The 144,179-nt window shown below is 41.8% G+C and overlaps 1 protein-coding gene and 1 long non-coding RNA gene across 2 annotated transcripts; one reads left to right on the top strand and one right to left on the bottom strand.

The window, feature by feature from the left end:
- Positions 1-59,742: 59,742 nt before the first annotated feature.
- On the bottom strand, positions 59,743-116,334 carry LOC116986776 (protein phosphatase 1 regulatory subunit 12A-like). Its single transcript, XM_033042445.1, has 2 exons — positions 115,987-116,334; positions 59,743-59,877 (listed from the first exon to the last, which is right to left on the bottom strand). The coding sequence occupies exons 1-2, from the start codon at positions 116,236-116,238 to the stop codon at positions 59,743-59,745; spliced, it is 387 nt and encodes a 128-aa protein (XP_032898336.1). The 5' UTR covers positions 116,239-116,334.
- Positions 116,335-139,699: 23,365 nt separating this feature from the next.
- On the top strand, positions 139,700-140,192 carry LOC116986774. Its single transcript, XR_004415568.1, has 2 exons — positions 139,700-139,798; positions 139,885-140,192. It is a non-coding gene; the product is annotated as an uncharacterized LOC116986774 (long non-coding RNA).
- The last annotated feature ends 3,987 nt before the right edge of the window (positions 140,193-144,179 follow it).

The following is a 144,179-nucleotide window of genomic DNA, read 5'->3' as shown; positions in this document are numbered from 1 at the left end:
AATCCTTGTTTGCTAGCGAGAGAAGTTGGCTGAGATTTGCAACTAACAAAATATTTTGGCATTCAAGTGTCCACTCCATAGACATGCCAGGGTAATTATATCAAGTGCACATTCCTTTAGTTCTGTGTTCTTCAGTAACAGGCCGTTGCTGGTGAAAGCTTTTTCAGTTGATCAAGTCGACACTAGCCTTATCTGAATACGATTAGTGCTTCGGCATCACAAAGCCTTTTATAGCAGCGACACTAGACTTCACATTTACGTCAATAACAGAAAGGAATGACATTATGGTCTTTGCGAGTTTCCGTCTTTATACATACGTGGACATGAAAGAAAGCTTAGTATCCGATGGAAAAACTAGTTTGAGTATGAATTTTCACACCTTTATCATTGCAATCGGCAGCTCACTTTCCAAGTAACCATTTCAAAGACCAAAGAAAAAACTTGTGGGCATGTAAAACTAGCTAAAAATAATTAGCAATGAAAGCAAAAAATGTTCTTGAGATAACAAACTCCCAAAACAAAATGCACTCCTAATATACAAACAACTATACCTCCTCTCTGACAATGAAAATCTCCCACTTTTGACCCCATCATACAAATGTTCTGCCTTGCGTTATGAGGCCATCTTACCTGCAATTTTACATATTCATATGCCACAATTACATCATCGAGGAGTCCCAATATTCAACCAAAATTCTGAACATGTTAACCTCAAACATATTCATCTCACATATGCTCTGCCCAAAAGAACAGGATGAATTCAGCCTGGAAACTGTCCTTCTCACCCTACGTTCAAACATTTCAGTGACAGATGACATTGCTGATAGCGTTAACAAGACGCATTTTCTCATTCACCCTCTCCACCGATAAGGAGAGGTGTACCATTCTATCAGAATTGCTCAGTTCCTGACCCATTAAAGCTCTTCGTCTAAATGAACTGAATTCTGCAGGCGAATCAAGAAAAGTATTAAAATGGAGACAATATTCTGCAGATGCAGGAATCTTGAGGGGGAAAAGAAACCCACTGCTGGAGGAACTCAGCTGGTCAGGCAAATCTGTGGATGAAAATGGACAGACAACGTTTTGGAATGGGACCTTGTTCAGACTCTGTATTGTGTCTCGTGAGAAGGCAAGGTGTGTTTCAAATTTATGTTGATCAAAAGCTGTGGTTAGGGTGGATGTAAGAGAACTAAAATGACAGGCAACTAAAAGCTCAAGCATGTTCGTGGTCTCGACAGGCATTTAATACAAAGTGGTCACCCCTCTGTGTCCAGGCTTCGCAATGTAGGGGTTTTGCCTTTGGAACCTTGAATTTAAGTGCTGCAGTTGACTTTTTTTATGAATGTGAAATGTTAGGCAGAAGCCATAAAGTAAAAACATCTGTTAATTCTTGAAGGTACTTCTTGATGGACACATCCACTGGTAGTCGTTTGCACTCCACAATAATCTTTTCAGGTAGATATACAAATTTTACCTTGTGGTCTATGCGGAGCATGAACTGTAACCCATTTATGGATTATTAGATACGTCCTTGCCTGTGACCAAACTAAGAACCATGATTGCAATGTGAAATACTTGTAAATATACAAGGCACCAGGAGGAGGAATTTATATAGGTCATGTTGGTATCTTGATTCAATTAAGGTGGGATGAATTGTAAATGAATACAGCAAATAAAATAAGCACATTATGTGTGAAATAATGACTAATGACACACTGCACCACTCCTGTTCCTGAACTAATCTTACAACTTACAATACAATTTATTGTCATTTGAGCCCCAGTGAGACTCAAACGAAATTTTGTTTCCACAGCCATACAAACAAAGACAATGTCCTACAGACATACACACAATTAAGTTCACACAAACATCCATCACAGTGAACCCACTGTGATGGAGGCAAAGTCTTTTCTCTCCCCTGCTCTCCATGTCTCTCCCGATGTCCAAGCCCCAGGCGGGTGATGATAAGTCCCACGGCCATTTTAGGCCACGCGGGGCGATTTACGGCCCCGCTCCCGGTCTGAAAGTACAAGGTCGGAGCCCCGGCGGGCGCTGGAATGTCCCATGGCCATGAAGCCGTGCCGGGTGATGTATGACCCCGCTCCAGGTCGTTCCAACCCCGCGACACGGGCTGGAGAAGTCGCGTTGCGGGAGCTCCGGGAAGCGGTCTCTCTCTCTCCCCCCGGACCCGCGAGCTCCCGATGTCCCAGTCCACCGGACCTGCGGCTGCGTTGCTGGAGCCTCCGAGCCCCAGGAGTCGAGTCGCAGCAGCGAGTCACCACCGCTCCCCACGCACCGAGGCCGGCCAGCCGGTGGTGAGTAGTCCGCAGCTCCACAGCTCCGCAGACTCCCGAGCCCCCGGGTCGTTCAATAGTTTATGTTACTCAAATCTGGATGACGAGTATTTTTAGCTTGATTCATACTTACAAGATAATCACATAGTTCAACCAATAAGGTTAATGGAGACAGATCATGTTCCTCCTACTGAACTGAAAGTAGTTACATATCTAGATCTATAGGTAAAGCAAAATGTGCAGGCATTTGGTGAACATAACTCAAGGTTTGTGCTCAAAGAAAATGAGGGAACATTTTGTTTTCCTTATAATGATGACTGCCTCGCTCATTTTTCTTTTCTGAAGGAATGTCTGTGATAGGGCAGACCAAAGATATGAAGATAATAGCAGAAAGCCAAAAATCAAATTTCGAGAAGAAACTGCTAGATCTTTGGAGCAAGAAGGGGCTCCCTGCAACATCCTGATGAACAACTTCTGCATCCTTTCCAAAGCCTCTACATTGTCCATGTACTGTGCCCAATGGATCTGCACACAGTACTCCACATGGCCTAACCAAAGTTTTATAAAGCTGCAACATAACTTACCAACTATTATATTTAATTCCCTGATAAAGGCAAGCTTGCCTTACTCATTCTTTACTATCCTATCCCTCTTTAAGGGAATTATGAGGGTTGTACCCCAAGATTCCTATGTACATTGAGGTTCAGGGTCCTGCCATTTACTGTATATTTTCTGCTTGCTTTTGACTTCCCAAAACACATCACCTCAAACTTATCCAGTTAAACTCCATCTATCATTTCTCTGCCCAAACTTTCAACCAATACATTTCCTACTGTATACTTTGACAACACTTCTCGCTATCACCAGCGCCACTAATGTTCCTGCCAGCTCAAGCTTGCTAATCGTATCATTTTCACTTTAATCCAATTATTATCAAGAAGCCCAGCACCGATACTTGCAGAACACAATTTTTCAGATATCCATACTGAAACACTGAACGGAGCTCATTTCGCAAAATGCTCACCCACTCTACATATAATTTCCACGTGGAAAACAAAACATTTCCAACGTGAGCACTGAATGCAATACACTAATTTACCTCTGAAGCTATAAAATGCAACTCGCTGGGCTCCCAATGAAGTCTGTTTGCATATCTTGACCCAAATATCATTTAAGTACAGTGTGATAACGAGACAGTCAATTTTAATCATGGACCTCACTGACCTGTCAAAAACACATGAACACACTACACTGACAAATGGAATTAAATACCAAATGGCTAAAATTAGATTATGTTGCTTGTCGATAATGAAGTAATGGCAGTTGGAGACAAAGACATTTTCATGTCATGATAATAGTTTAAAACAACATGAAAACAAACGGAACTGGGAATTAACTCAGACAAATTAAAGAGTGAATTTTCTAAAGCAGGATTTTAACCAACCATGGTTATTTTTATACTATTTTCGACACAACACCTTTTGTGATATTCAAAACAAATTTGTGTGCCGAACAACTGAGACCCTGGCAGCAGAATTTAAATACGGTCCTTTAAACAGACCCAAATTGGTTTAAGAAATATCAGCATTTCAAGCCAATGCACGAAGAGAACTTTTCTCCGATTCAGAAATTCCAATGACATGAATATATGTAAGTGTTGGTCATTATTATAAAAATACTCATTTACTTGGAATCATATTAGAATGGAACAAACTGAGAACAGCTACTGCAGGAAAAATGTCAAAATGCGCAAGTTAATTTTAAAATGTGTTCAGGAAGACTTCTGCTGCCCTCATGCAAAGGTTAAACTAAGACCAACTGTTGAAAGTCTCAAAGGGACTCAACTAAGATTTCTAATCGTATCAATTTCCATGAGCCCCAGCTATTATATGCATGTAAAAATACAAGATTTGATGAAATTAGAGAGAGGATATAAAGAAGCCATTCCTCAAAAATACGAACTATTAAAAAGTAATAGCAGGGTGCCAGAAAACATAAGAAAGCATACCTTTCACATTAGTCTTACCTGCCCTGGTAGACGATTGCTGTGGAATCAATGTTATTTAAGATGGAAGAGGAAGAGAAAGAGGGAGAGATGATGGTATTTCGGCTGGGTTGCTGGCCAGCAGCTGAGGTAACGGTTGCTATGGTAGCAGCTGAGATGACTGAGGTGGTGATGGGAATGACAGAAATGGAGGAACTGTTCAAGTCATCTTTTCTTCTACCAAGAGAGGCACTGGTAACAATTGATATACAAAAGTTGTAATGATAGAAACTATACTACACCATTTAATTATAGACAGACTGAAAGACAGGTAAACACAGGATAAACTAGCAAATAAGCTTGACAGAATATCCCAATCATCTTACCATGAAATGACAAATTGTGAAACTTGTCCTTTGAAGATTAGTTTAAAAACTTGCATGGAACACCTGGCCTCTTGTTGTAAGTACAAGACCATACAACATTTTTAATTATGAGAGAAAATAATTAGGTCTTGAAAATATGATTTCATCGCAGAAGAAAATGCTGAACAGCTGGACTCCCTTATGAATAGGTTTCACAAAAAGGGTCACCAAATAAGAATTGTCCTTCCCAAAAATGCAATTCTTCAGAACAGTCACAGAAACGGGAATACTGCTGAGAAACACTCAAAATAGTATCCCTCAGTAACAATGTAAACGTGACACTGGATTTAGTCAAACATTATTTTTCCGCATAAAAATAAGGACTTCTTTACAGTACAAAATCAATTGCTTATATGGGAGAATTTGGGACCAGAGGCCATAGCCTCAGAATAAAAGGACATACTGTTAGAAAGGAGATGAGAAGAAATTTCTGTAGTCAGAGTGTGCTGAATCTGTGGAATACATGGCCACAGACGGCCATAGAGGCCAAGTCACTAGATATTTTTAAGGCAGAGATTGACAGATCCTTGATTAGTAAGGGTGTCATGGGTTATGGGGTGAAGGCAAGAGAATGGGGTTGAGTGGGAAAGAGAGATCAGCCAGAATTGAATAGTGGAGTAGACTTGATGAACTGAATGGCCTTAATCTGCTCCTAAAACATGAATTTATTAATATAAAACTCAAACTAGTGAAAGTTAAAAAGTGTAAGATTCAATTATTCTACAATATTTGCACATGAACCTGCTAATTAATGGTGCATCTGGTTTATAAAATAATTCTGGAGAAGGTGGGGACCAAAATGGTAAAGGAAAAAAAATAAATCAAATCAACAAATTAATCTGGGATTATTGCTGTTCCTGTGTTTAGCCAACTCAGGTGTTATAATTGCACTGACTCACTGAGATAACAGCTCGAGAATCACCAGCACAAGGAGCTAAGGAGCATAACAAAAATACTCCATTGCCTGAAACTAACTCAAGACACTACATCTTGACAGAAACTCTGCTGGTATTTAATGCAAGAATGTATACTGTTTAATGTAAAACCTAAGACTGAATCCTATTTAAATTCTTTTTTTTAAATATTAGAATATAAAAAGGCTGTCAATTTAAAGAGCACAGAAAAATAACAGGTATCCTGAATCGCAGCCACATTCACTCAATATATTTCGAATTCGAAGCATTCAATTTTAAAAATCCAAAAAATCTAAACCAATTTGATCAATTGAATTGTGGAGCCATAATTGTACAAAATAGATTCCCTAAGTTGTACATAATTTGCATATAACATGTTGTTCTTGCTTACCTTCGTTGATATAAAGATGATGTATTAGCAGTTGATACATTTACAGACAGGCCACCTTCACTTCCGACGTGATTTGCATCTTTTAACTCATCCCTCCAAGGCCGTCTTGTATATGACCCACTGCGTACCAAACTAGCGGCAGATTCCCTTTGAATGCAATAAAGTGAACTGACGTAACAATATGCACCACTCTACTACTGGGTGAACATAACCAAACCAGACAAATACTAGTAAAAATCACTTTGTACTTATCAAAAATTAAGAACAAAAGTGTTACTAAAATTCATCTCTTACTTCCCAATGAAGAAGTCATGGTTAAGAATGCTAGCTCACAGTCTAAAGCAGTCTAAAACAAATGGGCAAAGATTTGAGGCGAGAAGGGAAAGATTTAAAAGGAACCAAAGGGGAAACTTTTTACACACAAAACGTATTACAGATATATGGAAAGAGTTGCCAGGGGAAGCTGTAGAAGGGTGGTATGATGGCAACGTTTAAAAGACATATGGACAGGTACATGAATAGAAAAGGGGATATGGGTCGTAATCTGGTACTATCTCAGATGGACATGTTAATCATGGATGAGTTGGGCAGAAGGGCTTGCTCCATGCTGTATGTCTCCATAATCAATACTTTATCAATGCACTAAATTATCTATTAACTTGCACAGTAAATGTGTGTAAAAGGGAATCCAGGGGTACCAGTACATATTTTCCTGAAAAGTGTAACAAAGATAGACGGGGTGGTGAAGGTGACATTTGCACACTTATTTTCATCAGTCAGAGCCTTAGGTACAGGAATTTGGTTGTCATGTTACAACTGTGCGTCATTAGTGAGACAGAATTGGAGTATTCTGTGCAGCTTTGGAAAGGATGTCATTAAGCTGGAAAAGGGGCAAAAAATATTCACGGGGATGTTACTGACACCTAAGGACTTGAGTTCTAACGAGAGTCTGGTTGCACTAGGACTTATTCCCCCCGTAGAATAACATGTTGTGGGGTGACATTAAGAGTGTACAAAATAATGGGGCATAAAGGTAAATTATCACTATCTTTTACAATACAATACGGTTTTATTCGTCACATTGCACATAAAGTGCGAGTGAAATAAATTTGCCAGCAGCGGTACAATGATAAAGAACACACAATACACAATAAAAATTTAACACAAACATCCACCACAGCATTCATCAGTGGTGGAAGGCACAGAGTAGGACAATACTCTAGAACTAGAGTAGGACAATCTAGAACTGAGAGGAAAAGTTGGATATATGAAATGAGCTACCAGAGGAAGCTGCAGAGAAGTACAATGCTTAAAAGACATTTAAACAGGTGCATGGATAGTAAATATTTAGAAGGATACAAGTCAAGCACAGCCAAGCGGGACCAGCTCAACTAGAAATCTTAGTCACCATGGACTATTAGCCCAAAGACACTGTTTTCTTGTTTTACCACTATGACTTTATTGGTTTGGGTCAGGTCATAATATGCTGTACCAACCAAGCTCAGTACTTTATCCAGATAGACAATCTTCTTAGTACATTGCATTATTGTTAAGAGCAAAGTGTCACAGCATAGCAAGCCTTACTTTCCTAATTTTTGTAAACATTCTTAGGTCCAAATGAGAGGAATTAAAAAGCATCACAAGTAGCCAAATCTACTTCGGGTCATAGGTTATTTAATATTCTAGCAGAACTCTAGTCCAAGTAGTAAAATAAAGAGCAACGGTTGAAATGCTAAGTTCATGCATATCAGGCACGTGCCATGAGTAATTACTCAGGGTAGGCAGTCAGTCAGCTTTTAAAAAATTTAAAACCGAGCATGCGCAGATTGCTCTCCTCTCCGTAAACTGCCAGTCGACTTTTATAAAGTCTTCAAAAGCCATATCTCTTAATAAAGTACCGTATTGTCCGGCAATGAAGACGCACCTGCGTCGAAGACACCCCCCCCATTTTAGTTACTAAATTTTGAAAGAAGGCTGGCGGGACATAGAATTTCTCACACTTAAAAAATAAAAATAAAGAAAGTAACAATTCAATTTGCTCAAGGCTTCCAAATCTCCTGCATTTTGAAATACTGAATGGGTGGGGTGTGGAGGGTGCAGGTGGAGAGATGGTGGGAAAAACGGGAGCACATCGGGACAAGTTGAATCAGTTGTGATCTTATTGAATGACCATACTAGTTCAAGGGACCAATTGGGGGGGGAGTTCCATTCACGGCGTGTGGGGAGTCTGGCCAGGCGTAAAGTTGCGGGGAGAGCAGGAGCTTTGGGAATGAGGGGGTCGGGGATCATGCCAGTAACCCACTGGCTTACCGCTTGCCGCGGAGCTCCAGGGGTGGAGCCACCGTATTTTGGCCGGGGAGGGAAGTAGCTCGGGTAGCTGCGAGCAGTCGCTGGGACCTCAGCACCTTCTGCTGGCCCGCTCACCTCTGGCAGTGCTCTCCTTCTGAACACCTCACTGCTGCCGCTCGCCGGCCTCGCTCATGTCAGCCGCTTCCCTCAAATCCTTAAATTCGGACTGCCACCGGGAGCAGGACATGGCCTCACTTGCTGCGATGGGTGACACTGCATGGCATTCACTGCCCGGTCCGTGTCTTTCAATGTAGACTGGACAGTGAGGGGACCAGCTCAAGAGCAAAGATCATAGAGCGGAGCGGGTCAGCGGGCGATGGATAACAGGACAATGGGCGGTGGAGCTTACTCCTGTGTCAGCGTGAACAAGGGACTTGAGGCTACTTGAGCTGACAAAGGAGTAAGCTACACCGCCCGCTGTCCTGTTATCCATCGTCCTCTGACCTGCTCTTGAGCTGGTTGCTGGCATGATCCCCGACCCCCTCCTTCTCAATGCTCCTGCCCTCCCTGCAACTGTACCCCTGGCCAGACTCCCCACACACTGAGAAAGGAACTCCCCCCCCCCCAAACAACGCTGTTCTTTTACAGCCGCTTCCCACTTTACAGCCGCTTCCCATCAGCTGCCAGTAATGAGGGATAGACTTGGCTATCCCTCAGTACAGCAACATCGTTCTTGATGTTGCTGGACTAAACGATAGCCAAGTCTACCTTTCTTGGCTAACAACCTAACCTTCGGCCTCCAAGACGCATGTAAACTTTCGTGCCTTATTTTTGGGTAACAAATAACGTCTTCATTGCCGGGAAATACGGTATTTAAAAACATACAGCTCAAAGAAATCTACTTACCACATTATTTGTACACGAACTCCATTCTTCTCTCTATGTTTCTTAAGATACTCTTGAGATAATGACAATCCATGTTTGAAAACCCCGCCAAGAAACATGCGCTGCGCATGTGCAGTAGGCTGCTGCATATGCGCAGTACCCAGTCCACGGTGCAAAGGCAGAATTTCAGCTGCCTTCAGCTCCCCTTGTCATTTAAGCCTTGAAGCAGCGTCGACGGCACGTCAGCTGCACACACTTTGGTGTGTTACAAGTGCTGCGGATGAAAGGCATGGAGAATTATGCCTACCTAAGAGATCGATCTCTTAGGTAGGCACAATTCTCCCGTGCCTTTACCATCTATATTTAATAATTACCATTTTATAATTTTAGTCAGGGTAGGCAGTGCTACCTTGCCTACCCTGATGGCACGTGCCTGATGCATATTATGTACATTAATATTGGTATTGCTTTATCGTTGTCACATGTACAAATATGCAGTGAAAAGCTTTGTTTACATGCTATCCAGTCAAATCATATAATACATGAATAAAATCAAACCATACACAAGTAACTTGACAAAATAGAACATACCTATTTTCTTTTTCCTCAATATCTGATGTACTATGCAACCTTCTGCCAGGGATCGTTGGTGCAACATATACAAGTCTGGTTTTAGTATCTTTGTCCTGAATAATATGAACAAAAAATAAGAAGTGAGCACCCCAAAGTTGGTGCATGCCTTTATTGTATTAATTACCCCTGCTATATGACAACTCAGTTCTCATGTGCAAAGTAAAATAAAGGAACATATTATGTCAATATATTTTAAACATCTTACAATACTTCATGGGAACATGTTGGAGTACTTGGGCTCGTCTCCAACAGAGGCAGAGGCAACCATCCTAATCCACACCACTTCATGTTTCTCATCCTTATAAGAAAAATTATCTTGTGGAATCCAAAGTGAAGTTTTAACCTGTACCTAGCAGGTCTCCCATAGGAATGTTAGAGGTAGGTAGAAAGAAAGACACGAGGACCCAACATATGGGAACAGGGTTCGGTGATATTGGGATTCAGATTGATATTTTTAAAATAGCAACCATGTTTGCATTTGCAGCTCTCTTTAATGCTATAGTTTTACTGGATTTTAGCCATTTCCGAAGAAACATTAAATGTAAATTGGTTGGCTGCTGAACGTTCAATGCATATCCTCTGCTTGGTGCCATGGAAATGCTAAAGTACAGTACTAGGATATTTTGAAAATGGAAAATGAATCATTCGCAAAACATGGGAGCCTATGCCAAGTATATGAAATAGTGCTCATTTATCTCAGCATTTGCCCCATTTCAGCTTGGAAATAGTTGACCCCCATTCAAAAATCACATCAGAAATAAGTCATGTTTTGTGAGTTACTTATTGACCTAAATTACATGTCCTGAGATTACATCTGCTGAGATTGCAAACATTCACAAAAAACTGGAGTAACACAGCAGGTCAGGCAGCATCTCTGAAGAAAAGGAGTAGGTGACGTTTTGGGTCGAGACCTTTCTTCAGACTGAGAGACAAGGGTAAGGAGAAGGAGAGATCTAGATGGTACTTAGGACAAATGACTGGAAGATCAGATTCAGATTCAAACTTTATTGTCATTGTGCAGTGTACAGTACAGAGACCCTAACCCTAATGCAAGGTTAGGGTTAGTTATGCAAAAAGCATTAATAATCAAAGAAATGTGGAGCCCACAATGGGGGAGAGGGAGGGTGAGGGGGAGAGGATGTGGGGGCTACTTGAAGTTAGAGAAATCAGTATTCATACCGCTGGGTTGTAAGCTGCTCAAGTGAAATACGAGGTGTATCCCTCCAATTTATGTTTAGTCTCACTCTGACATTGGAGGCGGACCAGGACAGAACGGTCAATATGGGAATGGGAAGGAGAGTTGAAGTGTTTGGCAACGGGAAGTTCACATAGGCAGGGTCTTAAACTATATCCTCTGCTCCAGGTGTGAACTCGTATACATCGGCGAGACTCGGCAATCGTGTCAATGAACACATTTGCTTAATCTGCCTTGGCCTACGCGATCTCCCAGTTGCTAAACATTTGTCATAAGTACCATCTATATCTCTCATTCCCCTTTCCCGAGTCTCAGTCTGAAGAAGGGTCTCAACCCGAAACACCACTGATTCCTTTTCTCCAGAGATGCTGCCTGACCCGCTAAGTTACTCCAGCTTTTTGTGTCTAGCCGGTTTAAACGAGTATCTGCAATTCCTCTCTACACTACACATGCTGAGATTGCAATATGATTTTAGATCAATATTTCATATTAAAGACCCTGGCCTTCAATTGTGGTAGCTTGTTGCAGATTCCAGTAAAATTCCAAATTCTTTCAACATCCTGCAAATAATTTGAATAGATGAACAATGATGCACCTTTTCCCGGTTATCAAAAATGGTTGAAAGACGGGGACTTGAAGCTGACCGGATGATCCCAAAGGAGTCCTTCTCTTTCAATGTTTGGGAACTGCTTATATCAGTCAGTGCATCGTGGCTCCCTGTTTTCCTCAACCCCAACCTCCACGAAGCTGGAGATTCATCCTTCCCTTCTTCATCTTTGGTAGCAGGTTTAATAAAAGGAGTAATAATCTGTAATAAAACAAACAAAATAATTACTTAAGTCTTACAGATCACATGGTGGAGCTGCTGCCTCACCGAGCTAGAGACCTGGGTTCCATCCTGACCGCTGATGCTGTCTGTGTGGAGTTGCACATTCACCCTGTAACCAGGCACACAGTAGGCCAAGCTAAATTTGTGGAGGGGAAGTGAACAGACAACATTTTGGGTCGGGACCCATCTTCAGACTGTGCAGCAGAGGGATGAAAGTTGACAAATAAATGAGCTTGTGGGGCAAAAACTGGCAAGTGATGAGTGGACGTAGGTAAGGAAGGGTAATCGGCTGAAAGGTGGAGGTGGCAACACTGGAGGTGAAATGGTGGAGGTAAAGGGCTTCACATAGACAAGGAAAGTGTATGCACACCAGGATGGAAAGGGGGGGGGGGGGGGGGCGAAGGAGGAGAATACCAACAATCTCAAGTAGACTCCCTGCCCCTGCTCGTGCATCCATCTCTTCCTCTTTCACCCTTGTGCACACACCTTTCTCCCACTAACCCGGCACCTTAGTCCTTCCATTCATCTCTCACCCCTCTCTACTCAAGAGCCCTCCATTTTCCTTTTACTCTACCTCTTTCTACTCCCCCCTGCACCTTTCCACCCATATCTCTCCCACCGGCTTTACAAGTCACCCCTTCCTTATCTGGCATTCCTGGCCATCAATCTGAAGGAGGATCAAGATTTCACCTGTGCCATCTCACATGTCTCCATACTCCAGAGATTCCCACGAGGAAGGATGTGTTGGCTCTGGAGAGGGTCCAGAGGAGGGTTACAAGAATGATCCCAGGAATGAGCGTTTGTCGGCACTGGGCCGGTACTCGCTGGAGTTTAGAAGAATGAGGGGGAAACTCATTGAAACGTACAGAATAGTGAAAGGCTTGGATCGAGTGGATGTGGAGAGGATGTTTCCACTAGTGGGGAAGTCTAGGACTACAGGTCCTAGCTTCAGAATCAAAGGTTGTTCTTTTAGGAAGGAAATGTGGAGGAATTTCTTTAGTCGGAGGGTGGAGAACCGGTGGCATTCTTTGGTACAGAAGGCTGTGGAGGCAAATTCAGTGGATACATTTAAGGCAGAGATCTATCATTTCTTGATTAGTATGGGTGCCAGAGACTATGGGGAGAAGGCAGGTGAATAGGGTTAGGAGGGAGAGATAAATCAGCCATGTTTGAATGGTGGACAAGGCTTGATGGGCCGAATGGCCTAATTCTACTATTACTTAAGATCTTACGAGTTTGCTAAATAGTTATCCTTCCTTAAAGAATCCTTGAGATCATTCAAGCACCTTCACTCCTGTAATTTACTGCTCTATCGGAAATCGGAATACCTGTTTTGGACGTCTGTCACAGACATGGGAAAGATGTGACCATCCACTGGAGATGCCCAAGTGCAACTGGTGCCTCAATGCTCGGGATAGAGGAGCTGGATAGGACATTGACACTAACATTAAATATGAAGCATTCTTCTGCACCAAGCAGGAAACAAGAGCACTTTCAAAAATCGATGAATTGTGGCCAGCTTCTCACTCACTAATTATGGACCTACCCAAGAGAATCTAGACTCACTTTGATTGACTGTAACTGGACAATTGCGAATCTGCGAATATTCCCCACACCAGATAAAACTCAAATTCTAATTTGGTTAATACAGGTGCACAACCTTTTATCCGAAGATCCAAATAACGAAAACCTCCGAATAGCGGACATTTTTTCGGTCCTTGAAGAAAGGTCCTTGAAAACGTTCACCGAGGGCGGCCCGCAGAGGTGACAGTGGAACCTCTGGTCGGTCCTCGAAGAAAGGGGAACTAAATCCCCATTCATAAAAGAGAAGGTGAGGGTATATTGCGCGGGAGGGTTAATAATTGACAATATGCTGCTGCCTGCCCGCTGTTAAAAAGTTCCCACGGTAGACTCACGATACACAGTGCATCGTGAGTCTTGCGTGGGAACTTTTTAACTCAGCGGGCAGGCAGCAGCAGATTGTCGCTCCCTTCAGTTTCACCCCACCTACACCCCTCTGCTTCCCGGCCATGTGTGTGACCCCTTCCCTCCCCTCTCCAGCTCCCCGCCCATTGCACCGGCGCGGGGGCTTTGCACTGTCTTCATGTCGGCGATGCCAGCAGGTCAGTGCCAGTCACCGGAGACGTCAGGACCAACGGGACACCGACCCCCAGGCCCACTGCAAGCACGGAGATCCCAGAGACCCACAGCCAGCAGCAGCCCAGCCCCGTTCCAACTCCAGAGGAAAACTGCAAACTGGCCGGAGACGTCAGGACCACCAGAAGCTGTTCCCCGATGGGCCGCTACGACGACAAGTGGCAGTTCGCCCACAGCCCGAGCTGTGCCCCCTCATCGGGACACCGACCCCCAGGCCCACTGCAAGCACGGAGATCCCAGATCAGCAACTCCAGCCCAGCCCCGTTCCAACTCCAGAGGAACACGCTCCCCGTATGGGCAGAAGCTGATGGTGTGCAAGGGACGTCTTGTTCTTGGGGTCGCGCAGCTCGGGCTGTGGGCGAACAGCCACTTGTCGCCGTAGCGGCCCATCGGGGAGCGGATTCCTCTGGAGTTGGAGGGGGAGGGGGGTATTGTGCTGTTTGATCGCCCCCTACTATCCCAGGGACAGGGAGACAGGACGTTCACCGAGGGCGGCCCACAGAGGTGACAGCGGAACCTCCGGTCGGTCCTCGAAGAAAGGGGAACTAAATCCCCATTCATAAAAGAGAAGGTGAGGGTACATTGCGCGGGAGAGTAGGAATCCCAAGACAAAGTTGAGTGAGCGTTCACCGAGGGTGGCCCGCAGAGGTGACAGCGGAACCTCCGGTCGGTCCTGGAAGAAAGGGGAACTAAATCCCCTTCATAAAAGAGAAGTGGAGGGTATATTGCCCGGGAGGGTATATCGCCTACCTGGAAGAAACCGGACATTTTTTCCAGGATGTCGTCTGCACACCAAAGCTCACCAAAGCTCACGTTTGGCGCTAAACATGGCACGCCAAAGCTCACGTTTGGCGCCAAACGCACGTCGCCTCTGCTGCACACGGATATAAGAGTGTGAAAATGTCGCCTTAGGCCGCCTAAGAGCATGTAGCCCCGCTAGGGTGACATGAGTGCGAGAGGTGATTCAATGCTGCGGTCACATTTACAAATTCAGGAATTCATTCAACACACTGCATTTCATACAGACATTTATTCTGCAAGAAAAAACTACATTGAAGACTCAAACTCGCGACCGAGGAACTGCCGGGATCGAGGCGCAAACTCGCGACCTTGCGGATATGAGCCGAGCACTCTACCACTGAGCCAGCCATTAAAATCTACGCTAAAAAATTTCCATTCCGAAGGCCGACAAATTCCGAATTACGAAAAGTGTCTGGTCCCAAGGCTTTCGGATAAAAGGTTGTGCACCTGTAGTAGAAAAGGTTTCAAAAAATATTCCCATATGCAAGCTTGAAAAAAAAAAATATCATGGTAAGGCCTATTTTTTAAAGACAACAGGGATCATCATACAAAATGTATTTTGTTAAAAAGGAATTGCATTTAACCATTAGATAATTAGGCTAAATATTTTTTTTTTCCAAGTCTAAAAATACACGTAGATCTTTTTGACATTCTAAACTTAACTTCAAAATGTAATGTTGCACCATAATAGCTGGAGAGAATTATGACAGTGCATATAATCTATAGTAACACGAAGAAGGGTCTCGACCCGAAACGTCACCCATTCCTTCTCTCCAGAGATGCTGCCTGTCCCGCTGAGTTACTCCAGCATTTTGTGTCTATCCTGGTCGCGAACACTGTTGGGTTTTTGTTCAGTAAAATTAAACTCAAATTAATCCTTGCCATTCTGTTCTCTGCTGAATTTCATCAAATCATAGAATTTATCCAAGTGCAATGATAATCTATTGCACCTCAAACTTTTTTCAAGTCCTATCTTTAAAACAAAATTGGCTGCTTTTGACTTGCATCACTCTCCACTTTTAATCTTTCTTCAGTTCATATAATGCTCAAGTGAACACCTGTTCCATCAAGCCTAGACTATCTTTAATGTTTTCTTCCTATTTCATTCCTAAGTAAATCAGTTACTATATAATTGTTACCTTCATGAAAAAAATTATGAAATCACTCAACTATTCCATCTGTTATACAAACTACAATGTCAGAGGAATAAATGGCACGAGAACTGCATTTTACCTTTCTTGTTGTAGTGGTAGCTGTAAATCTAGTGGACTGCCCTGTTGTTGGAGATAGTTGAGAGATACTGCTATTCAATTTGCTGTTAATACTATTTTTGATAGAAGGCTTTGATTTATCTGCAGAAACAAAGTTTCAATTATTTTAAATAAAATAGTCCATCCTCTGAGAAATAATTTGTCTGCTCACTGCAAATGTGAATGGAGTTAATCTCCAGAATCCAGTACAGCTTCACAACCTCTCCAAGGGAAGATTTGAACGTTCAATGAAATTGGCTCTTGGATTAAAACAGCGAATGGTTTAAACACGAAGATGAAATAAAAATAGATCATTAACACTTACACAGCACCTATTCCCTCTTCAATGTAAAAACATTATACTTTCATTCAAAGATGGACCATTCACCTTATCAATACCCCTTATAATTTTATTACCGCTATAAAGTCACCCCTCAGCTTCCTATGGTCCAGGGAAAAAAAATGTCCCAACCTATCCAGTCTCACCTTCATAACTCAAGCCCTCCAGCCACAGTAACACGTTTTGAATCGTTTCTGCATCCTTTCCAGCTTGGTGACAACATTTCAATTGCAAGATGGCCAAACCTGAACACAATATTCCGTGTGCGGTCTCACCCACAGTTGTAACATGAAGTCCAAATTCCTGTACTCAATTCGCTGACCAACAAAAATGTCAAACATCCTTTTGATCACCGTGTCTACCTATGTTATCCATTTCAAGGAACTCTGTATTTATATCCCTCCGTCTCTGTTCTACAGTACTTTCCAGCATCTCAGCCTTAGATGAGGAGGGATTTGTCTAGTCAGAGTGGATTTAATTGCCACTGACGCTGTGGAGGCCAAGTCAATGGATATTTCTACGGCAGACATAGATTATAAAGAAGTACGGGTGCCAGGGGTTATGGGGAGAAGGCAGGACAATGGGGTTAAGAGGTAAAGATATATCAGCCATGACTGAATGGCGGAGTACACTTGATGGGCTGAATGGCCTAATTCTGCTCCTATCACATGAATTTAGCCAGATAATTGTGCCCCACTCTGGGCACTACATGTTAGGAAGGAAAGCAGGCCTTTGATGAATGCATAAAGAGTTTTCTGAATATTTACCCCTGAAAATTGAAACATTTACCAGCTTTGAAGAACAAGGGTACTAATTGGGGAGCTTTACCAAACAGCAGGCCAAGTTGCCCTTCTGTAGCAAAATAATTAATATCAGCAGATTGTTAACTTAATACTTCATAAAATGGCTATTCACACAGAGCAGGTAGCTGGAATTTCTAATTCATTATTTTCAACCATAATATGCCCCAGTAATTTATTACAATTAAATGTGCACAAACAATAGAGGTCGTCATTAAGTGACCCTTCATCTGAAATTGCTTGGACCCTGGAGAAGAGGCACCCAAATTTGGAACATCAAATGTTAGTATTTGCATCAAATTTATACCTGCATAACATGTCCCCCCAACAAGTTAACATTTCATCCTCCATTCAGCTTACCTGCATCTATCTCTGATTCAGAATCAGAAGCATCATCATCTTCCTCAGAACTGGAGCTGCTAGATTCATCTTTTTTACCCTCTTCATCAACTTTCTCTCGTTCTAGGGATTTGCACTTTGTTTCCTTTTCTTCCTCAGAAAGTAGACTGTCTTTACTGTAACAATAATGACAATTTCCTTTACTTGTTCAGATTATCGGAAATGGCTGAATTCATATCTCTACAGTGAGATTAAGAATGCTCAAGTCAATGCTGTAACTATTGCTACACAGAGTACAATTTGTTTAAAGTCTGGATACTGTGGCAAGATTGTTCTGTAAAATCTGAGCTCTGCCATGGGATGGGCAACGGTCAGCTCGCATCAATGCCCCTTCCAAGATTGCAAGTTCAATGAGCAAAACATGGATACAACTTGTCTCCACAGCTGATAATCTGATGCATATTATATCTGTTGTCTTTTAATTACTCTTATTAAGCTGTCACTTCTTATTTTGAGAGTAAACGATCCAGAATAAAAACATGGTAAGTTTGCTTTACAGATAAACAAGCAATATATTTAATACAAAATCTAGAACCCCACTAGATTCTTGATTGACCTGACTGCAAAGTAAGATATAATATAATCAATACCCATGAAAGGTCTAGCACCTACTTGCTGTTACTGCAACAAACAAATTTGCAAAGCATTTTTGGTATGGAAGCAGCTGAAAAATGTCCTCTCTGATTTGGCTGGGACAGATGGTACACTCTGCAGAAACAAGTATTTTGCACAACAGTCTTTTCTCATGGTCTCCAACAGGTACGGTCAGAAAGGTTGAAAATCACTGAATTAAATGCATCTTACATCCAAGCTACAAAAATACTCGGCAAATTTTGCAAAGCAGATAAAATATCTCCAATAGGATTCAGAAAATATATTACTTTCCAAAACGTGACCATAACGTACATAACAGGCGACTTATGTAAACAATTCACAATAGGTTGTCCCATTTCCTGAATGACCTGTGTTATTGCAACAGAAGGATGGCAAGCACTTCCCGTCCACTATGTAGATATAAAAGTTTCGCCTGGATTCACTGCTCTTCCAGTTTCGCCCACTGTCAGTGCAACACTGGAAAGGCGAGTGAGAACGATGGAGTTAGTGGAAGGCTACTCCTGGCCGAGCCGCCAACATCTTCCACAAAGTGCACCAGCGAGCGCTTCACATTCACCACCCATCACCAGAGGGGAGGAGCCCCACGGTAACCAAACGCATCTCGTCGGTGGCGGAGGCCTGAAGAAAGTTTGGTCAGCCTGGGGCTACAATGTGAATAACAACAATCACCACAATTAAATGTTGATGATTAATGTTTACTCCACTAAACTTCTTACTCTGGGGACGTAGATATAACTAAAACTACAGGAAAATGTCCACAAACTAAAGCAAAAACAGAAATTCAGTGTGGAATTGATGCACTTTCAAAATCTCAAAAGACAAAAATAACTATGTAATAGATGCTCACAGAAAATGGAGCAATTGACATTGTATGAAGTACCTCAAATGCTTGGGTTGCAGTTTGCAGTTTACTGTTGATTCAATAAGTGTTGATCTCACAGCTCGTTTCTCAGCGCGAAGCTATTAAAGGGAACAAATTACAGGCATCAGATATATTATCAATGTCAAATCAAAATCAATTACAAATTCTGAAAACATTGAAAATCAATTAAGTGAAGAAAACACCCACAATATTGTCTAGTAGACAATAGATGCAGGGGTAGGCCATTTGGCCCCTCGAGCCAGCACCGCCATTCAATGTGATCATGGCTGATCATCCACAATCAGTACCCCGTTCCCACCTTCTCCCCATATCCCTTGACTCCGCTATCTTTAAGAGCTCCATCTAACTCTCTCTTGAAAGTATCCAGAGAACCGGCCTCCACCCCCTCTGAGGCAGAGAATTCCACAGACTCACAACTCTGTGTGAAAAAGTATTTCCTCATCTCCGTTCTAAATGGCTTACCCCTTATTCTTAAACTGTGGTCCCTGGTTCTGGACTCCCCCAACATCGGGAACACGTTTCTTGCCTCTAGTGTGTCCAAACCCTTAATAATCTTGTTTCAATAAGTGTCCCTCTCATCCTTCAAAATTCCAGAGTATACTAGTCCAGCCACTCCATTCTATCAACATATGACACTCCCTTGCGAACTCCCTCAATAGCAAGAATGTCCTTCCTCAAATTTGGAGACCAAATCTGCACACAATACTCCAGGTGTGGTCTCACTAGGGCCCTGTTCAACTGCAGAAGGACCTCTTTGCTCATATACACAACTCATCTTGTTATGAAGGTTAACATGCCATTTGCTTTCTTCATTGCCTGCTGTACCTGCAGCCAATGAATAATTTTAAGCAGTTGAGTAAAACAGCTTATATTCCACCTGGGCAGTCCACAACCAAAAGGCACAAATACGAACGTATCAAATGTCAGGCCATCCTGTGTTCCTCTCTCACTTGCAATCCACCCATTTTGCTCCCTTTCCCTCCCAACCCTCCAATCGCCCTATCATCAACTTTCATCCTCCTCCCCCTCCTCATTTGATCCATCTACGACCCACACATTTCACCCAATGGATTTCCTCCCCCTTCTGGTCTCGTCTAATCATCATCTCTCCCATTGTGGCTCACTTTATAAATTTGGTTATCAGATTCTGGCACATAACCTAAACGGCATGTCCCCATTTATCACCCGCCCCCCAACAACAATACATTTCCAAGTCATAACCAAGTGTGCAATTTGGAGGGTAACTTACTGGGGAAAGAGTGCCTAATTTCCAAACCGTTATAACCCGTATCATTCCTTGTGGCCGAGGTGCAAGAGGAAACTGCAGTTGCTGGTTTATACCAGTTAGACACAAATTGCTGGACTAACTCAGCAGGTCAGGCAGCCTCCTGGAGAGAAAGAATAGGCAATCTTTCGGGTCGGTTTGAAGAAGGATTACGACCTGAAACGTCACCTATTACTTTTCTCCAGAGATGCTGCCTGACCCGCTGAGTTACTCCAGCATTTTGCATCCATCTTCTGGTAGAAGAGGTCCTGGGTTAGGAAAATGATATTAAAGTGACCTAATTGAGTAACTGTAATATATTTTGTCCATGGTACTCACTGCAACAACTGTGTGCAGATGGTGGAACAAATGAATGTTATGATGGACAGAGTACTGGTGAAGCAGGCTGTTTTGCCCTGAAGAGCGTTGAGTTTCTTGAACATTTCAGGGCTGTACTTAAGGCAAGTGGAGAGAAAATCATTGCACTCCTGCCTTGTTCAATGGAAAGGTTTGAGAGTGCCAGGGAGCGAGTCTGAGCTGGTGTTATCAGACTCGAACTCTCAGGTGCTACGGATAAATAACTAATCTTCAAATCTATCTCTAGGCAGCCTTGGACTTCATTTTATCTTCACTTTCTCTTTAACTGTAATATAATACTACACTCTGTTTATTTTCTCTGCTGCACTACCAGTTAGCCTCATGTATAGTATGACTTGCTGGATAGCAGGCAAAAATGTATTGACTGTAGCTCGGTACAAGTGACGGGGTGGCACAATGGCACAGCAGTAGAGTTGCTGTCTTAAGGTGCCAGAGACCCAGGTTTGATCCTGACTATGGGTGCAGCCTGTACAGAGTTTGTACATTCTCCCAGTGACCCTGTGGGTTTTGCCCGGGTGCTCCGGGTTCCTCCCACACTTCAAAGACATACAGGTTTGCTGTTTCATTGACTTTGGTAAAATCGTAAATTGTCCCGAGTGCATAGGATAGTACTAGTGCACCTGGTCGGTGCGGATTTGATGGGCGGAGGGCCTGTTTCCACGCTGTATCTCTAAAGTCTAAAGTAAAGTCTAATAATAAACCCAATTGGGCCAACAGAACTCTTCAGATTTCAGAATCGAAAGTACCAGTTTCTCAAATGTTCAAGATAGGTCTATTAAATAGAAAAAGAACATGAAGATTTCAAAAAGAAAATATAACATATAATTTTGACAGATTGTTGTTGAAACATACCAAGACAGAAACAACCATAGTAAAGAGTTGTCAGTGAAAGTTGCGAGGACTGAGGATCATGTGGGCGAACAGTTCAAATAATATTGCAAGTATAATTATTTTGCTTTTGGTGGTTTCAAGTCCAACTTGAAAGTTCTGCTTGTCGGACAGGTTTTAATTGTCTATATAGCATATAATTTATAGAGCAAAAAAATTGTTCTTCAACCCAAAGGTAAATAATGACAGCCATGCACATACTTTGACTTATTTGTAGTTCAAAAGAACATTTAGCTTTAATTTTTCAGTCCCTAAACTCGTATGAACTGTAAACTGTCATCCTAATAACTATGAGAACTGCACAAAGGTTTACTTGGACAAATATTTGTCTTCCCATCCACCCATGTATAAAGCACCATGCCTACAGTGGCGAAAGTTGATTTGACATTTGTTTTTTGAGCTGCTGCATGTTTTTGAAACAATACAAAGGATGGATGACTGCTCCCATTTGTCTGTAAGATGCTCGGATTAGTGGCACAACTAATTGATTTCATTAGTTGATTTCAGAATTTCCACAAGGTGCATTGCACATGACGATTGAATACTCAGCATCAACTCCTGAAGCAGTATAGGTATGCTGCCACATACTCAGTGAAATGAATGAAAGCATGAAGGAGTGGAGGACATTGATCATGCAGTAGTTAAGGCAATAGTGCAATTGTGGATGTTAAACCCAATGAATGAAACCCGTTGAGTTATTTCACAAGAAAGCCCTGCAGCGTGAATTCTGGCACACCTTTGCAGTTTAACAAATATTTGCCATGTTTCTGAAAATGATTAGTGATGTACTGCAACTGTTGCAAGACACTACTCTTGATTTCAACCCTATTTCAACTGACAGTGTATGGCTTACATTAGTTAAAGATTAGAAAACTGGGTGGAATGGTTAGCATAGAAATTATGTAAGCTTGTAATTCTCTCTCTCTCTCTCTCTCTCTCTCTCACATAAAAGTCTCCAAACATTAAAAAGTCAGGGAGTAATATGCGACTGTTTACTGATGCTGCTAGCTCCATGAAGCTAGTGCGTAATCTGAAATCTACTTACCTTCATTTGAGATACAAGTGTATAACCATCAGCATTTGTAAGATACAATGATAAAACTGCTTGCATTCTCTGCTCCTACTTTAAACACGACCATAATGTATTTTAAATAAACACATTTGTTTTAGCAAGGTACCAGAGCAAGCGCGCAAATTTAATCCACTACTATACTAAGTGGGACCCGTTGTTGGATCCCAGTCACACGGGAGGCCTGGTCCCCCAACGCAAACCGTTCCAACGCAGGGAGGGGGGGTGTGAGTGGGGATGGGGGGGTGTGGGCAGGAAGTTGTGGGGGGAGAGGGGTGTGTGGGCGGGTGGCAGTGAGCTCGGAGAAAAGACAGGGAAGAGCCATTGGGCGAGATGGGGGTATCATGGGGAAGGGGGGGGGTGCGAGGAGCCAGCGAGGGGGACCAGAGGGGTAGTGGCTGGAATTGGCGGTGCGATGGGGACTCACAGCGGGCGCTGGTCGCTGGTCGTTCTCCTCCGCCGGGATCAGAGTCTCCGCTTTCCGCTTGGTGACATCTCCGACTCCGGGCTGGGCTGGGTCTCCGACTCCGGGCTGGGCTGGGTCTCCGACACCGGGCTGCTCTGGGTCTCCGACACCGGGCTGCTCGAGGCTGGGCTGCTTCGGGTCCCTCCGAAAATTGTGCCCGGTTGGAAACCTCCGCCGGCTATCCTCAACTCCAGTAAAGACGCGATAGCGCAGGAAGGGGTGGACTGTCCCGGGGAGTGACAGGGGAAGAGACTAATCTGCACTGTGCTGAACAGCAGGAGAAGAGATCGAACCGCGCACGCGCTGTTTTTAAGATTTTTTAAACCTCGCAAACTTTTGCGACATTCAACCGATTGGAACAAAACTTGGTGAATGAACTGGCAAAAAAAATCGTAGCGCTATCGCAAACCACTTTGCGCAAATAGAAAGATGGCACAAACCGGAAGATAACAAGATCAGAGGTTTAGTTATGTATAGATATCAGCTAATATGTGCATGTGCATTTCAATATATCTGTCCTTAGTGATTAAAGTCTATTCATTTTAAAATTTAATATCCTAAATTAAGAGATTTTAACACTTACAAAAACAATGAATTAAACCAAACAAAAACTGTGAATTCCAAGCCCTATATGGATAATCAAATAACGTTATCATTACTGTTAATCAAGGAAGAAAAATACATATATCACTTACAATATTCTGTTTCTTCTGGAGCTCCTCCAAATGTTCAATTATACTCTCATCAGCCAAGTCAAAAGGAGTCTGACCCTGCAAATACAATGCAGATAACCTCATTCAAGGGACTGGAAAATTAAAGTAATAAAATCTAGCTTTATACCTGCAAGAAAAAGGTGAGAATAAAACTGCGCTGAAAAAACATTTCCTCATTGAAAACTACGTTGGACAAAGCAGCCCCTGATGTTGAAGAATGCCCTTGTGTTAGATGCAGTTTTTGCAGTTTTGTACTTGGTTATTAGCTTAGTACTTTGAATGAAAACTTTCCATTTCAATGACTAAAGGCTGCTACCAAATGAAGTTTGTACTCACCACTAATGAAAAGAAAAACAATTCATATAATTTGATGCAGACTTGTTCTTTTAACTCCTGATCCTGAATATGGAAGCTCTACAGAGCACCAAGGCCTAACGTGATGTTAAGCTGTCATATGGGTGGGCCTGAACCATCCCTGAACCATCCACACCCACAAACAAGATTTGAAAACTTTGGCAATCCTGCTGCAAGGGTTTTGTTTCTGTCAAAGCTATCAGTGACAAGCCTTTAAGTTTAAGGATACAACAACACAGCACAGGAACACAACAGTCGGCCCACCATGTCTGCGGCGACCACGATACCATCAGTCTGCTCATGGCCCCTGTATCTTTCTATTCCCTGCCTGTTCATGTGTTTGTCTAAATATATTTTAAACACTACTATTATATCTGCCTTTACTACCTGCCACCTTCTGGGTTACAAAAAAATCTTGCAAATCTCTAACATTTCCCCTCTCCCAATGACCACATTTGCACCGTGGTAAAAAGACTGCATTGTAAATTTTTCGTAAAATTCTCAGGTCACTCCTCAGCCTCCGACGTTCCAGACAAAACTCCTCAGCCTCCAACGTTCCAGACAAAACAATTCAAGTTTATCCGACCTTTCCTTCGAGCTAATGTACTCCAATCAGATGACAGCGCTGAACCTCTTCTGCTCCTTCTTCAAAGCCGTCACATCCCTGTTCTTAGTGATCAGAATTGCACACAATATTCCATGCGTGGTCTAATCAAGGTTTTATACAAGGGCAACATGACTTCCCACTGTTCATCCTCAATGTCAAAACCAATGTTATGGTTAGGATATTAATATTTCAATGCAAGTATGTTGTATTGCCTTCTTTAACATCCTATCCACTTGTGTTGCCACTTTAATGCAGCTATGGCTTTGCAGCCTTAGATCCATCTGTATATCAATGCTCCAAATGTTCCTGCTAGATCCTGCCAAAACTCATCACTTCTCACTAAACTGCATCCACCATTTCTCCACCCAGATTTCCAACTGATATACATTGCATTCAGAAAGTATTCAGACCCCTTCACCTTTTCAACATTTTGTTACGTTAACAGCTTATTCTAAAATGGATGAAATTCATTTTTGTTATCATCAATCTACACACAATACACCATAATAAAAAAGTGAAAACAGGTGTTTAGAATTTTTTGCAAAGTAATTAAAAAGAAATAACTGAAATATCATATTTACATAAGTATTCAGAACCTTTACTTGGCTACTTTGTTGAGGCAGCGATGACAGCCTCAAGTATTCTAGGTTATAACGCTACAAGCTTGGCACACCTGTATTTGGGTCATTTCTCCCATTCTTCTCTGCAGATCCTCTCAAGCTCTGCCAGGTTGGATGGGGGGGGGGGGGGTAAATGCACAGCTATTTTCAGGTCCCTCCAGAGATGTTCGATCGGGTTCAAGTCCGGGCTCTGTCTGAGTCACTCAAGGACATTCACAGACTTGTCACAAAGCTACTCCTGCGTTGTCTTGGCTGTGTGCCTAGGGTCGTTGTCCAGTTGGAAGGTGAACCTCCGCCCCAGTCTGAGGTCCAGAACGCTCTGGAGCAGGTTTTCATCAAGGATCTCACTGTACCTCCGTTCATCTTTCCCTCGATCCTGACTAGTCTCCCAGTTCCTGCCGCTGAAAAACATCCCCACAGCATGATGCTGCCACCACCATGCTTCACTGTGGGTATCGTATTGGCCAGGTGATGAGCGGTGCCTGGTTTCCTCCAGACATGACACTTGACATTCAAGCCAAAGAGTTCAATCTTGGTTTCATCAGACCAGAGAATCTTGTTTCTCATGCCTTTTGGCAAACTCCAAGCGGGCTCTCATGTGCCTTTTACTGAGGAGTGGCTTCCGTCCGGCCACTGTACCATAAAGGCCTGATTGGTGGAGGGCTGCAGATATAGTTGTCCTTCTGGAGGGTTCTCCCATCTCCACAGAGGAACTCTGGAGCTCTGTCAGAGTGACCATCGGGTTCTTGGTCGCATCCCTGACCAAGGCCATTCTCCCCCGATTGCTTAGTTTGGCCGGGCGGCCAGCTCTATGAAGAGTCCTGGTCGTTCCAAGTTCTTCCATTTAAGAATGACGGAGGCCACTGTGCTCTTCGGGACCTGCATTGCTGCAGAAATTGTTTTATACCCTTCCCCAGATCTTTGTCTCGACACAATCCTGTCTCGGAGGTCTACAGACAATTCCTTCGTCTTCATGGCTTGGTTTTTTCTGACATGCACTGTCAACTGTGGGACCTTATTATATTGACCGGTGTGTACCTTTCCAAATCATGTCCAATCAATTTATTTTACCACTGGTAAACTCCAATCAAGTATAGAAACAATCAATGGAAACAGGATGAACCTAGGTTCAATTTTGAGTGTCATAGCAAAGGGCCTGAATACTTACGTAAATGTGATATTTCAGTTATTTCTTTTTAATTACTTTGCAAAAATTTCTAAACACCTGTTTTCACTTCTTCATTCTGGGGTATTGTGTGTAGATTGATGATCAAAAATTTGAATTTAATCCATTTTAAAATAAGGCTAACATAAAATGTAGAAAAAGTGAGGGGGTCTCAATACTTTCTGAATGCACTGTATATCCTGTTTTATCCTTTGACAACCTTCCTCACTGTCCACAACTCCAATGGTTGTGTTCTCTGCAAACTTAATCGGGCCATTTGCATTATTTCCAAACACGACTGGCTACACATCTCCAGATCGAAGAAACACCCTTCCACTGCAACCCTATGATTGTAGTTGAGTAAATTTAGTATCCAACTTACCATCTCACCATGGATCTTTTGTGATCTAATTTTCGAAATCAGAGTACGTAAAGGACCTTGTCAAATGCTTTACTGAAAGCCAAGTAGACAACATCCACTGCTCAACCCTCATCAATCGCCCCTTCCTCAAAGGCTATTGGTTTGGGACTTTCCCTGCACAAAGTCAACTACCCTTGGTACATTCATGTTTTTCCTCCAAATGTAAATAGATCTGTTCCTAAGACTCTTCTCCAGTAATTTCCTGACCACCAGTGCAAGCTTACTGTCCTATAATTTCAAAAATTATCATGGTTGTCTTTCTTAACCAAAGGAACATTCGCTATGTTGCAGTCCCATGGCTAAAGAGAATGCGATGATCTGTCAATGCCACAGCAGTCTCCTCTCGTCTCGTTCTGTATCCTGGGTTAAATTCTATCAGGCTTTGGGGATTTATTCACTTTACTGTTGTTCAAAAGATCCTACATCCTTAAAACATAAAAAAATCTTGAATTAAATGTGAGTAATTAAACATTAAGTCCTTCAGAGCAATTCCTCTCCTTTCATTCAAAAATGATTGCTGTTGCCTACCACAGGTTCAGCCGGCAGATGGACCAGTTTAAATGTCAGGAAATTTGCAAAGTTTGTACTCAGTCGATGGACTCTGTACATAACCTCACGGGGGTCCACAACCAAGCAAGATCAGTGCACCTCAGGTGCACCTCATATTATCCAACAGGCTAAGTGTAATGCAGAGCGACTGCTAGCAGGTTGACATAGACTGTTGGCAATTCCCAACACATTCTGGCTTATTATTATTATAGCATTCCAATAAAATTCACGATATGTTCGTTTTTCAGTTACAATTGATGTGACCTCATTTCTTTGCATGTCCTTTCAAAGTTCCCTGAATAGCAAGGGAACTATTCAGTAACTAGACCACCCACATTCAATCTGTTGCGGCACAGGGGAAAAATAAGTCTATCTCAAAACAATCTGTTTGGACACATTGATAAATTGCTTTCCTTTGGCTTGTTTAAAAGAGTTCAGTATCTGGCTTGAAATACATTTTAACAGTATCAATCTATTTCCAAGTAAGTATTAATTCACATCCTCTGAGACACTAAAACAGTTTTATAAATGATTGCAGAGTAACAAAATAGCTTATTAGAAGCAACTGACCACTTTGTTAACAGCATCCATATCTGAAAAATTCTCAATAAGGATTCTGCAGGCATCCTCTTTGCACCAATGAGCAGCAGCGTGAAGTGGTGTCCATCCATCATTATCCTTGATATTTACATCATATCCAGCCTGAATTAGGAGCCTTGAGAAATAAATTCAAAAGTATCAATATCCATTGTAGCTTCTTATTCCCTCCTCTCCCTTTACCAATTGTGTCCCTGTTTTATCTCTTTGGCCTTCAGAAACCAATGCTCAAGGGAATGCTGGAGGCATTGACATACCTTTGTAATGGAAATGGCAAAAAGCAGTAAACACTAAATCAGATCAGGGTGCATCTGTGTAGAAAGGAGCTGCAACCATTAACCTTTGTTTTCTCTTCCTGTTCATGTTTTTCAACTTATCTACTTCATGCAGAGAAACAGATAAAGTAGCAGGATTAGGTCAGTCAATCCTGCTCCATCGCTCAATTTAATAATGTCTGATATTCTACCTTTAATACCATAATCCCACTCTCTGATATTAGCATAGCGAAATGTATCTCCTTCCGAAAGATATTTTACAACTTGGTCTCTACACTCCTCTATGGGGGGAAACTCTGAAGGTGCACCACACTATGAGTGAAGACATTTTCATCTCAGTCTGAAATTTTTTGTCCTAAAAACTGAGACCATGACCCCTTATTCCACCCACCCCAGCAAAGGGAAACACCCATTTGCATCCAGTCTGGCTATAGTGCTGCCTGAATTTTGTAGGTTTAAATTAATCACCTTCCCTTTTTGCTCCAGTTAAGGCAAATCTAATAGATTTAATTTATTTCTAGGGATGGCAGCCCTGCATTACGCTCATTGCAGAATTTGCAGGAACGAGAGCATTTTCCATTTAAAATACTTTCTAAGCCAGTCACAACAATATTCTGTGTGTACGGATACCAGAAATCAGCTTGAATTCCAAAAGATCTGCAGCAAAGTACAGTGTCATCACATCCATATTTATATAAAAACAGGATTTACAACTCACTTCCAGTGGCGCAGAAATCAATTGCAAAGGCAGCACAGCAGAAAATATATTTGCATAGCAGAAACATGCCACATTGGACTTGGTACAATAAGTAAAACACAGGAAAGTGTTCAAATCGAGAATAGGGTGACATACATTTTGCAGAAACTTTGTTTTGTAAACAGCAGATAATACATTTAGAATTTAATGCTGCAAGCATATGTGGAATTACTGAACTCAGTAAGGTCTTCACACACTTCAATGACCAGCACAATTGGGCTCCAGTCTGCCCTGTGAGAACTGGTCTAAAGTAGACACAAGGAACTGCAGACACTGGAATTGTGTGCAAAACACCAAATGCTGGAGTAACTCAGCAACTCAGGCAGCATCTCTGGAGGACATGGATATGTAACATTTCGGCCCAGGACCCTTCGTCAGACTGACCCAAAATGTCACCCATCCATGTCCTCCAGTGACTCTGCCTGACCCGCTGAGTTACTGCAGCACTTTGTTTTCTGTGCTACAAAATAAAGGAGGAAGAACTGAATTTACTGTCAGAACCTAAAACAGAATGAAAAAAGCAAAAAAAAAAACCCCAAGGAATTCTGATCATAAAGTTGGAATCATAACTATCAGATACATCGATTTGTCCTTGGGTGATACAAATCAAAGCATTACCACAGAGAAATGTGTCTGCACACTAGAAAAAGAGGCTTCAAGGGGCAACAGTGGTAGAGCTGCTGCCTCAGCACCAAAGACCTGGTTCAACCCAGACATACGGATGCCAAATTTGTACCAAATGTGTACGTTGTCCGTGTCTGTGTGGGTTTTCTCTGAGTGGTCCGGTTTCCTCCTACATTCCAAAGGCATTCAGATTTGTATCTTAAATGGCTTCTGTAAATTCTGTAAAAACCTAGCATAGAACACGTGTGCGGGTTTTCGATGGTCGGCGTGGACTCGGTGGGCCGATGAGCCTATGTGCCTGTTTCCACGATGCCTCTAAATTCAAAACCTACATAATACAAAACCAAATATTCCGAATTGTCACCTCACCGTAACACTGGCATGTAGACATTGGCAGCAAACTAACGCACGGTCAAGGTGAAAGATCACTATCAATTAAAAATGACAACACTTGTTAACATTAGTGCAAATCGTGGTTTTATTTGTCACCCACACAACTTACTTCAAAACTTCCAAATAGCCTTTAGCAGCAGCCACATGCAGAGCGGTACCACCTGACTTGGTGTTTCTTACATCCTCTATTTTGCCACTATTCAACCATTGCCTTGCGTCCTGTAGCATTCGGTGTTCTTCTTCTTTCCTTGCCGTTTCAACGTCAATTCCTAAAGGAAGAATGCCAACATTTGAGTAACAATTCTGCATCCTGCAGATATGATATGACTGCAGTTGTACATTACCAGCAGTCTGGTATAGTAAAGGTACACCCGTAAACATGTTGGAAATGGAAATAGTGAAAATTAGCAAATTAAATCCCAATGAGGATTTCTCTAAAAACATTCTCAAGGATTTTAATGTCAGTTCCCTAAAATGCTGATAGTAAATGTTATTTTAAAATCAAAACTTGGTTAGTCATCGAATTGAACAAAACTACTTCTTTTAGATTACTGAGAATGAAAAACAAAAAATAATCTGATAACTTGTAGCTGTATTAATAGGAAAGCATATGCTGTGTCCCAAAGTAAAAACAGAAAATCGTGAAATTTGAAAAAATCAGCACGTGTAGATAAAGGTAAAAAAAGAACATTAAAGCTTTCAAAGGTCTTCAAAGGTCTGGTTATTGTCACGTGCACCAATTAAGCCAGGTGCAGTGAAATTCGATTTACCATACAGCCATACTAAAAAAAGCAACAAGACACACAACTACATAAAAGTTAACATAAACATTCGCCAGAGCGGATTCCCCACATCCCTCTCTGTGATGGAAGACAATAAAGTCTAATATTCTCCCGCAGTCGGGGGAGTCGAACCATCCGCAGTCAGGGCGATCGAAGCTCCTGCGTCGGGGCAGCCGAAGCTCCTGCGGTTTGGAGCTCCCGAAGTCGGTTCCTAATCAGGGACCACGAGCTCCACAATGTTAAGTCCGCAGGCTCCCGGTTGGGGCTCCGAGGTCGATCCCCGACAGGAATCGCCAGCTCCACGATGTTAGGCCGCAGTGCGGGCGGAGATACGATACGAAAAAAAGTAGCATCTCCGTCGAGGTGAGAGATTAAAAAGAGTTTCCCCCACCCCCCCTCCCCCACGTAAAACAAGCTAAGGAACACTAAAACATACATTTAACACATATTATAAAACAACAAAGAAGGAAGGGATGAGAGACTGTTGGCGAGACAGCGCACAGTTAAACCCTCAGGAAAGATCCTTTATCAGAATCAGGAAAGAGAAAAAACTCACTTTTAATTAGTAGAGTAATGGGGGTGGGATGGATAGGACAGATTTGGCCGGACCTGCTGAATTCCGGCATTTTCTGTTTTATAGCAAATTTCCAGCTGCTGCAGCTATTCCAGTTTACATTGTGCCCAAACCAAGACTGAATAAGTGCCCAATAAAACATTGACAAATGTTACCATGTAAACTAAATATGATAAATGTTAATCATTACATTGGAAAGCTAATCACAGAAACGTGAAATCCACAGAAACACCTCAAGAGGGCAACCTTGTCCTGCTTAAATGTTGAATCAAGAGTTGACTTTTATCAGATGGTAATTTTATTCTTCGAAACGCAGTTAGAGTTTAATTTTAAGACACTGAATCATTAGTTAACTATAAAATGCTTGTCTAGGGAAATTTAGATATTAAAATAAAACCAAGTTACTCAATCGGAAATATGTTTAGTGTGACATAGTCAAAAGTTTCAAGCATTAGTATTTATGAAAAAAACCTGAAAATGTCTCTGTTGTAATCTACCATTGATTATACAAATGACAATCTATACATGTTTGACCAACTTGGATTTAAACTGAAGCATAGCACATCAGATTTTGAACATTTTCTATTCCAGACTGCAAACGTGTGAAAGGATGAAAGAATTGCCAAGTTCCTTGATATAATTTCAAGAACAAAACTCATTCTAAACCAATCTTTTTGGAAATTATGTAGTTGAGTTAAAAACGTTAAATACAATTTTCTGAGACACAATCCACTCAATTTCGATTTTTACTGCTTAAATAGTTCCTTGATAAATGATCTTTAGTTTTAAATTCAATAGATTGACAAATTATGGTTGAAATCCATTTTTAAACCTAGCATGCGTTTATAGAGAAAAATTGATCTCACTGAACATATTTTTATAGATTTACACTAATCATCTTTTTCCTAATAGAAGACAAATGATAAAGTTACCTTTATGACAGTTTTTAAACTGTTAACAAATAATTTAAAAATTGAGAGAAAGTGAACATGATTAGCTTAGCATCAATTCATATTTTTAGTTATTAAAGCTGCGTTGACCGTATTGCCAAATTGCCATGGAGAATTGTTAATATATCTAGTTATACCAATAACAAACAAGACTTGTTTGTTCATACTGCTCAATTTATTTAATGAAAGGAAAATATCTGCAGCAAGATGCACATAATGCAAGCACCACGCTTGACTGTAGCTGTTCCATAATTCAATTGTTAACACTGTTACATCTTGCAGAATGATAATGTAACACCCACCAAATGTATTAAGAATAATGTGGGCTGGTTTTAGATAACTGTACTCATATTCTGGTTTAATTTGAAGGAAATTAATAGCAAGCTGGAAACCTGGAAATCAGCACATACGAGATCATTTATCATCAATTAAATAGTTAATGTTTGATAGTGTCAGGGACTAAAATGCATGCTTTTGGTTGGCATGAGAGCAAATCACTGATCCAGATCAGAACTGTAAGAAATTGCGTCATGCAGGTGTGTTGGCAAAAGCCAAAGGCATTGCTACTCTGACTTGCAAGTGAATGATTCCATGGTATTATTTGAAGAGAAGGAAGAATACTTCTCAAATATCTTATCCAACACTTACTCCCTAGCCCTTATACTAATCAAATGATCAAACAATGACTTGATTTGTGATTTCGAGACACTGCTGCGTTCAGGTCAATTGATGCATTTTTTTGCATGAGAATTGTGTTGGGCATTTTACATTTTGAAAGGAGCTGCATACAGATTTGGTCTTTGGAGCTTTTCAATATGTTGTAATGACTCCACAGGACTTTTAGGATATTTACCATTTAACATTGATTGCAAAAAGTAATGTGACTAAGTACAATCTATTTGGAAAAATAACATTTGAATTACTTGGGATATTTCCTTCAAGTTTCTTACCTACTGATTGTGGAGATATTGCATATCAGACGAGTTCCATGTGATCACTGAATACAATATGGGGTGAACATATTGACCAATGCCTTGGAATATAAGTGATGCTGGTTAAACATCCAAACATTTAGCTTCAGCTACACAATGATGCGCCAGTCCTATTCTGTGGAACCAAGGTTTTGTATTGTGTAGAATATAGAACAGTACAACACAGGAACAGGTCCTTCAGCCCACAATGTCTGCACCAAGATAAACTAATCGTATCTGCCTGCACATGATCCATATCTCTCCACCCATCTGCGTATCTAAAATCCACTTAAATGCCACTATCGCATAGACCTCCACCACCATGCCTGGGAGTGCATTCAGGCACCTGCCACACTGTTAAATACTTGCCCCATATATCTCCTTTGAACTTTGTCCCTCTCATATTAAAGCTATGCCCTCTTGTCTTTGACATTTTCACCCTGGAGAAAAAAAGTAACTGGCTACTCTTAACCTATCTATGCCACTCATAAGTTTAAATATACTTTTATCAGGTCTCCCTCAACCTCTGATACACTAGAGAAAACAAATCAAGTTTGTCCAACCTCTTCTTGTGGCTAATATCCCCCAATCCAGGCAACATTCTGGTCAACCTCTTCTGCACCCTTTCTACAGCCTCAACATTCTCCCTGTAATGGGACAACCAGAACTACAAGCAATACGCCAAATGCAACTGAACCAGTCTTATAAAGCTGCAAATGACATCCTGAAGATAAACGCAAATGCTGGAGTAACTACGTGGGACAGGCACCATCTCTGGAGAGAAGGAATGGGTGACGTTTCAGTCTGAAGGGTCTCGACACAAAATGTCACCCATTCCTCCTCTCCAGAAATGCTGCCTGACCCACTGAGGTACTCCAGCATTTTGTGTCCATCTTCAGTCTAACGCATCTGCAGTTTCTTCCTACAAATGACACCCTGACTCTTGTACTCAATGCCCAGACCAATGAAGGCAAGCATACCATATGTTTCCGTTACCTCTCTCTCCACTTATGTTGCCATCGGGAGTCGTGGACCTGAACCCCAAGATCCCTCTGCACATCAATGTTGTTAAGAGCATTGCCATCAACCTTAGTTTCTTCTCACATTTGACATCCCATACTGTAGCACCTCACACGTGGAGATTAAACTTTGTCTGCCGTTTCTCTACCTATTTCTATAGCTGATCTACATCTGTTGTGCACTTTGACAACCTTCCTCACTGTCCGCAATTCCAACAATCTTGACGTCATCTGCAAATTACCAACTAACCCGTCTACATATATGGCCAAGTCATTGATAGAAATCAGCAGAACTTCTAACACAAATCCCTACGCAATTCCACCGGTCACAGACCTCCATCATGAATAATACCCCTCCACCACACCCTCTGCCGTCCATGAGTAAGCCAGTTCTGCACCCAGATGACCAAGACACTGTAATTCCTGTATTTCTCAAACTTCTTGATCAGCTGACCAATGAGGACTAACATCAGTGATTTTGAACTTCTTCTGGACATTAGCTCCAGTGCTTCGTCAGTATTTGCATTAAAATGACAGTTAAAATTAGTACAACCTTGCAAACGAATCCTGTCCCTGCCCAAATGCGATCCAACTTACCATAGAGAAATCCATATTGAGCTATCCTATCATCGTCTGTTACTGCATGGTTTACAGGATGCTATCATATGTGTTAGAGGTGACTGGTTATCAGGTGACTGAAAAATCAATAGCACAAGTTCCCATGAACACTTGATGACCTATGCCACCACACAACAACAAAAAAATCAAGAAACGCATTGGTCCCACTTCAGTGAACATGTGTGGCTGCAGAAGTAGACTTGTACTCCCATCTTATAATAAAGACGTTAAAAAGGAAACAAAGTTCCTATGTCACTCGACCAAAAAGATATGTGGACATTAAGAGAGAGAAATGTGACAAAATGATGCCAGAGCTATTTTCACAACACAGCTTTCAAATCTGGGTCATTTAATATAGCACATGGATCATCAATTTAAAAAAAAAACACTGAAAAGGGAAGGGTTCTCTTTTTGCATTGGTCAATCATCAATTGGAAAGTCTTCTGCACAGCAATGGAGTTTTAGGTGAAATCTAATAAACCTGGTTCAGTAAGGCTCTGCCGTAACATTCAGTTTTTAACATAGCCTGGCCAGGTTCATCGTAGGATGTTATGGGAAGCAAGGGAGCAGATTGACGGGGCCCTGCTAGAGATTTTTGTGATTTCATTAGCCACAGGTGAGACAACAGAAGACTGGCAAATAGCCAGTGTGGTACCTTTATTTAGCAGGACAGCAGGGACATACTTGGGAGCCTTACATCATCGGTGAAAAAGTAATTAGAGGGATTCTGAGAGACAATTTATTTCCATTTGGAAAGGCTAAGACTAATTGGCGACAGTGTGCTTGGCTTTGTGCTTGGGAATCATGTCCGAAATTTGATTCAAATTTCTGAAGAGGTGCTCAAAATAATTTAGGTGTACAGGGTAGTCGATGTCGTCTAAGGGAACTTTAGCAAGGTCTTTGACAAGGCCCTGCATGACAGGCTGGTACAGAAGATTAGAATATGGGATCTAAGGTGAGCTAGCCAACTGGATAAATCTGGTTTGTTGATAGGAGGTAGATGGTGGTAGTGTAGGGTTGATTTTTGGATTGAAGCTGGTGACCAGTGGTGTGCCACAAGGATCAATACTGGGTCCTATTTGCTGTACATATTATGGACTTGGAAGCAAGAGTAGGTGACATGATTAATAATTATACAGATGGCAACAAAATAGCTGGTGAGGTTAGCAAGAAAGAAAATCTACAATTCATCAGCAGGATATAGATCAGTAGGAAAGTTGGGCAGAGCATTATCAGATGGATTTTAACCTTGACGAGTGCAAGGTTATGTATTTTGGGAAATTAAACCAGGGCGGTATGTACATAGTGAACTGTAGGTTCCTGGGAAGTGTTATTGAATAGATCTAGGAGTACAAATAAATAGTTCCTGGAAAATAGGACCACAGATATACAGAATGAACCAGGCATATGGCATGTATGCCTTCATTGCATGCAAGAATTATACAATACAATAATACTTTATTGGCCAAGTATGTTTTGCAACATATGAGGAATTTCATTTGCCAAGTCAGTCATACAAATAAAAAGCAACAGAACACACAAAATACATTTGAACATAAACATCCACTACAGTGACTCCTTTGCAACGTAGCGGAAGCGCCCACGTCATGGGGTTGGAAACTGGAGGTATCCCAAGCTAATTCTGTTACCACCATCATCTATTGCAACGTGGTGGCTCCCACTGATTGATGCCAGAAGCTTGCGTCCTATTCAGGACGGACGATGACAGCAATGTCAACATTTGAAACATGGAAGATGGACATGAAAGAAGAAGCGACTCCTCCATATTCCTCACTGTGATGGAAGGCGGAAAAAAAGTTAGATCTCTTCCCTTCTTTGTCCTCCCGTGGTCAGGGGCCTTGAGCCTTCCGTTGGCTGGACGATCTTACTCCCATAGCAGGCGGTGTCCGGGCCCTCCGTGTCAGGACGATCACCCCTGCATCAGGGGGGGGGGGGGGGGGGGGGGGGGAGAATCTCAGCTCCCCGCGCCGAGCGATCGGACCACGTGTTGGGGCTTGTCGAACATTCTGCGTCGTTGGAGCTCCCGACAACCACGGTCTCTCCCAAGACTGCGAGCTCTCGATGGTAAAGTCCGCAGGCCGCGGTTGGAGCGATCCCAGGCAAAGGACCGGCTCCAATGGCAAGTCCACGCCCCGTGGTGACAAAGTCAGTCCCGAGCGAGGCCTCCAGCTCCAAGATGTTAGGCCGCAGAGCGACCGGAGATACGACCCGGAAAGTAATTGCATCTCCAGCAAGAGTAAGAGATTTAAAAAATGTTTCCCCTGACCCCCTCCCCCACATAAAACAAACCAGAGAACATTAAAACAAACTTTCAAAACACACTAAAAGTAATTAAAAAAGACGAAAAAACAGACAGACTGTTGCCGAGTCTATAGTCAAGTTATAGTCTACAAAATTATGGTTAGGCAGTACTTGCAGAATACAGCTGCTCTTCATTTTATTCACTATCCTAAAATAGTTATCGCACAGCAAAGGAGCCATTTGGTCCATCTTGCCTGAGCCCCTGATTAACCAATCCCTTCTCTTCTCCATGTTGCCCATATCCTGTGCAGTTCTTGTTGCCACACTACAACGAAGATGTGATCAAGCTTGGGAGGGCACAGAATTTTTTTTTACAAGCATGTTGCCTGGATTGAAGGGCGAGTTACATAGTGTGGGTCTCTTCTACCTGGATCAAAGAAAGGACACAGGGTAACAATATAGGGGTTGTTAAAAAAGAGGCACGCATAAAGTAGATAGTCAGAGTCCATTCCCCATGGTAGGTGTGTTTCAAACTAGAGAGCATAGGTTTAAGGTGAGTTGATGGGAGGTGGATGTAAAGGGGATCTGAGAGGCACATTTTTTCACAGCACAGTTAGTATCTGGAATGAGCTGCCTGAGGTGGGTGTGGAGAAAGGATTGGTAACAATATTTGAGGCAACTGAACTGAAGATTGCTATGCAACTCTATGGAATTGAAATGTTTTACTCTTTCCCGATATCTCCAAACTCATAACCTTATTCCCAACCTGGCTCTCTCCATTTAATCCAGTGCTACTTTATTCAGCAGTCCAACACCCATTTGTATGTCTTTCCTATTCTTTTCCTCCGAACATCAGCTCATCATCCTCAGGCTTGAGAAGGTTTCCCCGTTCTTTTACCCTCTAGGTTCAAAATTCATATTTGCCAGATTATACTTTTGTGAGACAGCTTTCCATATTAATACCATTTTCTATATACAGGTTACTGCTGTTGTTCTTATTCATATATGAAGTGCTATGCATCGGTTGTAGGTCACAATCCAATGAATTCTTACAAGGAATAGAACACAAAAATCTAATGATGTCTGGAATTTAGGTCTGACATCCACTGTAGTTGAATAATGTGCTGATATTCAAAGTGGGAAAAATAACACGTTTCTGACCTGCACCAGCATGATTCAGGGAGGTGGTGATGAGAGTGATTTGGACCACCCTAATGCAAGTATGTTATTAAAAATCAAAATACAGAAGTCTCAAAAGCGTTTCACATCTCAAAGAGATTCAAATAGGAGCAACGATCACAGCAATGACTATTGAACTGAAGTCCATTTTGGAAGTTATGGGGCAGCTTTCATTTTAATCTCATAATGATGTTCACAGCCATTCAGAGCAAATACTGGATGCTAACAGTGGAGAGAATCATTTATTAGTGCCTACATTTTTCATAATGATGAAAAATGACAAGAGGAATACTAAAGCCTCTGTCCCAATTAGGCGATTTTTTTTGTCGACTACAGGCGACTAGGCTGTTTTCACATGGTCGCGGGGTGACGCCTGTATGGCCGTGAGTAGTCTCCTCAAGTCACCTAAAGAGTCGTAACGTTTTTCTGGTCGCCGCTGGATTTTGAAATGTTCAAAACTTTTCGGCAACTGTGGGCTTGTCATCTCCTGTCGTAGGTGCTGTCATAGGTTGTCGTCAGGATGACATAGGTTGTCGCCAGGTGATGTTGGTTGTCACCAGGGTGCTGACTTCGATGAATTCCATTGGCAACTACCTACATCAACCGGCGACACGTACCGGCGACTGAATTGTTTTCAGTTGCTGCCGATAGGGTCATTGCTTGTCGTAGCTTGTCACAGGTGTACATAGGTTGACTTCAGTTGTCGTAGGTTGTCGCCTGTGTGGTCGTAGGTTGTCGTAGGTGGACGTCCTAAGTGGCGATGATTGGGTCGCCGGTTGTCGGTAGCTTGCCGTAGCTTGACGTCGACTAGGTGGTAGGTTGTTGTAGACATTGTCGTAGGGGGATCCAGTCGCTGCTTTTTCGGCGACCTGCTACGACTGTTACAGTCGTCGAAAAAAATCACCTAAGTGGGACAGGCCCTTTACTTTTCGGTTCCGATTTCAGATTAAAAGTACATCAACTGGATGAATCAGTTATCGCTGCGTAATAAGTCAACAGTTACAGGTGATTTGGTTTTGTGAAACATTCCAAAGGGGTTCATGTCTTATCAAACACAATCAAATATGAGGGGAGATGAAAAGCTTGGTTGAGTAATATCTTTACAAAGGCAATTAGAAGTGGAAAGGTTTAGTAGAGGAATTCCATTGGAGGAATTGAGCCGAGTCAGCAGAAAACACATCAGCAAATACTACAGCACTTGAAAAGTTCATTCATGAGGGACCAAGAAAGGAGGAGCAGAGAATTCAGAGGGCTGTAGGAATAGAATTTAAAGAAACAGGGACATAAAGAGATTTGAACTCAAAAGACAGTTTAAAAAAAATCAAACTGTAATCAATGGGAGAGACAAGTCAGTATAAAGAGAAGTGATGGTTAATAGAACTCAGAACAAGTTGAAAGTGTGACACAAGAAACTGCAAACGCTGTCATTTTGTATTAAAAAACAAACCGGTGGTGGAACTCAATGGGCCAGGCAGCATCTGTGGAGGGAAATGGACAAAAAGTTTTGGGTCAGAACTCCTCATTCAGTCGAATAGAGTACAAGGCAAAAATTGGCAAGCGTTTAAAAAAAAATTGAGTTAAAAGGGGTGATCCTTTATTTTATTTGAAACAGTATAGGATTGGCTGCTCATCGTAAGATCAACCAGGATGCAGGCCACAATCAATTTGATTCATTCTCAGCCCCTAGCCAGGGAAAGGGAAACATAATTTGTGACCTTGGCAGAAGAGAAAGGCTTTAGTCATTGTACTACCCAACTGAAAGACTTCACCTTATACTAGATGTTAGACCAGCAGCATCCCAAATTTAAGGAAGTGGAATAGTTGAGTGGTGATGGTTTGTGGAATACTTAAATCAAAGCAAAATGGTCAAAACTTTCCAATCGAAAAAGTAATTTGCGCTGCACACAGAAGCTCTTGCTTCGAGGTTGAGGTACTAATTTATCCAATATATGTGCACTCTCCTGATAATTACGACAAATAGATCTGAAACTGCATGCCTTGCATACCATGTGATGCCACAAAATAGCATTCCCAAAGTGCTCACTTTGAGCAGAGAAAAAAAAAAACCATGTGCTGGAGATTTAAGAGTCAAGTGTGTGTTATTGTTTTATGTACCGAGACAGAACAATGAAATTTATTACTTGCAGTTCAGCAACATAAATTAACATGAGGCACAAGAAACAGCAGATTCTGTAATCTGGGGCAAAAAAACAAACCGTGGGATCTGATGAAGGGTCTTGACCTGAAGTGTCAATAGTTCCTTTCCCTGCACAGATGCTGCTCAAACTGCCAAGTTCCACCAATAGTTTGTTTTTTTGTTTAAAATAATATACTCTTTAGCTCTTCTGCAAAAGAAAGCCTTTGGGGACAAGGATATAAATATTCTTCAGCCTGAATTTCATCTTTAAATGATGTACAAGTGAAATAGAAATGATTTACTATTTATATCATGTCAAATATGCATCAGATAATACTACATTAATGCTGATACCAGTTTTGAAAGCCATCTTAACATTATTTTAGGTAGACAAAAATGCTGGAGAAACTCAGCGGGTGAGGCAGCATCAGACTGAAGAAGGGTTTTGGCCCGAAACGTTGCCAATTTCCTTCGCTCCATAGATGCTGCCTCACCCGTTGAGTTTCTCCAGCATTTTTGTCTATCTTCGATTTTCCAGCATCTGCAGTTGCTTCTTTAACATTATTTTATACAGAATATCAAATCACTCTGAGTTTTCTACTGTCCTAGACCCTTTCCCAATCTGTTAAGGGAGGTCATGGAAAAGATATGAAATCATTACTGCACAGAGTGGCCCTAAAACAACGGAAGTAATGAAGTCTGAAGAATTGACCTGGTCAGTACCTACAACTATGTTTTCTTTTTAAAGCTTAGATTGAAATATGGGAATGATGTAAGTATTTGATTTAATCAAGCTCCACATTATGCTTTTAATCACAGAATAGCGTTGAAGTAGACTGGCAGGCAGTATCGAGGCCCCTAAGTCCTGCGCATCTGTGACGAGTAATTCTAAAATAGTCCACTGACGCCAGCGGCGATAACGTATTTGACAACAGATAAGAGAGCTGAGAATGGTCACCTAACACGGAGAAGACTTTCCGGCATTTGGTGAAGCCCTTCATACTGTCAATCAACTTCAAAGCAACAGTTCAAGCTTCTCGGATTAACATTCAAATTGAAGCTCATAGCAACTGCCTTGGCAGTCAGTTATGCTGTGTGAAAACACCAACTCCTTGTCTGAACATGCTTTCAAAGGCAGAGATCAATACTTTCTGCACTGAGAAACAGGTGCAAGCCCATCATTTAACATTGTACAGTACGATGCATGAAAGCTCAAAATTTTAGGCCTGTCACCCCAATCATTTTCTTTCTTAGAATAGCACAGAATTCTGAGTAATATAGACATTAATTTGGCTGGGGTGGGAAAGAAATGGGTAGGCAAAGGTTGGGATATGAGGTATTTAGATGGAGGTTAACCAGGGAGAACTGAAAGGAAATAACCTAAAAATTAAACCCGATACATTTTAGCATTGTATTTTCAAAACGTAATTGCAGAGCGAAACACAGTAACAACTATTTGCAGCTCGGTTTGCGTCACTTTGGAAATTAAAGCTGAGGTTTTCAGCCAGGAAGACACTCTTATGCTTGACTCATATTCTGCAACAATCATAAGCAAAACGGGTTCATTCCTCATACATCACTACCTTGTGGGCTTTGCAAGGAAATATGGACCAAGTTGCCCCTCATCAATTCCTCTTGGAGCAACTAAGAATTACCATCACAGTATTGGAATGGAATCTTGGCCAAGAGGTCAACTCCTCACTTCACTTTGCACAACAATCCCTTATCGATCACTGCACAGCCCATTTCACAAATTTGTACTATTGTCAATCTTGTTCCCTAACTTACAAATCTCCCAAGCTCTATGCCTAGTTCCCAATCCTCCCCTTATACTCAAATGCCAGCAGTCTTACACCCTTGCCCCACCCTACCCTGCACTGCACTGCAAGTCCACTCTCCAAACCGTCCGTCTCTGATCTCAGGTCCCACTCCACAATATCTAAATTACAAATCTTCGATTCCAAAGTCACGGTCACACCACCCACTGTTTCACCATTCAAATTAATGATTCAGATCCCCCACCACCACCAACCATTCAGATTTCTGGGCAGCCATTCCCCCCCCCCCCCCGAGAGCATGTTGAGGCAAGGATTGTTTTTCTCACAGCATATCTGACTCCCTGGGCAGTCACAACAAACTTCAATTTTATTAAAAATGTCCAAGGACCTTGAGGACATTCCCCTTCACAAATCTGCTGAATTTCAAAAATCCATTATTTGTGCAGTCATGTTGCTGCCTTCTGCTATTTGACACCCTCATTGCCCCCCTCCAGGCTTCTGTCAATCAAGGAACCAGAACTTCAAGCTAAAAGCAACTCTGTTAAAATAGCACAATTAACTGAAAATAACTGATGAAATTATCCTTATAATGAATAGTTCTAAAATTTAAGCATTTGATAAGGAGTCCAGTATCTGAAGCATTATAAATAGAAACAGCTACTAATGAAAAATACTTAATTAATTTTGTTTTGTCATGAGAAAAAGCAATAAACAATTCAAAAAGGGGTAATTGTTTGCAGTACAGAAATGCATTGCATTTTAAAAGCAGTCTTCAAATGTGCATGTTCTTGATTATACCATATTCAATCTAGCAAACAAAATTAATATTATCAGCCTTTTATCAGCCTGTTACAGATTTTTATTTGCATTTCCCCAATCTACTTTCAACCATTACTGTCCTATCTTTAATGCAACAAGCCACGGAGAATATTGCTGTTCTGCCATTGCCAGCTCCCCTCATAATACTAAGTTAGCTCGCCATTGGACAAAAAGAGCATCTTTCGAAGTCAAATAACTATTGTATGGAAGGTGAGTGGGGGAAAACAGGTAAGAGACTGGTAGGCAGTAGACAAAGATTTCTATTGAATAATGATAGGCAAGGATTCAAATCATTTTCTGAAAGTTAGGAACAAATAACTTTGCAGAGAGACTTATTTTCAGCACATTTATATTCAAATAGGGAGCTTGTGAACTAAAAGTGAAAATGGTGGAAAAGATTACGCAAAGCAGCAACTGTGAAATGAGAGCTAGTCAGTTTCATCAGAACTGGGAAAGAGATAGAAATTAGTTTTCAGAAGGAGAGAAAGTTGGGAAGGGATGTGAAGAAAGGGAAATGATAGGACGATATCTATGATAGGACGAGTCCAAATGGCTTGATGTGGGAGCAGTTACCTGCATATTTGGTCCATATATAACATGTTAATGGCCAGGTTGTGGGACGTGCCCAGCAAGATCATCACATATAAAATAATAAAAGCTGACCCAGTAGGATGTAAATCAGAATATAGAAAATGCTGGAAACATAGAAAATATGTAGAGTACGCCATTTGGCCCGCGCCAGCACCACCATTCAATATGATCATGGCTGATCATCTAAAATCAGTACACCGTTTCTGCTTTTCCCCCCATATCACTTAATTCCATTAGCCCTAAGAGCTGAATCTAACGCCCTTGAAAACATCCAGTGAATTGGCCTCCACTACCTTCTGTGGCAGAGAATTCCACAAAAAAAGAAATCAACTCAGACAACACCTAAGGAAAGTGAAAGTTAACTTTCAAATGGCAGACGTGAAAACAAATTTTTCTCTAAACTTAACTAATGGTGTCTGAAGAAGGGTCTCGACCCGAAACGTCACCCATTCCTTCTCTCCAGAGATGTTGTTACTCCAGCATTTTGTGTCTACCTTTAAACTAAAGTTAATCTAGCTAGCAGCAAAGGTGAGAGAGGCTGATGTGAAACCATATGACACATGGGAGCAGATTAGACTACTATGGTTGTGCAATTGGCTGCTCATGTTGTTGTGGTCTAATGGGATATGCCCATTAATAGAAAAAAGGACAGCAGACAAAAATGGTTGTATATCAACAGTTATATAAAGATAGAGAATTCGACTGCAATGTGGATGGATGAAGTTTTGTTCATTGAACATGCATTGTTCTCCATAACAGTGCAAGAGGACTCAGACAGAAATCAGAGTGCGAGTGGGATAGTGGCAGAAAATTGGAAACTCGGGCCAAGTGCAACCTGTGTTTGGTCTCCAATGCAGAGGTGACTACCTTATGAACACCAAATGCAATATACAAGATTGGATGAAGTGCAAGGGAACCATTGATTCACCTAGAAAGACTGTTTTGATGTCTGGATGATGGGAAGGGGAGAGGTAAAAGAATAATATTATATTGCCTCCAGTTGCAAGGGAAAGTGCCATATAAAGGGGGAGTCAACGAGGATGGTAGCACAATCTAGGAAGTGATAAACAGAGCAATCCTCACAATTTCTTAAAACTTTTCCAACAAATGAAAAGGTAGAGATTTGACTTTCTGCATGTATGAATTTAATAGAGGCAAGTTAAAAGCAATAGGTTTAAAATAAAGTTTACCAGAACCACTGTTTAAACCAGTTCACTGGTTAAACTGTATAAGAAGGAACTACAGATGCTGGTTTAAACCGAAGATAGACACAAAAAGCTGGAGTAACTCAGCAGGACAGGTAGCATCTCTGGAGAAAGGAACAGGTAACGTTTCGGGTCGAGTCCCTTCTTCAGACTGATTAGGGATAAGAGGAATGAGAGATATAGACAGTGATGTGGAGAAATAAAGAACAATGAATGAAAGATATGCAAAACAGTAATGATGATAAAGGAAACAGGCCATTGTAAGAAGTTTGTACGGTGAAAATGAGAAGTTAGTGCGAGAGAGGGAATGTCAGGGCTACCTGAAGTGAGAGAAATCAATATTCAAACCACTGGGCTGTAAGCTGCCCAAGCAAAATATGAGATGCTGTTCCTCCAATTTGCACTTAGCCTCACTCTGACAATGGAGGGGACAGATGACAGAAAGGTCTGTGTAGGAATGGGAAGGAGAATTAGTGTCCTGCAACCGGGAGATCAGGTTGGTTCAGCAGGCTGAGAGAAGGTGTTCCGCGAAACGATCGCCCAGCCTGCGTTTGGTCTCGCTGAGGTACAAGAGTCCACATCTTGAACAGTGGATACAGTAGATGAGGTTGGAGGAGGTGCAAGTGAACCTCTGCTTAACCTGAAAGGACTGTTGGGGTCCCTGGACAGAGTCGAGGGAGGAGGTATAGCGACAGGTGTTGCACTTTCTGCAGTTGCAGGGGAAAGTACCTGGGGTTTGGGTGGGAAGGGATGAGTTAACCAGGGTGTTGTGGAGGGAACGATCTCTGCGGAAAGGGGTGGAGATGGGAAAATGTGGCTAATGGTGGGATCCCATTGGAGGTGGCGGAAATTTCGGAGGATTATGTGTTGTATGCGACGGCTGATGGGGTGGAAGGTGTGGAGTAGGGGGACTCTGTCTCTGATGCGACTAGGGGGAGGGGGAGCAAGGGCGGAGTTGCTGGGTACAGAGGAGACACGAGTGAGCGCCTCATCTATGATGGGAGAGGGGAACCCTCGTTCCCTAAAGAATGAGGACATCTCGGATGTTCTAGTATGGAACACCTCATCTTGGGCACAGATGCAATGTAGGCAGAGGAATTGGGAGTAGGCGATAGAGTCTTTGCAGGAAGCAGAGTGGGAAGAAGTGTAGTCAAGATAGTTGTGGGAGTCAGTGGGTTTGTAATATACGTCAATCAATAGTCTATTTCTTGTAGAAACATAGAAAATAGGTGCAGGAGTAGGCCATTCGGCCCTTCGCGCCTGCACCGCCATTCAATATGATCATGGCTGATCATCCAACTCAGTATCCTGTACCTGCCTTCTCTCCATACCCCCTGATCCCTTTAGCCACAAGGGCCACATCTAACTCCCTCTTAAATATAGCCAATGAACTGGCCTCAACTACCTTCTATGGCAGAGAATTCCACAGATTCACCACTCTCTGTGTAAATGTTTTTTTCCCCATCTCGGTCCTAAAAGACTTCCCCCTTATCCTTAAACTGTGACCCCTTGTTCTGGACTTCCCCAACATCGGGAACCGATGTTGGGGAAGTCCAGAACAAGGGGTCACAGTTTAAGGAGGGAGTTTATTTAAGAGGGAGTTAGAACTGCATCTAGCCTGTCCAACCCCTTAAGAATTTTGTACGTTTCTATAAGATCCCCCCTCAATCTTCTAAATTCTAGTGAGTACAAGCCGAGTCTTTCCAGCCTTTCTTCATATGAAAGTCCTGCCATCCCAGGAATCACTGGTGAACCTTCTCTGTACTCCCTCTATGGCAAGAATGTCTTTGATCTGTTCCTGAAAACAACCTGTTCTTGAAATCTTACCAGCACAAATCGGACCTTTCTGAACACAACTTCAAACATTGGACTTTGATAAATAGAATGTCATTATGCTTTCAGGAATTACATCCAAATATCCAAGATCATATTAATATCTCCAAATGTATCCTATTCAAAGTGATTCTCATTTTCTAACAAAAATATGCTTAACAAGAGGAAGACCAAATTGGAAAATCAGTAAATAATAAGTTTTAGGAACACATGGAAGTTCAATCACTTAATGGGTAAGAGTTAGGCAGAAGTGGAATGATCGCATGGATGCCAAGTGTTCCTTTTCACCATTTATATATCTCTACTTCACAGACTCATTTCAGAGAATGGTGCAGATTGCACACATTGAAAACAAATGTAAAAACTGTGCCCATGTCTCTTTAATCCAATGCAATATTGCTGGTGTAATTTTTATCTTCATATCCATGATGGAAATGCAGCAAGTGCAACTATAGTGCAACTATAGCAGAAATGCAACTATAATCCGGCATACTCAGGATATCTAGTGTAGGACAGGCAGATTTCCCAGGCCATTCAACATCTTTTCCGTTAATATCCCCGGCATACCTTTAGTTCATCGATTTAATTTTTTTTTATCCAACTGAATTAAAAGTTTCAGTGAACTCGCCAAGAAACCAGGTCGAACTGAGCCAAACCTTCATAATTTCTGAACAGTGAATTAGATCCCCAAACTCAAGAGTCAAGTCAAGAGAGTTTATTGTCATGTGTCCCAGATAGGACAATGAAATTATTGCTTGCTGCAGCACAACAGAATATTATAGGCATAATACAGAACAGATCAGTGTGTCTATATACCATAGACCCAACTACATTACACTGTCGGCATGAAATAAGAAATATCTAGTTATTGTAAAAATCTAAATTTACAATTGGTTCATTGAAGCTGGAGACACAGCATTCATAAGAAAAACTTAACTACCACCATAGTTGATAACTGTCCCACAGTTCGAGTGTAAAACATTTGAACAAATGCACTAATGGGTAGCAGCATTAAAAGTCCAATATTCCAGAATTCCATACAGTACCTTGTCTACTTATTTCCTCTTGCAAAAGGTCTTTCATTGCTGATTCTTCTGCAATATCAGATGGGATTTCACCCTCGCTATTAACAGCAGCAACATTGGCTCCATTATTTATCAAATACCTGCAGAAAAACAAAAAGATAACTGTCGCTCAGTTACATTTTCTGAATATGTTTTTTTCAAAAGGAGGCCTGCTGCAGAGAAGGAAAAAATGTTGTCATACTATACAAAATGCAACTGAGAAAATCTTGCAATTTTAAAAACATTTGCCATTATCAAGTGCAAACAGATTTTACATACCAAATGGCTAATGTTGAAGTTTGGTTCTTAAAACAATATATATTTTTAATGAATTCAATGACCTTGGAAGGGACAGAAACAATGCTTTTACCTTGTCTGAAATTTGCCTCCAATATAAAAAATGATTGTTTGCAAAGACTGTTCAACTCTCAGATTAGAAATTCCCACAGCAAGATCTATCTTTTGCATGTTATAATATACCAAGTCCTTCTGATAATCTCGTTTAAGTGAAAAGAACACCAAACTGTGCATTTTGTTCATGTATCCCCAAACAAAATAAATTGAAGTTCTCATACCCTATTGAAGCAATTCAGCAGCAGTTTCTATCAACCAGGATTTTTAAATCACCCAAATTCATACAAATCTGTAATTAAGATGACTTGCCCCAGAGTGTCTAACATTTAGAACTATTTTGCCAACATGATATGTAGAATACAAAGAAGAAATGTCATTACATATTAAACCAGGTCACGGCATTTAAAACATTAAACGTCTGTTGGAAAGCCTGAACATGTTTCACCCAACTGTTCTCAGAGATGCATCTCAAATTAAGCCAGAAGGGCATTTCTCTTGATTGACAGTTTTGGAACTTGGGACTGAACCCACATAGATCCTGAAGAATTCTATATATTCACTGTTCTATTATAGTGTTATAACAGTGATTATGTTAAATGCTTTATCGTGAATGCCACAGCGTTTTTAAATTACTATTCGACTCAAAAATACAACAACTTAGGCACCAATTATTCTTGCAATAAATGATAAATGTTCACAAATTTGAGAGATTGTGAAGAATGATAATTTTATACGCCTCAATCAGGAAAGTAGGTTGGCTATTACGTAAAATGTATTGTTCTGTTTGTCTACTTGGGACTATGATGTCTACAAGTGCGCAGTTATAGATACAACTGAAATGTCACCCTCTGCAATCAAAAAGTACTGAAACTTTCCTCCCATCACCCCTTCCTAACTCCCCACCCCCGAAGAGAATTTTAACAAGCATTTTCAAAAGCAGAACCATATTCCATCACACCAAAATAATCAAACACCCACAAAAGATGTGACAGAATGGAGATTACTGGGACATACTGGATGCAAGTTACAATGTTTATTTCCCTTTTCTTTCAAAAGAACATTTTAAATGTTGACAACTCAATCCTGTGGTGGCAGTGAAACTTCCTCACGGAGCACAGTACAGGAATACTGTGGTTATACATTTGCTGTACATTTGATTAAAGAAAAGTGAATTAATGCACTGTTTGTGCAGTTTCTGTAAAATGGTGAATTTTGATTGGATAGGTTAAAAGAGAGCTATTACACTAACCTAATCATAAAAATGTTTTTGTAGGATGGTATGGTTCCAAGATTGTATAGCAACAAAAAGATGGGCAATGCTTTGATTTTATTATACAAAGAGTTGGAGTTACTGAAAACAGTTCAAGAATCGCCCATCCCAGTTCAACATGCCATTCATTTTAAATGATATCATTTAGTTTTCAAGTAGGACTTTGAAATTTGCTTTGGAAGATACATGTTTAAGTGCTCATCATAAGAGTTTGTTATCATTACAATGAAGTAAAAAATACATTTTATATGGTTAACCCACTTAAAAAACTGACTTGAGCAGTGGCATCCAAATTTTCTGGCTATTATCAAACTGATCTTTGTGGAATTTGCTAGATTAGCTCGCACATTATTTATAACTTGTGTAGGGAGTGTGACGGAATACTGGACCTACTCAGAATACACCTGTGTATCTCTGCGCTGGGGATATCACTCAGTTCTAAACACCAATACCCTAACCCCACAGGCAAAAACCCTAAAAGTAATACCTTTAACACCCCCAATTCCTCCCACTTGTCCCCCAAGTACATGGCTAAGCTATTTAATCAATGCCATCTCGCCCTCCCGTGATCAGGTAGTCAAATCACAATGAAGCCCTCCGGACCAAGGATTCACACTCTAATGTACCCTTGCATCCTCACTCCCAACACCCAACAAGGCCCACTCAAACCTTCATGGTCAAAGAACTTGCTGTACCAGCTACCAGCTCAAATCCAGGAATTATATGTCTAAAGTAAATCCACACAGAGTTTTATAAAATCATCATCTGTGCAAGACTTACTCCAGCCTTCCATCCAACCCTTAATCTTTAAGCAAAGACTCCTTCAACATCTACACTCCTTGTAAGAAATTTATATTTAGCCTGCACTATCCTGTTTAATCAGAGCTGGGGCGATAAACCCAAGTAGAATTGGACTAAGGGAACAATGACATTTGGCAGATCCAAGTGACAGTTATCAGTGAAGCTAATAACTTCAGGTGATGAGAACAAACACAAGGATTAATTGTCCTGTTGCTGCAAACTAGCATCTCAAACCAAATTACTGCAGATTTATTCATCTCTCTGAAATGCTACACCATGCCCACAATATGCATGGGATCTATGGACAGATTCTCCTGTACCTGTGTAGGAAGGAACTGCAGATACTGGTTAAATCGAAGACACAAAAAGCTGGAGTAACTCAGCAGGACAGGCAACATCTCTGGAGACAAGGAATGGGTGCCATTTGAGAAGGAATGGGTGCCATTTCGGGTCGAGAACCTTCTTCAGACAGAAAGTCATGGGAAAGGGAAATGAGAGATATAGACGATGTAGAGTTCAATGGCCTGTTTCTTTTATCATCGTTACTTTTTTGCATATCTTTCATTCATTGTTCTTTATCTCTCGACATTGTCTATATCTTGTTTCCCTTCCCCATGACTCTCAGTCTGAAGGGTCTCAACCTGAAACATCACCTAATCCTTCTCTCCATAGATGCAGCCTCACCCGCTGAGTTCCTCCAACATTGTCTACCCAAGACTTGGCAATATAGCTTGTAACACGTTTTTTCTCTAACATGCAACAGATTTATATTTCCAGATCAAACAACCTATTTTTGTCATGGAGCCATGATACTTTTCCAGGCATTTTGCCAATTTTAGATTTTAGCGCATTTTCAAGTGATCAAATTTGATGTTTGAAAATGGCTCATTTGCTTAAATATTGTTTTTTGTCCAGTTATCTTTTTATAAAACCATTTCCAAAAGGGATAATTAAATTGATTTCCAGCCCAATGTCTTTATGGGAGATAAAGACTTGGCACTGTACAAAGTGTACTAGATAGGAATTACTGACAAATAGTTGCTTTTGATATCTGACTTCTGAGTAATAAAAAGTAGATAATGACTAACTCAAGATTGTCACTCAAGATTTGATTTAAAAACTACAATGCTTAAAACTAACTTTGATGTGCATGAATTCCTCACAGAACCTCAACCTCCAATTAATATCAAACTGCATCCATTGAACTCATATGGTATCCAGTGATAACTAGAGAAGAATGTTTAAAAGACCTTAAAGAGCAGAAGTCAAAAAGCCATTCATATTTTTAAGCTGCAGAGTGAAATTGCATTTACAAGGTCAAAGTTAATAAACACTTCACAGTGTAATTTTTAAAATGTTATAGGTTTGAACCCATCTTCTTCTGTCATGCTTGGTATCATACCGAACATTATACTGAACGTCTAATATAAGAGCACCAGCAGCACAGGAAATCGTGGGTTCCACACTGCACATTGTTGCAATCCCAGAGCTCATTCATCACGAGTCACTAAACCAATGTCCCATCTGCACTCCAAGGTGGACATAAAAGATTAACTATCATTAAAAAAAGAAAAGATTTCCTTATATTCAGGCCAATAGGTATCTCTCGATCATTGAGATGTTGACCTCATTATTTTCATAAACCTCTTTGGGGAGTTCTTTGGGAACAGACTAGCTGCCACATCCCCTCCATTAGTTCTTATGCTTCAAGCATTTGTTTAGGAACCAGAGGATGCAGAAGATACTATAAAAATATTTCATTAAAGAAAGAGATTTTAGGATTTAGAATTACAACATGAGCAATTAGGTTGATAAGAATGTTGGAGTTGTGAATGCTGCATACACAAGAAGGAGGGCAATCGGTGACATGAACACAGCAGGTGACACACAAGTTGCAGGCTAGATCATTATGTGACAGATAAATAGAAGTTCAGGATTATGTCTACATACTGAACAGAGGTGGTTCTGTAATCTGAATCTGTGGTGAAGATCATACCATGAACAGTTCTAAACCAAAAGCACAATTAAATTGGTGCTATACATAGAAGTGTGCCTGGACTCTGAGCAGTGGGAAAAGAGTAGGTAAAAGGGCAAGATGTGAGTCTCCTTAAATTGCCAAGATAGCTCTCTGATAGGCTGAATACATTAAATGGAGAAGGCAGATTAAACCAGTCCAACTGAGAGGAACATGTCTTGAAGAATGCAGAAAGAGGAGAGAGGAGAAAGATGACGTTGGACTTTATAAAACAATAGAATTAAACGTGAAAGCAAGTGGAACTGGGTGAAAGAAGTGAAGAAAATAAAAGTTCAGGAATTAAAATTGATCCATTACATGGCCTTGCTAGCGATGGTCAAGCAGAGAATAATATCCATCCTGCTCTCCAGCCCATCACTGATCTTGCCTTTATTCCCTCCTATTCTCACCTTCTCTGCATATTAACACTTATTTAACCTCTCTGTTCTTAATTCTGATAAAAGGTTATCAACTAAAATGCCAACAAGTTCTTTGCATTTACGTGCAGCCTGATTTTGGTATTTCCACCATTTTCTGTTTTAACAATGGAATGAACAAAGCCCGCATTCCATTTTTATTTCTCTTGTCTTGCACCGTATTCTTTGCATATTATTAAATCAATTCATGTGCATTCACAGAAATGAGATCAACTGTACAGAAATATTTAGCAACTTCTATTAAAATTCATCGGATCACAGAAAACAAAGCCAAACCGTATTATTAAGCGCCAAGGAAGTAAAAGCAGAAAAATACTAATTGGAAACAACTTCAAAACAGGGGACTTAAAAGGATCTTAAAGCAAACTGCAGAAAAATGGGAAAAATTACCAATGACACTCAAGAGCAAAGACGTACTCACAAAAAGTAGGGTAAAGAAAAGGAATGAGGAACAATTAGAGCAGATCTTATCTTATGACTGAATGGAAGCCTAAGTTGTAAATTTACATAATTATATGAGTAGTCCAAAAATATCACTGCATAGATGGAGGTCATTTCACCCACAGGAAAACACAATGGTGTAGCTCGTAGAACTGCTGTCACACAGTGCCAGAGACCCAAAGTTCAATCCTGACCTCCAATACTGTCCATGTGGAGGTTCACATGTTCTCCCTATAACCATTGGATTATCTCCAAATGCTCCAGTGTCCTTCCATCTATCAGAAGCATGCAGATTAGTAGGTTAATTGCCCCTAGTTTGTAAGTCAATGGTTGAATCTGAGAGGGGCAGGGAAAACAGATGAGAATGTGGGATGAATTTTAAAAAGGAAATTACATTGGCAAAACACTGAAACGATAAAACTGTTTCCTTTTGATAGATACAACCTTCCATGATGACTATTTCCAGCATTTTGTTTTTATTTCAAATTTCCAGCATCTACAGGGGTTTATTTTGTTGACAAATTGCAATCTCCCATGTACCGTGCCCTCCATAATGTTTGGGTCAAAGACCCACCATTTATTTATTGCCTCTGTACTCCACAATTTGAGATTTGTAATAGAAAAAAAATCACATGTGGTTGAAGTGCACAATGTCAGATTTTAATAAAAGCCATTTTTATACATTTTGGTTTCACCATGTGAAATTACAGCAGTGTTTATACATAGTTCCCCCATTTCAGGGCGCCATAATGCTTGGGACACTGCAATGCCATGTAAATGAAAGTAGTCATGTTTAGTATTTTGTTGCATATCCTTTGCATGCAATCTGAAGTCTGAGATTCATGGAGATCACCAGTTGCTGGGTGATGCTATCTGTTGATACTCTGCCAGGCCTGTATATCATAATATCATAAGGAGTGGGCAAATCAGCAGTTAACTATATAATTACAGTAACGGTACCGGGTAATGTGTTTTCCCCAGCAGAATAGCTTGCAATAAAGAAGAGGGAATCTTTGTTTGTTAGTGTGCAGCTGTGCATGATGTAAAGAGAAGGCAGGTTCAGTACCACAGGGGATTTTACACTCTCTCTGGCCTTCCAACAGCCTGTTCCCAAACTAAACAAGGCTCCTGATTCAATTGGCCTTGTGCCAAATGTATTAGCCATTTGAAAATGGTTTCACAAATGTCAAAATCCTAAATCAAGTCATTTGTGAGATATATTTAGATAATGTGACAAGCACACCATCGTTCCCATGCAATCTTCTTCAGTGCCTTTTAGTTCATTTTTGATTGCTGGAGAGTGTATCAAAAGACATAACCTTAAAGCTTTAAACTGCCTATTAGTCTTTCTTGCCACTGGAAAACAGCTGCAACTTCTCCCGTCTATCCGTTACAAAGCCTTTACCTCTTTTAAGTGTATTACAATACTTCAAACTGGGGAAAACCTTGTTACATCTCACCTTAGCATAACTCCGTGCATTGTCTACACCTCAAAAGTACCTCATGATTATCTATATTCCATTGCTTTAACTCCGCTACCTTCAAAAATTCATGCAAGAGCATCCCAAGACATTATTGTTACACCTATTAAACAGTGCATAGTGTAGCAATATTCAACTCACACTCCTTATCAAATTATCACAACAAACCTTTCTCTAAAATTAAATCTGTCGGCCTTTCCACGAGCCTGTTCAATGGTTCTTTAATGGTACTTTATTGTCACATATATCAAGGTATAGTGACATTCATTTTTGCATACAGTTCAGTACAAGCATTACATTAGCACATCTTAGATACAGTTCAAGTGTATAGAAATAGAACACTGAGCCAGTCTCCAAGAGTCGTCAGATATGGCACCATTTTCAAGTTCCAGTTGTTGTAAATGCAGAATTTAGCTAGCAGGGGCCAGGCTCGGCGACTTCCCGGTTCTGCTCCAGGTGTGATAGGCCTGACGTTGAGGTATGGCTGCAGCTCGCTGGGACCCTTCTGCTGTTATTTTGCTCTATGTCTTCATGAAATGTTAATGCCTTCCTTGGTGTTTCCTGCACGTCCTTAACCTTAAAATTTTGTAATTGCCCATTTTCCGGTCAGATTTATTGATATCAAAATTATAATGCATCCAGTCCTGAGATTTGGAGACGATTTGTCTGAAAACTGGTCACTCACCACACATGCCAGGTTTTATTCAAATATTGTTACGGTTATTTTTAAGTCCTGACTCTCAATTTTGCTAAGCAGCCTGATACATGCTGTGTATCAACTACTTTTTGAAATCCACAGGATTGTCTATACTCAACTTTCTCAACAAAAGCCTAATATATCACTCTAAACTACTTAATTATCTCCCATTATATTGCCACCTTTGTCAAATGATCGGAGATGAATCCTTGCTTGAAATCTATTAATTGTACAATAACAAAATAAACTTACACAAAGGAGCAAACGTAAAACAAAAAATAATCATTGTTTGTGAAAGTGCCTCGTGCTTGCAGGTGGTTCGGATAAAAAACAGTGCTGATGAGGTGTGGGAGTGAAATCTGTAACATTGCAAGCACCTCAGAAATGATCTCCTGACATCGCAAGGTGTGCGGGTTGCTGCTACTTGGCTGTCAATCTGTTCAAACTCATTGGCTCTGACTACTATAAATGAAATGTTGTCTCGGGAGGGGGGTGGGAGAGGGGAGGTTTGAGATCAAATTAAAAACTTAAATGTAGAGCACGAATGAAAGGGAATAGCTGGGAAACCTGTGAGCACTATTTCAGTGTGATAGATAAAGTCAGTTACATTGTGCTTTTATTACCTCCAAGGAGGAAAACATTTTCCTTTGATTGATTTGTATTTCAAGTTATGCCGTTTTCCACTGGATCATTAAAAAACTCTTATTTGGTAATGTAACTACTGTAAAATAAGTTCAATGCCAGTCAGTGTCATTATTTTAATTGTGTTTTAAATTATTTCCAGATTTCCCATCATCAGAGGGATTTTGACTTGAATGTACTTGTCAAAGTTTTTATATTTGCAGAATGCAGGAATGTTTATATACCTCTATTCCATTGAAATCTCTGAAACCAGAGGTCCACAACCGAGAATGCATGTCATCTGACCACATGACTTATTTGCTTCAAATACTATCAAACTCTTCTTAGAATTTTTCGAGGATGTAACTAGTAGCGTGGGTAGGGGAGAACCAGTGGATGTGGTGTATCTGGACTTCCAGAAGGCTTTCGACAAGGTCCCACATAAGAGATTAGTATACAAACTTAAAGCACATGGCATTGGGGGTTCAGTATTGATGTGGATAGAGAACTGGCTGGCAAACAGGAAGCAAAGAGTAGGAGTAAACGTGTCCTTTTCACAATGGCAGGCAGTGACTAGTGGGGTACCGCAAGGCTCAGTGCTGGGACCCCAGCTATTTACAATATATATTAATGATCTGGATGAGGGAATTGAAGGCAATATCTCCAAGTTTGCGGATGACACTAAGCTGGGGGGCAGTGTTAGCTGTGAGGAGGATGCTAGGTGACTGCAAGGTGACTTGGATAGGCTGGGTGAGTGGGCAAATGTTTGGCAGATGCAGTATAATGTGGATAAATGTGAGGTTATCCATTTTGGTGGCAAAAACAGGAAAGCAGACTATTATCTAAATGGTGGCCGCCTAGGAAAAGGGGAGATGCAGCGAGACCTGGGTGTCATGGTACACCAGTCATTGAAAGTAGGCATGCAGGTGCAGCAGGCAGTGAAGAAAGCGAATGGTATGTTAGCTTTCATAGCAAAAGGATTTGAGTATAGGAGCAGGGAGGTTCTACTGCAGTTGTACAGGGTCTTGGTGAGACCACACCTGGAGTATTGCGTACAGTTTTGGTCTCCAAATCTGAGGAAGGACATTATTGCCCTAGAGGGAGTGCAGAGAAGGTTCACCAGACTGATTCCTGGGATGTCAGGACTGTCTTATGAAGAAAGACTGGATAGACTTGGTTTATACTCTCTAGAATTTAGGCGAATGAGAGGGGATCTTATAGAAACTTATAAAATTCTTAAGGGGTTGGACAGGCTAGATGCAGGAAGATTGCTCCCGATGTTGGGGAAGTCCAGGACAAGGGGTCACAGCTTAAGGATAAGGGGGAAATCCTTTAAAACCGAGATGAGAAGAACTTTTTTCACACAGAGAGTGGTGAATCTCTGGAACTCTCTGCCACAGAGGGTAGTCGAGGCCAGTTCATTAGCTATATTTAAGAGGGAGTTAGATGTGGCCCTTGTGGCTAAGGGGATCAGAGGGTATGGAGAGAAGGCAGGTACGGGATACTGAGTTGGATGATCAGCCATGATCATATTGAATGGCGGTGCAGGCTCGAAGGGCCGAATGGCCTACTCCTGCACCTAATTTCTATGTTTCTATGTTTCTTGCACCTCCTCTTAATCTACTCTTAATTCACTATCTCAGCAAACTCCTCATTTAGTATGGCGACGGTAAAGACTTCATTTAGAAACAATGCAAAGTAACCTTTTGTATGTCAGCCATGCTTTCTGCCTCCAGCAACAGATCTCCACTTTGGTCTCTAATCATACCAGTCATTTTTCCAGTAACTCTTTCATGATACTATTAATATACACAGAGAAGATCGTTAGGCTCCCTTTTATATATGCCGCAAGGGAAATAAGTTCATTAATAACTTGGTGACAAATGAGACTGCAGATGCTGGAATCATCAGCACATAACATCGCTGGAGGAATACAGCAGGTCAGGCAGCATCCGTGGAGGGAAATGGACTGACAATGTTTAGGGTCAGGAGCCATCTTCAGACATACATAAATAGCTTGTTTGGAAAGTCAGACTACAAACTTCTCTTCAAAATCGTATGTGAATTTTTGTCATTTCACAGATATAATACTACCCATCTTGCTGCAGATATCTGCAGATTTTTTAATCTTCCATGCCAAGTTACTATAATAAAAATGACGTGCAATGTGTGATTTGAAGACTCGTGACACTGACAAAAAAACTTCTAAGGCCAGATTGGGTAGCTTTCATTATAATATTCAGCCCTTTGAATGTTAACAGGTTAAATGTTGTTAGCAGGTTAAACAAGTTAAGTGTATCCAACTTAAAACTTCAAATGCATTTTACATCCTCGTTCATCAAAAATATGTTTATGATTTGTCCTTCAAATAAAAATTCACAGCCATGGAGATCAAGAATAAGTAAGAAAAAATATACACTTTAAAGGTCTATCAAAATCTGATGTGTTTCTGACATGCATAAAATGTAATCAACATTATTTTGTCTATTGGGGCTACAGAGGATTATACAATTAAAATTCATTATCCTTCAATAGTGCATGCTCTAGGTGGTACAAATATTGCACAATAAACATAGCTGAATAACTTTGGAAATGTATAGAGGTACATAACCATTAACAAACATACAAAAGAAATGACAATCACAGAGGAAAGATGGCTAATAAAAGTTACTTCATACCCCCTTACTGAAGTCCACAGAGGTTGGAAGTAAAAGAGGAAAGAGATTCCAAGCAAGGGTCCATTACTAGGCAAAAAAATTCTCAGACCTGCAACAATAATGTTTGGCATGCTGAAAGCATCAAAAGACCGACAAAACAACATAGCCATAAGTCAAAAATTCATTTTTATGCAAGCTTACTGATAATATCACATTCTGATATGCCAAGAAAAATGGTGATATCATGTTTCTCAGAGATTTAAGTTATGCATACTTGTATATAAATTCCTAGCACCTAGCAAAGTCATTAACAGTGAAGAAAGATTGATGCAGTCTAATCATTTTGTTTCAGGAAATGCAGCGATTAGTCTTCAGATTAGTGAGATTATGGGATAGAAAAGACCAGGTACACAGATGGGCAATTCATTGATGATTCAAACTTGTACGAACAGTACTTTGCATGTTAAACTGCTTGTTTTAAATTTTGTAATATGGATTTGGAAACAGGAAAGTTGAAGCATAATGATGTTGGTACAAATGTAGGCTGACGTGAGCAATACAAAACGTTTGTACAATATATGCAGATGATGCCATTTTAATAAATTGACAAACTGCGTGCATAAGAGATTTTAATTTGCACAGATACACAATGGCAGCTGACCACTGAATAATCTTGATACATTATTACAGGAGTGCACAAACCAGTCTCCATAAAAGCTGCTGAGCAAAATCCATCGAACGTATACTGCAGTAAACTGGAATTATTTTATTGGGCAGTTACATGGAATTAAAATAGAGATCAACCACAATTTAACCAAAAGGTTAAGTAGGCTCAGGGTCCTAAATGGACTACTCTTGTTCTCATGTCAGAAACAATGGAAAGAGACCAAAATGTCATGCATCACCTTTCACCCCCAATTCACATGCACATGGATCACAATGCTGTATTATGCAAACCTCCACTTACTCTGCTATATTTATGTATCCACAGGATGCCACAGCATGCAGCGGGGTCCAGCCCTCATTGTCTGGTTGATTAGTGTCTGCGCTGTGTTCCACCAGAAACTTTACCATTTCGAGGTTCTCATCAATACAGGCCTACAAAATAAGAAAAAAGAAATTTAGCTACACCATCAATATATTGCAAAGAAATTTGGAAGAATATTATGGCATTTAGCAATTACTTTCCGGCTCCTATTTTATTAACTGATGTCATAAGTGTCCTCTCAAAACATAGGCTCAAACAAAATTGACTTTAAAGATGACAAACAATATTGTAAGACATGTCCTTGATGAATTAATTTAAAGAATTCGAAGAACAACTACGACTATCCCAATTTGTCTAACCAGATGATAATCCAAGAGAAGCAAGCAGCATGTGAAAAGTGATTAAAACAGTCAGAATTACTAATGGCTTAAAAGAAAATCAAGAAAATCAGTGCAAACATATTATAACGTCAGTGATCTCACTTAATTGCTTGGGACCTCCCAACATATACTTAAAAATATTTGTGGATTTTAATTAAATCGACACATGTTACAAAATGATAAAGAATAAAATATATAAGTACAAGTTCAATCTCAGGTTATCCATCCATATAACCGTGCCTAGATGTTAAGTATTCAAAAGTAATCATTGTCTTCATAATTTATTAGCACAAAGACAACAAATTAATCAGAATTTTAGAGAAACATTGATAAAATATTAATCTGGTGTTCATGACTGGATTTCAGATACACGTGATCGCTATATCACAGCTGTTTGCTTAACAGACATTTTCACCACATAGTTCACAAAGCACTGCCTAAAAAATTGAGATACAGAATAAAATCAACTCAGAATTTGTGATGGATAAAGTCAATGATAATAAGAACAATTTTTTTTATCAAACCACTCGTTTATTGATGCATGCAGATGATATGGCTTTGTGTTATGTAAATCGCAATGCAGACCAATTCCTTATTGCACAACCCTCCCTTCCTGCTGATAGCATAGGGGGTGGGGAGGGAAAGAGGGGAGCCTCCTGTACTAATAAATTTGCTATTACTTTATCTAGAAACAACCTGATAAACAATAAGTTTGTGAAATGATGCAAACCTTTCATAAATAGATTGTAAAACAAAACAAAAAATTACTTTGGACACTTGCATAATACATCGGATTTATGGAGATATGGTGCTCTGAAACGTTGAGTAAAACTAGACTATCTGCAATGCAATTTGTATTCATTCCAACTGGTAAAGCGATTTCTTAAACACTGCAGATATTTCATGTATGCAGCTACAATGGAAATTGTAAAACCCTTCAGTGTATGACAAATAGTCAGTGAATAAAAATGTAATAACAATTCATCACATTTTAATTACAGACAAGCCCATTTAGTTGCAACTATTTTGGTTTATTGCAATCTTCAAGGGATTTTTTTAATAAACCAAGAGGCAACATTATTAGAGCTGCTTTGATGAACTGCAAATTTTAATTGCGTAAATTTCTTCCAACTTTGCTAGAGTAAACACTTGAGTAAATAAAACAAATGTTTCACAAATTGAAACTTTTAGCTTTAATATTTTTTAAGCTTAACTGATTTAAAACAAACATTCAGAATGCATTAAATTTCTAGGACAATCATTGCTTGGGATGAATTGTACAAATGATTAAACTAGAGAGTCCAAATGTAGAAACAGGAAACTGCAGATGCTGGTTTACAAAAAAAAGACAAAGTACTGGAGAACATTGAGAGGTGACATTTTGGGTTGGGGCTCTTCAGAATCATTTTTGTGGGCAGGAAGAGTTTTGATGAACACTCTTCACTCCAACCTCCTTCATGAGATCACAGTGACATGCATAAGGCATGATGACTTCTTCACCTAGTCAAAATAATTTAACAACAATACACAAAATTTTGACTGAGGTGAAATACAACGTTCTAAGAAAGATTGGGAGAGCCAAGGACCTCGAGGACCAGATGACATAGGTTTAAGGTGAAGGGGAAAAGATTTAATAGGAATCTAAGGGGTAACTTTTTCACAAAAAGGATGGTGGGTGTCTGGAGCAAGCTGCCAGACACGGTATTTGAGGCAGGGTCTATCCCAACATTTAAGAAGCAGTTAGACCAGTGGTTCCCAACCTTTTTTTGGCCATGCCCCACCTAATCACCTCTAAAATCCTGATGCCCCCCCCCCCCCTTTTTTTACCCCCAAAAAATGATTTACTCAAAATAACATCTGAAACATAAACTACATATGTTCACCTGATGGAAAATCCAAAAAAATAAAAATCGAAAATTTGGACCCAGACCTCCTCAATTGCCCCCCTTAAAAATCAAATTGCCCCCCTGTGGGGCGTACGCCCCACGTTGGGAACCACTGAGTTAGACGGTCCATGGATAGGGCAGGTTTGGAGGGATGTGGACTAAATGCGGGCAGGTGGGACGTGTAGCTGAGACATGTTAGTCGGCGTGTGCATGTTGGGCCGAAGGGCCTGTTTCCACACTTTATCACACTATGACTAACAACAACAAATCAGATGGATATTACACAAACGAAATAACCACGGGATGCCATCAAAAGGTTTTGAACAATTTCACATTTATCTCAAGCAGATAAAACCTTACACTTAATATTTTACATGAATGAAGAGATCATTTAGAAAAGTTGTTTATTTGATATTGCATTGTGATTTTGCACTGTTATAATAAACACCAATCCAATAGAACAAATCTGTTATAGATTATCCATAATGATTTTTAAATCCTGGTTTTATAAACATTTGAGTGATGAGGGTACATCTTCTGAACTTTAATTTTACAGCTAATACTTAAACCTGTCAGCTAATTAATGTTAAGATCCGCAACAAGAAATTAAATAAATACACGGAGAAAATTAAAATCACAGGTGAGGCCCTTAAAGAGATATTTCACATCATTACCCGAGATACAATTTTATTAAATCATTTCAAGGGAAAAAAACAATGAATATCATTACCAATTTATTACCAATTAGTCCAGCTTATCTTCACTAAAAACATCAAGATTCCCATCATCAAAAGCTTCCTTAAAACCTCTCCTTTGTACTATTTAAAGCCAACTTCTATAATGGGCCATCAGAGAAATGCCTGGATGATTTGCTACATTAAAAGGACCCCCTTAAATAGAATTTAGAAACAATGCAGGGCTCTCGCTTAACTTTTTTTCCCTGTTGCCAGCAGGGCAACCTTGACAGCTTTTTAGGTTGCCAAATGACAGTTTAGGTGGTCATTTAAGACGGTTTGCATGAAGCGTGTGATTAAACGAAGTGCGTAGTTACCAGTTGGAATTATGCTCAATGAAGCATTCACATATTATGTTTAAGAAGGAACTGCAGATGCTGGAAAATCGAAGGTAGACAAAAGTGCTAGAGAAACTCAGCAGGTGCAGCAGCATCTATGGAGCGAAGTAAATAGGCAACGTTTCAGGCCGAAACCCATCACTGAAGAACGTTGCCCATTTCCTTCGCTCCATAGATGCTGCCGCATCCGCTGAGTTTCTCCAGCACTTTTGTCTACATTCACATATTATTTCTGCTTCAAATAAAGTCACAAACTAAACATATTCACCAATCAAGACATTATATATACCGCAATGACATGCAGCAAAATTATAATACAATATCTCAACTCTTTTTACACATTGCAATTGATGCAAGCATGTTTCCTCTAGAGGACCGAAAATTACCATGACATGGCCATAGCATGGGTCGTTATTGCTATTGGCACAGAAACACTTTGGCTTCCCACATAATTTATCCATAACAAAATATACAGGTTGCAAGGAAATTTCTAAAGGCATTTTATGATAATAGCTGTTAAAACCGACTATACCCATCTCACAGGTTAAACATTACACTAACTGACAAGAGATGGCCAAAGGACAGAACTGGAGCAAATGTTCTTTTGGTAATATGTTTAAAGGTGTCAAAACAAATAATAACATTGGGAATTAAAACACATGTGATTGCATTCTGTTATCAAACATAGTCAATGTTCGCTCTGAAGACCATGAAGCACAATAGGGTCAGGGGGTGTGTGACTCAGTGCGGGGTGGATAGATGGCGATGGGGGGTTTGAGAAGGCAATCAGTGCGGAATGGATGGATTGAGGCAGGTGAATTAGTACGTGTTGGTTGGAGTATGTAAAATTGTGAGGGGAGATGTCAGTGGTGTTGAATGGGGGGGATCAGTACGGGAAGGATGGGGGGGGGGAGGGATCAGTACAGGATGAATGGGTGGATCAGTACAGGATGAATGGGGGTAGACAAAAATGCTGGAGAAATTCAGCGGGTGAGGTAGCATCTATGGAGCTAAGGAAATATGCAACGTTTCGGGTCGAGACCCTTCTTCAAACTGTACCCCCATTCTTCTTGAATGGGAGGGATCAGTACAGGATGAATTGGGGGGGGGGGTTCAGAACAGTGTGGATCGGAGGGTCTGTGCAGGATGAATGGGGGATCACTACAGGATGAATGAGGGGATCAGTATAGGATGAATGGGAGATCAGTACGGTATGAATGAGCGGATCAGTACAGGATGCATGAGGGGATCAGTACAGGATGAATGGGATATCAGTAAAAGATGAATGGGAAGATCACTACAGGATGGATGGGGGGGATTGGTGCAGGGTAAATGGAGGGTGGGTCAGTACGGGATGAATGGGACGATCAGTGCAGTATTAATGGGGGGAGAAGTGCAGGATGGATGGGAAGGGGGGTCAGTACAGGATGAATTGGATGGGGGGGGGGGGGGAGGGGGGTGGCAGGAGAATCAATGTGAGGTGGGTAGGGTGATGAATAGATTGGGGGGGGGGTAGATGGGGAGGACTGAATAGAGGAGAAGGGAATGGGGATCAGTGCGGGATGGATAGGAGGGGTCCCAGGATAAGAGGGGTGGAGGGGGGGCGTACAAGAGAGAGAGAGAGAGAGAGAGGGAGAGGGTGGGGTGGAAGGTGCAGAGGTGGGGAGGAAGGAAGGAAGGTCAGCGCTCCTCGGACAACATCGCCCCGCTGCCTTGGCCGTCCCTGTCCAACGCCAAAGTGCCGTCGCTTCCACGCCACCGCCTCCCCTCCTCCGCCAGCCGACTGGAAGGTGCGGGGCCGAGCGGTGCAGCTCAAAGATAGCTATAGGATCTATCGTGCAGCTGCTTCAGACGGCGGAAGGAGGCCTCCGCCTACCCTTCCCTCTCTCCCTCCTCCCGGCCTCGGCGTGCGGGAGGGGTTGTTTTGAAAGTGCCATTAACGGATTTGCAAGCAGTGGCCGTTATCAGGGCGATCGCGGCTGCTGCTTGCAAATCCGCCAACGGCACTTTCAAAACAACCCCTCTCGCATGCCGAGGCTGGGAGGAGGGAGAGAGGGAGGTTCCTTCCGCCGGGCGGGGTGCGGGAGGAGGAGGCGATGGAGCCGCTTTCGCTATTCGAAGCCCGTCATTCGCTCCGACCCTAGTATCTTTGCCCCACAATCAAAGATACGAGACGAATACAGCTGCCGCTGCCGCCACGAAACGTCACGTTCCTATTCTCCAGAGATGCTGCCTGATGAGCGGAGTTAGTCCAGTTTTTTGTGTCTATCGGTATAAACCAGATTGCCAAGCCGGGCAAAATGAGTCAGCATTTAGGTTGTCCGGCTGCACTTTGAGTGGTCAATGGCACCCGGGCAACCGTTAATTTCGAGCCCTGCAATGTAACACTGGCCCATCATTTCACTGTTTGCAATATATTATGGACTTTTCATCCAGGCCTTTCAGTTGTGACTTGATAAATATCTGCCCCAATGAATATACTCTTAGGCAACATGGTGCGTCTAATTTTGCTGACTAGATATCTCCTTTCATAGATCAATGATTTTATGACAAAATGCAGAGAAAATTAAAGAAGCACATTCCAATATTTTCGCATAAAAGAACAATTTAAACAAGGCAGTCTGAAGCAAGGTCCCGACTCAAGACGTCACTCATTCTTTTTCTCCACAGATGCTGCCTGACTTGCTCAGTTACTCCAGCACTTTGTCTCTAGCTTTCACGTAAGCAAGGTTCTCATTTCCAAAAACAGAATCCATTAGCATACTGTAGGGTATTTACCCCAATGGGGCATGAAGTAATTAAATACAGATCAGTTAAAAATGTTTCTTGTTCAGCTTCTATTCAAACCAAGATATAAGCGAACCAATACGATCTCAAATTTTGACCGTCCACTCTTCCAACAATTCAGACAAGTTTACCATGTTTCAAAAATATATATTTAGCAAAATACTCCAGTTTTTTCATCTAAAGTGATCCTACTTCAAAATCCATACTAAGAAACCTTTGGTTGACAAATGATTTACAAATTTTCCCAAACAAATCTTGTGAGAGATTAAAAACACTTATTCTGCTTTGAATGAACACCCCCCTTTTCTTTGAAAAAAGTAACTCTTACTCTCAAGGAAATATCCTTTCCATAAACATCAAGATACGTAAATATCCCGCATCTTTCGTTTCATGAGAGTACGTTGTTTTGTTATCTCAATCTAATATTCAGTAGAAATAAAATGTTAATTAAATATTTCAGAAAGCTGTGTTGATGTATTTTTAATTGATTACGACTTCAAACCAAATTTCCTGAACTATTTATTCCCTACTAAAGGATAAGATAGATAAATAATATTTTAACATTGGGTGTGAGCAAGATTATTACTCAATTGCAGAAGGATTTTCACCATTAACGCAATCTGCACGTTTCCAAAGATGGCCATCCATTCAATTAGCACCTACGGCCTGAAAATACTACAATTAATTTCTGACCAGCTTCCGATTCTTAAAATTCAGTATCAAATTGAGCTAAAAGTCAGTTGTGGCTTAATTGATTCAGAAGGTCTTGCCTGAACCTACTGCAAATACAGTGCTACAGTGCAGAAGGTGCTACCTTACAGATATTGAACAGAGGCCACACTGCTCCAATGGATGGGACAGGTCTAAACTGAAGATAAGCAAGACATCTCTGTTGTCTTCACTGTCTATTGATTATCGTCTGATCAATAATGCTAAACGCAGATAATGTAGTGTTTGCAAATGCAGGCTGCTTGTAAATTAGTTACCATGCTTATCATAACAGCAATTTAAAAGTGCGAAGTCTCAAGAACACAAAAGGCACCATGTAAATGAATACCATTTGAGATAAACAAAAATCAGCATGAGTTTTCTAACTAAAGCACCGATTCGGGACTTATTAAGGGCCTGTCCCACTTGGTCGTCATTTATGCCTCATTTATGCGTCATATGTAAAGTAGGTCGACGCATCGTGAGGCATGGGGTGCACGTGGGTGATGCATGCATTGCGCATGGTGAGGCGTGGAATCGCATGCAGTGGCGCGCGGTATCGCGCGGCGCTCCACGATTTCATAGTGTAACGAAAAAAACCTCACCTGCCACCTGCGTGGCGTATCGCGTACGCACGCTGACGCATTGGCTACGCACGCTGACGCATTGGCGTCATACACTATCGCGTGGTGACTCATGGTTACGTCACCGTGCGTCAACATCCGTAAACATGCGATGCCGCGCGCCGCCCATACGCAGTCAGCCCGCCTTTTACGCGTCATGTAACCTCTAACCTCGTCCACACAGACCTCTTCCTGGGTTTCTTGCTAGCTTTACTTGTTGTACTCCTGCCTGGCTGATCTGTAAGTATGAGGGCTGCTGCGAACAGACGTCTCTGTTGTTGCTGTAGCAATAAAATCTGTAGTTCTTCCATGATGGTCATGAAGCAGAATAGGGAAGCAGGGTATTCTATTGACGTCACGAGCTGACGCATGATGACGCGTGATTTGCGCGTCACGACGCGTTGACCTATTTTACATATGATGCTTAAATGAGGCGCAAATGACGGCCAAGTGGGACAGGCCCTTTACCTGCCAGACGAGAGGACCTGTACATCTGGCCCCGACCACAGAGAAACAATGGAGGACTGACTGTACTTTGTGCCTTCCACCACAGTGAAGAATGCTGTGGTGGATGTTTGTGTTAAATTTGTATTGTGTATTGTGTGGTTTTTTTTATTGTACCACTGCTGGCAAGTTCAGTTCATTGCACTTTATTGTGTATGTGATGAATAAATCTGATTGATTGATTGATTGATTGATTGATTGATTGATTGATTGATTGATAAAGTAACACTATTGGCACACACGGTTCTGTGTTTTCAAGACAGCAGCTTGAATAATATCAAATCATATTAAAATATATACTTTGACAGGAGTATTTTAAATACATAAACAGCATTCAGTTTGAGGAGGACTGGCGATTTTAATCATGTAACATACTAATTTAGTTACAGGATATTATGTAATTCATACACGAATAACCTCCTCAAGATCAAATTCATTTTAATATGGAGAAAATATCATTTGCAATCTCAGGTCGCTTTAAATTAATTTGATGACTCGAAATACTGATTCTGTCGTATATGCAACTGCATATAACAAAATCACCAAAAAAATATGAATAGTGAAGCGAATCTGCATGTGCCAGTGTATACTTTTTAATTTGAACAAGATTTGATCTTTGGTGTCTTCAGTAGCATTGGGCTAACTATGAGGTGGGGGTACTGAGTTTAAAGTAATCAGAGAACCTATGCAATTGTTATACATCAACAGCAAGCAGGCCTACAACTTCGCACAAGCAAAAACATCTCCAAATCCAAACTGTTTGACACGCATTGCTTTCTGCCAACCAAAATTAATTTTAGGTTTATAAAATTAAATTTGGAGCCAAAAAGGACAAATCCAAAATTAATCGCAGACCAAATATTTGTATAAAACAATGCTGGAGGGACTCAGGCAGGATTTGGGGAGGGAATGGACAGGTGAAATTCTGGGAATGGACCCTTCCTCAGATTTCATTTTGACTTCCGTAAATATAATCATGAAGATGCTTCCACTTTCTTTGAAAGTCAAAGAAATTTGGCATGTCACTAAGTATGCCAACAAGCCTCTAGAGATTCACATGATAAATGTATCCTGTCTGGTTACATCAATGTCTGGTACTGCAATCCCAACACTCAGAAACACAAGAGGCTGCACGATAATGGAGTTGCATCCTCAAGGGCCTGTCCCACTTGCCGACTGCCAGCGTCATTGACTGATATATCAGGGTCGCCGAAAGATTTTGAACATTTCAAAATCCAGCGGCGACAAAAAAAATGTTGCAACACTTGAGGAAACACCGTGCGTCAATACGTCATCACGCCGCGTCACGCCGAAACTTTTTCGGTGACCAGATTCGTCAGTCAATTATGTCGGTAGTCGCCAAAAAAAAATTGCCAAGTGGTACAGGCTCTTCACCCTCCCCTCCATCAAAAGTATCTACACGGTGCTGCTTCTAAGATACTGCATCTATCAAGGATCTCCACCATCCAGATAAGGCCCTCTTCTCGTTGCCACTGTCAGGCAGGAGGTACAGAAGTCCAATAAGTGAGTTCGATATTCCGCAAAACGCAAGGAATTATGGGATTTGTCAAAGATCAAATACTATCAAGAAAAATCAAACGAAGCGCTGTAGATACAGTGAGTATAGTTTGAGTCTGATTTTTTTGTCTTTTAAGCTTGTATTTGTCATGGCTGACTCAAATTCTTATATTTATTCATGAATTATGTGTAAAAATATATTTAATCTGAGGAACAGGGGTGCCAGGTAGCGGGAGAGTGGGGTGTAATAGCGAGATAGAGAGGATAGATGCGAGTGGGAGACCAGGGGGGGGGGGAAGAGAGACTGGACCTGCAGAGAGGCATTCTCGGCAGCTGCAGACCCACGTCTCATCCACAGCCAGCAGCGAACCCGGGTCCCCGGAGCCACAAGCGCTGCCGAACCACCACTGGACTGTCCACGTCTTCCTTTCCCCCCACCGTGTCCCATGCCCGCTGGACTGACGGGACACCGGCCCCCAGGCCCACAGCCAGCAAGGAGAAGAAGCAAACTCCAGCCCAACCCCGCTCCAACTCCAATGGAACCCGCTCTGAGATGGGCCACCAGGGCAACAAGTGCCAGTTCGCCCATGACCTGGACGAGCTGCGCTCCCTCAGCCGCCACCCCAAGTACAAGACAGAGCCATGCCGCCCGCACCTTCCACACCACCGGCTTCTGCCCCTATGGTACCTGCTGCCATTTCATCCACAACCCTGAGGAGGAGCGAGGGCCCTGGCCTCGCCTGCGCTAGAGCGCCAGCCCGGTGCTCGACTGGGCCGCGCTGCTGACGGCTTTCAGCCCCGACTTGGAGTTGGAGCGGTCCTGGACTCTGGGCTTGGGGCTGGGCAAGGGAGGGGGAGGGGGAGGGGGAGCGGGAGGGGGAGGGGGAGGAGGTTGCTGCTGCCGCCAGCACCACCATCACCAACAGCACAAGCGGGCGCCCGGCCTGTCCATGGCCGGCAGGAGCCCGTCCGCAGACTCTCTCTCCACCAGGACGACTCCAGCAGCAGCTGCTCTGAGTCACCCGTCTTCGTGCAGGGCCGGCCGCTGCCCATCTTCAGCAGGATCTCGGTGTTGGACTGAGGGGAGCGGGGTGGAGGTGGAGAAGAGAAGTGAATCGGGGTGTTACCTCTCCCAAGCTGTGGCTGGATGCCGTCTCCCATAGGGTGTTACCCTCCCCTCCGGGTTTGTGGGGGTAGTTGTACCATGGTGTGAAAGACTGGAATGGGCAAGGGGCGGTGGCATCTTTCCCATTGAGAGAATGTAAGTTCTCAACAGCCACTGGAAAAGGCAAGAGGTGCAGCCGACGGTCACCGGCCCACCGGGGGAACAGCCCACCCGGGAGCTGAAGCAGAGCCAGTGCCTCTCTCTGCGCCGGCTGCAAGTCCGGGACCGCCACTGGACAGGGACGGGAGGGGTCGGGATCGGTCCAGCAGCGACTCAACAGCACCTGCAGCGCCGGAGATCCAGGCCCGATCCCGACCACGGACGAAACGCAAGCCTGCACACAACACAGCACCACAGTTGCCAAGACAGTTTATAGCAAGTAATCTATGACCTGGGCATGCGCTGTCAGAATACCGAACTCGCTTATACTGCCAAGTTCAGGAACAGCCACATTTATACAACTATGAAACTCATGAACAGACCTGCACAAAACAAAACCTACGTTGGCACAGAACACTACGGACCGACCATCCCTTGCAATACCACGCAAGACTTTCATCGTATCTGTACATCACCATAGTTGTGCATATGACATTAAAGTCAACTGAATTGAAGTGCTGAGCTTCACTGGTATCGTGCTTGTTCTGACCTACCATTTTGTCATATAGTAAACAACCAGAAAACCTAAATTTCATAGTTGGGTCTCACTGGGGTCTTGTGAGGTTGCCAGGCTTTAACAATGCTTTAGAAATATCTCATCCCCAGATCTGTAATGTTACTCTCAAAAAAAACTTTTGGGGTTTCTTTGCACCTTGTCTACTGAGATGGTAACTCCTGACTTTTTGTTTTGTCAACTTTCATCTGATACACCATGCAAATATTTTTAGTTCAGAAATCATAACACGGATCACTTCTCATTAGTACTATTTGAAAGATAAACATGTTATTACTTGTGCAACTGATGTCTGGATTTGCATTCTATAAATCACCACCGTAACAGCAAAATGACACAAGAACGGTTGTGCAGCCCAACACACAGACAAACTGTAAGCAGCACTACAGTGCAATAGAGAAAGGAAGTTAGTACCACATCCAAAAAAAATCTGATATCTGCTCATTAGTTGCAACATGATGGCTAATGGTGGAGGCAAACGTTTATACAATTGAACAACAGATCTAAACTAGTAAAGCGTTACGCATTTTTATTTGCTGCAATTATGTTGTGCTTATGTTGCAAAATGGCAGTGTTAAAATGGCCTAATTTTATTTAAGAGGCAGTGAAGGGATGGCACTTACTACTGACCTTAAAGAAACTTGGTCGCTTTAACAAGTAAATCCTTGTGCAAATGAATTGAATCAAGCATATGCTCACATATAACAAGTCAATATACATGTGGCAAGGCAATCTTTTATTCATTATCATCTAACCATTATGTTCTTTAGTACATTATATATCCATCACAGTTCTCAATCAAGTCTGACACATTTCAGCACGGAACTGGCCTGATTCTGACTCTTAAAGGATTTTTAAATCTCTGTATCACAATTGAATTATGGCCTCAATGAGCTTCTGTCTGATGGTACAGTCCTTTCCTTTCAGTCTCTCCTTAACAATTGACTACAAATTCTCAATCATATTCAGGTCCGGCCAGTTACCAGGCCAAACCAAGACACTTATAGCCTACTACTGGAAAAATTGGGTTACCATTTTTGATTTGTGGCACAGTGCAAGGTCTTGCTGGAACATCACAGAACCATCTGGAAAATTCTTCACCATCTCCGGCACCAATCTTTCCTGCAACACTGTGATACATTGTGGCAATCTCATCATCCCAACAACTGGGTGCAACAAGCCAACACCATGGCAACAGAAAGGGCCCCAGATCAGCCTTTCAGGATGTTTGATGAAACTGGTCAAAGTGGCATTTTCTCACCAGCTCTGACTGATCTCTGAACATTTTGGCTACGATTGCCCGAAACCAAATAATGGCTTTCGTCACTGAATAGACATTTTTTCCAGTCCTCACACGTCCAATCTTTTTTATTTAAGGACCACTGGTACCGCTTCTTCATCGCAGTGGTTAGAAGTAGTTTTCTCAAAGATCTTCTGGCTACACGACCGACTTGAATGAGGTGTCAGCACGTAGTGCTTGAGCTTTTAGACTCCAGTCGCCTCCAAATCTTTCTTCACGGTATAACTAATCCTTCTTACCATCACAAATCAGCAAGGCCTCATTTCTTGGAGTAGTCTTCCTCTTGAAGCCACACCTGCCTGTCCTCTTGGGTGAGTGATCGATGAAGGATACTTATCCATCCTCATCTTCTTGAATTCTTATTGGACTTTTTCGTGAATTATGTGTTCCTATTTCTGTATGATTTCTCCATTCCCCGTTTTCTGATATGCTGCAGTACAACACTTTTTTTCCAATACACTGGGATGAGGCAAAATAGCATCATCCAGTCAACGGAGGCCAAATTTCACAGAAATTACTAGAGGTGAACATCTGGAAAATGAAAGATCACAAGAAGAACGTTTTCAGAGAGATTTATAGGGTTCCAGAAAAATACAAAAATAAATGGTGGACATAGAAATATCATGTTAAAAACGATAGAAAAATCAGCCTGTGATTCAATTAATTTGCACAAGGATGTAAATTCTGCGGCATGGATTCTATCTTTTGCCAATGCTAATTATTGACACGCAGTTTGTGAAGGGGTTCAGTGCCATTCGGCAGTGATGCCACAAAGTTAGCTGAAGAACCAGACTACAAACTGGGAAGTAAAAAGTTCTACTTTATAAATGAGAGGGAAAAAAAATAAAGGAATTCATTGAAATATCAAACTTAGTTATATTTAAAATCAAATAATTATTCAAGAAATGAGACACAAGTTACAGAGATTGCTCAGCAGCACAAACATTCTGCATGATGGTTAAAACTCTGCTGCATAGCATAGTGGTTCTTTTTTGGACAGAATAAAGAACCCATTTGAATGATTCGATAATTGTCAGCTAAACCCAGCTCGTGCAAGAATTTCACTGACAGCAATTTCAAATGTTCACATTTTGAATGCTTGAAGTTTCAACCAGTTCCACATGATGATGACAGCAACAACAGCTGACAGATTCAACATCACAACCACTTGAAATTCTGGACCCAACAGCATAACTAGAATTTAAATAATTAATAGAAAGACACGTAAATGAAGGCTGATTCATGCTACCAATATAGCTAGGAAAAATGTAAAGCCAGCTGACAGCATCAAGATATTTTTAAACAAAAGTCTAAGTACAACATACTATCAGCTATTAGCTCTACGTAATTATTCACCAAGCAGTTAGACTAAAAGTTCAATCTCCTGACCATGCAGAGTCTCCATTGTAGCTATGTTTTAGCCAATTTAAGAATTACAGCAAGTTCAATATACAAAAACATATCTACTGCAGCACACCCGAGAAAGCATTATCATGCACATTGGCATTATTATTGAAACAATCCTTTTTTTTTACATTTATAGATCCATTAACAATTTTATAATTTACCTGAATTTATTAAAGAGGTTTTATGACACTAATTTTGCAACTATTGAACTTTTTCAATATTTAAACTGTGGGAAAAATGTTTATAAAATTTAAGATGTATCTCATAAACCACATCATTACTAGAAATGAGACTGGAACAGAGTAAGCAGAGGTGAATTACTTGGAAGCATACATTATGATGTAAATGGAACAATAAGTGGAACAGGGGGAAAAAATGTTTGTAGTCTGCAACTCGCATTCTGAATGGCTGAACTGATCAGGGTAGAAACTATCTAAAGCCCTTAACGTGTCACTGCTAACAAAGTTAGAAATCTGAAAACTAGTATGTGGGATTAGCACAAACAGCTTTACATTCTCTACTGCCACGCGTAATGGGTAGAATAACTATCGAAATAGAGTCACTTTTCAGAATTCAAATTATATTGCCACTTTAACAACTAAACAGATTGGTTTTGGTTTTCAATTGTTCTGAACAGCAGCATAACAAAGATTACTCATCAATGATCAGGTCATTAAGTGTAATAGAGCATGCTTTTCTTAAAAAATGTACACTGTGCAGTTTGAAAAAGAGAATCTAAGTTTCAATATAGTTTCAAGCCCAGAGGGTTCTTCAGGAGCAGCACATCTTTACAACAAATCTTGAGGAAATTCAGGCAATCTGCTGGCACAGGAGATATATATAATACATCCAGATGATAATGCACAGTTTCAGACCAGAAGCACAGCATTAACTACAAATCAGAGGTCAGAGTTGCAGAAGCAACAAGGAGGGGTGTGTGTGGGGGGGGGGGGTTAGCGGCGATCATGAAGCGAGAGTGATGAGGAGTGGGGAACAGATCAGCAGCTACAACAGATTATTGTAGAGAAAATGGAAATGAAATCCCCTTTCTATGGGAGTAGTAGTGACTTTGAATAATAGTTGGAAATACCACTACAATGATCTGAGTAAAAGCATTCGCGCAGAAACTACATGACCCTCGGCCTGCAGTAGCTGAGGCAAGCGTCTAAGAGAGCAAGGAAGCAGTCAATTTGGCATTGCAGCTTTTGCAGTGCATTACATGTTCCTTAAATCAAAGTACATTTACAAGGACTAGACAAATCATTCTGCAATGCCCAACAAATAATTTGCTTTAAAATACATACATTTCTGCAATCTTCACAAAACCAAAAACGTAATTTTCCCCAAGAATGCCACAGCTATTTAAATAACCGTCAATTTCAGTACATTGTGTTAAAACTTTGTTTCATAGCTTTTAGTTTGAACTGAAGGTGACTTTTTATGATGCCTATTAGATTTAATATTGTTAATCCCCCATTACATCAATAAAAAATTCTGATGCCTTCCAGATTTACTCTGTGTATTGTCAGAGGAAGTCAGTGAGGTGCTGACAGTCTGAAGTCAATACTCGTAAAGTGAATCTTACAAATATAACCGTGACCACAAACACATGGTAATGGTGTCAGCAGAATAGATCTGACATGCCCATTGTTACAGAAAAATTCTCAAGTGTGCAAAACAAAAACAAACAGCTGGAGGAACTCTGAGACAGGCACCACCTGTGGGGGGAGAATAGACAGATGACATTTTGGGTCTGGACCCTGCAAGAAGTAGAGGGAAACCAGCTGGACAGTACTAAAGAGATGAGGTGGGCTGTGAGTGAGCTGGCAAATGACAGGGGGAATCCAGGGATGGAGTTGCTGATAAGTAGATAAGTCATGTGGAGAGAGAACTGGATGGAGATATTCCAAAGCAGTGGTGACGTGTGGAGATAGTCAAAGGTAGACAAAAGTGCTGGAGAAACTCAGCGGGTGCAGCAGCATCTATGGAGCGAAGGAAATAGGCAACGTTTCGGGCCGAAACCCTTCTTCAGAGGTAGTCAAATGTTTAGGTGATGTGGAGAAAACAAATGGCTGTGAATGGCGGAATCTGATAAGGAGGGCGAATGCGACGTAGTGCCAGTTGAAGGGATGGTGGGTGGGTAGAAACAAGGGTGGGGGAATAATACGGGGCCTGGAGAGGATGGAGGTAAGTGATCAGCAAGTTGATGGTGGAGGAGGGGGAAAAGAAACTAGGCGACAGAGGCATTACCCACTTTGCTCCTAAACAAGTTCCACCATCTGCAGCAATTTGCTTTCTCAACTTACGTGCTACTTAATATTTCAAAATTAGTCAAAAGAATTCTTAATATTCCAGAAGTATAATTATCCAAAATCTTACAATTAAAAGTTAAAATTTTCATTGTAATAGTTTAAAAACTAATTAAATGCATCATACCAGGTAATTTAAAAAGAATAATTAAAACATACAATCTTATTCAACAGTTTGAGAATTATCTCTATGTCAACCACCGCTTTTCGAATGCAGATTATTAGAATCTATGCATTCGAAAAGCGGTGGTTGACGAAGAGCAGTCCAGCAGACTGCATCAGAACAACATTGTAACATATACATTAAAAACACAGGTTTAAATACAAGTTTTCTTAAATATAAATGAAATCGTATTAAGAGAGGGGGTCAACATCCTGCTTAACATTCAGGAAAATATCTATCACTGAACTCCTGGCAACAAGTGGAAACAAACAGAGTGAAGTCATTGTACACGAGTTCCTTTGCATTCATTGTGGAGTCAGTTGCTCTTTGTGAGCTGTCACAAGAGATAATTTGTTCACTCGCTTATAATTGCAACCAAATTGTATTCACCTCTCGGGCAATGGAATGCTTGAACAGAAAACAGGGCAGGTCTCCATTAATGCATCCAAGGCAATAGAATCAACTGAACTATTTTTAAGGATGGTATTTAAGAAATACATTCCAGCAATATAACCACACATGGCTCAGAGACACGAACTTACTAAGAAAAAAGTTAACAAACTTCAAACACAATAAAGGCATCTGCAGTAACTCCAAGCTAGAACGTTATCAGTGGTGCCAGTTCTTTAAAACAAGTATGTTTGGTGCATTACACAGCTGAAGAAACTGTTATACACAATTCCTTATAAATTGGCAATATTTGTGAATTTAGCAAAATTCCCTGCTCAATATTATACTCACTGAATGTACAAATACTTTTCTGCAAAAATACATTGAAAGCATCTACACAAGGGGCTGCCTCAAGAATGTGGCATCTAATGTCATGGATCACCACACTCTTCTCACTGCTACCATGAAGCTGGAGGTATAGATGCCTGAAATCTCATACCACCAGGTTCAGCAAAGGCTACTTTCCTACAAGAAGAGTCTCGACCCAAAACGTCACCCATTCCTTTTCTCCAGAGATGCTGCCTCACCCGCTGAGTTACTCCAGCATTGTGTCCTACTTTCCTACAACAACCATGCTCTTGAACCACAGTTCAAGGTACTGGAGAAACTAAGCGGGTCAGGTAGCATCACTGGAGGACATGGATACGCAATGTCTTGGATCTGGACCCTTCTCCAAGCTGCTGTAGACACAAGGAACGGCCTCCAGAGATGCTGCCTGACCTGCTAAGTTGCTCCAGCACTTGGTGTCACATGCAAGATTCCAACATCTGTACTTCGTGTCTAAATTCTTGAATCAACCTCAAAATCTCAAACCGTAAATCAACAACGGAATTCTACAAACTACCTCTTGCACACCATGGACTTGTTTTCTAATTGTTTGTTTTTTCCCCTCAGTCTTAATTTCATTGTCTCATGGAAATTGCATAATTTATGTATAATTTATGTTTGTATGTATTGTCAAGTCTATGGGCTTTTGATACTGCAGCAAGCAAGATTCTCATTGTACATGTACCATATCACATTTGTGTTTATGACAATAAACTTGACTTGACCTATGTATCTCTCACTCTGGTCAAGTTAGCAGAACATTTAAAGGTAAACACTACTTTAACTACCTTGAAGTAATTGAGATTTAATGGCATATTCAACACCAACTCCCTTACACACTGCAAACGAGCCTAGACATGAAATCTGGAGAGGGATGCAAATGAATCTTTCAGTTTGAAACCCTGAGCACTCAAAACTTAGCTGGAACATTGAAAAGGCTGAGCAGAATGTAAAATACTTGTGTCCATTGTTCTTGTGGACAACTGCAACATTGCAATGTGAACTTGAGGATATGCAAAATATTATTTACCTAACCTAAAACAAAAAGTCAAATATAGTACACAAATTTCAATGAACTAGGTCATTACGAGTTATTTCTATAACAGAACAAACTTAAAAAACACAATTATTTTTCTAGCTTTCAGACACATCTTAAAATATAAACAAAGTGCTAAAAAACTAAACGGATCAGATATTATTTGATCAGGAAGATTTCTCCCCAAAACCACCTTATCTGCTGAGTTTTTGTTTTTGCATTTGCTCCTTTTATTTCACCCTTCTAGCATCTGCTGCTTCTTGCATATGTATTTATTTTATTTTGTCTGGCACATTAATATCAATCTTCATGCTTCTGACAGTTGAACAGCCAAAAAACAAATCTCTGAAACTCATTCAGCCAATAGTAAGTTGTTAGTTTTCAGTTTCTATATCTGTTGAAACTCAAAAAGATTTAATGGGAGTACATTTTATGGCTGCAAAATGAAATTATAGGAGCATATTGACCTCCTATGGACAAAGAGTACAGTCTACTTTACAGTTTAAACGTCATGATTTGCTTTACCATAATGACATGTTACCTGCACCCCAGCCTTCATTAATAAGCTACATCTCACACTCTAGGGCAGCACAAGCTATTGACACCCAGCAAATAGCAGTTTAATTAGATATTGCAGGTTTATGTAATGTTATTAAATTATTGTAGAAACAAGTGCTGGAGTAATTCGGAGGGTCAGGCAGAACCCATGAGTACTGATTCATGACATACACAATGTAAACAGTTTCTTTATGCAATTAAGACGAACATTACTGGCCTTCATTACAAAGAGAATGTAGCACAAAAGAAAGTCCTGCGAAGTTCTTACACAGCTATGGCAAGAGGTTTGTTTAGTTTTTCTTTTCCATTCTAAATGACTATACAATGCCATGCAATCAATGCAATGCAGATCAACTAGATTGATTCAAGTGATTAAATAATTGTCATAGAGGCTGAGCAGCCAATATCTATTAAATGTTCCATTATACTTACACTACAAGTCCATAATAATTAGTAATTTTAATATTTATGCTTCTAGGCAATACCGCAATAGTCCCATAGTTCTACATAAATACCCAAGCAATGGCTGTGATAGTTCCTCACAAATATAATTAAATTGCCAGTGTTGACCTTGTTATAATTAGCAGCTCCAATACCGTTACTAGTGTTTATGTACAATGTGGTATGCATAACACAACTGGGGGGAAAAGAAATAGGACTACCTCATTAAGTTCTGACAGCAGTTAAAAAAACATTTGATCTGCTTTCAAACATTGTCAAAACATTCAAACTACTATCAAATTTAATTGCCTTGTTTACTTATTTGCTAATTTTAAACAAAAGTCACACACACAACTCAATATATTTGTCGCACTGACAAGATATTCCAATAAATGTATTACTTTTGGTGCACTCCATATGAGTAATGCAAGCAATGACAAAGGCAACACAGTTCCAAGAAGTAACTACACCGTCTCAAAATCCATTTACATTTGACTTTTAGTTCTGATGAAAATTAATTCACTCTCCACAGTCGTTTCCTAGCTTAGTAAACATCTCCAGCAGTTTTTAGTTACAATTTACAGCATCCATGTTATTTGCCTAAGTGTGAATGAAACCTTCCATAAGATGGAACAAAACTAAATTAACATTAGGCACTTTTCCGACCTTTAGGAGGCAAGGAAGAACCATATTTTTGCAGTTAATGGATTTAAACCTACTTCAAAAATGTAACTCGTTTTCACTTTTACTTCCCTAAAAGAGGTATCACAACTAGAAATGTTCTGTAGTGTCCTCCAAGAACACCAACAAACTTAGTTCCATAAGCAAGATATGCAACATAATCTGTTTTAACAAAATTAAAAAGAAAGTGATCTGTGCGTCAAATCTCATTTGAAACTTAAGCACACAATTTTGCTCTAGAAAACTTAGCTAAGAATTGAAATAGAAACATTTCCCAAAATACTCAATTCCATCTGTTGTCCAAAACTTCCCAAAACAGACTATTACTTGGTTCATACATATTACACAAATATAAAGATAAATGGGGTTGAAATTGAACGAGTTCATGAAAATAAATTTCTTGGGGCTATAATGGATGATAGAATCAGCTGGAAATCGCACATTAAACATGTACAATCCAAACTGTCAAAAAGCATTTCTGTATTACACAAAGTTAAGCAGGTTCTGGATCACAAATCACTCCGCATTCTCTACTGTTCACTAATCTTACCCTATTTAAATTACTGTGCAGAAGTCTGGGGCAATAACTATAAGAGTTCGCTACATTCATTAACTATTCTGCAAAAAAGAGTAATACGTATTATTCACAATGTCAGGTATCTGGGTCACACTAATCCATTATTCTTACAGTCAAAATTATTAAAATTAGAAGATTTGGTTGTATTTAAAACAGCACAGATAATGTTTAGGGCCAAAAATAAAAACTTACCTGGAAATATACAAAAATTATTCAATGAGCGAGTGGGGGGGTTATAATTTAAGAAGAATATTTAATTTTAAGGTACAAAGAGTCCGCACGACCAGAAAAACTTTTTGTATTTCGGTCTGTGGAGTAGGATTGTGGAACAATTTGAATGTGGAGTTAAAGCAATGTCCAAACATGAACCAGTTCAAAATGACATACAAAAAACTTTTTTTCACAAGGTACCGGGATGAAGGGGATGATTGACAAACAGGGGTTAATGTTTATTTATTATTTTATTTATTATTTATTTATGTTATTTGGTTACTTCATACATATTACTTGTATGTGTATATCAGTTGTATGTATATATATGTCTGTATGCATCTCTAAACATTGTCTGGGGTATTATTATGATTAATTAATTAATTATTAAATATGGAAGAAGGGTTTAGGGAGAAGGGGTGAGATTAAATAAGTTATTCTTCTTCTCACTCCTTTTCGAGCTTGTAAAGAAAATGTGTTGGGCATTTAAATTTTGCTTTATGCTTTTCATTGCTTTGCAAATATTGCCTGGAATGTCCAATTGTTTGACTATTTGGATTTCTGTTGTTGTTATTTATTCCTATTTATGTCTTTACTTGTTCGGAATAAATAAACAAATCAATCAAATCATTCAGCTCATTTAGTCTGCAGCTATTTTACTCTTATTTTCCTGCAGCTTTGTAATTTATTCCAACACAGGCTCATCAAATTTCCCCATTTTGATTCCTTTGCCACCTAACCAATATGAAGGAACAATTTACATTATCAAGTTAACAGGAGCACCTTGAGAAAATCCATGCAGACAAAGGAAGAACAAGGAAACTCCACACTAAAAATACACATGTTCAGTCTCAAATCGTCCCCTGGAGGTGTCACATTCAACGGCATTTAGTAGCAAAGTGATGACCGATGTTGTCAACAGTGCCGTCAAGAGACCATTACATTCCTATAAACTGCTCAGACATCCAGTTTGACTTCTGCCATTTCTGGTTCCAAACCTTGCACCAAACATGGGCAAAATAGCCATTCCAGAGGAGATGTCAAAGCAACCAAGCATAACATTAAGATTGTATTTCATCAAATATGACACTAAGGACCTTGGTACGTCAACTGGCATTGAGGAAAAGGCACTCCAGTAGTTTCAAGAAGCTCCTCTGAACCAGCCACACAAATATGGAGTATTCAAGAGCAGGTCAAAAACTGGATAATCCTGCACAGATGCCCCTGAAACTTTCTACCAAAAGTCAAAGTTTAAAAAAAAATGTTTATTTGCCTGGGTAATGCAGACCCAAAAAAGGTCAAGAATATAAACAGTCAAAAATAGAATGGCACACTGATTGCACTGTAATCTTAAGTAATGGAAAATAAATTAAATGCAATACGGAATAACCAAAAGAGGTAGAGTTAAGTGTAAGAGTAGGTGCAGCAACTATACGAATGAGGTGTAAAAGATGATTGGTTCAGGAGTCAGATAGAAGTGGGGAAGAAGCTGTTCTTAGTGTAGACGCCTAAGCTATCAAGCTTTGGCATCTTTGCCCAGAAAACAGAAGAAAGAAGAGGGAATGTCTAAGGTATCAGAGTATCCATGACAGTACTTGCACCTTTCCTGATGCAACTCACTGTGACGATGGATTGGATGAAAGAAAGTGACTAGCCTGTGATGAGCAAGACTGTGTTCACCGCAGGTTTAGGCAGTCAAGAGTAAAAGTGTTGCCATACCAGACTGTTGCATCCGGTCAGGATACTTTCTGTGGCACATCTGTAAAAGATTGAGAAAATCTTTGTGGACGGCGAATCTTCTTAGATGCTCAAGAGGGTAAATAGGCTGATGTTCATTCTTGTTCACTACAGTGTGAAAGGACAAGGTTAGATTGCTGGTTATATGGATGCCTAGGAACTTGGAAGCTGTAACCATTGCTACAGTAGTTCCATTGACGATGACAGTGTTGTATTCACCACCCCACCGCTTCCTTCTGTGGATAATTAACTTTCATCCTGATAACATTAAGGGCTGGGTGGGTGTACTAATAATACCATGGCACAAGACTCCCGATCTCTTCCCTGTGCTCCATTTTACTGCACTTATCTGCCATGAAGTATACTGCCAAATTAATTTTAGTAATCTGCTCTCGATATACTTCTGAATTTACAACAGATTTGAAATAAGAGAGCAATATAGCAGTTTGGTTTTTTTCCACCCAAAGAACTGATTATTTTCTGGCACACAATTACAAGTGATCATTCTACTCACAACAACAATATGCTTAATCTTGTTCACCACAATTTTGATTATGACAATTTCAAAAATCTAAATACATTGACCTCCTACAGTCTTGGTTTGAAGGCTGAATTTCCATTCACGGGGTTTTAAATTTTGACCGCAAACCATTATATCAATTATTAAATGCCATAAGCCGTTAAACTTGATTATCCAGAAATTATTGCTTTACCAGCCACATAATTTTGGCACATGTTGGACTGAACTACAAAAATGTAAACATGCAATTTAGATTGAAATTTAAAAGCTTCAGCATCACAAATAAGAATCAGCTCAATACCATATTAGCCAAAATGGCAGGCAGTGTATTTATTAGGCAACAAAAGTAATGAATATCAGATGCAAACAGAAAACTGGAGAAACTCAGTAAGTTGAGCAGCATCTGTGAAGTGGGGTGGGGGGGAAACTGTCGACATTTTGGGTCGAATCACGGCATCAAGAATGGGTAGCAAGGGAAGATAAAGAGCCAGGAGATGAGAGGTGGACCAGGTAAGGGGTGCAGCATGGTTGCCAGTGGATGTAGTGTATCGAGACTTTCAGAAAGCCTTTGATAAGGTCCCGCACGGGAGACTGGTGACTAAAATTAGAGCACATGGTATTGGGGGTAGGGTGTTGACATGGATAGAAAATTGGTTGGCAGACAGGAAGCAAAGAGTAGGAGTGAATGGGTCCTTTTCAGAATGGCAGGCAGTGGCGAGTGATGTGTCGCAAGGATCGGTGTTGGGGCCGCAACTATTTACCATATATATTAATGATTTGGAAGAGGGAATTAGGAGCAACACTAGCAAGTTTGCGGATGACACAAAGCTGGGTGGCAGTGTGAACTGTGCAGAGGATGTTAGGAGGTTGCAGGGCGACCTGGACAGGTTGAGTGAGTGGGCAGATGCGCGGCAGATGCAGTATAATAGATAGATGTGAGGTTATCCACTTCGGCGGCAAAAAGAAGGGGGCAGATTATTATCTCAATGGGGTTAGGTTAGGTGAGGGGGAGGTACAGAGAGACCTGGGTGTCCTTGTACACCGGTCACTGAAAGTTGGCGTGCAGGTACAGCAGGCAGTGAAGAAAGCTAATGGAATGTTGGCCTTCATAACAAGAGGATCTCAGTATAGGAGTAAAGAGGTTCTTCTGCTGTTGTATAGGGCTCTGGTAAGACCACATCTGGAGTATTGTGTACAGTTTTGGTCTCCTAATTTGAGGAAGGACATCCTTGTGATTGAGGCAGTGCATCGTAGGTTCACGAGATTGATCCCTGGAATGTGGGACTGTCATAGGAGGACAGATTGAAAAGACTAGGCTTGTATTCACTGGAGTTTAGAAGGATGAGGAGGGATGTTATAGAAACTTATAAAATTATAAAAAGACTGGACAAGCTAGATGCAGGAAAATGTTCCCAATGGTGGGCGAGTCCAGAACCAGGGGCCACAGTCTTAGAATAAAGGGGAGGCCATTTAAGACTGAGGTGAGAAAAAACATTTTCACCCAGAGAGTTGTGAATTTGTGGAATTCCCTGCCACAGAGGGCAATGGAGGCCAAATCACTGGATGGATTTAAGAGAGAGTTAGATAGAGCTCTAGGGGCTAGTGGAATCAAGAGATATGGGGAGAAGGCAGGCACGGGTTATTGATTGGGGACGATCAGCCATGATCACAATGAATGGCGGTGCTGGCTCAAAGGGCCGAATGGCCTCCTCCTGCACATATTTTCTATGTTTCTATACTAAAAGATGTCTGGGTTTACAATTTTCTTCCCAGAAGAGTTTCCCCCACTTTTCTTCCTGTATAAATTTAGCTAGCCTATTATAATACTTTGCAAAATTCAGATTATTGTTCTGCCTATTAGGATGTGAATTGATATTGGTTAATGTCACATGTATCTAGATACAGTGAAAAGCTTTGTCTGCAGGCAATGCAGTTAAATCATACTACACACAAGTACAACAGGTAGCAAAAGAGAGATGTACCTGGGTGCAGAATATAATTCTACTACATCATGGCATTGGTTCGAGAGAAAAAAGTCCAAGATGAGTTGGCAGATTGGGGATTACATCAGATGTATTAGGAGGGGAAGAAGCTGAACCTGAATCCGATGGTATGTCCTTTCAAGCATTTATATCTTCTGCTTCGAGGAAGAGGGGAGGAGAGGGAATGACTTGTGCAATCCTTAACTATGTTGGCTGCTTTCCCAAGGCAGCATAAAGTGCTGATGGAGTCGATGGGTGGAGGCTGGTTTGTGTGATGAACTGGGCTCGATCCCTAACTCTCTACAATTTGTTCTACTCTTGGGCAGAGCAGTGGCCAAACAAAGCTGTGATGCATCACAAAAAGATGTTTTCTACAATACATCAGACGTTTGTTAGGGACATTGAAGACATGCCAAGTTTCCTTAGTCTTCTGAGGAAGTAGAGGCATTGGTGTGCTTTCTTCAACAGCATCAATGTGGTTGATCTGGATAATTCGTTGGTGATTTTTACTTTCTTACACTCAGTCTCATCATTGTGAGAGATCTGGCTAATGGTGTCATCCGTAAACTTGTAAATGGAGTTAGAGCGGAATTTGGCTCCAATGTTGAGAGTGTACTGGGACGACAGTAAGGGGCTGAGAATACATCCTTGTGGAACACCTTGTGAATTATCAGGAAGGGCGCTTTGTCACATATTTTCACTAATTGTGATCTATGGGTCAGAATGTCAAGGATCAAACGGAAGAGATGGGTGCTGACTCCTAGATCCAAGAGTTTAGAGATGAGTTTGGTTTGTTGAGGGAATACATCAGGCAGATATTGGGATATTTTATTTTTGTTTCCCTCTTATTGACAAAATTAAGGTAAAAAACATGTACTCTAATACAAAATTATTGGCAGTACTGTCTGAAGAAGGGTCCCATACCCATGTTCTCTAGAGATACTGTCTTATCCACTGAGTTACACCAGCACGGTGTCCTTTTGTATAAACTAACATCTGCAATTCCCAGTTTCTACAGGTAGTACTACATCCATAGCAAGGAATTAGAACACCAAATGGTATGTTGACCTTTCCTACAACAGAATTGGAATAGATGCACCTCGTTCCTGTTATAAACCTCTGATAGTGTGTTTGTTTGGTCTTTACTCTAAAGATCCACTTGCATTTTAGGAAGTGCACCACTAGTTCACCAGTTCGATTGGTGTGTCCAGAGCAAGAGGTTTCTATTTGAAAAAGTGGAGAGCCACTCAAAACTGAGCTGAAGAACTGCTTTCAACCAAACAGTAGTAAATCCCAAAGATTTGCCAACGCGGAAGACTGCAAAGGCTCAGTGACCGAGTACACTCAACATAGAGATCGATAGATTATGAGACCTTGACGGAATCAAGCAAAAAAGGAGTGGAGATAAGTGGAGCTGAGATAAGAGATAACCATGTTGTTACTGAATGGCACAACAGATACATTGTACAAAACAGTTTCCTCTTGCTTCTATTTTTCACTTTCTTCGTTTCACTGGAAGCAAGTAATTTGGGGAGATGGTATAAGTAACAAACAAGTTATCTGATATCAAAAGATAAAATACTTTAGCGAATCTATTATATCTATTAGTAGAATTTTCCCACTGAGAAATTAAACATTCTGGAGTCAAAATGTAATGATGGATACAAATCTAACTACACAATAGGAAGGGAACAGATGAACAATGGATAACCTAATCTTAAATAAGCTACATTCTGGCATTCTCTTAAATTTAATATGATACAAACTATTACAGGAAAAAGTATGTTTTTTAGTCCAAAAAGGTCTGACCAAGGATATTATCAATATGAAGTTTATTTTTAAAATAAATTAAACGGCAGCCTGATCCAAACTGCAAAATTAGCTTAGACTACTGGAATGTACTAAACAGACAATAGCTTCCCTGACGTAGGATATGAGCCTTTATTAGAATAGCAATGCATAAACTAAAAATAACACCACTGACAAGGTCGTTGAATCCTAGACCTCTTCATTACAGATACTATAATACTATGAATAGCATTCATATCATCATTAGGATGAGTCACTCAATACCGTGTACAAGAGCAGGTTAGAGTGAATACCACTTTCAAGACACAAATCAGTAATGTCATAGAGCTGTAGAGAATGAAAACATGCTCTTGGGCCCAACCTGTCCAACCAAAATGCTGAACAAGTTGGCATTCTGGTCCATTCCCCTTTATAAGACCATAACACTTAATTTGCCTGGATTTGTGCGGCTCCAAAAATATTCAAGCTCACCACCATCCAAGGCAAAGCAACCAAACTAGACTGATAACCTTCCCGCCACTCAATCGCTCTACCACAATGGTTGTACCTTGCGTACATCCAGAAAATGCTGTTCAGGTATTCCCAGGCTACCCTAACCTAACCCAAACCCGTTTCATCAGCTTCCCATTGAAAAAATAATTTTGATCAGCAATACTGATCAGTTGCCCTCTGACATACAACTTACAACTCTCCAAGACATCTAATTTCTGTTAGAAACATAGAAAATAGGTGCAGGAGTAGGTCATTCGGCCCTGCACCGCCATTCAATATGATCATGGCTGATCATCCAACTCAGTATCCCAAACCTGCCTTCTCTCCATACCCCGATCCCCTTAGCCACAAGGGTCACATCTAACCCTCTTAAATATAGCCAATGAACTGGCCTCAACTACCTTCTGTGGCAGAGAATTCCATCCTCATCTCGGTCCTAAAAGGCCTCCCCCTTATCCTTAAACTGTGACCCCTTGTTCTGGTCTTCCCCACCAACATCGGGAACAATCTTCCTGCATCTAGCCTGTCGAACCCCTTAAGAATTTTGTAAGTTTCTATAAGATCCCCTCTCAATCTTCTAAATTCTAGCGAGTACAAGCCGAGTCTATCCAGTCTTTCTTCATATGAAAGTCCTGATATCCCAGGAATCAGTCTGGTGAACCTTCTCTGTATTCCCTCTATGGCAGGAAGTCTTTCCTCACATTAGGAGACCAAAACTGTACGCAATACTCCAGGTGTGGTCTCACCAAGACCCTGTACAACTGCAGTAGAACCTTCCAGCTCCTATACTCAAATCCTTTTGCTATGAATGCTAACATACCATTCACTTTCTTCACTGCCTGCTGCACCTGCATGCCTACTTTCAATGACTGGTGTACCATGACACCCAGGTCTCGTTGCATCTCCCCTTTTCCTAATCGGCCACCATTCAGATAATAGCCTATTTTCCTGTTATTGCCACCAAAGTGGATAACCTCACATTTATCCACATTATACTGCATCTGCCATGCATTTGCCCACTCACCCAACCTATCCAGGTCACCTTGCAGCCTCCTTGCATCCTCCTCACAGCTAACACTGCCCCCCAGCTTCGTGTCATCCGTAAACTTGGAGATGTTGCAATCAATTCCCTCGTCCCAATCATTAATATATATTGTAAATAGCTGGGGTCCCAGCACCGAACCTTGCGGTACCCCACTAGTCACTGCCTGCCATTCTGAAAAGGACCCATTTACTCCTATTCTTTGCTTCCTGTCTGCCAGCCAGTTCTCTATCCACATCAATACTGAACCCCCAAATACAGTGTGCTTTAAATTTGCATACTAATCTCTTATGTGGGACCTTGTCGAAACAGAATATCAGGAAACAGAATATCAAATGTTATTCTGAATGTCTGAATTCTGAAGTCTGATGAAATGATGTCTGAAGAAGGGTCTCGACCCGAAACGTCACCCATTCCTTCTCTCCAGCTTTTTGTGTCTATCAAATGTTATTATTAGAGCCAGGATGTTTAGGCACTAAAAAACTGAAATAGGCAGACAAAAAGGCATAATAAAATTACAAAAAGGCATGAAAAAGGCATTATTGACAAAAATAGGCATAAAAAGGCATTTATATACACCACCAAAATATGGTTAAAAATGATAAAACACCACATTAAATGACCAAAGTTGCCTGGCTGCATACTAAAAAAAATTTCAAATTATCTGGTGTTAAACTATGCTGTCTGTCAGACAGAATACGTTTCAGTTGTGAAAAACTTCTTTCTACCTCAGCTGAGGTCACTGGTGCATACCCGAAACAAACTACAGACTCTTTATTCATGTCGATATCTTGTGCATTACAAGATCCTTTGAGAACGTTAGCTATGCTTTCTATTTCTTCAAGATCTTTGTTAGCTAAAATCACTCTCACATTTTCCTTGTATGTCTTTACCTACATCGCCAGGAACTTTACGAATATAGTCAGTTACTTTGTTGAAAACCTGCAAGTTATTTACTAATGTTTCGCCACGTTTCTCAAGGGAAGTGATAGCTTGTGGGAAGTTTGTAAAATTGGAAGCAATAAACACAAGATTGCGTTGGAGGGACTTTTTCCTGCATGATTTCACTGACGATCCTGACTGCAGCAGATTCTTCTTCTTCAAAACAGTTGACAATTTATTTTATGTTTTCAAAATTTGCAGCATAGTAGAGTACAGCAAGAGAGCGTTGTACCCCACCTAGTCAAAATGGGCAGAATCTCGGGTGCTATTTCCTTGAACAACTGCACACGTGACGGTACTTTGAGGAAGATTTTCTTGACATTGGAAACTAGGCGACCGACATTTGGAAACAAGCTACATATGTGCTTGGCAATTCTATGAAGTCCTTGAGCTAAGCATGTCAAATGCAACATTTTGGGGAATAAAACTTTAAGTCACAAACAGAAGAACATTCTCATGTTTTATACCTTCTGGCCAAAGTACAGCAAGTGAAGATGTAAACAACTGAGCAATAGTTGAACTTCCCCAATACTTCCAATGTCAACAAATACTCCTTTGACCTGCCTCCAGTGTACCGGTGACCACATTGGCAACATATCTCCCCACAGCATCGGTTGTCTCGTCTATTGAAATCCATATTTTGTTGCATGCAACTTCATCTCTAATTTTCTGCACAACATTGTTGAAGTTGCTGTCAACATAATTTTTCCGTAATAATGATTCACTTGGTCTATGTTCCTCTGTGTATTTCTCTAAAAAACCTCTGAGGTTTGTTTTCCAATTTCTAGGTATGTTGCAAAGCCTACCTGAAGCGTCGCTGAAAATCTGTCGCTGCGGGTGTGCGCGATTTTGGCGCCGTTTAGAGGGGGCGGGTTTAAAACGCGATTTTCTCTAGGCTGTTCCAATCGAAGATGTTCAGCCTTGTAAAATATTAACGAAAAATCGCTGAAAGACCCCATTGCAAAAGCTATTATTAGTTTTAAAGGCCTTGAATAATAGTTATAGTAGTTTAAAAATCAATCTCTAAACCCGTGACCGCCAGCAACCGCAGGGTCTCATAAAGCAGACAACTGAAGGTAAGCTGTATATTTTTACATTAAAAAGGGCTTCTAAAGATCCCTTTATACAAAGTTTAATATTGCGAGTAGCTCATTTTGGGCCCATTATATCCCCCAGCATTTTTCTCAGCATTTGGGGCACAAATCTACCGCAATGTGAACGTTCTAAACCAGCGCTTTCCACAGGGACCCACTGGAAAGCTGATTTAAATGGGCATTTATTTACAGCAATTGAACACTAAATTCCTTCCATTTGGTCTATAAATTAATGTAAATGAGATTTAAAAATCATGTTTTATTGTGAATTATTTGTGAATATTATTTGGACATTTAGGCTATTTAAAAATGTTAATCATTTATTAAGAAATGGATAGATGTTTAGATCTAGTAATTGAAGTCTGAAATTAGCTACAATTAGGTAACTAACTAATTATATGCTTTAATTTCAGGTCATCCAAGTAAGATTATTTTATATTTGTTTCAGAATGCTTCAATCTACGATAACTGAAAATTTCATTCAGTTCTCTTATTTTTTAAGAAAGTTATGGGCTTTTGACTGTTCACGATCACAGCTTTTTTGTTATGTCCATAGAAAATCAATAGGGAACAAGATGCTCATTTCCGAGTGTGAAAATGGCCATAACTTTTTAAATACTTGAGATATGAAAGTGAATTAGGTGTCAAATTAAACTTATTTTTATGCTTTATCTGATGGGATAAATTGCAGACTTGATTTTTAAAATCTCAAAATTTTGTAACATTGCTACAATTTCCACAGTGGAATTCCAGCATCAATTAATGCCTTGCACAGAAAACTCAGATTTGCAACTGGAGCCGGCAGTAAATATAGTGAGGAGACAAACTTGGGCATTTCGCTTGGGTAGTCTACACCCAGCGGTATCAACATTGACTTCTCTAATTTTAGATAGCCCTCGTCTTCTCCATCCTCCCCCTCCCCTTCCCCAGCCTTCCTTTTAGTCCTACTGTCTCCTCCTCTTCCTTTCTTTTTCCCGTCTCCCCCCACATCAGTCTGAAGAAGGGTCTCGACCGGAAACGTTGTCTATTCCTTCTTTCCATAGATGCTGCCTCGCCTGCTGAGTTTCTACAGCATTTTTTGTCTACCTTTGATTTTTCCAGCATCTGCAGTTCTTTCTTAAATAGATCTTGGAGAAGACTGAACCAGCGGGCAGTGGCACGAACGAATGAATGACCGACGGTGGAGCCCGTTTCGCCACAATGGTGGAAGTTTTCTTGCAAGTTATATTATGTTAACATGTTAATAATATCATTAATATTATCGTGTTAACATAGAAAACGTCATTGTAATCACAGTACAACTAGAGAAAATAGCACAACCTTTTAGCAAAATGGCAGAAAGAGGCTGATTTAGGCACTCGATCGTGAAAAAAGGCATGAAATGGCATTTATGGCACATGGCAAAATCCTGGCTCTAGTTATTATACTGCAGTAACAAGTAATATTTCCAATAACATACTGCTTATACTAGTACACCCAGTTAATTCCTCGTGGATATTTGTAACACATTCTGTGGATGCAGAACTAAATATGAGCAAAGAAAAAAAAGACAAATTAATATTTAATTTATAGAAAGGTTGCATCACCGTGCCGAACACTAAATTCAGAAATGACAATGTAACTACTGGTCTAGTCAATTTATAAATTTAGTTCATTCTTCTCATTAACACATGGGGAGGGCAATTAAATTAGCAGAACTGTCCCAAAGATTAATCGTGCAAATGCTCGAGTCAAACTCACAGAACCAAGCCATACAGGCAAGGTATCGAACCAGCTATTCTGAAGGAAACTCCCAGCTATTAACAACTCATGATTCAGTACATCCTGGACTTTTATGCAAATACTGGTATCAAATCATGCTAAAGGTCCGTTACCGACAGGTCTTACAATTGGCTTCATCTCCAAACTAGCCATCGAATAAAGTGGCAGAATGGCGATTGACAGATGCAAGGATCTAGATGCACTTTGCATGTAGCCCTCCACAACAAGCAAAGCCCGTGTGTAAACATTGACCTAGATTCGATGACAGAATCCAGATTCTATGACAAAAACTGCAGTTAAAAGCTTTATTTTACTTTATTTTGATAGTTAGTTACGATTATCATTATAAATGCAAGTTTAGACTTGGGTTTATTATTGCCACGTGTACCAAGGTATAGTGAAACAAAGTATAAGACCTGCTGAGTTACTCCATCATTTTGTGCCTACCTATAGTGAAAAGCTTTGTTCCGTACGCTATCCATACAGATCAGATAAACCATGCATAAATACAATCATGTCAAACTCAGGTACAATAGATAGAGCAAAGGGGAAGTGAGAATGTAGAATATTTTTCTCAGTCGTGCAGTGCTTCAGTACCATCGATAAGGTCCAATATTCTCAGTTGGGTAGAGATGAATCAGACAGTATGGAAGGACCGTTCAGAAGCCTGGTGGCGTGCATTTAAGGCTTTGTATCTTCTGCGGGACCACAGCGGGGAAAAGGTGGGACCTGTCTGATTATGTTGATTGTTTTTCTGAGGCAGCATGAATTGTAGATGGAGTTAATGTTGGAGAGTTATATAATGCCCATAAATGTAAAGTATTGAAAAAGCCAGCTAAACGTTTCAGCACTTGTTGATAATCAACATGACACAGGGGTGGCTAGATACTTTTTAAAAAAAATTTATTTATTTATTTATTCCGAACAAGTAAAGACATTAAAGACATTAATAGTAACAAAATCGAAATTATCAAACAATTGGACATTACAATCAATATTTACAAAGCGATGAGAAGAACAAAAGCAAAGTTCCAATGTCCAACTCTGTGTCTGTACAAGCTCGAAAAGGAGTGAGGAGAAGAAGAATAACTTATTAAATCTCACCCCTTTTCCCCAACACTTCTACCATATTTAAAAATCAATTAATTACTAATAATAATACTACCCTAGGCAATTTCCCATAATACCTACAGTCATATATATACATACAACCATTATGTACATACAAACTTCATATCTGAAGTACCCAAACATAAGTAAACAATAGTAAAGCAATAGATAAACATTAACCCCCACTTGTCAACCATCCCCTCTATCCCTGTACCCCTTGAGAATTATTTTTTTATATATCATTTTAAAATGATTCATGTTTGTGCATTGCTTTAATTCCCCGTTCAATTTATTCCACACTCCTACTCCACAAACCGAAATACAAAAGGTTTTTCTAGTCGTACGGACTTTTTGTTTCTTAAAGTTAAACATTCCTCTTAAATTGTAACCCCCCACACGTTCGTTAAATAATTTTTGAATGTTTCCAGGTAAATTTTTATTTTTGGCCCTAAACATTATCTGAGCTGTTTTGAATGTAACCAAATCTTCTAATTTTAATAATTTTGACTCTAAAAATAATGGATTCGTATGACCCAGATACTTAGCATTATGGATAATACGAATTGCTCTTTTTTGCATCATGGTTAATGAGTGTATCGAATTTTTATAGTTATTACCCCAGACTTCTGCACAATAATTTAAGTAGGGTAAAATTAATGAACAATAAAGAATACGGAGTGATTTATAATCCAGAGCTTGCTTGGCTTTGTATAATACAGAGATATTTTTTGACAATTTTAATTTTACATGTTTAATATGTGATTTCCAGCTTATTTTATCGTCAATTATAACCCCAAGAAATTTATTTTCATGCACTCTTTCAACTTCCACCCCATTTATCTTTATACTTACTAGTGTATTTATTCTACAATTACCAAATAACATTATTTTACTTGATAGAGACTATTTTGTCATTTACACTGTAGCCTTTTACCTCATGTCACTCATCATATGTACAACAGGAATACCTTATTTTTATTCAAGGGGTATAAGCTGGAACTGTATAGAAGTTGCATAGAAGTTACTATAATGAGAGTTAAAATAAATGCCAGGCAAAAGCAGAAGCGTGGCTACAAAATAATAGTACAGGTAGAGATCGAGGGGAAGATAATTTGGAGCCAACAGTGAAATGTGTATCACGTGTCTACATTGATAACGCATTGCCAAAAACCAGTTGCTTAACAAAAACATCTGGTTTAGATTTAGCAAATTCAAAACTAGTAGTAAGATTCTTGAGTATTTTGGAAGATGTTGGGTCATAATTTGCTGCAGTAGTCCATCAGTGGTCTGTCTCTGCTGTCTGTTGGGCTTGCCCTTGCACGGTCAGCTTCTAATGGGCCTGTCCCACTTTCCCGAGTTATTCACAAATTCTCCTGAGTTTTCAAACTCGCAGAATGTTCGTAACGAGTCCGTTGGAATCCGTGGATATATCGTAGCGATGAGATGTGTGTTATTTCAAAGATTAACAGTACAAAGGGATATTTATAGAATATCCAATAATCCAACAAATCTGCTTGTCCCATACCACTGACTTCCCAAGGGTGGGTATGTATTATTACAAAGGGAAAAAGGATTGAATTGAGAGAGAAAAATGGGAAAACACAAATTTTGAAGTATGCGTTTTCATTATTATTTAATCAAATAAAATTGCAAGGATGAGATTCCATCCTTGATTCTTGATCAGAGGTGCCAGATTCTGCCAGCTGACAAATTCTGTATTTAAAAAAGGTATTTTGACTGGAACTCAACTTTGTGGTCTTTGGGCCTTCCCTCAAAGTGGGAAACTTTGATTCCGCTGTGTGGGGGATGTTTATATTAAAGACTATCGTGTTCTGTTCTTCTCTTTTTATTCGTATGGCTGTATGGTGACCCCCAAATTTCACTGTACCAATTGGTGCACGTGACAATAAATGTCTCTTGAATCGCCTCTTGTCTCTTGGTGATTTATACCTTCCATGTAAATATCGTAAATTCACATCAGTCTCTCAATGGTGTGACATTGGCAAGTTACCATTTTAAAAGTGCACCTTGAACTTTCAATGGCGACATAGATATTTTAAAAAAAACTTTCATTTTCCTTGAAACCACGTAAATAAGAATCACTGTTAGAATCACTGTTAGAATCACTGTTAGAATCACCATTATAATGACAGTGAAATCTGCTCCATGGTAAATTGATGACAATTTAACCAAGTATCCAGAAAGATTTGGATTTGTGCCAGCTTGCCTGCAGGCTCACTCTGCCAGTAGTGAACTTGTCCTATTATACATGACTACATTAACCATAGGCAAACCATTTTGAGACTACATTTGAGTGTCAAAGTCTGAAATGACAGTATAATAACAATTTGGATTTTGTTCCAAATTCAAATTTTACCCATTACTAAAATATCAATGCAAAGCGATATGGCATTCTCACTGATGCAGTTAAATAAATCAATAGACAAATCTTCACAAATTATGTATACTGTTCTAATGAAACAATAATCAATTTTTTCTTCAAAATGTGTCCCAGTAGGGACATTTATCATTGTATTTCCTGTGCATTAGGAGTTGTAGGTCGGCAAAACTGACACATAGAAAATGTTCGTTAACATATTATTTTCAACGAGGGAAAATTAAAAAATGTTTCTTGCCAGAGGCAGAAACAATATAATCGACTTAATTTAGAGTAGGACAGGCTGATGATATCTTTATACTGTTACACTGTTATGCACTGCTGTGCAATTTACTGATAAAATGGAATTAGGTGGCAGATTATAGGGAGCAGAATGTGCACGTGTACCAGTATTTTTTCAATATTGACTAAACTTTAGACTGAATACAGCTTTTAAAAGTAGGCATAGAGCTTAGATTCTGACATGTATTCCCCAATCTTTCCCTGTTCTATAAGAGTGCAGCAGTAAGTTCATAACCAGCTAGCTTTGCATATAAAAATATAACTTTTAAAGCATTCGAGGTACAAATTTGGAACATGAGAAATTGTGTCCTAAACAATAATGCCCATTATGTACGCTTTTACGCTTCTGTTTTTCGTGTCTTTTATAAAATAATATTCTGTGGAGGTTTGCTGATGTAGCTCCATTAACATCTGGGTGCAGCTTAATAGTTGTTATTCTTCTTATTGGATGGTCTGATTTCCTTTATTCAGTTTTGTTTTTAAAAAGAGCTTTTACTGAAATGAATTACACTTTTGCTTTGCTGTATTGGTTCATGTTAAAGCATCCTGAAAGTTGTCATTTTCAGTGCAGAGATAATTAGGGCTTATATTTGCACATTTTTAAAACATAAATTACAAATGACTTGAAATATTACAAAGCGCTGATTTAACTCAGTGGGTCAGGCAGTATCTCTGGAAAACATGGATTGGTGATGCTTCGTGTCAGGACCTTCTTCAGTCTGAAGCATAGTCCCAACCCAAAACGTCAGCCATCCATGTTCTCCAGAGATGTTGCCTGATCCGCTGAGTTACTCCAGCACTGTCTTTTTTGTAAACTAACATCCACAGTTCCGTGCGTCTCTTCCAACTTGAAATAATGTCCATTTGTCCAACAAATTGAAAGATGTCATAACACAATGGAGCAAAGAACAAAAATTTCAACGGGAGAATTAAAACCAACTTTTGCAATATATTGAGTGTTATATTCATATGCAATTTTAGTTTACATTTGATCAATACAATTAATATTGTAAATATTGTAAACTAGGAACACTTGGTCAAAGTAAGAGGAGAATTTGGACCAGTATTAAGGATTGTGAGCTGATGCTCAGTACACAGCTAAAACAGTAAAGCGAGAGCACTACATCACAACCTACCCAACTTCAGACAGGCGAGTCTGTGGTTCTCACACTGACCTCGTCAGTCATCTCAGAATGCACACACAGTGAGAGTTGTCATTTCACCAGATCAGCATTTGATCCAAACTAAAAGCTGGTGCAGGAATGCGAGTATTCAACGAGATAGCAAATACATCAGGAAGAGATTTCAGTACTTACAAGCATTTAAGAGTGTTCATAGCCAAACTTCGGCACATGTGCACTACTTGGGTTGAGAGCATCAACAACAATATGCTATAAATGTCAGGCGTATCACATTGTTCACACAACTGGCATTAGACTTTGGAAACAAAACCCTCTCCTGAGCCGTCATGGAAAGAGATTACCAGATAGACAGTAGGAAAGATTCAAGAATGTGCTCAATATCTTGCTTAAGAAATGCAAAAATGCCACCGATACCTAGGAACACTTGGTCAAAGTAAGAGAAGGAGAATTTGGACCAGTATTAAGGATTTTGAGCTGATGCTCAGTACACAGCTAAAACAGTAAAGTGAGAGCACTACATCACAACCTACCCAACTTCTGTCTGTGGTTCTCACACTGACCTCGTCAGCCATCTCAGAATGCACACACAGTGAGAGCTGGTCATCCTCAGTGCCAAGGGACTTCGAAATAAAGCAATGACAGTCTATTGTATTAATCTATCATTTAAAAAATTCTGCTCTGAACAGATTGTTTCTTCAAGATCAAATGAGGAAGGTTTAGTGGTTGTCGGTAGTGACTGAAAATGTGGAATGGTAAAGGCAGAAGGGGGATTGCAGTCCTAAAACTAATTTAGAATGGAAAGGAATTTAAAAAAAAAATATTTGTGAAGTAGACATCAATAGCAAGACAAGGATTTATTGTTGACTTTAATTATTCTTGATAGAGTGATGAGTCACATCCTTAAACATTTTGCTGAAAATACTCCTATAAAGTCATTGGGTAGAGAGCTTGAAGTTTAAAAACCCCCAATGATAAGGAAATGCTGACAAATCTTCAAGTTGGAGTGATATATAACTTGAGAGAAAATTTGCAACAACTTGCATTTCTAAGCATTTCCTGTGTCCTCGTCTGTCTTGGCTGCAAAGACCATGGGTTTGGGAAATGCTGCCAGAGTCGCCGAAATGAACAACAGCAGTGTTGATACAAGGGCTGAGCTAAAAATTAACTCTGTTTCACCTTCCACACATGCTATGTGGCCTGCTGACAATATACAGCAATGTCTTTTTTTTAAATTTCTGATTTCCATCAACTGTGGGCTTTTGCCTATTTAATTGGCGAGTCTTTAACTAGCTAGCATCTTATGGGTGATGTTGGCCAAGTCACGTAACCAGATATCCAATTTCTGACCCATTCTTGAAGACGCAATGTTTATGAGGTTTATTCAGCTGAATTTCTTACCAATCGCAAGGCAAAGGCGATGTCAATGCCATTGAATATATAATGCAGTTGGATGAACTCATCAGAAATTAAACAATACATGCACACAGAAAAATGTAGACAATATTCATGCTAATAAGAAGCAAAGAACACCAAGCACTAAAGTGCAAAACAATAGCTATTCCCAATCTAACAGTTCTCAACAGCCTGGTGATTTCTCAATGGTTGCTTGCCTTTACACGTGACTGCCCAAACACAAGGATGGGAATGAAGAGAAACCAACCACCAGGCAATGATGAATGACACTTTAGGATTCAGGTAGTCTGTCAACACATGGATCGCCTTTGCCATTCCTATCAAAGGCTCACGCTCATGGTGATGGCAAGGATACAGCCCCGAGCCTCACACCTCCTCACAAAGCTATAGATTCTGGAGCACCAGACGGCAGGGATTCAGAGGGCAGCAATTCCCACCAGGTTCCTGGCATTGGGGAGGACAGTGGTTGCATACTGCTTTGCAACCCAAGTGAATGTGTTATATTAAAGTGCGAGACTATGTACGAGAGTTTGGACTGGAGAACCTAGAGCATTAATATTCTGAGAGCAGCACACTTGCATATCCTTAAATTGTGAGACTACTGGTATCTTGTATTCAAGGCAGTAAAAATTATCTAAGCCAACGTGACAATTGCTCAATAAGCAAACACGTCAGTCTTGAAAATAAGGTTGGCAGTCTAAATTTTATTGCTATCTTTCAGCAAGTCACTCTGGCAGGTCACTGGACTACAACAGATGCAAAATGTTTCTTGTATTGTTATTTCTCTTAGTTTGCAGCATATATGTTATGGTCTATGTATCAGTTAAGCTCCAAAGGTCTTCAGTATACATAACTGATGATCTATTCGAAGAATTAACATTAAAATACCCTAACCATTTGTAACATCAGCATCTTTCTGCTTTGCTGTATTCTGTCCAACATACACAATTATTAATTTGCAAATAGGCCAATAACGTTAGGAAAAGATACCCTGCCAAGCAATCTGGATTAGAAGTTGATGAACAATTGTTATTACTTGCAGAAAAATTGCATCTTTACACTTAAATTTTGAGTTTTTCCCATTGTTGTTGCACTTTCATATTAATCACCCATCATATTTTGTGCCACAAGTTATATCGCACAATGAAAAGCATTTACCACATTATTGAAAGGGTGGGTACCATGTAAATAATTAAAAATCACTCTCTCTAGACCGGGAAGTGAAATTGGAAATGAAAGTAAGACATCTCATTTCTTCAGGTAGTAAATTCCTATGGTGCTCTCAACTCTTAAAACTTTATTTTCTTAGGCTATGTTTTAACAACTCAAAAACATAAATTGTTTAAAACCTGCTCGAATTCATGCTGTTAATTTTGGTTATAAAGTTAATATCAAATACTAAAGATAGTCAGAATAAAATCAGAAAACATTATAAGCATCTTGTGCTTATGACTCAAGAGACAAATTGTTTTAAGTGTAACTTGAGGAATTTCTCAATGATAAATATATCCAGTAATAGCTGGTCAGTAAAAGCACAACATGATAAAGAATAGCCCGAAATTTAAAATCAAGTGCATTCTGATAAACTAGTATTTTCTTATTTTGGTTCCACTCAGGTTACAATTACACATCGATAAAAGATTATGCAGGAATAGCTACTTTGTACAGGGATAATTATCAAGCGACCAAGAATAGCCAATCTCCAGTGGACCATGACACAGATTTTGATTTAGGCTCAGAATACCACAGGTCAGTTTCAACTTTATCTGGCATGAAACAAGTATGAGGATGTACTCTTGGAATAACTTTTACCCTAAACCCATTTCCAGTAACACAGTAGGTAAATCTTGATATAATTGGCTTGTTTAGATGGGTATATTGGTAACTTTAAACAACTAAATTGTAAATTTGTGACCTAGGAAATGAAAAATTGAAATAATGAGGATGTTGAGGAAAAAAAAGAAATTGCATGGACAAGTAAAGCAAAAGGGTTTGTTCTATGCTGTACAGCACTGACTCCTAAAGAGAAGTACTCAGCAGGTCAGGCAGCATCAGTGCCAAGAGAAACAGTTGCCTCTTAAGTCGAAACACCGACTGTTTCTCCAACTGCTGATGCTGCCTAACCTGCTGAGTACTTGCAGCATTGTGGTTTTTGATTCAAATTTCCAGCATCTGCAGGTTTTTTCTTGCTCTAACCATTAGCTTCTGCATTGTGAGAAAGAATGATAACCCAGGCTGTTTGCTAGATTTAGTAAAGCTGAAGAACAAAAACATGGCGAGAGTCCGGCATGAAGAAGAAAAAAAAAGGTCCAGCTTGTAAGAAATTCTAGATCTTACTTTTGATTTTGTCATAGGACATCAGTGATGGGATATTTTAGTTTAGTTTAGCGAACAGTTTTGGCTCAAGTACGCACCAACCAACGATCACCCATACACTAGATCTATCCAACACACTAGGCACAATTTTACAGAAGCAGCCATTTAACTTACAAACCTGCATGTCTTTGGAATGTGGCAGGAAACCAGAGCACCCAAAAAAAGCACACACGGTTACAGGACAAACGTACAAATTGCATACAGACAGCTCAGGTACCCAGGATGGAACCTGGGTCTCTGGCGCAGTAAGGCAGCAACTCCATCATTGTGCCACTGTACTGACCTGAGACTTCTAAAAGCAGCCCGAGCATTTACCTTTCCAACTACAGAATAACGCAATACTCAAAGTTGTATATCACTTTGTAACCTTAACCAATTATTTTTGCATTTGCGTCTTCACCTTGAAGCTCTTCAATCTCAAATGTTGAATCTCTTCAAAAATTAATTAACTATAAATGTAAAACTATAAGCTCACTTGAGCACTGCCAACAGTACACAAGTGCGTGTTTAACTTCAACTCAAAGCCTTTTACCCATGACTGAACATTTTCTGCACAAGATGCTGGGCAATTGATGCATGATAGTTGTCTAATCATGAAGGAATGGATAGGCTGCAATAAGAAAAAATATTCTAAGTCATCTTATTGGAAAGTATGCTTTCTCGTGGGAGAACCTGAAACTAGGACTTACTATTTAAAAATATAAAGGTCACCATTTATAATAGACAAGTTGATCTGTTTTTCCTCGGATTATACTAAGTCTTTGGAATCTCTTCCTTTTGGGTCTGTGGAAGCAGCCTTTGAATATTTAAGGTCTTTTTGTCAAGAGAAGGGGAAGGTCACAGTTGGCAGTCAGAAATAGATATGAGGCTACAAACAGATCAGCAAAGGTCTAATTGAACTAGGGTGCATGCTTGAGGAGCCAAGTGGCCCTCACTGACTAATTTATTTCATCATGAGCAAAGGCCATTTAAGATTGATGTTACATAGCCCCATGGTATTATTCAAGATTAAGATGAACTATACTCAACTACCTTGATCAAAATTCTTACCTCAATGAATACCAATGATCAAAACTACTTTAAATTGTTTAGTTATCTCACTTATTTGTGGCACTTCAACCTCATCTATTGCATCCGCTGCTCTAGGTGTCAGCTGCTCTACAAGCGTAGGTTTGGCGATCGCTTTGCCCAACACCTCCGCTCGGTTCGCACTAATCAACCTGATCTCCCGGTGGCTCAGCACTTCTACTTCCCCTCCCATTCCGAATCCGACCTTGGTCCTGGGCCTCCTCCATGGCCAAAGTGAGTCCCACCGCAAATTGGAGGAGCAGCACCTCATATTTCGTTTGAGCAGTTTACACCCCAGCGGTATGACCATTGACTTCTCCAATTTCAGATAGACCATGCTTTCTCCCTCCTTCCCTCCCATTCCCAGCTCTCCCACAGCCTATTATCTACGCCTCTTCCTTTCTTCTTCCCGTCCCCGTCCCCCCCACCCCCACCTCCACATCAGTCTGAAGAAGGGCCTCGACCCGAAACGTCACCTATTCCTTCGCTCCATAGATGCTGCCTCACCAGCTGAGTTTCTCCAGCATTTTTCTCTCCCTTCGATTTTACCAGCATCTGCAGTTCGTTCTTAAACATTGATGAAACACTGTGTGGTCTTTAAAAGGAAACCAAACTGATTGAGTTCTTTGAAAAAGCCAAAAAAAGCCAATCTATATGAATATTGATTTCTCCAATTTTAGGTAGCTAACCTATAAACAACTCCACTTCTTTTTATTTATTTTTTTCTTTCCCCCACTCTGCCCCAAGCCCCACCTAGATTCCAACCCATTTATCCCCTTTGCATTCCACCTATATCCATTGCTTCCTCTGGCCGGACAATTCATACCTCTTCTATTCTTATCTCACACTTTGTCTTTTCATCTCTGGCCAACCATCTGCCTGTTAACCCCCCTTTGCTCACCTGTATCCACCTATAACTCACCAGGCTTTGTCCTGTCCCCACTTTCCTTCCGGTTTTCTACTTCCCCCTCAACCACAATCAGTATGATTTGCATGACAGACTGGGTTAGGTCCACAACTCTGCAATGTATTGTGGTCTTGAGCTGAACGAATGCTAACCCCCCAATCTGGATGGGATACGTTCTGTGATGCATCTGTATACATTAATAAGTCATTGGAGATATGCTAAATTTCCATAGCTTTCCTAAAAGCCAATATATTTAAAAATATATATTTTTTTTAAATTCATGAATGATTTACAATGCATACACATAAAACCTCAGCACAAAGAGTTAGCTAAAGAGAACTATGCTGTAATATACCATCAAAACACATCTGCTCTTCAAGTTGAGTGTGAAATTTGAGGTATTTTGTAATGGAAATAACATACATTTACCTGAAGTGTTTGTCAATTCTCTGAAGAAATTGCTGATGTCATCAAAACAACGTATTATGCCGAGTCAAAATTCACTTGCCGCAACTTCTGGATTTACTGGAATATTTACTGAACACATGCAGACTCCAGAATTTCTGGAACAGGTGCAACTCTACAACAATCACTTGATCTTTGGATGGCATAAAGACAATTTTAAAAAACTGTTTCTCTCCACAACAACGCACCTAAACATTCTTATCACCCCTTGTGGGTTAGCTCGCTATATTTCATACAATAATCGCTTACAAATGGATCCTCAAAAAATTAAACATGAAAGTTAAAGGGATTACTTACAAATAAGTAAAATCAAAATGAAAAATGCTATATAACTAATCCAAGAGTGTGCTCCCAAGCAGGAATTTAGGGTTCCCTGAACAGGTTGTAGTGCTATTCATCTCATATATCAAGCAAGGTTAAAATTGTAATCTATTTGTGCAAGTATCTATACAAAGATAAATCTACTCTAACAACTCTGCGCCCAATCTATTTATTTTCTAAATTTTAATGAATATTTTGTGTTACAATAGCTAGGCTAAAAAGCTAGGATTTTGAATGGAAGGCATCTGATATTTTGTTTTCACTTAATCTTGTTATTAGAAATTACATGTTTAGGATACACAATTGATTTTATCTAGATGTCATATAGGAGGCTGCAAAATTCAAGAACGCAGCTCGTCAGAAGTAGACAATTTAAGAGGAATATCACCAGAACCCGTCCAGGGAACTCTCGTACCTACTTTATAATGCAAACTCTTGGATCAGTTATATGGCACTTACATTGACAAATAGGTACAATGTTCTCTATCCTGGCTTACCACCCTAACAACTCAAGTAATGAGAGCAATGCGCAACTCCAATTTAGAAATTTGGCTTATGTTGAAGTTTGAATTCAAGACCAAAGAAATTGCCACATATAAAAAAAAAGATTATTATGGTGCATACAGTGAATCATTGAAGTAGTAATCCAGATGCCAGAACTAAGAATTGTGAAAAAAAATAATTAAATCCTGCTAAAGCAACTGTGAAATTTTAAATTTAATTCAATGTAGAATTAAGTTGAAAAATAAATAACAGCTAGTTTCAACAATGGTATCCCTGAAACTATTAGTTTGTTTACAACTCATTCTGTCAATGTTGTCAAAGATGAAAAATGTCCACCCATGTCTGGTTTGGCTTCCTCATGACACCAATGCACAATGATTAAAGTTGGCTTTTAAAATCTATGAAATGATCTAGAAAGCCAGATGTATCAAAACGACTATGTCAAAAAAGACGAATAAATCAGATGTATCCATTGATCAAAGTAACAAATATGGACACGATACAGCTGCTACAGCTTTGCCAACAATGTAGAATCCCCTTCACGAGTGTCTAGGGTTAATTGTCCAAATCAGAAGAGCTATACCCATAGATCAGTGAAAGAACAGCTCGTCACAGGCATACACACAAAAACATACCCTCTAGACAATATGTCAGATTCCTCTGCCACAATCTTTTTGGCACACCCAGTTCCACTGGCAGATGGTGGCACAACAGTAGGGAGGAAGTGACCCTGAGAGCCTCGAAAATTACCTCAAGATTCAGTAAAGTTTACTGGCAAATGGAACCAGGCAGGACAATGGAAACATCCAATTGATCAGTTAAGATTATGATCCAGTATATCACTACTGCAGGTGCACAACCTTTTATCCGAAAGCCTTGGGACCAGACACTTTTCGTAATCCGGAATTTTTCGGCCTTCGGAATGGAAGATTTTTAACGTAGATTTTAACGGCTGGCTCAGTGGTAGAGTGCTCGGCTCATATACGCAAGGTCGCGAGTTTGCGCCTCGATCCCGGCAGTTACTCGGTCGCGAGTTTGAGTCTTCAATGTAGTTTTTTCTTGCAGAATAAATGTTTGTATGAAATGCAGTGTGGGCAGAACTTTGGAAGTGATTGCCCACCAGTCTCAAAAGCCGCTGTGTCTCCCTGTCCCTGGGGTAGCAGGGGGCGATCAAACAGCACAATACCCCCCTCCCCCTCCAACTCCAGAGGAATCCGCTTCCCGATGGGCTGCTACGGCAACAAGTGACAGTTCGCCCACAGCCCGAGCTGCGCCCCCTCATCCGCCACCCCAAGAACAAGACGTACCTTGCACACCATCAGCTTCTGCCCCTACGGGGAGCGTGTTCCTCTGGAGTTGGAGCGGGGCTGGGCTGGAGTTGCTGATCTGGGATCTCCGTGCTTTCAGTGGGCCTGGGGGTCGGTGTCCCGATGAGGGGGCGCAGCTCGGGCTGTGGACGAACTGCCACTTGTCGCCGTAGCGGCCTATCGGGGAGCGGCTTCTGGTGGCCCTGAAGTCTCCGGCCAGTTTGCAGTTTTCCTCTGGAGTTGGAACGGGGCTGGGCTGCTGCTGGCTGTGGGTCTCTGGGATCTCCGTGCTTGCAGTGGGCCTGGGGATCGGTGTCCCGTTGGTCCTGACGTCTCCGGTGACTGGCACTAACCTGCTGGCATCGCCGACGTGAAGACAGTGCAAAGCCCCCGCGCCGGTGCAATGGGCGGGGAGCTGGAGAGGGGAGGCAAGGGGTCACACACATGACCGGGAAGCAGAGGGGTGTAGGTGGGGTGAAACTGAAGGGAGCGACAATCTGCTGCTGCCTGCCCGCTGAGTTAAAAAGTTCCCACGCAAGACTCACGATACACTGTGTATCGTGAGTCTACCGTGGGAACTTTTTAACTCAGCGGGCAGGCAGCAGCAGATTGTCAATTATTAACCCTCCCGCGCAATATACCCTCACCTTCTCTTTTATGAATGGGGATTTAGTTCTCCTTTCTTCGAGGACCGACCGGAGGTTCCGCTGTCATCTCTGCGGGCCGCCCTCGGTGAACGTCTTCAAGGACCTTTCTTCAAGGACCGAAAAAATGTCCGCTATTCGGAGCTTTTCGTTATTTGGATCTTCGGATAAAAGGTTGTGCACCTGTACATGAAAAAAATAATCAAAAACAAAGAGTACTTAATCCCACAAGCAAAATATCAGATCAGAACTCTGTAGTCCTGCGACACCAAGTCATCATGATAGTGGACAACACAACAGATAATTAGAAGAGGTTCCAAGCATATTTCATCCTCAACAATGGCAGGAACCAGTACTTAAATGGCAATGGCAGTTATAACCATCCTAAAACCCTAGGGAATAAGTCATCAGTTTCTTCTGAAACCCTCAATTATGCAAGCCTGTCGACAGCCAAATTGACTCACTTGGAGAAATCCGGACAGCATTACAGCCACACAACTCTAGATCTGCACTCCAAAGCATGCCATGCATCTAGCCAAGCTGTTGCAGTAGAGTTACAGAACTGAAATTCACTGAGCAACACATAAATCAGAACATTGACATGCAAAAATATTCAAAAATCAGAGACCTTTTAAATAAAAAGGTCGTTATTAGAAATATTTTTAGAAAGGAACAATGAATCCAAACATACTTAAAAATACATATTTGAATTATATAAAATAAAATGTTCATGTATCTTTCTCCCAACATCACTTTTCTCCAATGTATTTTGCTGGAACTATACTGTACAGGTTTGATACGCAGATTTTCTCGGCCACGAGTTGTGAAGTTTGCAGATGCCAGCACTATTAAGGGCACATCTGCTAGCAAATCCAAGCAGAATGCAGCAGAAAATCATCCTAATATGCAGTTTAGAATGTGCTCATAAAAAGCTTTTAAAAACCTAAGGACCCGTATGAATACAAAATTCAACGTAAAGCTCAAATCAGAGGTTAGCAAAGACACCATTCAGCCAAGAACCGGTGACAATATAATAAAGGAAGAATAATCTGAATCAAAAAGATGTAGGTGAAACACATAATAAATGTAAAATAGACTTTGCAAGAGAGCTGCACCATACAATTATAAATATCTAAGGAACTTGCATTATAAAATCCTAATCCCCTTCTGCCCAACTTAAAAGATAAATGGTTCACATGAGCATATGGTTTAAGGAGTTTCATGCAAAAATACAATGGAATTATTTTTTAAATATTCAGCTTCTCATGTGATTAAATAATTTATAGACCGAGAGTCAATCCTGAATCAATTAATAAGCACTACCCTATTTCTTATTGAATATGACCATGAAGGCAAAGACTGGATACATTTCTTCTCACTTTATAGAAGAGAAGCCCAAAGATTGGAAGTGACATTTGGACTTGTCACAAAACCATCAGTGTTATAGTGACATGCATATGAGAAAACTTCCCATGTTTGATTGAACTATGAAGCAGACCCTGCAGTCATATCCCCATTTTTATTAACAGATTATATATGGGGAACATTTGAAACTGAAGTGAGACATTGAGAGAGTTTTGAAGTAATGAATTAAGAACATTTGTCACAGAGTATTGTGATAAAACCAAGACCAAGTCTTAAGAGAAATTACCATCTTGCCATATTATTACCAATTAGGAAATTGCTTACTGACAGTACATTATGCAAAGTACATGGATTAATTTCAGGAAATAATCTGTCATAATAAAATATCTTTCCACAAGTTACCATTTTTGTGTTACCAAAAAGTTGCTATCCCAAACCAATTCTTGAAATGGATTGACAGACCTTTTGAGAATTGAGGTGTGGGCACTACACCACCAAATGAAGGAAACAGTATATAATGATTCAAATATGTAATAAAGCCCAAGCTTTCAAATGAAAACCCACTTTCTTCATTCGTGAAATTTTGCAGCTAATCTGTCAAAAGCAACCTAGTTTAAGTGCATACCCTGTAAAACCGGACTATAAATATAATTTGCTATAAATACAATATATTTCTACACTACAGCATGAAGCTCAAAACCAAAGGCATTATCCAATGACCTGACATACTTTTAACTGATCAAAAACACTGGATATTCTGTAAGTGGTGGCAAGAAAAAAAGAAGGTAAGCAATAGCAGTAAATGTTTATAATGTACCTGTAGTGAACAGCTTTATTTGAATAAACTACGAATTGAATATGTAGGCTTACAATTTAATTGCTTACCCAGTAAAATGAAGTTTTTCTTTAAAAAATTGCAAATCAGGAAATAATTGTTGCCATTCCAAATTCTAAATTCACTGATTTATAAAAAATATTAATGTATAATAAAAACTAGTAGCAAATATTTATCAGTGACATATTTCATTATATATTGGAGTGCAATTAATCCTATCATGCCGGAAACCACATTTGACGCACTCCAACAATATTATGTCATGAACAATTTTCATCCATCTAAGACAGCAAGATCACCTACGTAAATAGAGAGGTCAGCATTAACCAATGACCATTTATTTTAATGCAACATTGCCTAGTTTAGACACAAAGTATTGGAGTAAATTAGCGGGTCAGGCAGCAAGTCTGCAGAACATGGAGAGGTGACGTTTCTGGTCAGAACCCTCCTTAAGACAATTTGTGGTGGCGTGGGAGGGGGTGAAGTGCAAAGCCAGAAACAGAACTGGATGAGAGGTAGGGATAGCACAAAGTTTGAGTGTGCCCTCACTTGCAATGGAGGAAGCCCAGGACAAAGAGGCCAGTGTGAGAATAGCTTACAAGCCAACATTATGAACGCGGTTCTCCAATTTTAGGTAACCTACGTAACTTACGAACGTTATTATATTAATATCATTCACTAGTTAGAGTTCAAGTACAAATGAGGAAGGCATGCGAGCAAATCAAATCATTAGTAGCAGTTAGGAGTAATGTTCTCCAAGGATGCTGTACGATTCGCTGAGTTACTCCAGCATTTTGTATCCACCATTCAGAGCAAGATCTTTTTTCCAAAATGCTCACAATTCAGAAAAACTATTATTACCATCTCTCTCCACAACTTAAAACTTTGAGAAAATGAATTGCACAAAAAGCTTCAGAGGTTTGTGCACCAAGGCAGTTAAATATTTTTTTCTTTGTGTGGTACATTTATGCAGGGGCTATCAAGTCAGAAATCCATGGCAGTTTTCATTCATCAGTGTCACTGAATCATAACTTGAACATACAACATAGCTTCGTATTGATTAACAAATGAAAACAGTATAGATTGTTCCCACTGCTAAGCAAAGGAAATAATCAACTGGTTTTCCAGTTAGACATTTCATTGACACACATATATCTAAAGATTTTATTTCCCTATTTGTATTAGAATTCAATGCAGGTGATCCCCACATTGCAGACCTCCACCCTTGCAGAATTTGCAGATCACTATCAAAAAGTAGAGATATAGATTGAAACCCACTCTTGTATTTTGTTCATATACGTTTCCCCACAAAAGTTCTGGAAAAGAAACAGTTCTTGTCAATTTTTATTTTAGTCAGTCAACACGGTGGGACATCAAGATTTGGATGTGACACCACCGCGTTGATTGGGTTACTGTCACAGCCCAGTTTCTCCTTTCAGCCCAAGGACATGTGAAGCAACATCTCAGAAAGCGCCACACTTCATTTGCAAGGCATTTTCCCTGATCTACTACATTGTGGGGAGTCAACAACCATGGATAAAGTAATCCCTGCCTTCACTTCAAGAATTCACCAACTTTTAACCCATAACCACCCTTCTCACAACTTCTACACCAACGTTCTCATATCATTCTTAGATCCTCTGTCCTCCCAGATGTACTGGAGGACAGAGGATCTAAGGGGGTAGAGGAACTGAAATAAATTTTCATTAGGCGAGAAATAGTATTGGGTAGGCTAATGGGACTGAAGGATGAGAAATCCCCTGGGCCTGATGGTTTGCATCCCAGGGTCCTCAGGGAGGTGGCTCTAGAAATAGTGGACACATTGGTGATCATTTTCCAATGTTCTATAGATTCAGGATCAGTTCCTGTGGATTGGAGGATAGGTAATGTTATCCCACTTTTCAAGAAAGGAACGAGAGAGAAAACGGGGAATTACAGACCAGTTAGCCTGACTTCGGTGGTGGGAAAGATGCTGGAGTCAATTATTAAAGAGGTAATAATGGGGCATTTGGATATCAGTAAAAGCATTCGTCCAAGTCAACATGGATTTATGAAAGGGAAATCATGCTTGACTAATCTTCTGGAATTTTTTGAGGATGTGTCAAGTAAAATGGTTGAAGGGGTGCCAGTGGATGTAGTGTATCTAGACTTTCAGAAAGCCTTTGATAAGGTCCCACACGGGACATTGGAGACTAAAATTAGAGCACATGGTATTGGGGGTAGGGTGTTGACATGGATAGAAAATTGGTTGGCAGACCAGAAGTAAAGAGTAGGAGTGAACGGGTCCTTTTCAGAATGGCAGGCAGTGGCGAGTGGAGTGCCGCAAGGCTCGGTGTTGGGGCCGCAACTGCTTACCATATATATTAATGATTTGGAAGAGGGAATTAGGAGCAACACTAGCAAGTTTGCGGATGACACAAAGCTGGGTGGCAGTGTGAACTGTGAAGAGGATGTTAGGAGGTTGCAGTGTGACCTGGACAGGTTGAGTGAGTGGGCAGATGCGTGGCAGATGCAGTATAATATAGATAAATGTGAGGTTATCCACTTTGGTGGCAAAAACAAGGGGGCAGATTATTATCTCAATGGGGTTAGGTTTGGTAAGGGGGAGGTGCAGCGAGACCTGGGCGTCCTTGTACACCGGTCACTGAAAGTTGGCTTACAGGTACAGCAGGCAGTGAAGAAAGCTAATGGAATGTTGGCCTTCATAACAAGAGGATTTCAATATAGGAGTAAAGAGGTTCTTCTGCAGTTGTATCGGGGTCTGGTGAGACCACATCTGGAGTATTGGGTACAATTTTGGTTGCCTAATTTGAGGAAGGACATCCTTGTGATTGAGGCAGTGCAGCGTAGGTTCACGAGATTGATCCCTGGGATGGTGGGACTGTCATATGTGTAAAGATTGAAAAGACTAGGCTTGTATTCACTGGAGTTTAGAAGGATGAGGGGGTATCTTATAGAAACATATAAAATTATAAAAGGACTGGACAAGCTAGATGCAGGAAAGTATTTCCCAATGTTGGGCGAGTCCAGAACCAGGGGCCACAGTCTTAGAATAAAGGGGAGGTCATTTAAGACTGAGGTGAGAAAAAAAAGTTTTCTCCCAGAGAGTTGTGAATTTATGGAATTCCCTGCCACAGAGGGCAGTGGAGGCCAAATCACTGGATGGATTTAAGAGAGAGTTAGATGGAGCTCTAGGGGCTAGTGGAGTCAATGGATATGGGGAGAAGGCAGGCACAGGTTATTGATCGGGGACGATCAGCCATGATCACAATGAATGGCGGTGCTGGCTCGAAGGGCCGAATGGCCTCCTCCTGCGCCTATTTTCTGTTTCTATCAATCTTGATCCTCATAATCCCATTCCCTTCCCTAATATCCCTACTTCGTAAACCTTCTCTAAGTCCGAGCCCTCTTATGCATCACAAAAAATGCCTCACCTGATAAATATGGTAGTGGGCCACTTTGTCGTGACTGATAAAATAGCTTAATGAGAGAAAAATGTCACAGAAACACAACTCAGCCAATAACGTGGGATTCAATTATAAAGGGGGGGGGGGGGGGAGGGGGTGTGAAGAGGAGTGTCATTTGAAAAAGTGTGTTACAAACAGTTTTCTAGAAAAACAAGCCCTCTGTAAGGCAGGGGCTGCCAGTACAGATAGACTGGCTGTATTTATAATAAATGCAAAAAATATTCTTAAAGTCATAATGTATCACTGCCTAACCTAATGATTTTTTGATTAGCAGCTATTTTAAGTTCCACACAAAAGACCTGGAAAACAATCTAATCTTCTACTGTAAACTGCAACATGTTAAAGTACCAAGATAGTATACCAGTAAACAGAGTGCATTAACTGCAACAGCGACAAGTTACTGTAACCATGATAACTTCCTCCATCCTGACGCAGCCGAGGGCAAACAGAATATCTGCAACTGTTGATATGGTCCAAGATAGGTTATATGCATGTAGATCAAATTTGTAACAAGCATTGAAAGCTTGTCACATATTAAAGGGAAACAGTGGAAATGATTAACACACCCTCGATACAGTGGTACTCAGGGCACACCTCGAGCTGCACGTCACTTTTTGATACGAGGCTCGTGGTTCTTCAAAACTTTTAGTTAACCTAGAACAGGAGGTTATACAGTAAAATTGCTATGATTTAATGTGGTTCCATTATACATCACTACAGCACATCAGTTTAAAACTGATCCGAATTCTTCAGATGGATGGGTGTGGATGTTATTCCCACTTGCTGATGGCAGAGAACTAAACTGGGAAAGGCAATGAGGAAACCAAAGTATGAAGACAAAAACAAAGTATTTTAGACCAAATAGAAATTTGATTTCTTCCTTATGCCCCTTGAAGAGAGATGGATGCACCTTCCTACACCTGAAGAAGGGTCTCGCCCCGAAACATCACCCATTCCTTCTCTCCAGAGATACTGTCTGTCCCGCTGAGTTACTCCAGCATTTTGTGTCTACCTTTTTAAACCATAATTTGATTACCCCATCCAAAATAAAAACAGATTAAAGCAATATACAAAACTGACTTACTCTCCAAGCACAAAAAGAGTGCCTCTGAATTGGTGTCTGAAGCATATAAGCTAACCACAGATCTCAATGCTCAGAGGGATAGCCATACAGCAAACTGACATCCAGGGAATTAAACTTATGCGATAAATGGGTTAGCTAAATTTAGTTTTTGTTGCACTGAAAATGTGCATAATGAAAGGCATAGAGGATATGTGTAGTAATATATATTTTAAGAAACCTCTGAAGGAAATCAGCAGGTCAGGCAGCATCTGTGGGGAGAAATGGACAGTCTAAAGAAAGATCCTGCCCCAAAATATCATTTGTCCATTTCCCTCCAAAGATGCTGCCTGACCCACTGAGTTCCAAGTGCTGTTTATTTTTTACTCAAGATTTTAGTAAGTGCAGTCTCTATATATTTAACAAGATTGGTGCAGTGGTAGGCGAGGCATACAGTATTGAGTACAGAAGTTGGAAGGTCATGTTACAGTTGCATAAGACATTGGTGAGGCTACATTTATAGTATTGTGTTCAGCTCTGGGCACCATGTTATAGGAAAGAAGTGGTCAAGCTGGAAAGGGTGCAGAGAAGATTTATGAGGATGTTGCCTAGACTCGAGGGCCTGAGCTATGGGGAGAGGTTGAGCAGGCTAGGGCTTTATTCCTTGGAGCGCAGGAGGATGAGGGGTGATCTTATAAAGGTGCACAAAATCATGAGAGGAATAGATCGGGTAAACGCACATTTTTTTGCCGATTAGGAGAATCAAGAACCAAAGTTCATAGGTTGAAGGAGAGGGGGGGGGGGGGGGGGGGGTTTAATAGGAACCCAAGGAGTAACTTTTTCTGCACAAAGTGTGGGGTGTATGGAACTAACTGCTGTTGGAGGTGGTTGAGGCAGGTACTATCACAATGTTTAAGAAACATTTAGACAGGTACATGGATATAATAGGTTTAGAGGGATATGCCAAACATATGCAGGTGAGACTAATGTAGATGGGCATGTTGGTCGGTGTTCGTAAGTTGGGTCAATGATGCCCGTTTTCAAGCTGACCGACGATGAGTATTCGTGTGACTCTTTGTTTAATGGCAATTGTGAATGTGGATCCAGGGTCACATAACTAAGTATTACTGCATGAGCCACATTTTTACATTACAGAGTTTTGGCATTGGAGCTTCTATCTTCAATTAGCACATGCTATTTTCCCTTAAGGTCACATACCATATTCAGGCCAATACGTTTATCGTTTGACTTCAAGCCACATGAGAGAATTTTCCAAGAGACACTGCAGGAGGATTAGCATACCATTATCAGCATGGCCTTTTAAAAAAAAAATCATTATACAGTAGCTTATCAGTCTATAAAACTCAAACCATCAATAAAGTTCCATATGAAGGACAACATCACAGAAACCAACAGTGTAAAGGAAAGTCAGAGGTCACAATCTGCTGATGGAACTCAGTAAGTCGAGCTGCATTTTAGGGGACAGAGGAGGAAGGAATTGTCAACATTCTAGGTCAAACCCCTGCTTATACCTCCAACAAATGCTGCTCAAACCACTGTTCCTCCAGCAGATTGTTTGTTTCTCTAATTTCCAGCACCTGCAGTCTCTTGCGTCTCCGAGAAAAGTCAGAAGCGGTGATAAATCTACTACACATCATCACTAGAACAGGATATCTGCTGCCTATTTATAGTTAGACAGCCAAATCAAACATTTCATTGAACCTCAATCAATAACTATTCCAACAAGAACCAACACATTGCTGTTTCTTAACAGCTGGTCACTCACAACTTAATAAACTCGTTTTTCACTATGAAATGCAAGCTTTTCATTTAGAGATATTCAATCAAAGAAAAGGCACACCTCTTTATGACATTGCCACAATGTCAATATTAATACAGAAAAGCAAAAAATGCTTAATTTCATAGGGGTGGTAGAACAATTTAGGTTTATGTTTACTCTCAGGGTACCTCAAATTATAAGCCAAATAAAAGTAAAGTAGCAAGCTCTAAAACATGACTCTTGTTTATTGCAGTTTCAACATTCCATGCTAAAAGCACAGGCGTAGTTACTTGGTGCACCGGTTACCGCGTTATATGGGAATAACCGACAATCCATATCCTTCGTGCAACTGTGCATTTGCTGCAGGATCGGGTTTATTCCATATCGGTAGCGTTACCAGTCGGCTAGTTAGAGGGGAGGAAAGGATGGTGAGGAATTGGACGAAATGCAGCTCCTAACCCTGCACCACACTGACCATCAAATGCATTTCACAAAGTGTTGGAGGACCTTTGAGGGGACAGGCAGCATCTGTGGAGGGAATGGACAGACGAAATTTCAGGTCGGGACCTTGATTCAATCACTTATCTCCACAGATGTTACCTGACTCACCGAATTGCCCCAGAACTTTATATTTTGGTTAAGATTACAGCATCTGCAGATGGCTAGCGTCTCCATCAAAAGTATTTGCCAGCGACTCAAAAGAGACAGGACGAACACAGTAATGTATCAAGAATAGTCCAGGACACACGAGGTGCTGGAATCCTGAGTGAAACCGTGTTGGAGTAACTCAGCGGGGTCAGGTGGTATCTGTGGAGGGTATGGAGGGGCGACATTTATTGGGACCTTTCCAGTCCACCGCCTGATCTACTGACTTACTCCAACATTTAGTGTTTTGCTTAATATTGCAGTATCTGCAGTTCCTTGCACCAATTGCATTTGCCGACGACCCAGAAGGACGGACAGAGCCCTACGTTGCATGAAGGATAGCACAGGGCAGATCCGCACACTGTAGTGCGGGGAAACATGGTGCAAACACGCCTCTGATCGGGGGGGACAAGGACTGGGGAAGTGCAGGGAAACGTAGTGTAAACAAACCTCTGGTCCCTGCATTTTGGGACAAGGACTGGAGAAGTGCGGGGTAAACTGATGCAAACAAACCCCTGCTCTTTGGTCTGGGAGGCAAGGACAGGCTGATGGATCAATGGGATGTCCTGTGTGAGGAGAGGAGGGGAGCTGGTTTGCTCCCCGGGTGACAACGGGACGGGGGCCTGAGGGGGTGCAGAGCCGGAGGGTTGAGGGGATGTTGAGGGTTGAGAGGGTGCAGAAGTTGAGGGGGTGCAGAGCTTGAGGACTGAGAGGGTGCAGAGCCGGAGGGTTGAGAGGGTGCAGAGCCGGAGGGTTGAGAGGGTGCAGAGCCGGAGGGTTGAGAGGGTGCAGAAGTTGAGGGGGTGCAGAGCCGGGGACTAGGGTGCAGAGCTTGAGGACTGAGAGGGTGCAGAGCCGGAGGACTGAGAGGGTGCAGAGCCGGAGGGTTGAGAGGGTGCAGAGCCGGGGTGTGGGGGTTGTAGAGCCGGGCCTGTCCTGTCCCACCCTCACACCCTGCCCTGCCCTCCCGCAGTACCTGGTGCAGCGCCGTCAGCCCGTCCACATTGGCGTAGTTGATGTCAGCGCCGCGGTCCAGCAGCCGCTTCACCTCCTCGGTGTCGCCGCTCGAGCAGGCAGCCAGGAACACGGCGCCGTCGTCGAACTTCACCCGCGTCTTCTTCTTCTTGAAGACCGGCGGCTCCAGGTCGGTCTCGGAGCCCAGCCAGCGCTTGAGCTGCTCCCCTCGCCGGTGCTTGGCGTTGTCCGCCCGCTTCCGATCGTCCGCCATCTTCCCTTGGAGGAGCCGGAGCCGCCGCCGCCGCCGCGACCTCTCACAGTAACCTCACCCTCCGCGCCCGGGCCCCGCCCCATCTCCCGCTCATTGGACCTCACGCCTCCGCCCCTGGCCAATACCAGGGTAGGTGCCGCGCGTCCCTGTTTCCCATTGGTCTAACTGTCTGTCAATCATTGGCTTGTCCCGCCAGCAGGTTAGGTTGGATTATTGACATTGGTTAAAGCGAGCGGCAGGTTCACCGCCGTCCATGGCGCCACCTGCTGCCTGGATGAGGCAGCGACGTGCAGGTGTGCACTGAATGGTCCTGTGTGACCTGATAGCAGCCCATGTTTACACCCCAGCGGTATGAATTCTGACTTCCCTAACTTGAATTACCCCTTGCTTTCCCACTTTCTCCATCCCTCTCCCTTACTTGCAAGCAAAGAATTTCACTGTGACTTGTTACATGTGACAATAAAGTATAAAGACAATAAAGTATTCAATTCCTAGTTCTCCGACCAGTCTGATTGTCCCCCTGATTAAATTTTTATATTTTTCTTTGTTTTTATCTTTGTTACCTTCTTCTAACAATCATCTATTCTACCTTTTCCTTGATTCGCATCTCTTTTGATGTCACCTTACATTTCCATATCTCTGTCTCCCTCTCCCCTAACTCTCACTGAAGAAGGGTCTCGATTCGAAACGCCACCCATTCCTTCTATCCAGAGATGCTGCCTGCCTGCTGAGTTACTCCAGCATTTTGTGTCTATCTATGGTTTAAACCTGCATCATCCTTTGCATGCAATGACTGCTTGAAGTCTGCGATTCATGGACATCATTGGAGTGGCCAGGGTGCGATAAGGGTCCCAAACCGATCTATCCATGTTCTCCATGGATACTGCTTAACCCGCTGAGTTATTCCAGCACTGTGTCTTCAAATGAAGTTAGCAAGGCTTACCCAAGTCACCTTGTTATTTACAAATACCAAATCAGGTTAGAGTTAAAAATGAAATTTCTAACATGTAATTAATTAATTCCACAAGAAAAAGCAGGAAATTATTGCACAAATGACAGCTGGACTTTAGTTTACCTGTCTCATACTCTAATGATTAATATCTGTATTAAAAATTCTGTATAATTCCTTTGTGAGTGATGACCACAGACATCTTGCTGTGGTCAACTATTGGTTAACTAGAAACCATCTGTTTAGCGTAGGTACACAAAATTGCTGGAGAAACTCAGCGGGTGCAGCAGCATCTATGGAGCGAAGGAAATAGGCGACGTTTCGGGCCGAAACCCTTCTTCAGACTGATGGGCGGTGGGGGGGGAGAAGGAAGGAAAAAGGGGAGGAGGAGGAGCCCGAGTGCGGGCGGGTGGGAGGGTGGGAGGAGACAGCTAGAGGGTTAAGGAAGGGGAGGAGACAGCAAGGACTAGCAAAATTGGGAGAATTCAATGTTAATGCCATCCGGACGCAAGGTCCCCAGGCGGAACATGAGGTGCTGTTCCTCCAATTTCCGCTGTTGCTCACTCTGGCAATGGAGGAGACCCAGGACAGAGAGGTCGGATTGCGAATGGGACGGGGAGTTGAGGTGCTGAGCCACCGGGAGGTCAGGTTGGTTATTGCGGACTGAGCGGAGGTGTTTGGCGAAACGATCGCCCAACCTCCGCTTAGTCTCCCCGATGTAAATCAGCTGACATCTAGAGCAGCGGATGCAGTAGATGAGGTTGGAGGAGATACAGGTGAACCTTTGTCGCACCTGGAACGACTGCTTGGGTCCTTGAATGGAGTCGAGGGGGGAGGTGAAGGGACAGGTGTGGCATTCCTTGCGGTTGCAACGGAAAGTGCCCGGGGAGGGGGTGGTGCGGGAGGGAAGGGAAGAATTGACGAGGGAGTTGCGGAGGGAGCGGTCTTTGCGGAAGGCAGACATGGGGGGAGATGGGAAGATGTGGCGAGTGGTGGGGTCACGTTGGAGGTGGCGGAAATGGCGGAGGATTATGTGTTGTATTTGCCGGCTGGTGGGGTGAAAGGTGAGGACCAGAGGGACTCTGCCCTTGTTGCGAGTGCGGGGATGGGGAGAGAGAGCAGTGTTACGGGGTATGGATGAGACCCTGGTGTGAGCTTCATCTATGGTGGCGGAGGGGAATCCCTGTTCCCTGAAGAACGAGGACATTTCCGATGCCCTGGTATGGAATGTCTCATCCTGGGAACAGATGCGGCGTAGGCGGAGGAATTGGGAGTAGGGGATGGAGTTTTTACAGGGGGCAAGGTGGGAAGACGTGTAGTCCAGATAGCCATGTGAATCAGTGGGTTTGTAATGTATGTCGGTCAGGAGTCTGTTCCCTGCGATGGAGATGGTGAGGTCAAGGAATGGTAGAAGTGTCGGAAATGGTTCAGGTGTATTGGAGTGCCGGATGGAAGTTGGTGGTTAGTTGCTTTGCAAAGAGTAATTGCATCTAACTAACTTTCTGCAGGCTTATTCAAAACATTTGCTAGTTTTGGTAGTGTCCTGATTAACCAAATGGTATTTGTGAACAATCAAAGTTGCTTTTAAGTAATTTATTTTAAGATACAATAGAAGTTTAAGTGGTAGAAATTATTTCACCACGGTCTCTGAGCAAGATTCTCCTTAAGATCACTAAGAAATAATGTTGTACTGCCGTAAAGAGCAATCCAACCAAGACCTCAACGGTGGAACATGCGGAGGATGATGGCTGACTTTAGCGGAGCGTCACAACAGCTATGAAGGCTGCTGCAGAAAATGGTCTCCGGTCGTCTTGGACTCCATGCCACTGGATCCTGACCCAGATCTGTCAAGGACCGTGGGGTGGCTGTCTGTGCACCAGTCTCCCCGTGTTAATCAAAGTCACGCACAGGCGTCCTCCATGAGAGGACTGTCATACTCGTTTCGAGTGACCGCCGATGAGTATCGTACTGCACAATATATTGAGCAATGAGGCTCATTGGTTCAATGGTACTTTATTGTCATGTGTACCAAAGTACAGTGAAATTAATTTTTGCACAGTTCAATGACAATCCTACTATACATTAGGCACACTCATACTAAGTATAAGAGTGAAATATAGTAAACCACACTATATCTATACACGAGTGTCGTCACATTTTAGGCGCTATCTGCTACCAGGACGACAGATGGCACAATGGGCTAAGTGTTCGGCTGGCAACCGGAAGGTAGCCGGTTCGAATCCCGCTTGGAGTGCATACTGTCGTTGTGTCGTTGGGCAAGACACTTCACCCATCTTTGCCTGTGTGTGAATGTGTGTGAGTGATTGGTGGTGGTCGTAGGCACAGATTGGCAGCCACGCTTCCGTCAGTCTGCCCCAGGGCAGCTGTGGCTACAGAAGTAGCTTACCACCACCGAGTGTGACTGAGGAGTGAATGAATAATGCGATGTAAAGCGCCTTGAGTATTAGAAAGGCGCTATATAAATCCCATCCATTATTATTATTCATTACTCTTCAAGTTATACATTTCTAATAAATGTTACAATCGTAGCTCGGACATACTGTAAAAGCCCTTTCCCTGGAAATGGTTGGTTATTACCTTCTGGATTAATGTTTATTTATAGAAAACTACTGTATGTATTTTCACATTTTTGTTTATTCCAAACTCAGCAAGTGATTGACAAAATCTTAAGGAATTAAATCATTTCTCGCCAAAGTAATCAGCTGCTCAACAATCCATTGTGGAAGATTGAAAAAGCAAAGCAAATTGCAATGTTTCGTTTAGTTTAGCGATACAGCATGGAAACAGGACCTTCAGCCCACCACGTCCATGCCGACCAGCGATCCCCGTACGCTAACACTATGGAACACACTAGGGACAATTTACAATCTTTACCGAAGCCAATGAACCTATAAACCTGTACGTCTTTGAAGTGTGGGAGGAAACCAGAGTACACGGTGAAAACCCAAGCGGTCACGGGGAGAATGTACAAACTCCATACAGACAGCACCCGTAGTCAGGATCGAACTCGGGTCTCTGGCGCTGTGAGGCAGCAACACTACCAATGCGCCAGTGCCGCCGTGGTTCAAAGGTTCAATGGTGCTTTTTTTGTCACATGTGCGAAGTGCTAACACAGTGAAATTCTTTAACTTACAAACAGTCCAGTAGAGATTGCCATGCTCCTGATCCTGATAAGCAAGTATAGAGAAACAGTCTACAGTGCCCGAATGCAAAGGGTCCCATTTTTTGGCGCCATTTTCAAAGTCTGCACTCTAGTTCTTGTGAGTGGTGCCTGTTCCAGGCAATTCCCAGGCCGTTGTGGATGCTCACCTTCCTTGGATGCCACATCCCTCTCCTTGCCCATCCACCTTTGTTTCCCAAGGATCTCCTGCAGCTGACTATGAGGGCTTGGTAGGCCAGACTCCAGTTTCCACTCCTCTCCTACTGGCCTTGACTCGCATCCATTGTCGCTGACCTGGTATTTGGGGATGAACAGGGGCCGGCGCGTTGGCCTCCTCCATCCAGGCCGGACTGTCGGGTCCAACAAACAGGGAACTGGCTCAGCGAATTCCTCCTGCTGGCCGCAATCCACCAGGGGTGTGCATCAATTGTTCATTGAGCAGACTCTATATTCTTACGAAACACAGTTATATAAAATAATATATAATTGATTTTTAATGAAGGACGGCAGGTCGAATGATATGAACACAAAATACTGGAGTAACTCAATGGGATGGGATGGGCAGCATCTCTAGAGAGAAGGAATGGGCGACATTTCGGGTCGAGACCCTACTTCAGACCTACCTTCAGTCTGAAGAAGAGTCTCGACCTGAAACATCACCCATTCCTTCTCTCCAGAGATGCTGCCTGTCCCACTGAGCATATTGTCCCACTGAGCATCTATCTTTGATTTAAACCAACATCTGCAATTCCTTCCTACATAGAATGACATGTGTTGTTTTAGTTGATTTTAAAAAATCAAAACACTTGCATTATGGTCATTAGGGAACCAAATATTAAAAATATATGAAGTAACTGAATGGACGGTTTGTGGAATTGTTATTACTGATGTGCAGTTGGAAGACAATTTCCATCTACAATTAATAGCATTTGAGGAGCTAGAAAGTTAATTACAGAAATAAAAGTAATGACTATCACAAAAATAAAACAGTCCATAAGGGCAACAACTTTTTGTAACCTCACAAACTCTTATAGCATGGTGGTAAATTGTTTTATAGCATGGTGGTACATTGGTTTCACAAGGCTCAAGCCACTTTACAGTCACCTGGTATAGCCTTCACTCTCTCGTGATAGTTACATGCCTACAAAATGCAGTGCAAATGTCGGCATTTGTTTACTTGCAGAGGCTGATATTACACATGCACCTGAGTTCCCCTAACTGGGAGGGTCACCTCATGGGGGACAATGCTTCAGGACTTTGGACCTCATGGGAGGTGGCCTTGGAGGGGAGGATGCTCCTCAAACTGCGGAGCATCTTGGGCAATACAGCTCACCCCCTCCATTCAATTCAATTAAATTCAATTCCCATTCCATGACACACTGGCAACCTGAGGAGCACCTTCAGCAACAGACTGGTTCCATCAAGATGCAGGACAGAACGCCACTAGAGATCCTTCTTCCCTGTGGCTATCAAACTTTACAACTCCTCTCCCTTCTGTCATGGGGTAGACTGAGACTGACTCCCCCCACCTCCTCAATCTTTGCGCATCCCAGAAGCCTTTCCACTCGTCACTTTAATTTCATCGTTCATGTATTTTGTGTTTTTTATGCCTGTTGGCCAATTAATTTCCTTCCTGAGATAAATAAAGTTCTATCGTATCGTAGATTTTTGCCAATTTTTGGCTGAAGTCTGCAAGAACCCAGATCTGCCCTCTTGTGGAAATATGATGAAATGCAGCAGTGAATATTTATTTGCAACGAATGTAAGTTTTTTTAAGACTAATGTTTCTCTTGCTGTAATCAATCACAACTTCAGCAACAGATATTTAATGGTTGTTAAATGGTTAAATCACAGCTAGATAATGTAGTTAAAAAGGCTTAAGGGATACTGGACTATTAGTCCGGGACAAAAAGGACTGTAGATGCTGGAATCTGGGGCAAGAATCAAACTGCAGGCGGAACTCAGTGGGTCAAGCAGCATCTGTGGAGGAAAATGGGCAGTCAGCATTTCGGGTCAACACCCTTCCTCTGGACTGAAAGCGTGGAGGGGGAGGTGAGGTGAGGGACGAGGCAAGTTCTAGCACATAATAAATGGATCCAGGTAAGGAGAGGTGGATGTTAACCTGATGCAGGTGGTGGAGATAACAACAGAGGCTGGGATGTGATTTTGAAGGTAACCCAGGGCTGCAGCTGATAGAATCCGATGGGAATATGGGACCAAATAATGGTACAGTGGGTAAATGAGCTGATGGGAACAATGGGTAGGACCGAGAGGACTATCCTTATTTTGTCTGAGGGAGGTGGGGGTGAAAGCAGATGTGCAGGGAGTGGAGGAGATGTGGGTGAGAGCACCATCAAACACAGCAGGAGACAAGCCCTATTTACTGAAGAAGGAAGACATGTCCTGGCATGAAAGTCCTCATCTTGCTCGCCTTCACATTCCCCTCGTCTAAACTCATCTGTTGCATTAAGTGCTCCTGACTTGGCCTCCATAACATGGGAGAGTCCAAACATAGATAGGCGACTGCTTTGCTGAGCATCTGCTCTCTGTTTGCCAGAGACACTTAGGGCTTTGGGTGCAGGCCATTTCAAATGCTGACTTGAACAATCTGCCCAGCATACGTCTGAAGTCCCGCAAACATTTCTGGTCTTCCGTTAAATCCCTGGAAGACTTTGACTCCAAGACTGAGTGGCGCAGAGCCTGGAAAGATGCCAACACCAACAACGGAGAGGTCATCACAGACCCTACAGTGAAACCACCGGGTTTTGACATCCATCGTAAGCAATAGCTAACCCTGTACAGAATCCACACCCTCCCTGCAAGAACAGCCCATCACCTGTATGTGGGGGATGACAGCAGGGCCGGATTTAGATGAAAAGAGGCCCTAAGCTGTTCCACTTGTGAGGCCCCCTTCGCGTTGGTTTTCAGCGCTGGCAGCGAGGCAGCGACCAGACAGCCATGGCGGCCAAATCTCCCACAATTCAAAGCGAGGGAGAACGTGCCCAGTGCCGACCAGTTTCCGTTGCAATGCGCATGCGCAGGACGGCCGATGATGTTCTGGCCGTGTTTGTGCGCATGTGCAGGGGGGAGGATGTGCAAGCCGCAACAATGCGCATGTGCAAGACGGCCTGCCGTGCCGGCGGATGAGGAGCAAGCGGGGCCCGGCGGCCCGGATACGGATAGCGGGGGGAGATGGAGAGAGAGATAGAGAGGGGGCCCGCCCAGAGTTGAACGGTAGGTGTCCTGCCTTGGCTGGAGGCCCCCTAGATTTCGAGGCCCTAGGCTTCAGCCAATGAAGCCAAATGGTAAATCCGGCTGCGAGGCCCCCCCTAGACCTCGAGGCCCTAAACTTACGCTTGTCTAGCTTATAGATAAATCCGGCCATGAGGAGAGCATCTGTTCCTTAACAATTCTGTATTTCTATGTAATCCAGGGATTTACTGCATCGTGTCATACAGCGTGGAAACAGGCCTTTCTGCCCAACTTACCCTCGCCGACCAACATGCCTCTAAACTAGTCCCACATGCCTGCTTTTGGCCCTCTAAACCTACCTATCCATGTACCTGTCTAAATGTCTCATTGAGATAGTGCCAGCCTCAACTACCTCCTCTGGCACTTTGTTCCATACACCCACCACCCTTTGTGTAAAAAAGTTATCCCTCAGGTCCTCCTCACCTAACCCTATGTCTACTAATTCTCGATTCCCTTACACTGGGCAAAAGACTACCTTTGCCCGATCTATTCCTCTCATGATTTGGGACACCTCTGTAAGATCACTTCTCATCATCCTACTCTCCAGGGAATAAAGCCCTAGCCCTCTCAACCTCCCCCTAGAGCTCAGTCCCACGAGTCCTGTGTACTGTTGAAACTTCTGTAGATACTGTCCACAGGAAAATTAGATGAACATGCAGAAAAATGAAATAAACAACAAAACAAAATATTAACATCTCAATTCTGGGCCTCTGCTAATCATCAGACAAAAGTAGTGCAGGACATGAGACCAAAGAGTCAATGAAGAAATAAGGCAGCACAGTAGTGCAGCAGGTAGAGCTGCTGCCTCACAGAGCCAGAGATTTGGGTTCGACCCTAACGTCGGTTGCTGTCTGTGGAGTTTGCACGCTCTCCCTGTGACCACAGGGGTTTCCTCTGGTTGCTCCAGACATATCCCACATCCCAAAGAAGGTGTGGGTTTGTAGGTTAATTGGCTGAAAGAACTGCAGTGGCTGGTAAAATCGAAGCTAGACACAAAATGCAGCATCTTTGGAGAGGGGTCGAGAACCTTCTTCAGACTGATGTCAGGGGAGCGGATAGGACAAAGAAGATAGTGGAACTAGTGGCAGAACTGAGAAGGTGTGTGGGGTGAGGGGGGAAATGAAGAGAGAGCAAGGGCTATCTGAAGTTAGAGAAGTCACTGTTCATACTGCTGGGGTGTAAACTACCCAAGTGAAATACAGTGCATTCAGAAAATATTCAGACCCCTTCACTTTTTCCACATTTTGTTACGTTACAGCCCTATTCATTTTTTTAATCATCAATCTACACAGGTATTTAGAAATTTTTGCAAAGTAATTAAAAAGAAATAACTGAAATATCACATTTACATAAGTATTCAGACCTTTCAGATTGTCAGATTGAATGGGGAGTCTCAATGCACAGCTATTTTCAGGTCCCTCCAGAGATGTTCGATCGGGTTCAAGTACGGGTTCTGGCTGGGCCACTCAAGGACATTCACGGACTTGTCATGGCTCCAGTCTGAGGTCCAGAATGCTCTGGAGCAGGTTTTCATCAAGGATAGAAACAGAAACATAGAAATTAGGTGCAGGAGTAGGCCATTCGGCCCTTCGAGCCTGCACCGCCATTCAATATGATCATGGCTGATCATCCAACTCAGTATCCCGTACCTGCCTTCTCTCCATACCCTCTGATCCCCTTAGCCACAAGGGCAATGTTGTTGCTGGGGAGGTGGCCCCCTCCATGCTGTGGAACCTGGCCTTGACAATAAATGTGCGGTGAAGGGCGGCGATGGCTATATTCTGGGTCAGGTTGATATGGACTTTAGTTTAGAGATACAGCGCGGGAACAAGCATTTTGGCCCACCAGGTCCACACCGACCAGCGATCCCCGCACACCAACACCATCCCACACACCAGGGACAATTTTACATTAATACCAAGCCAATTAATCTACAAGCCAGCACATCATTGGAGTGTGGGAGGAAACCGAAGATCTCGGAGAAAACCCACGCAGGTCACGGAGAGAACGTACAAACTTCGTACAGGCAGCACCTATAGTCAGGGTCAAACTCGGGTCTCTGACGCTGTAAGGCAGCAACTCTGCCACTGTGCCTCCACACTGCCCAAGCTGACCGTCTTGCTCTGTTCTTAGGCTGGCCTGCAGGTGCGAGTGCACAGAATGGAGAAGGAGCTGGATCAGTTGACTGCTGCCTTCCAGGCTCGGCTGGACTGGGGCGGTGAGTCGTCTGAAACCCTAAGCCTCCCTCTCTCGCTGACATCAGCCCACATCATCAAGCTGCTGGGCAAGGTAACCCTTCAGAACCAGGATGAGCTTCAGAACATGCTGCCCTTCGAGTCGCTGGAAAGGGTGGAGGTGAGTGTCAAATGCTGGCAGCTTGGCCTCTTCCCCCATCCCTGTCTGGCAGTGATTCTTATTTTTATCCTTGTAATATAATTGCTGCGGTGACCCTTTGTCTTGTCTAACACATTTCATTGTACCGTTAACCCTGTGTTAACCTACATATGACAAATAAAACTGAACTGAACTGAAAAGCTTTTCACAGTACACGTGACGATAAACTAAACTTTCTTCTTTCCATATTGTCTTCAATCCCCCCTCCCCGATTCTCCACTTGCCGACATGGAAGAGGCAATTTACCGCGGCCAATTAACTTACGAATCTGCACACATTTCATAATCTCTCTCTGCAAATGCTCTCACTCTGTGTTGGACAGAGGTGGGGTGGGTGCGTGCCCCTGGTGAGACTGTAACGCTGCTTGTGTTTGCTTCCAGCCTGACATCGCCGCCATCCAGCAGATCCATGAGGAGCTGACGGAGCCGGCGCTGTCGCCAGATGATTGCAAGGTGGGTGCGGGGAGAGGGAGCTGGTGCGGGAGAAGGGGTAGAGAGGGCACAGGGCGTCGTGGTTCATAAGTGATGCGAGCTGAATTAGGCCATTCAGCCCATCAAGTCTACTCCGCCATTCAATCATGGCTGATCTACCTTACCCTCTTAACCCCATTCCCCTGCCTTCTCCCCATAACCCCTGACACCCATACCAATCAATAATATATCTATCTCTTCCTTCACAAGATCCACAGCCTACGGTGGCAATGAATTCCACAGATTCACCACCCTATGATTAAAGAAATTCCTCCTCAACTCCTTCCCAAAGGAATGTCCTTTTATTCTGAGACTAAGGCCTCTGGTCCAAGCATGGCAAGCTTTCCTTCACTTTCTGCCTGAAATGGCTGCTTTTAGTATTTTTATTGTTTTGTTTTAGAGATACAGCGTGGAAAGTCTGCGCCGACCAGCGATCCACACACACTACCACTATCCTGCCCACACTAAGGACAATTTACAATTTTACTAAGCTATTTAGCCTACAAACCTGTACGTCTGAGTGTGGGTGGTAGCCGGAACACCTGGAGAAAATCCACGCAGGTCACGGGGAGAACGTACAAACTCCGTATAGATAGCACCCGTAGTTGGGATCGAACCTGGGCCTCTGGTGCTGTGAGGCAGCAACTCTACCGCTGCACCACCATGCTGCCACGGATCTCGCTGTACTTTGCTCTGTTCCACTTTCCCTGGATCCTGATTAATAATAATAATAATAATAATAAGATTAGTCTCCTGCCGCTGAAAAACATCCCCACAGCATGATGCTGCCACCACCATGCTTCACTGTGGGTATGGTATTGGCCAGGTGATGAGCGGTGCCTGGTTTCCTCCAGACGTGATGCTTGGCATTCAGGCCAAAGAGTTCAATCTTGGTTTCATCAGACCAGAGAATCTTGTTTCTCATGTCTTTGGCAAACTCCAAGCGGGCTGTCATGTGCCTTTTACTGAGGAGTGGCTTCCGTCTGGCCACTCTACCATAAAGGCCAGATTGGTGGAGGGCTGCAGATATAGTTGTCCTTCTGGAAGGTTCTATCATCGCCACAGAGGAACTCTGGAGCTCTGTCAGAGCTCCATCAGGTTCCTGGTCACCTCCCAGACCAAGGCCCTTCTCCCCCGATTGCTCGGTTTGGCCGGGCGGCCAGATCTATGTGGAGTCCTGGTGATTCCAAAGTTCTTACATTTAAGAATGACGGAGGCCACTGTGCTCTTCAGGACCTGCAATGCTGCAGAAATTGTTTTATACCCTTCCCCAGATCTGTGTCTCGACACAATCCTGTCTCGGAGATCTACAGACAAATTCTTCGTCTTCATGGCTTGGTTTTTGCTCTGACATGCACTGTCAACTGTGGGACCTTATACAGACAGATGTGTGCCTTTCCAAACCATGTCCAATCAATTTAATTTACCACTGGTGGACTCCAATCAAGTTGTAGAAACATCTCAAGGATAATCAATAGAAAGATGAACCCAAGCAATTTTGAGTGTCATAGCAAAGGGTAAATGTAAATACATGTAAATTTGATATTTGTGATGCATATGTAAATGTGATATTTCAGTTATTTATTTTTAATTACTTTGCAAAAATTTCTAAACAGCTTTTTTCGCTTCTTCATTCTGCGGTATTGTGTGTAGATTGATGATTAAAATAATGAATCAATTTTAAAATCATGCTGTAACAAAATGGGGAAAATGTGAAGGGGTCTGAATATTTTCTGAATGCACTTTATGAGGTGCTGTTCCTCAAATTAGTGCTGGGCCTCTCTCTGACAATGGAGGAGGCCCAGGACAGAAAGGTCAGATTCGGAATGGGAGGGGGAGTTGAAGTGCTGGGCTACCGCGAGATCAGCTTGGTTGAGACGGACTGAGCCGAGATGTTCAGCAAATGATTGCCGAGTCTGTGCTTGGTCTCGCCGATGTAGAGAAGTTGACACCTAGAACAGCGGATGCAGTAGATGAGGTTGGAGGTGGTGCAAGTGAACCTTTGCCTCACCTGGAAAGACTGTTTGGGTCATTTGGATGGAGTCGAGGGGGGAAGGTAAAAGGACAGGTCTTGCATCTCCTGCAGTTGCAGAGAAGTGCCTATGCCCCTGTCCCACTTGGGAAACCTGAACGGAAACCTCTGGAGACTTTGCGCCCCACCCAAGGTTTCCGTGCGATTACCGGAGTTTCCCGGAGGTTTTTGTCAGTCTCCCTAATGGTCGAAAATGGTTTCCGCTTCTTCTATGTTCCGGCGATTATTTCAAAAAATTCAAAACCGGACGCGACTAAAAATAGGTTGCCGTTTTAAAAATCGGTAATGTTTTAGTTGATGCCGGTTGGGAAGCTAGTTGAAGGTGGTTGCAGGTAGCCTTCCACTACCTGCAACCTGTTACCGATTTTTAATACGGCAACCTATTTTTAGTTGCGGCCGGTTTTGAATTTTTTGAAATAATCGCTGGAACATAGAAGAATCGGAAACCACTTTCGACCATTAGGGAGACTGACAAAAACCTCCGGGAACCGCACGGAAACCTTGGGTGGGGCGCAAAGTCTGCAGAGATTTCCGTTCGGGTTTCCTAAGTGGAAAGCAGAAAGGGGTGGAGATGGGAAGATACGGCCAGCAGTGGGATCCCTTTGGAGGTGGCAAAAATGTTGGAAGATTGTTAGGCTGTGGGCGGAGGAGCTTTTTCGTTCAAGTTCGTGACCCAACTCATGGATCTACCTGAATTTTTCACACATTGTGTATAAATATTATATAAATCATACCTGAAACTCGTCAAGACCAAAACCTGCAGATTTTTTTAAAATATGAGAAAAACCTCAATTTTTTTCCGAGTAGTAATTATCCAATCAATGCACGTTTGACTTTGAGGTCGGACGCAAATTGACCAATCCCGCGCTTTGTTTTATGGTTGCTAGGCAGCGAGGACCCTGGGATCATGGCTGCCTCCTAATTACATCAAAACAATAACAAGGTTTCCAAGGAATATAGGTATTGCTAACCTTGCTGATAATTTTGTTTTTCAATTGATTTGTCTTTATAAAGTTACTAGACTAAATGGGACCTGTTGGGTCCCAGCTTCACACGGCAGGGCTGGTCCCCCAACACAATATTCCACCTCTCCAACAATTCCAATATTGCTGGCCAGTGGGGGGGGGGGGCTTGCTGGAGCGCTAGCATGGTGTTGCGGGCCGAAGGGACTGTTTTCCAGAGGGCTAGTAGGGACATTGTGGGCCAAATGGATTCTTGGGCTGGCAGCTGTCACTTCGACCACACACACACACACACACACACACACACACACACACACACACACACACAAACACACACACACACACATTTACATACATATAGTATAAGAATAGACGGTTTAAAGAGACTGCAGCATGGAATGAGGCTCCCCATGGTGCAATATGGGCATTGGACACTAGATGACACTTAATTTTTTGATTTCATTTTCGAATTAATTTAATTAAATAATGTGCAACTTTTGGCACTGACGAGTTATGACTTTCTTCTCAATTATATTTTATCTAAATCTGTGCAAAACCACGAGCAGCACTCCAGGGTTCACAATCAACCACACCAGCAGCACTCCAGGGTTCCAACCACATGAGCAGCACCCAGCACACCAGCACTCCAGCAGGCCAAGGAGAAACAGCAGCCTCGCCAGCAGCAGCCCACGGTGCACAATAACTAACTGCAAAGTACACCAGCAGCACCCAGCACTCCAGCAGGCCATGGAGAAACAGCAGCCTTGCCAGCAGCAGCCCACAGTGCACAATAACTGCATAATAACTAACTGCAAAGTACACCGGCAGCACTCCAGCAGGCCAAGGAGAAACAGCAGCCTCGCCAGCAACAGCCCACGGTGCACAATAACTAACTGCAAAGTACACCAGCAGCACCCAGCACTCCAGCACTGCTCCTATAGATATTTAAACTATATTCACCCATTGTTATTTCCAATTAATATATATTTACCTATTTACCTATTATTGTTCTACTAAATATATTCAATTTTACTTTGAAAAGTTTGTTTCCTTGCAATATTTCTTTAATCTATGATTATTGATTTGGTCGTTGCGAATAATGTATCTTCGACGAATCTTAAGGTTCATTATTTACTTCATGCAACTCTCCCGAATTTATATTCATGCACTGTAGAATCAGTTCATTTTTCTCGGGTTGGTAATGAGCATTGAGAGGTAGTAAATATAATTCCACCATCACCCTTATTTGTCTATATCTCTTGTTTCCTTTTCCCCTGACTAGTCTGAAGATGGGTCTCGACCCAAAACGGCACCCATTCCTTCTCTCCAGAGATGCTGGCTATCCTGCTGAGTTACTCAAGCTTTTTGTGTCTACCCTTACATCAAATGTACTCATTCTCCTTGCCTAGATGGTGACTCTTTTATTTCTGAAGCACCGAGGCTTTTAATTTGTTCGATGGATGGGGAGTGCATAATTGTGGACTGACATTTCACCCATTCCCTCTCTCCAAAGATGCTGACTGTCCCGCTGAGTTAGCCTAGCATTTTGTGACTATCTTTGGTGTAAACCACCATTTGCAATTCCTTCCTTATACATATGGAGGTTTTGGGCTGGGTTTGGCCACGTTCGAATCATTTGGTGGATTCTGGGTGCAGGAGGTTTGGAACTGTCCAGGCTGCATTCCAATGGATCCATGAGTGGACCATGATTAGGCTGAATGACACAAGAGGGCAACCAGCAAAAGCAAATGCCTAACAAATCATAGGGAGGCCAGTGGTGGCCAAACTGAACTAGGGTGTGGATTACCGAGGAGTATTATTATTTGTTTTTTCCAAGGCGGCACGGTGGTGCAGCAGTAGAGATGCTGCCTCATAGCACCAGAGACTCAGGATCAATCCTGACTACAGGTGCTGTCTGCACGGAGTTTGTGTGTTCTCCCTGTGACCACGTGGGATTTCTCCGGGCACTCCGGTTTCCTCCCACATTCCAAAGATGTACAGGTTTGTAGGGTTAATTGGCTTCTGTAAATTGCCCCTAATCTGTAAGATAGAAATAGTGTATGGGGAACGCTAGTTACTTGCTACACCTTCACAGCCCCATTCATGTAAAAGCACAAATAAATATACAATAATCCATAACGCTATCAATTAATTGTAATACATTTATAGTTGGGTGGCATGGTGGTGCAGCAGTTGTGTTGCTGCCTTATTGCGCCAGAGACCTGGGTTTGGTAAATTGTCCCCAGTGTGTAGGATAGTGCTAGTGTATGGGATCGCTGGTCGGCGAGGACTTGGTGGGCCGCAGGACCTGCGTCCGCACTGTGTCTCTAAACTAAACTAAATTAAATCCAGTCAATGCTGAATGAACTCCAGAAAAACATTGGGTTGAATGTCATACTTATTATATTTGCTTACTACACAGAAGATGGTTATTCGGTCAAATGAGTCTACACATTCAAGACACATCAATGTGCCATTCTTCCTCATTTCATGAAACCCATTCTCTCTCACATGTTCATCCATGCTACGTTGATTCTCCTGCCACCCACAAGCACCAGGGGCAATGTACAGGAAGTAGCCAATTGACTTACCAGCATATTTCCACTGTAGGTTTTCACTGTACCTGTGACAATAAACAAAACTGAACTAAACGTTGGGGATGTGGGAACAAAGTGGAGCACATGGGAAAACCAATGCGGTCATAGAATGTGCAGGAAGGAACTGCAGATGCTGGTTTATACCGAAGATAAGACACTAAATGCTAGAGTAACTCAGCGGGTCAGGCAGCATCTCTAGAGAAAAAGGAATAGGTGACCGTGCGGGTCATAACCCTTCATTGAGACTGAAACTAGAGATGGAGGGGCGGTAGGGAATAAACTAGAGGTGAGAAAAGTCCATAACAAATCAGGGCTGGAAACAAATGACCTCAAGAGCCCATAATGGTTCATTGTTGAGGGCGTTGTAACAACAAGAGGGATACAAGGATGTCAATGGCGGAACTGGTAGGATGACTAACTTGGGGAAGTGGCGAGAGAGGGGAGAGGATGGAATGCAGGAACACCTGAAGTTACAAAAATCAACATTTATACCGCTGGGTTTGTAAGCTGCCCAAGCGAAATATGAGCTGTTCCAGGAATTTGTGTATATCTTCAGCAGTCATGTGCAAACTCCACATGGACATGTCCCCAACAACCCTCACCAACTTCTACGATGCGCCGTAGAAAGCATTCAATCGGGATGCATCACAGCATGGTTATGGGAACAGCTCCATCCAAGACGGCAAGAAATTGCAAAGAGTTGTGGATGTAGCCAAGAGCATTCACAAACCTGTTCAGATCTTGTGTGAACTGAACTGGTTTAATATCAGTGCATCTAATCATTAACTCAGGGAGATTTTATAGACTACTTATTTCCTTTGCAACAGCTAATGCATCTCATACCACCTGATTCGGTAATTTATGCCAGCCAATTCCTGTAATTGATTTCACCATGAGCCTGCCATTAGAACAATTCTGCGGGTAAACAGAAGCAGAGGAAAGCATCCTGAGTAATCATAATTTGTGGAGGTGACTGAATTTTTTGGCCTTCTTAATACATGTCCACTTTAGCTTGTTAAATGCATACTAAGTACCTGGAGTCTGATGCAATGGAAAATGTCCTTGAAAGTTCCCCCCAGCTCTTGCGTATTTAAATAGAAGCAACATCAAAGTGTGATTAAAATAACTGCATCCAAAATAGGATGACATCTTCTGCCAGTAGATATTTTATTCACAATATTTTTATAAGAATAACAATTTATACTAAATTGAATCATTGCATCTGAATGAAGGTTAAAATCCAAGGTTAGGAAGTTTTTGGGATGATGGATAATCACATGAAATTAAAATGCTCAGTGTTAAGATTTGAGGTAAATATTCATCTCCGATGTTTGGTTAAATTTAGTTTGGTTTAGTTTAGTTTGGTTTGGTTATACAGCAGATACACAGACCCTTTGGTCCACCATGTTCACTCCGACCATCTTATCCCACTTTCGCGTCAACTATAGACAATAGACAATAGGTGCAGGAGTAGGCCCTTCGAGCCAGCACCTCCATTCAATGTGATCATGGTTGATCATCCCAAATCAGTACCTCGTTCCTACCTTCTCCCCATATCCCCTGACTACGCTATTTTTAAGAGCCCTATCTAGCTCTCTCTTAAAAGCATCCAGAGAACCTGCCTCCACCGCCCTCTGAGGCAGAGAATTCCACAGACTAACCACCCTCTGGGAGAAAAACTGTTTCCTCGTCTCCGTTCTAAATGGCTTACTCCTTATTCTTAAACTGTGACCCCTGGTTCTGGACTCTCCCAACATCGGGAACATGCAGGGCCGGATTTAGATGAAGAGAGGCCCTAAGCTATTTCACTTGTGAGGTCCCCCCCCCCACCATCCCAATCCCCCACCCCCACGACTAGAGGACCATGACTATCTGACAGTGACGGTGACACTTTTAGATCCTACTGTATGTTGTCATTAAACAGTTGGTTTTAAAATACATATTGGATTCACCGCGGAGCGGGCGATGCGTTACCTGGATCGCCGTTTGAAGCTCTGGGGTGTTGGGCCTGCTGCTTCAACATCATGGAGCTGTGGTTTGCAGAGCTCCCAGCCTCGGGCTACGCTGATTTAAACATCGTGGAGTCCTGGGATCCCTTTGTCGAGGGCCGCCAGCATAAATCTCCGCCCTGCTCAGCCTGTGGACTTTGGGTGGTGCGGGAGGGAAGGGAAGAATTGACCAGGGAATTGCGGAGGGAGCTGTCTTTGTGGAAAGCTGACGGGGAGGTGGGGGGGGGGGGGGGGAGATGGGAAGATGTGGCGAGTGGTGGGGTCACGTTGGAGGTGGCGAAAATGACAGAGGATTATTTGTTGTATGTGACGGCTAGTGGGGTGAAAGGTGAGGACTAGGGGGACTCTGCCCTTGTTGCGAGTGGGGGGGATGGGGAGAGAGAGCAGTGTTACGGGGTATGGAAGAGACCCTGGTGAGAGCCTCATCTATAGTAGGGGAGGGGAACCCCCGTTCCTTGAAGAAGGAGGACATTTCCGATGCCCTGGTGTGAAACACCTCATCCTGGGAGCAGATGCGGCGTAGACGGAGGAATCGGGAGTAGGGGATGGAGTCCTTACAGGAAGCAGGCTGGGAAGAAGAGTGGTCTAGATATGGGAGTCAGTGGGTTTATAGTGGATGTCGGTCAGAAGTCTATCACCTGCGATGGAGATAGTGAGGTCAAGAAATGGTAGGGAAGTGTCGGAAATGGTCCAGGTGTATTTGAGTGCCGGATGGGAGTTAGTGGTGAAGCGGATTAAGTCAGTCAGTGAGTGGGTGCAGGAGGTAGCACCAAAGCAGTCGTCGATGTAACGGAGGTAGAGGTCGGGGATGGGGCCCTGGTACGCCTCGAACAAGGATTGTTCGACGTACCCGACAAATAGGCAGGCATAGCTGGGGCCCATGCGCGTGCCCATAGCTACGCCTTGTATTTGGAGGAAATGGGAGGAGTCAAACGAGAAGTTATTGAGGGTAAGGACCAACTCCACTAGGCGGAGGAGAGTATCAGTGGACGGGGGTATAGGTTGCTTCTCTGGTCGAGGAAGAACCGGAGGGCTTTGAGACCATCCTGGTGGGGGATGGAGGTGTAGAGTGACTGGACGTTCATGGTGAAGATGAGGGGATGGGGGCCTAGAGAATGGAATGCCCGGAGATGACGGAGAGTGCCTGAGATGTCTTGAACATAGGTAGGGAGGGATTTAACCAGGAGGGGTAGGATGGAGTCAAGGTATGTGGAAATAAGTTCGGTAGGGCACAAATAGGCAGAAACAATGGGTCTACCAGGACAGTCAGGTTTGTGGATTTTGGGGAGAAGGTAAAATTGGGCCGTGCGGGGTCAATCAATGAACAGTTTGTGTGTGTGATATAGGGTTAGATTCATCATTCTGTCAGTTCATACTTCTTGTCAAGAATAAAATTTGACTCTGGTAATTGTCTTTTTTAATATATTTTAAATCATTTCTTTTTAAATGGCTCACAAGCAGTGTTTGAGTTGATTTTGTAGTAGCCGGAACCGACCCGACTCGCAGGGTAATTGACATTGCGGGGAAGTTTTTGTGTGTGATATAGGGTTAGATTCATAATTCTGTTAGTTCATATTTCTGTTAATTCTTGTTAAATAATAAAATGTTTATAAACACACATACATGAATGTGATATAAATGTATATAATCATATAACACACACAATTATATTTCTTCTGATCCAATGATGAACTTTATTTCAGACTAGACAAGGGACATTAAATAAGAAACATTGTAAACCTCCCCGCAACTTCACACACACTAGGCCTCATCCCCGGGCCCCACACTCCCTCTCCCGCTGCCCCGGGCCGCACACTCCCTCTCCCTCTCCCCGGGCCGCGCACTCCTTCTCCCCGGGCCGCACACTCCCTCTCCCCGGGCCGCGCACCCCCTCTCCCGCTGCCCCGGGCCGCAAACTCCCTCTCCCTCTCCCCGGGCCGCGCACTCCCTCTCCCCGGGCCGCGCACTCCTTCTCCCCGGGCCGTACACTACCTCTCCCCGGGCCGCGCACTCCTTCTCCCCGGGCCGTACACTTCCTCTCCCCGGGCCGCGCACTCCTTCTCCCCGGGCCGTACACTTCCTCTCCCCGGGCCGCGCACTCCCTCTCCCGCTGCCCCGGGCCACGCACTCCATCTCCCGCTGCCCCGGGCCACGCACACCCTCACCCCTGGCCCCACACTCCCTCTCCCGCTGCCCTGGGCCGCTCACTCCCTCTCCCCGGGCCGCGCACTCCCTCTCCCTCTCCCTGGGCCGCGCACTCCCTCTCCCCGCTGCGGAAACAAAGATCCGATCTTTGACCGGAAGCAAGACGGCGGAGCAAGATGGCGGAACAAGATGGCGGAACAAGATGGCGGGGGCTGGTTGCTAAAGTGGGTCATATAATCACTCATGAATCCGCCCATGAGCGTACTACACGTTTGCGTGAGAGTAACCCATCTTGCTCCGCTATAAGATCTTTGCTTCCAAGGATCTGTAGAGAAAATTCCTCTCCACAACAAATATAAACCTCGCCTGCATTTTAACCCCTCCCCCCCACACCACCAAAGCCTCCGGAATCGCAAGCACAGCGCCACCGATGGTAGGGTTTGTAACAACGCCACTATCTCAAAAGTTTAACACACCTTGGTGCAGCGAGCATAGGCCCCCCTAGATCTCGAGGCCCTAAGCTTAAGCTTGTATAGCCCCACACATCGCGAATGACTGCCCATTGAGGCCTTTCCCTGGTGGCATCAAAGCCATCCACCCAGTAACTGATGCAGTCCTGGCCTGGATGTCTACATTTGATCTACAATTTTAGGCTGTGCACGCCATACACAAGAAGAAGATTTCAATTCTGCTCCATGTTCTCACACCAACCTGACTCTTCTGGACCTCCTCCACTGTCAGAGTGAAGCTAAATGCAATCTAGAAGAATAACACTTAATAATCCACCATAGTGGCCCATGACACATCGGCATCAACACTGAATTCTTAATTTGTGATAATGTGATAGTGTTGGAGAGGGTGCAGAGGAGACTCATTAAGATCTTGCCTGGGATGAAGTACGTTAGTTATGAGGAAAGACTGGAGACACTAGATCTGCTTGGTCAGCACGGAATCGGTGGGCCGAATGACCTGGTTCCACTTTGTATCTCTAAACTAGATTAAACAAAACAAAACTGTGAAAATCTCTTCATACGTTATCGGTGTCTATTCATAGTGTCATACTCGCTATTGAATGTTTGCACCTATCTTTAAACAAAACTCTCTTTCCACTCATGTGGTCTCCTGAGGTAATATTCCTTCCCTTGTTTAAGGGATGTTCCAACTGGACTCTGCCCTGCAATGTCCAGCAGCAGAAGGAGCCTGGACTGCAGTCGTCTTCCACAGAGCCTTGGCGTTGGCTGCACCAAGCTTCAGTGCGTCCCACAGCACCTACTCCTGCAGTAGAATGGGCTAGTTGGCAACATTCCCTGACAAACTTCTCGCTGTGCCAAGAGGCCAACAAGATTTAGCAGACCACTTCTTAAGTTATAATGGAAGATAGATCGTTGATGAAGAAACTGACAATGGACAGGCAAGAAACTGCCCTGTGGAACTCCTGCAGTGATGTCCTAAAACTGGGGTGACTGATCTTAATCAAGCACAATCCTTTGCATGAAGGAATGGGTGTCATTTCGGGTCAAGACCATTCTTCATTCCTTCTCTCCAGAGATGCTGTCTGTCCCGCTGAGTTACTCCAGCATTTTGTGTCTACCGTCGATTTAAACCAGCATCCGCAGTTCTTTCCTACGCAATCCTTTGTGTGAGTTGTGTCTTCATCCACTGAGTTTTTTTTACCTCCTTCCTTGTGGCCTGTCACTAGTTTTACCAGGCTTCTCAATGTCACACTCAGTCAAATGTCATCCAAATGCCAAGTATTCTTACCTCACCTCAGGAGTTCAGCGCTTTGGATCGGTTCTGGAGCCAAGTGATCTTTCTGAAACTTAAATTGATAAGCATCATTGGTGTGCAAGACCCTTTGATAGAAAGGCCAATGGCACCTTCCATCACTTTGCTGAGAAATGAGAATAGGTAATCATGAGTTGGTTTAGTTTAGTCATGTGTACCGAGGTACAATGAAAAGCTTTTGTTGCGTGCTACCCAGTCTACAGACAGACAATACATGATTACGATCGAGCCAATTACAGTGTATAGGTACATGATAAGGGAATAAAATTTAGTGCAAGGTAAAGCCAGCAAAGTCCGATCAAGGATAGTCAGAGGGTCACCATTGAGGTACTGTAGATAGTAGTTCAGCACTGCTGTCTGGATGTGATAGGACGATTCAGTTGCCTGATAACAGCTGGGAAGAAACTGTTCCTGTTTGTGGACAGAAAGTATGTGGGCATATTTCCACATGTTTGGGTACATTATACCTGTGTCGGAACAACCTGGTTAGAAACACAACTCTCTGTGCACAACTTCAGCACACCAACCAAGATGTTGTTCAGTACCATCGTCTTTGTGTTACAAAGTCTTTATAGCCTTTCCTTGACATCACATGATAAGGGAATGTAACTTATGGATTTAAAAGTGATCTGCACCTTTCCTGTTCAGGAGCCTAAAACCTCTCCTTCTCGCTGTATCCTAAAGCTCATTCCATGCATTACCTCTTACACTAATCCTTTCTACAGTTGCAGCCTGTGCCACCCTTATATTCTGGCACCATTTATTTTCATCTATAAACATTTCTTATATACCTCAATATGTTTTTCTCTTAGTCAACTCCTAATCAATTAATTTAGGGGCAGCACATTGGCACAACTGGTATAGCCCTTGTCTCACAGTGCCAGCGACTTAAATTTGATCCTGCCTTCGGCTGCAGTTTCTTCCTGCATTTTCCTCCGACCGATCCGGTTTCCTCCCACATCCCAAAGACACGCGGGTTTGTGGATTAATTGGCCTCTGGAAATTGCCCCTATTGTGTAGAGAGAGGATGAGAAAATGGGATAATGTAGAACTAGTGTGAGCGGGTGATCGATGGTCACTGTGGATTCAGAGGGCCGAAGAGCCTGTTTTTGTGCTGTATCCAAACTAAACTCTACAGTGCCATAAAATAAATTGCCCACAATATGGGGTGGCACGGTGGCGCAGCGGTGGAGTTGCTGCCTTATAGCACAGGAGACCCGGGTTCAATCCTGACTGGGTGCTGACTGTACGGAGTTTGTACGTTCTCCCCGTGACCACGTCGGTTTTCCCCAGTTGTTCCAGTTTCCTCCAAAGATGTACATTAATTTGGCTTCGATAATTGTAAATTGTCCCTAGTCTGTAGGATAGTGTTAGTGTATGGGAATGGCTGGTAGGCACAGACTCGTTGGACCAAAGTCCCTGGTTCCACGCTGTATCTCTAAAAACGAAATATTTAAACATTGGAATCAGTCACTGTGGAGCGGGAAGTTTGCTTCATAGCATTCCCTTGCGTTTCTTTCTGTTGTTACCTCATAAGAAGCAAAATGAACAATTGCAGAGAAGCTGAAGGGAATCTCTGGTCTTTATTAATTAAGCAGCAAATTGTGGAAGCGTAATGATTTATGACAATTGATCCCACTAGGGTTTTCAGGCAGACTATGGACAACGTCAGATCACGAGAAAGGGAGGTCTGTTCTATCTCTGAGACACCCATCGCCTTTTATTTATTTTCAGGTGCACATCCTGGAAAGAGGAAAGATTTGAGGAAAATATAAAACTTCCTCGTGAGTGCAGACTGTCACATTTCATATCAAATTAACTTTGCAAATCAAATTGACTTTCAAATTAACTTCTCCCGCCTCTTTTCCAGCTTTCTCCCGGATCGAACCCGGGTCTCTGGCACTGTGAGGCAGCAGCTCTACCAGTTGTGCCACTGTGCTGCCCTTAGGACAAGCCATCAAAGGAAAAAGAGAATGATTAAAATGGAAAGCTGGACTCAGTCTTCAAAACTGTTCATATTCACAATTTTGCTAAGTTATGTCATGAGTCCAGCTTTAAAATGTTGCACCCTTGTGTCTACCTGCAGTGCTGCAATCTAGACCACAAGGTGATGCTTTAAGCAAACATTTTACTGTAACATCATTAACTTGAAATTCAATTAAGCATTATGAACAAGAACAATTTTGGTTTCTTCCTCTGCGTGACTTGCATACATTTCACATCGTAATGAGTGTCTTAAAAACAGACCCCAAAGACCCCAAATTCCATTTTCAGGTTTTGTCTTAAACTACTTTCCAGGAAACAAGGAATTGCAGTTGCTTTTTACAAGGTCCCGACACTTTTACGCAGCAAAATCATGTTGTCCCGAGATGCTGCCTGATGTGCTGAGTTACTCCAGCGTTCTGTGTCTTCTACTGGCTGGGAATGTTGTCAAGTAAAGAAAAAATATTGCAGGTTATTTTACAAACATCTACATTGACACTGAATCCTAATACGTACTGCATTTCAGCACTTTTAAAAAGGTGTTGCACTGTAAGGATTCCTGATATGTAATGTAGAAGGAACAAGCGATGCCTGGTGAAAGATCTATAGAAATACTGTCTCACCAGATACCAAACATAGCAATTATCAGCCAACATGTTGATGTTTGATGTTGAATACCAACGTGACTGCTCCTTGTTCAATTCTCCATTCCTGGTCCAATGATCAGAGGGATTTATGAACTGTTTGAGCTTATGGGAGAAACACATTGAATTTGGCGCTCCATCGAACCTTCCACACTGGCAGTGTGCAGAATCCTGGCATGCTATATGCCCAAAGTATAGGACCAAGTACCTGATCATCTGTACTTGCAGACCCCAGTATGCATCAGGCTCACAGTGGGCCAGGGAAGAAGAGAGCATGGGTGGGAGAGGGACGACGGTCCATGGACGACCAGAATGGAGGTGACGGCTGCTGCATGCCTTTATGGCCACCTGCAGCTGGGACTGTAACATGGCGCCTCTTGCATATAGACGCAGTGAGCTGTTCTGTACATTCTGTACTAACCAAAGGATGGTGCTTATGTATGGTGATAGTCTTCCTGATCTGTATGCAGAAAAACTATTTCACTCACCTTGGCACACGTGATAATAAAGAAACCAATGAAACCATTGAACCCATTGATTCTGAAGCATCATCGAAGTTTTAATTGACCTGATAGTTCACTGGAACAGTCAAATAAATGCCATGTCGGCATATTACAGGCTGGTAATTCTGTACGAATAATTCAACCTCAAGACTAAGTTTTTTCCTGCATTTGCAAGAGAAGTCATGATAATTTCTATATTCCTAATATAGGAGGCCATTTGGCCCATTGAGTCTATTCCAGCTGTTCTCACCACATTCCTATCAATTATGTCCGTGGCAAAACGCTAGTTTATCACAATGTGGCTCTAATCTAATCGGGTGTGTTCAAGAAAATTGTCTTATTGCGTAATCAGCAACAATAAAAAAACTATTCAAGTAAACACATTCACTCGTTGCATTCAGTTGTTCCTGGCCCTAGTATCTGCAAGTGTGAGAGTTTTCAATCATCCTTAACACCACTCAGCCATGACTAGTTTAAGGCAAAGTTTGTTCAATCAATTCAGGAAACAAACAGTTCCCAAGAGGAAACAACAATATATTCCCATAGCCCCAGTAACTCAAGTTTTGGTCGTCAACACTTCTAACTCATCACAGTCTAAAGAAATACTCTCTATCATTGGCAAAAATCTCCTGATTTGATGCACATGATCAAACAACTTTCTGTCATGTGACAAGGTCCCTCCTATAACATGACAAATCATCACAGCAAACAACCTTTAACTTCCCTTCCCATTCCCATTCCCACCCTTCTCTCCTGGGCCTCCTACACTTCCCTTTAGGAAAAGATTAGATGGACCTTATATTTTTGCCTGTGCTCCAACTAGACTCACACCTACTTGTCCCCTCCCCCTCCACCTACATTCCGTCCTCGGGCTTCACAATTTATCAGCATATTCTAGAAAACCAAATATAAAATAATTGATTCCTTTTCATAGCACACGTGTTAAGGGATGCACCATCTGGTGTACATAACAGCATTAATACAAATTAAATTAGAGCCAATCCCTTTGCTTTGCTAGGTGTTGAATTTGCATTTGGAAACTTTATGTAAGCTGTGTAGTTTATAGATCTGCCAAAATCTAAGTATGATAATAGTGAGATAGGCTTATGTTACCCAAGAGAAAACATTATCACAGATGCTCGCTGATAGCATGCGAGACATAATTCCATTAGGAATTTCAGGGAGTGCTGCATCAATAAATTACAACCCATTATGTAGAAACAATGTATTCATGCCAAACACTACCCATTTGTAATGGAGAGTTGAAGCCTAACATCCCTTTAATTTTGAATACAGATGTATTTGGTTGGAAGATATTATCTACAAATTCATCAGCACAACACTTTTCTGTACCTATATAATGTAATTGAAACACAATCGCACAGAATGATGCCATTCCCCATGTGCTCCATGAATGGGGAGACCTGGAAAGTTCATGAACTTCTTGATTAAATACTTGATCCACCCCCTGTGTTAAATCTAACCCCCAACCCTTCCTGATCTCAAGGAGACCCCTAGTTCAATATCCATCCTTGCCAATATCCTCAAGCCAAACACAAGGGCAAATGGTAGAGTGAAAAGAGAGATACCAGCGTGAAGAATGTAATTCTCAGCATTGTGGTGTAACAGTTCCAGAGAAAACGTCCAATGTCTGCTGGAGGTGGGTTGGAGCATTGGACAGTTACTTAGCTTATGGAAGGACCACTCAGATGTCTGACAATAGAGGGTAGGAAGCTGTTCTTGAATCTGGTGGTGTGTGCTCTCAAGCTTCTGACTCTTGTGTCTGATGGGAGCGGGGAGAAGAGCAAACGACCCGAGATGGGAAAGGTTCTTGATCTTATGAGCTGCTTTTCAAGTTAGAGTTTAGTGTAGACTGAGTCAATGGTGGGGAATCTGATCTGTGTGATGTACTGAGCTACATACACAGCTTGCTATCATTTATTGCGGACTGAGTAGATCTGTCCCCAAAACAAGCTGTGATGCAGCCCAACAGGATATCATGTTAAGATCTTGAGAACGCTTGGTTTTTTATCTTGATTTGCTGGTTTATTAGTTCCATTAATGTCAACTTTCATCTGATCTTTTTTTCAGTTTGGAAATGAGTAAAAAAATAAAACATATAACTGCAAACCATGACCAAGTTTGAGTTTTTTTTGCCAATTTCATTAACGAGCAAGCTGAGTTGAAGTGAATAACTGTGGATGTTGGATTTCCTGTAATGACGAGCTGACATTTGTTTTCAATAGTTGCACATTAACAGGCATAAAGTATTGAAGGTCAACTTGTGCTTCTGGAGTAGATTACATTATTTAATGTCCACAGAAAATAATAAAAACATCTAAGAGAGAAACTATGCAGTGATCCGGGTTTTTTCTCTGGGTTTGGTTCCCTCCATATTCCACGGGAGAGCACAGTGCCACAGCAGTAAAGTTGCTGCCTAACAACGCCGGAGACCCGGGTTCGATCCTGACTATGGGTGCTGTTTGCATGTAGTTTGTACGTTCTTCCCGTGACCTGCATGGGTTTTCTCCGGATGCTCCCATTCCTTCCCACACTCCAAAGATATACAGGTTTGTAGGTTAATTGGCTTTGGTAAAATTGTAAAAACTGTCTCTAGTGCGGGTGTAGGAATGTGTAAGTGTACGGGGATCGCTGGTCAGTGCGGACTCAGTGGCTGAAGGGCCTGTTTCTGCACCATATCTCTAAAACTAAAATAACTAATAACTAAACTTATGATTTAAATGATCGTGAACAATGTTTTAATAATGGTAATGGGTCTTCTCTGATTGCAAGGCATATTTTGACAATTATAATTAGTAGCATTAATTTAAACGACATGTGCTCAGCAAGGACTGAAAATTGGAAAATAAATTAGATGATTAGCAAACTGATATTACATTGATTGCTAATGATACAGTATATGTTACCACTGTGACTTTGAAATATGGAATTCAAATTCATTAGTTGTGGACTGACACTGTTAAAGGAGTTAACAGAGAATATAGAACGGTTTAGTTAGGTTTCACTGAACACCT

Source organism: Amblyraja radiata, chromosome 24 (genome assembly GCF_010909765.2).
Source record: "Amblyraja radiata isolate CabotCenter1 chromosome 24, sAmbRad1.1.pri, whole genome shotgun sequence".
NCBI classification, from domain to species: Eukaryota; Metazoa; Chordata; class Chondrichthyes; order Rajiformes; family Rajidae; genus Amblyraja; species Amblyraja radiata.
Note: the sequence above shows the minus strand (reverse complement) of the source record. Positions and strands in the feature narration are given on the sequence as shown.

Coding starts and splice junctions, on each gene's coding strand:
- LOC116986776 (XM_033042445.1), bottom strand. CDS start 116,238: ATGGCGGACGATCGGAAGCGGGCGGACAACGCCAAGCACCGGCGAGGG. Junction 59,878..115,986: donor GGCTGACGGCGCTGCACCAG/GTACTGCGGGAG, acceptor CTTATTTTGTAG/GCCTGTATTGATGAGAACCT.